The 144,179-nt window shown below is 31.6% G+C and overlaps 1 protein-coding gene across 1 annotated transcript; it reads left to right on the forward strand.

Annotated features, from left to right (window-relative positions):
* Positions 1–3,060: 3,060 nt before the first annotated feature.
* On the forward strand, positions 3,061–117,696 carry LOC148276943 (uncharacterized). Its single transcript, XM_088233559.1, has 2 exons — positions 3,061–3,296; positions 116,157–117,696. The coding sequence occupies exons 1-2, from the start codon at positions 3,068–3,070 to the stop codon at positions 116,228–116,230; spliced, it is 303 nt and encodes a 100-aa protein (XP_088089685.1). The 5' UTR covers positions 3,061–3,067; the 3' UTR covers positions 116,231–117,696.
* The last annotated feature ends 26,483 nt before the right edge of the window (positions 117,697–144,179 follow it).

Raw genomic sequence — 144,179 nt, forward strand, 5'->3', positions numbered from 1 at the left:
GGAAGACGTAGATAAGTCATTTTGACCGTTTTATGACTTAACCTGTCCGGGAGTATGGCCGTACATGGTCGTCCAAACAAAATTTTCATCAATGGAGTATGGGCGTACATGTACGTCCGATTATTTTCAGAAATATTATTTGGGCTTGTAAAACCGATGGTTGACAACCCATGAAATAAAACATCGATAATTTTGATATAAATCATATTTACTGGTATAATTTATTATTTTTATTCAAGAAAATATGTTGCTTATAGCATTGACAATGATATAAAATTATAAAAAGTAAAAAAAAAACATGAAAAAAAACTCACTCCCCAGATACAGTTTTGTCGGCAGAAACTCACTCCCGGACAGGTTAAGCCCTTTTTACCGCGCGCGGAAGATGTATGATAAATCGTCAATATAGTGGTGCATAAGGGACTGCATTGGCACTCCAATTTCAGTATATGTATTTACTATTTTTAATTTTTTTTTTGTTTTATTTTCTAATATTTCATTTTAATTTACTCATCTGTTTTTTTTGTGAAATCCCTTTTACCCCTTTAAGGAGCTATTTTAATGCCGGAGTCGATTGCATTGCCATCTAGCGAATATTTTACTCAACATTCAATAATAAAACGCGTCAGTAAAACTGTGTCCGGGCTAAAATGGTTCGGAGAATCAATAAACTCATGATAATATTTGTGCCTTTATTGTTATCTAAATAATACTCATTTATTTATGAAAATATGTAGCTGATAATTCAAGTAAATACCTGCGTAGTTTTAAAACATTAAATTAAAGCATTAAGATTATTTTATGCTTATCCAAAGTTATTCAATTTTGTTCGAGCTAATGCTTTTATGCCCACGATTTTTCGTATTTTTCACTATTTTATTCGTTTCCCTAAAATAAAATAAAATCAATTATTTGTAAGAACACTCATCAATAATTTGCATTCGTGAAATAATAATGCTATTCGGTTTTTTGGTTTATGCTTGTACTAAATTAAATGTTTTTTTTCTTCTTGTTATTCTCAATACTGTTTTTGTTTAAAACGTAATTATTTATTTTTATTTAATAGATTTCTCTTTTATTTAATAGAAGAGAGGAGAGACGCCTTTCTTCATAGGATAATGTAAATTTTTAGTTTATTTTTGTTTCATTAAAATATTATTTTTTCCGGACATTTTTAAGCTGAAAATAACTCAAGATCAGATAATGGGAATCAAGTAGGGTGTAATCAAGTAGTGAGGTTCAAACCTCGGAGCTCTGATCCATGAGTCCGCAACACTATTCACAGGATCACAACCCGATTCAATCTTAAGAACTTTTGTAATCTGTAGATTTTTAAAATATTTATTTTGGTTTCAATCCTAAGGAATTGTCTTTAGCAAACATTTGCATCCCCTTCTTTACATATTCCTATCCTAGTATAATATTATGATTTATTGTTAAGATTTATCTTATTTAATTTGATTAAGAAACCCTTAGCGGGGTCTTCCTTTATAATTCGTGCCCTCATTATGGCGCAAAATGTAACTGATCTAATTGGCACGTTTATTAGTTATACTTTTAAGCAAGTACCGATCTTCCTTAATTATGTCTAGTACTGCTTAAGTACTTCATCATTCATTTGGAATGTGGTTCCAACAACAACAACAATAAAGTATTACTCCATTTCAGAAGGCAAAGACGATAAAAAGCTATATCACTTTGTGTTTGCATCCGACCTCGTCTCCTTTACATTGATACATCTAACCATGAACCCAGGACAAATATTCCAACTTTTTACATGTCCATCTTCAAGCATTTTGATTGAATTTGGCCGTGACGTATCTGCCTCGGTCTTCTTACGTTTTATACATCCATCAACGTTTGCATCGTAAATTCTTTGAGCAGTTATTTCGCTGTCCATTCACTCTTAATGTCCAAACCAGCACGGCACTCCTTTCTTTATTTTCTTCGTAATGTACGTTTCAGACCTGCATAATGTGAATGGGGAAGGCGTAACAAACTTAGGTTTAATGTTTCCAAGTGTTCGGTGACGTCTTTCACTAGGGCCCAAAAAATTCTATTTTTTCGCTAGAAAATAAATGACCAGAATCTGATGCGAACATTATGTTAAGGATCTAGGCGTTAGACTTGTGAGCACCCTGACATTTCATGAACACATAGAGACAATCAGTTGTAATGCATTCAAGATGTTAAAATTCGTTCAGCGTACTGCCAGGGTTTTTGAAAATACCCGCGTACTGAGAACTCTTTACAACTCCTCGATGCGAAATAGACTCGAGATTGGCTCGATAATTTGGGAGCTACATGAACTGAAGTACTCTCTTATAATAGAGAAAATCCAAAAGAAGTTTCTGAGATATCTCTACATGAGAGAGTGCGGGTATTATCATTGGCTTTACCCGACTGAGTTTCGCCACGGTATGCTTGGCTACAACAGTTTAGAGACTAGAAGGAATGTGTATTTGACTGTACATTTTTATCGATTGTTGCGCAGTATTGTCGATAATCTTGAGATTATGATGAGCATTGATTTGTATGTTCCTGATAATTACCTAAGACAGCGTCAGCATAGATTGTTTCATATTCCGATATACAGGACCAACCTGCCGATGGTTATGCCTGTTGGAAGGGCTACCGCTATGCTGAACAACACCGCTCTGGATGTTGATCTGTTCCATGCATCCAAAGTCGTATTACGGAGCAAGATTCTCCTACTACTTTCACATGAGTCTCTTTCGTGTATTTTTTTCTTTTTTATAATATGTGCGTATTGAATGTATGTTTGTAATGTAAATGTTATATTTAAGTAAATCAATTGAATTAAATAATACACAGATCTCAACATTTGCGCACCTATCGTACATAGTTTTACCACACATTCGCCACACCACACAGTAGTCAGCCTACTTTCATCCTCGTCTTTCCAATTCCATACTTCACCTCCATACATTAGCGTCGGCACCAAGGCTACATTGTGAACTGCTAATGTGGTAATGTGGTTTCTCCATATATTTTCAGTTCTCTTACATTTATAGCTTGTTTTATTTTCTTTCTAGATATCCAGAGAATGGAGACCTCCACCGAGTCGCCCGGTCTCCAAAAGGCAGAGGGGCAGGCAGAGAGGCCCAAGGGCCGCGCATGCGCCAAGCGCCGCTCCTGCGACGCCTCTCTGATCCTTGACACCCTCGACTCGGAGCAAGCTATGATGAGCAGCAGCATCGAGGGTGTGCTGTGGTCGGATGAAGAGGAAACTGAATATCTGTACAATGAAGAGGTAGCCAGCATGTGGAGTCAAGGTAAGAACTTTTCACACAATGTTAGTTCCTGATTACGAAGATTTACAGCCAAATTTTCAAATTTTTCGCTAAAGAGATATATTTTACTACTATACTTCAAGAATATCTAAATGTTTGGAAACAAATACTAATTGAATTAAACCTCCAGAAGAGTTTATCAAAATTGTTTTTTTTTTTACTTAAATGGTGTATTTTAAAGAAAATAATCTTATAGATGATTTTAGTAGAGTTCGAGCGAATAAAAAATCCGATTATGTGTGTAAATAAGACTGGAGGGCTAATGCTGGACTCATTCGTCTTTAGAATCATATGCGACTTCCGAATTCGACGAGTGACAGCATTCTTGAACCACCCATACGAATGCAGTCAATCGAAAACCAATCGACTTTATCTCGAGTGCCCCGAAGCACTCGACATTGACAATCGAATGCGACATCGTAACTTCAGCTGTCAAACTTCTTTCTCGTGAAACGCTCGGCATTTATGTTTGAATGACGAGTAGATATTTTAGTTGTATTTTAGCTTATAATTTACAACACGGATCAATGTTATGATGATAACGCATCAACAAATGTGCAACAAATATAACTGTACTTATTTTTAATCCATTATCAAATGAAGTTTCACTAGAAACATGATTTTAAAATTATTTTATTGCTTGTCAATGTCAAAATACGTATTTCAGATATACATTATACAATATGTTTTTAAAATCCATTAAATAGATATTTAATATTTCTAATAACATGTAGACGTGTGTTATGTCAAAGGCAAATAATAATTATAAATGTTGCAGTGTCTCAGTAAAACATTTTCTTTTATTTTTTTCATAATATTGCATACACAAATTATTCAACGGAAGAAGTCTGACAGCAAACAATAAAGGTTTACGCGTGGCAGGAGACCAGGAAAGCCGTGGATAAATACGGATTTTTTAGTGTTGCTACTTCATCATTCGTCTTTGTAATTCAATTCAAGGGTTTTCAAGAATAGCACTATGACAAAGCGATCGAGATGCCCAATCGACTATTGTCGAGTGGGTGACAAAATGTCACATCTCTCCAGCATAAGGCTCTGGATGAGTTTTTATGACTCACTGGCTACTTTCAGGTAAAAATCGTTTAAAAATAAATCACTGAAGAAAAGTCTACATTGTATTGTAGTTGTTGGTGCATTTGCTTACAGCACTTGAGGTCTGAACCTGGAGAAAAGAGCAAAAGGGTTAAAATCATCCATATTATTTGTTATTTTACCTTGTAGGTATCAGCTGAAAATTATTTTTATTTTTGTATATTTCTTAGAGCAGCTGTTCAACATTAATTCAATCGTCAATTCAGCACTAAATGCCAAGCCTTTCGTTTTTCATTATTAACCCTTAAGGCGTCTGTGTCCGTTTTAAGTGACAACTACAAAATATATGATAATTATTGACACGAACTAGATGTAACGTTATTACTAAAATGATAAAGAAGAACGATGGTAAAGCTTTATTTTTCGCTCAATCACAAAACATACTCGTAGTGATGTGGTATAGCACGTGACCCTCAGTTTAAATATTGACAAGTTAGAACTTGACGCCGCGCCAGCTCGAGTAATTTGGTAATTTAAACAATAGGCGTAGCTGACGCGCTATCTGCCAGCAGTTCGTACGAACTATGCCCAGAACTCTCCACTTATACGTTTTGTTAGTGAATATAATTTGAACTTTCCCCTTATTGATCCATTTGATTGTAAAAAAATAATATTTAAAATGCGCGTCTTAAAACATACTTTTTTGTCTTATACTTAGTTTCAATAATAAAGTCTTATTTTATCTTATCTTATTTTATTTTATTTTATTTTATTATATTTTATCTCTAATTCTTAATATATGAAATATATTTGTATTTTCGACACTTGACACTTATGCAATATTTACACACATGTCCACTCTTATTCCAATATAACACCCATTCACCCACCCTCTTACTCACTTACACTCACACAAACACACTTGTATGTATTGTACGTGTATTTAATGTATTTCTGTGGATATCTGTCATTGGTTTTATTCTCTGTATATTTTATTTGTTGTATTTTTGTTACATATATTACTGTTGATATCCCCAATAAATATATATATATATATATATCCTAATTCTATATGCCTCGGTATAATCGGAAAAGCCTCGGAAAGCCACCCCCGAAGGTAACAAATTAAAGTCTTTATTGGGGAGGCATCATTTCATGTTTACATATACCGAGGATTCTACACTATTTATTCAAGAGGCCCCAGGAAGGGCTGCCGAGTCTATGACGTCCGTAACAACAGGGATAGTTGAAATCGTTACAATCTGCATTATTTACAAATGAAGACAAGTTTTTTATTTTTTATTATTTCATCTGTGAATATTTTTTTTCCTTGAAATAAAAAAAAAAATATCAAATGTAATTTTTTTACGATACCGATTTCTGTGAGTAAATAAATACTTTTATACATCAACAACAACAACAAACCATCACGCCGTTTCCCCGTAAGGGTAGGCAGAGAGGATAGAACGCCACATCACTCTATCTTTGCATACAGAGCTCGCTTCCTCTACATTCATACATCTTCTTATGCACGCGCGCCGATTATTCCGACTTTTGACATGTCCACATTGTCCATCTTCAAGTATTCGTTGGATTTGGTCATGCCATGTCGTTCTCGGTCTTCCTCTATTTCTGCATCCATCCAACATTCGCGTCGTAAATATTCTTAGCCGTTATTTCGCTGTCTATTCGTTTTACGTGTCCAAACCAGCGCAGAGCTCCTTTATTGATTTTGTCGATAATGCTTGTCTCAGTCTTACATAAGGTACGGATCTCAACATTTGTGCATCTATCGGACATAGTTTTACCACTCATTCGCCTGGAGTGATCGCATTTCGACAGCATTTAGCCTACTTTCATCCCTGTTTTTCCAAGTCCATCTTTGCTCCCATACATGGCCTGCATGTGTCGGGAATATAATATATACTACCGAAACAATAAAATTGTCATTTTTCATGATACTCTCTCAGCTTTTGCGAATAATCTCCTAAGAATAAATCTTATTCAATAAGTACAAACGTACAACTTATTTTTTATTGCATTGTATCCTGTTAAAAAAAAAAATATGTATTACAACTTAATGTATAAATCTATGTTGTGTAATTCTATAATTGAAGATATATATGCATGTAAAATTGTATCGACGAATGCTTTCAAACTGTATGTTTTCTAGTATGTATCTTTGTTGAATTACCTAATAAAATAAAATGAAATAAAATGAAATGAAATGAAATGAAATGAAATGAAATGAAATGAAATGAAATGAAATAAAATGAAATGAAATGAAATAAAATAAATACATCAGGATCGGGACCAGGACTCCGTTGTGAACTGCTGATTTTGCTTATTGCGACTTGTCCCAAAAATACGGTCGTTGTCGAAAATATATAATATGGGAATTATCCCGTTATTTATATACGCATGTTCAGGATATTATTGTATTTCAGTTCAGTTCAGTGCCGAAATACGGCGTTTATTTGCAAAAAAAATTAAGTGTCTGACATAAAAAATGCAAGAAAATATTGGTAGCGGCCTTAATAGATACAAAAATACTTGTTCTAATGCTACGTACATATATATTTGTATCAAAATTTTATCTACCGCAATTTCCTTAATTTTTTAAATTTTCTTTAAAGTTTAAAATTTTATAATAAAATATTAAAACTCTTTTGACATGCACTGTAAGCTAGATCAGGAAAAGAAGATTAAATTTTTTTTTACCATTATTTCATTGGTTACCTTGATAAGGGTAAAATAGCTTCTCTATTGAAATATCTGATAATTTTTCTAATGGGTTAAATCTTGTAGACGCATTTGACACGTTCCCGTCAGTAAAAAAATATATTGTTGGTAAAAAAATGTCTTTAGTCTACGCGAAACTGAAACTATTATATTGTGGTGGGAGATATTGCGTCCTTAGAAAAGATTGATAGAAACAAAAGTGGCCTAGTTTGTTGGTCTAATAAAATTCACTTCAAACCATCTACTACAGTCCATTAGGAAGTAAATACGTTTTATAAAAAACTGAAATTACGACATGTGCCCATATTTGTTTGTTTATGCTTCATTAATTTAGTTTATAACATTATAAGAACTAATATAATCTTTTAACAACATTCTGTTTTTTTATCAAAATTTCTGGTGGAAATATTTTTTGAAAATTTGTCATAGGTATTTCAATGTTTACAATTTCCTTTGTTTCTTCAGATAACTCATTGTACAGCTTTAATCCCTTGTACAACTCTTACAGTATTTATGCGGCTTGGCTGTGGAATCATCTCCCATCTACTATACAAGATGTTACTACAGTATCTCTGTTTAAAACACGTCCGAAGAAACCTCTTTCTCTTCCTTAATCTCTCCTCCTTTCCTGTTTCCGCTTTTTTCCCTTTTCTCATTGAGTAATGGCATAAATTTAAGATAATTTAATTTAATACACGAATACGATTATTTCTATTTTTATATATCTTTAGCATTTTTATTTTCCATTGAATATGTTTTGTAAATTAAACTCTTAGAGTATATACATTATATACTCTAAGATTTAACTATAAAAAAAAAAATATATGTTACTGGTTGGTTGGAAAAATTGCCATTTGGGAATAAGCCCGCCAATGTACAATTAGCATTACGTACAAAAACAAACAAACCATCATGCCATTTCACCGTAGGAGTAGGAAGAGAGGATATAACGCCATATAACTCTATCTTGCATACAGACCTCGCTTCCTCTACATTCATACATCTTCTCATGCACGCACGCCGATTATTCCTACTTTTGACATGACTATCTTCAAGTATTTGATGGACTTGATCGTGCCATGCCTTTCTCGGCCTTCCTCGTTTTCTGCATCCATCAACATTCGTATCGTAGATCCTTGAGGCCGTTCTTTTGTTGTCCATTCGCTCTACATGTCCAAAACAAAGCACTCCTTTCTTGATTCTGTCGATAATGCATGTCTCAGCCTTACACAGTTCATCTCGACATTTGTGCACCTATCATACATCGTTTTACCACACATATGCCTGAGGGATCGCATTTCAACAGCATTCAACCTATTTTCATCATCTTTTTTCTAATTCCATACTTCACTACCATACATTAGAGTCGGGACTAGAACTCCATTGTGGACTGCTAGGTTAGCCTCCTGCGATACACATTTTTTTGCCAAAGTAGATTTCAGTGCACCGTTCACTCAATGTGTTTATGAACAAATAGTCAAATATAATATCTTTAATAAACAAATGAGTTTTGAGACTCTGTTTTTTTCCTCATTGGTATTTCTTTTTTTCTTTTTATCCCTAGTTTCATATGCATAATATTGTTGGTTAAATTTAATTATATTCTCATTTCAATTTATCTCTTATAATATTTAATGTATAAAAATTGCCACATTCTACATTTTATAGCATTTGTTGCTTTACTGCAATATAAGTGGATTATATAAGTAAAAAGTTTCCATGAATATGTTCAAATATCATTTGGCAATTTAAGGATTAAACCCATTTGAATTATTTGGGAAAATCATTAAAAGACGATTGCACTTTAAAAAATTAAGTAGTTCCTTCAGAATGTGGTAATTTTCCAGCTCCTACTTGAGACGAATCAGTAATGACATATAATTTCAGGTAAAGTGCTGGTTATGTAAAGCTGACTCGGTCACGTACTAAAAACGTGTTAAAAATCTGGCATTTACATTTTGCTCGGCTAAACGATGATTTAAACGATATGACTTTGTGAAACCTGATACTTACGCAGAAATAAAAGACATCGTTTTACCTTCAGATTAAACAATGCACTTTGCATTTTTTTTAATTTCGTGGAATTGTGTGCATAAAATATTATAAGAACGAGCATCAAAACTAAAAACATATTAAAAAGGATTTTGTTATGACAGTACATTGAACATAATAATATAACCCATACAATATAATTCAACTTTTGATTTTGCTATTATTTAATTATATGCATGGTTCCGCTTTCCATTATGTTGTATCCCAACTCAACACAGGGCCCTTGGCCTCATAGAATTTTGGATACGTTATTATATATTTTTTGTACACATATATGTATTTGTATGAATAAATAAATAAAATATAAAATATACAAATATTAATTTAACGAAAAATTCAAACAAATGTCTGTTATTTGAATTATAAAAGTATCATCATCCTCACATATTATTTTTAACTTTCATTCAAGAATGTGAAGGTGCATTTAAAAATATATAAATATGTAAGTAATAAAACAAAAACCGATGTTTAAAAAAAATCCATACACTATCCGAGTACATTTTTCGTTTTGTATTTTTTACTGATTCTTAAACTATTTTATTTTATTTGGAATTTTTTCACGTATTACATAAAATAATAAGAAGAAATATTTAACAATACTAGATCCAATTTAAAAAATCCATTGTTAATTTTATAATACATAATATATAAGAGAAAGAGTTTACGTAATTGTATGTGTGTGACGTTTGTATTCATGTGTGTGTATGTGAATGTGTGTGTGTTTGTGTGTGTGTGTGTGAATGAATAGGGAGAGTGTGCATGTCGTGTGTAAGTATAAAAATATAAGTATTTTTAAACTTGTAATTATATTAAAAAGTGTACAAGAAAGAGGTTGATTAGAAGTTTGATTATATATTTTTTTTTAAATGAATAATTTATATGTACTTTCAAAACCTTTTTGTAAATATTTAAGTCAAGAAATGTTATAGTTTTTTTTTAAAGTATTATAAATTTCTAAACCTTATTCTGAAAAACAAAGAGCATATTATTTCAAAATTTTATTGATACACACTGAATGAATAATGTGTAACGAGTTCCATACAATACGGTAGGTAACCACAAAATGCAGTGAATACAATGTAATGTCAACAATAAGACATGGTAGGTATGACAGTACGCATACGTTAATTCAAAACGAACATACAAATACATATTATATGCACCTACATAAAATTAAAATAAGAATAGTGTATAAGTTTGATAGAAATTATTGGAATGATAAAAATTAGGTGTCTCAAACAGTTGGCCCGCAGTACGGGAATTAGAATCATTAAAATTAATCAAATATTCTGCCATCGATTTTGTTGTAGACGAAGAACTGAAACTTAAAAAGTAACAGACGCGAACACAGTACGAAAATATCATAACCGAATATAACCACAATAGGTACAACATTCAAAAATAAAATAATGACAGTCGAGACTAATTAACCGGGATTCAAATTATAGACAGACCAAACTAAACAATGAATTCAGACAACCTTTACAAAAGATGATGTTTAAAATATTATCATAACAATATAGTAACCGGCAACCGGGTATTGTCATTACCGACATTGTCAGCCTTATTTTACATACAAGTGAAAGTTGTTAACTAGTGAAAATTATAAATGAAAGTGATACTACTTAATTAATTGTTTTTCTAATTGAAATTATTTAGACAGGCGCCGTGTCGCAGTTGGTTAGACGGCTTACCGTGAAACTGGTGTCGCGTGTTCGATTCCCGCCAGTTGCGAGAACAAAATTCAAGAAAGAATTTTTCTAAATTTGTCTGGGTGTTGTGGTGTATTTTTATAACCTCCTTCCATATCCGCTGACAAGCCTTTTAATAAAAGCTTAGCGGTTAATCCTTTTTTATGTAAAAAAAAAATCAAATGTCAATGGACTCATTTGAAATAATGTTGTAAGAATTTATTGAGCATATTGTTTTGAAAAGAAAATAAAAAACAATGTTTGAGTTTGTCCCAATTTTCGTAGACAAGGACTGGATTCGACCCCCGAGGGAGCTATTAATACTAAAATGTTACAACAAAGATAAAGAACAGTTTTAAGAAGGGAATTAAGAAGTCTAGGCATCCACGGGGCTTACAACCTGTCATTGGCTGGTTTAAGTGGCTACTTTACACACTGTGCATCATTCACCATTCTGCCTATGTTTGAACATCTATATTCCTTCGATTCTCTTCTTCTGTTGACGTTTGAGAAGTTAAAGAGCTGAAAACTTTATTGTTGCGGGTGAGATTCATATGATTGAATTATTTCACCTTATACTAGGCAACGCCTGAACATATTAACTAGATGCCTAGACTTCTACATTACCTTTTCTGTGTTCATCATAATATAAATGTTCTTCATCTCTCTTGTAATAGCTCCCTAGGAGGTTGAATCTAGTTCATGTCTTCAACAATTTGGACAAACTCAAAACATTGTTGATAAATCTACCGGCCTAAGAAGAAGTATAAAAATTGATAAAATATTTTCAAAAATTTCTAAATTAATAGCAACAGAGAGAGAAAATATTTTAGAGAAAGGAATATGGAAGTCTGGGCATTTACAGAATTTATGACCTATTATCGGCTAACTTAAGTGGCCACTTCACACACTGTGTAACATTCACCATTTTGCCTATGTTTAAACATCCACATTTTCTCAACTCTTCCATCCGTTGACTTTTGTAAAGAAAAAAGATAATAATTGTCAAATTTAACCGGCACGCGGCAATTAAATTATTTTTAATAATATTTCGCGTACCAAAAAACAGGCTGTCCCATTTTTATTGAATTACAGTTTTTTTTTTGTTCTAAACGTGCGAAAAAATATACACCATCGAGCAGTCGCTAAATAAATAAAAAAATAATACAATAAATATTTGTCCACCCTTATTTTATCATGTATAAATACATCTAAGACTAAATATATGTTTGCAAGAAAGTCACAAATAAACTTTGTACAACAGGCAATTGACGTTGGATCACACCACATAGACAATGTCGATTCCTTTAAATATTTAGGTACTGAAATGACTAATGATAACAATCATGGTACCGAGATTAGAGCACGGCTATCGGCAGCAAACAGATGTTATTGTGGCTTGTTTAAACATCTGGGATCCAAATTGCTCACTAGAAAAACTAAGACCTCACTCTAACTCAACTCAACTCAACTCAACCTCAACTAACTCTCCCCAGACCGGTCATGACATATGGTGCCGAATGCTGGGTTATGACTAAAAGAGATGAAAATATGGTATTAGTATTCGAAAGAAAAATATTAAGGAAGATATTTGGTGCTGTCAACCAAAACGAAGTGTGGAGGAGATGGTCAAATCATGAATTAGAGGCACTGTATGGCAAACCCAATATTGCGCAACTCATCAAAATAAGAAGATGACAATGGTTGGGTCATGTGCACAGAATGAAAAATAACCGCACTTCAAAAAAGGTTCTTTATACTACATCGGAAGGTAGACGAATCAGAGGCAGACCAAAATTAAGATGGCTGGACAATGTGGAAAGTGACATTAGAGCGATTGGCCTGAGAAGAGCAGAGGGCGCAGGGACGAATGGAGACAAATTCTGGAGGAGGCCAGAGCCAATAACGGGCTGTAGCGCCACTGGTGATGATGATTTTATTGTGTTGTGTGAATTCGGACAATACGTGTAAAATAAATCACATTTTCGATAAATAAAACGAAAAAACTATTAAAAATATGAAGATTTTGATATGATACCCAACGTAACCTCGTTCGCTGTTATTGATATCCTTGCTTAATACTTTATGACTAGATGGTCCTCAGAAGTGATATACGATACCATAGTAATTACACTTTATTTATATCGCGATAATTATTCAATTATCGATTTCGACATTTTTCTGTATTACCACAAGTATTGAATCACCGCTGACAATAATCATTATTGGCGATCCTTGACTTTTCACGCGAAGCGGCGCCAAAAATCTTGGCGATAAATACAGAAACCTTATCGTGTGTTTTAAAGTACATGTAAACATAACGTTCTCTATAATTTCTTTATCGAAATTCATCATCAGGTATTTATTGTGCTGGCATTTCGCGCCTTAAGTACCGTGACGTACTAGTTCACCGTATTCAATTCTAATTAGCTGTTTATTTATCTTAAGTCCTAAATTGTCATTTAATAACATGTATTTTAGATGCGCACGTTTATAATTGTAACTAGTTTGACATTGAAACTAGTTTATGTTTTGCTGAATAAATTCACCTACTAGGCAACGCCTGAAAACCATTTTTCAATTTTTATACTTCTTTAACCAGTTAGTTGATTCAACAATATTTTGAGTTTGTCCAAATTTTTGTAGACAAAGACTGAATTCAACTCCCTGGGGAGCTGTTTATATTTACATATTACAACAGAGATGACATTTAAGAGAAGGTAATATAGAAGTCTAGGCATCTACAGGGCTTATGACCTGTCAATGGCTGGTTTAAGTCAATTCAATTTGATGAATCTCACCTGCATAAATAAAATGAATAAAGGTGTCAGCTCTTTAACTTCACAACCATCAACAGATGAAAGAATTGAAGGAATATAGATGTTCAAATATAAGCAGAATGGTGAATGTTACACAGTGTGTAAAGTGGCCACTTAAACCAGCCATTGACAGGTCATAAGCCCTGTAGATGCCTAGACTTCTATATTACCTTCTCTTAAATGTTCTTCATCTCTGTTGTAATATGTTAATAGCAGAAATTTTACTTTAAATATTTCAAAATATTTACACAACTTATGTATGGGAGCGAATTATGGACTTGGAAAAACAGAGATGAAAGTAGGCTAAATGCTGTTGAAATGCGATCTCTCAGGCAAAAGTGTGGTAAAACCATCAACGATAGACGCACAAATGTTGAGATCCGTACATTATGTAAGGCTGAGACAAGCATTATTGACAAAATCAAGAAAGGAGCTCTGCGCTGGTTTGGACATGTAGAACGAATGGACAGCAAAAGAACGGCTAAGAATATTTACAATGCGAATGTTGATGGATGCAGAAATAGAGGAAGACCGAGAAAAACATGACATGACCAAATCGAACAAATACTTGAAGATGAACATGTCAAAAGTCGGAATAATCGGCGCGCGTGCATGAGAAGATGTATGAATGTAGAGGAAGCGAGATCTGTATGCAAAGATAGAGTGTTGTGGCGTTCTATCCAATCTGCCTACCCTTACAAGGAAAATGGCGTGATGATTAGTTTGTTTGTTTGTTATGTTAACACATAATGCATTTATTTATTTCAATTCTTGATTTATTAATCCACCATTTTCAAATAATTAATGATTCGTATTTTTGCACCGTCAAACGGTTTCCTTAAATACATCTAGAACCTAATAATTGCGGAGTTTCGAATAATTAAAATAACAAGTTCAGATTGATGTACCCTTCACTGGAAATATTAGAAGGATACATCTTAAAAGAGGCCATCGTTAGTTTCTATATAAATAATGACTAGAAGCGGCAGCGACCGAGAAAGTCGCTATTCGCTACAGCGTCGTTGGCTTAATCGAAAGCTCGGTATAATGACACTTTTAAATCAAAATAATTAAAATCACGCACGTGAAACTCATTAGACAAGATGCACGCATATATCAACCGCTTTGCATAATAATCTCCGCAAGAAAACTTGGATAAGAAAGATTTAAAATTTCTAGTGTTTCTACTTTCTATTAATTATCATTTGCAAGGTTTCACATGTTGGCAAATAAATATGGAAAAAAAAAATAATTTTAAAAATTTATCCATGTTGGACTACAACATTTTTAATTGGTTTAAATTTTTGTAGACAAGAACAGGATTGAACGAATACTAATAAATCACAGCAGACGAGAAAAACATTTTAGAGAAGTTCTTATTTTAGCTAATTAATTTTCAGGCTTTGTATACTGATAAAAGTAGCAATATGTGAACTGTAAAGAAATTAAAAATTCATATTTGAAATATTTAATTCGTGGTTATTCATTATTAGAAAATAAATAAAAACAACTTTGTTCTTTATTACTTATTTTCTATTTTTTCTGCCGACTGGTTTCAAAGCCATACACGCTTCTTCATCAAGGTATACTTAACTTACTAATGAATTTTATCTGATTTTATTTTATCAATATTAACTAAATATTACATATGCTAATAAATTAAGTATTTTTGTATTGTAAAGATGGGAAGCGTTATATGATATGGACACGATCTTAAAAAGTATACAGGAGTATACTAAAGAAAATATTGTTTATTTGGTTACTAATTATTTTTTTCTTACAATGTATCGCTTGTTTAGTTTCTAAGATTTCCAGGTTGCCTAATTGTAATATTTTATTTTCACATGAAGAACATTTAATCCAGTGTATTTATTGAAATTATGATTATTTTCTATTAGATGCTTAGCTAATTCAGAAAAATTATTATTATTAAGGCACCTTAAGTGTTCTTTTTCTCTAATATGAAGATAACTTTTGGTTTTTCTAATGTATATTGAATCACAATCATTACAATTAAATTGGTAAATGCCAGATTTATTATATTGAGCGACTTTCTCTTTTTGATTTTTTGACAATATTCTTTAATTATTAGTTTTGTAAAATGGAGATTCAATTTTTAATGGTAGGGAATTAGATAATTGTTTTTAAAAATTCGGAGAATCGGAGATTTATAAATTTTTGTATTTTATCAATCAAATTCTCATAATATCCATTATTATTAGCAATCTGTTTTATTTTATTAAGTTATTTAAAAAAAAATGTATCACATAATAAACATTCCGTTAGAAGACTTACTTAAAAGAATAAAATATAGAAGTCAGGCATCTACAGGGCTTATGACCTGTCACTCTCTGGTTTAAGTAACCAATAAACACACTGTGTAACATTCACCATTTTGCCTATATTTTTAGTTCAGTTCAACAAATTGAATTTAAGTACAAACTTGAAATACAAAATAAGTGCTTGAAATGTAAAAATTGCAAAAAAATATTCCTAGCAGCTTCATTAGATACAAACATACCTGTTATAAAGCTATGAGTATTATATTTATACTATATTCACACTATAATAAAACAAACAAACAAACAAACCATCACGCCGTTTCCCCGTAAGGGTAGGCAGAGAGGATAGAACGCCACAACACTCTATCTTTGCACACAGATCTCGCTTCCTCTACATTCATACATCTTCTCATGCACGCGCGCCGATTATTCCGACTTTTGACATGTCCATCTTTAAGTATTTGTTGGATTTGGTCATGCCATGTCTTTCTCGGTCTTCCTCTATTTCTGCATCCATCAACATTCGCATTGTAAATATTCTTAGCCGTTCTCTCGCTGTCCATTCGTTCTACATGTCCAAACCAGCGCAGAGCTCCTTTCTTGATTTTGTCGATAATGCTTGTCTCAGCCTTACATAATGTACGGATCTCAACATTTGTGCATCTATCGTACATAGTTTTACCACACATTCGCCTAATAATATATCATAATATAATAATACGAGTACCTATATTAAAATAAAAATGTAGAAATTACAAAAATATAATACTTTAAACGTTCACGAATAAGGTGAAACATCAAAAACAAGGATAAAAAACATGAAAAAAAAAAAACAAACATATAAATGAAAAAAAATTAACATTAAGAAATTATTATAAAAACCGCTAACTAATTCTTTATTCCAAAAACAAAAATCAAGTAACAATAATTACAGATTATAATTTTTTTTTCTTTTTTTACATTTGAATGAAAAATAAACATTGATTATTGACGGAACGTCTATATTCATTAAATTCTTTTATCTATTGAATGTATTGAAGTTAAAATGCCGAAACCCTTATTAATGCGGGTGAGATTCATCAGATCTGACAAATAAGGCTACGCCTGAAAATGTTTTTTATTTTTATACTTCTAGGACCAAGGAGGAAAAAGGAAAGGAGGGGAGATTAAGGAAGAGAAAGGAGATGTTTCTTCAGACGTGATTTAAACAGAAATAATGTAGTAACATCTTTGATAGTGGATAGGAGATGATTCCACAGTCGAGCCGCATGGACACTATTTGAGTTAGAGAAGAGGAATTGTGGATGGGTATTAAGAGAGTGCCTTGAGAATTAGAACGAAGAGGTAAACCATGAACTGATAAGCGTTTAAATTTTTCACGCAGGTATATAGGAGCTTTAGGACTATGAAGTACATTGAACAGAAATTAATGGGAGTGATAGTCTCTCCGCTGTCTAATTTTGAGCCAGTTCAGTTGCCTACGATAATCAGAAATGTGGTCATATTTCCAAGGACAAAAAATCTACCTTATGCATGTATTCTGAAGCCGTTCAAGTTTATCGAGTTATTATTGCCTGTCATTGGCTGGTATAAGTGACTTGAAAGAGTATAGATGTGCAAATACAGGCAGAATGTTGAATGTAACACAATGTGTAAAGTGGCCACTTAAATCAGCCAATAACAGATCATAACCCCTGTTTGTTATCAAGGATTTTGACCTGAGAGCATCCGCCGAGTTGAAAACACTCATCCAGGGTTCTGCTTCTAGTTCACCAGAACTTTATTCTTTATCCACCCGGACACAGAGACCTTAAAGGTCTAAAAGACTTTTAAAGCGTTATAAGTCTTTTTTTTGCATTCGTTTAAAAATGCCTTCAGAAGGCAAAAAAATTAATACAAAAAACTTGTTGACTCAGAATAGGTTCGATTCTTAACTTACGGCCACTAAACTGAACCCTTCCGTGCCTAAAAGGGGTACCTAAGGTCCCACAGGTAGCACATTCAATAAAAAAAAATGTTTATAATCCATTCAGATATACTTTTTTTGCAAAATCCTATCCCATAATTTTAAGAATGTATTAAAACTATCGAAATATTTTTTTGCCGAATTCTTTCAATAATTATTCACATTTATCTTTGCTTTCCTCCTATGGAGATAGCAAACATTATAATTCATCGCTTAACAGTTTAATAATCTTTGATATATTGGTTAGTTTGCAAGTGTAATTTTTGCCATTTGCAAATTTCCAGCCATAACCACTAAAAGACGGATTTTGTACTTTTAATGTTTGCATTCATTACCTTTCCCAACTACCCGCTGTACCTTTCTGCTACCGAATTCTCTGACTTTAGATCAGTAACTTGAGAATCCTCTCACAACTGTATTTTATGGAAAAAATATGAATTTCGCAGAAAACTAAAAAAAGATTATTAAACAGTTTTATTAACACTACCATGACAATTATAATGACATATAAACAAAAATTACGTCTTGTTCATAGCGTTTTAGCTGGGGTATTCCTGGTACCCCACCCTATTTTTTTCACCTAAGGCTCAAAAAGGTTAGTAATTAAATTTGTTGATATTAAAAGTAAAATAAAAGGTCAGTAAACTCTAAATTTCCCATACAATTGCCTATTTAATCGCTGTATCATGCTGTACCTACATCAAACATCTGGAAGTTTTTTCGGATTTTTTAAACGTAAGTAATTTAGTAACGTGCAAATAATTATGTTATTCGATGAGTTAAACGGTACTAACCTAATCTGACCTATTCACTATGCACGCCAATATTATTTAACTCCACCTGACCTATCATTGACGCAATGGCAAAGTTGGCTTTGAAGTTTGACCATTTAAATCTATAAAAGACATGCAACTTTAAAATATACCAAATAACTACCTGTGTATTTATATCATAAAATTTTGTTATTTTTTCTTAGTTACTAATAAAACAGATACGAAACACCTTTACAAAATAAAAAAAAATTTACTTTTACTTATTAGCTAAGTGAACACTCCTAATATCAAATAATTTATACTTAAATTAAAATACTGGAAAAATATAATAACAACCATAAAGGAAACCCCCTATTTATTTATTTTTATTCAGGAAACATTCAGTACATTTTCACAGTTTTAGAGTTTACAAAATTAGACTTGTGGACCAGTGAAGTTTTTATTTTTTATTCCATGCTTAGGTTATCAATTAACCATTTTTATTGCTTCAAGTACAGTAATATCATTATAAGGAAGAAAAGCAAAACTTAAAGTAGTTTAAAGATTAAATTGAAATTAAAATAATTAAAAACAAGCTCTCAGTAATTACAAGAAAAAACAATGTTCAAAGTAACCCAAAAACAACGGCTAAAATAGGTTTTGTTAAACGCATTTAATCAGTTTTTACATAATCAAAAGTTATATTAGAAATGAAAAACATGCTTAGAGTAATTAAAAAATAGGAATTAAAAATATATTATTAATATTTAAAGCATTAACTTCGTGGTCAAACATTTTACTAGATGTTATTTAATATTCGTATATAACCACTTACCGACTTTTCTATGTCTACCGGTTTTGAGACGTACCCGTCTCTTCGTCAGGACACCAATTAAACTAACATGCAAACCAACATGCAAAACTGTAAATATATTTATATGGCATATTAATATGATAAACAGTAAACTCAAAAACTCGGAAAATCATCAAGGAATTTTCCTCCCACTAAGGAAAATCCAGTCCTTAATTACTTTCTTAAAAATAGTTTTTGTCCTCGAGAGCTTAATACGCTCTTCCAAAATATTAAACACTCTCGGTGCGATAAATAAGAGATGTCTCTGAGTATAAGTCATTTTGGGTATGACGTATAACATAATTCATGTTCTGGGAAAACCTTGTACGGACATTTTGCTGAGACCTCTCCTTATTGTTCGACCAGAAGTGTGTAAGTGCTTCTTTTAGATACAGTTGTCTCATATCCAGCACCTTCATGTATTGCTTTCGTTTTTCTTCTTCTGTTCTTCCTTTTTTGTATCCATCTTCTATTGAGTAAGCATGCGCACGTTTTGGGTCCGTGCTATTAGTTGTGTAGTAATAACTTAACATTTGTCGTAATAACCAAAATTATTTATAAAATAACATTTAGTGAGGCATTACGTGAAATGTCCACTCTGCTACAACCAACCAACGTTCCTCGCATCGCTGTACAAATATGGCTTCTATGTACCGGATCAGTGAGTACACATTCCTTTGTATTGTGTTGATTGTTAAGTCTGTAGGATTTAGAGAGTTGAGGGTTGGAGCTCCTACCCCAGTTAGAGATTGACAGCTGTTGCTGTTGATGTTTATTTATTACATGGCTAATGTATTATGTAGCACGAGTGTTAAGGAGATGAGGAGTTGAAGTGACTGCACTTGAACTACACGCTGGAGCTGAGTGAACTAGACTGACTGACTTGACTGGTCGACTGAACTTGTTGGGCTGACTGACTGTAGTCTCTTTTTTTAATTTTTTTTAATTTTTTTTAAATATTTTTTTTTGTTTTTTTACAATAAACATAATAATTAAACAGAGTTTTAAAAAAATCAAGCATAATTACATAGCAATGAAATACATATTAATAGAAAAATAGTAAACAAAAAATCCCACAAAGGCATGGCCTGTTCGTAAGTATACAAGAAAATGTTAATGAATTTTTGTTCCTATAATAAATAATGGACTGTTTTAATATTTTTGTGTAACATAAGAAAGAAAAAATAAAATATTCTGTAAAAGATAATATGGTATTTTAGTATCTTTATAGGCGACGTTCCTTTGTAGTTTATTTCTTCATAGTAAGGACGATGTAAATGTACTGCAAAACGATGCCCCCGATTTTATGTGCAATATTGTTGGAGTTAATAATAATAATTATGGATAACTTAAATAGCGCCATTTTTGTGAAAAATTTGCTTGAAAAAGTAAAATGATCATTAAACAAAATTAAACAGTGCTCACACTTGCTTACGTAGTCCTTAGTCTTGTGACAGATTATTTGTTTTAGATAAAACATAAAAAATGTATTTTTATTGAAACCATAATCTGTATACTTCAAGCATGTCTAAACGGTTTCCAAAATATGGTTTCAGAACTTCAAATCTTATATTTATTTACGATGAGAGTCTAAGACAAAAAAGTGTAGCTGTTAATTTCGCCTAACATATACTAAGATACTGCGAATGAATCATCCGCGCTTAAGAAAAAAAACGGCATGATCTTGGCAATTTATCATGAGAAGTTTAAGTTGTTCGTTCGGTTTTGAACATTTACTTTGCACAAAAAAAACATAAGCCGTACGAAAAACATAGTGTTCGATATCTTTTAAAGATGTTAATCTATATAGGTGCGGAACATTTTAAGAAAAAACTCTGAAGAATGTAATGAGAACTGAATTAAGCTATTCATTATAGAGTTACATATTTATTAAAAGGCGGCCTCCGTGGCGTAGTGGTCAAGACGCACACACAGAAGGTTCCGGGTTCGATTCCCGGTGAGAACACAAAAATTAAATGTGATTTTTCTCAAGCCTGGGTGTTCTGTGATGTAATTCACCACTATAATTGGACCACTTGGCCTGTAGTGGTGCAAAAAAAAAATATAGTGTTAGAATATAAAAAAAAAAATATCAAACCTGTAAACGGAAAATGATCTGAAATCAGTAAATTGAACTAAATGGTTAATTAATTGTATTAAACTGTCATTGGAAGTACATTCAAAATATCGTTCTGAAGATGTCTGTTTTTTTTTTTTTAATTAAAAAGTTGTACAATTACCATTTTTAAATATTAACAAATCATATTAATTATTTTCTGCTTGATAGTTTTTAATGGGTGGCTCGTGTTTAGAAAAGGAATTCGTTGTACATTAATTTTACATTTATTTTCTCTGTAATATTTATATCTTTAAAAATATTCAAAATATGTACATATTATATTACAACAAAAATCGATGCATACAATATGGAAGTTAGGATTCAGTGAGTTACATAATATGATTCTTTAGTTTGGATATAAATACTTTTATATTTTCAGTACTTTTTATTTCGGAAGGTAATTTATTGAAAATATTTCTTTCCCAAAAAGGAAAAATAATTTTGTGTTCCACTTGTGTTGCATAATAGATAGTGAAAGCGCTTTTTTTTCAAATAAATAAGTGGAAGTGTTCCGAGTATTTTTAATTTATACCATAATAATTTTATATTAAATTCATAAAACAAATTAGTTATTATATAATGTCAGTGGAATTCCATCTAAAATTGTCATTAAATAACAGACACCAAATTTATAATCAACGTTTAAACTCAAAGGTTGGCGAGTTCGCCTATTATGCTTAGCGTACTAGGCTCGATTCCTGGCAGGGTGGACGTAAAAATTGGTTTTAAAAATTGTTCTTAACTTAATTGTTTTATTGTTCTCTTCAAACGTACAACTAACCTCCCTGCCTTCGTTTGATTTGATTTGATTTGATTTTAATTTATTTTATTTTATTTTTTTCCATTTTATTTTACTTTATTTTATTATAGTTTATTGTTTTCATTTTTTAATTATTTTTATTTTACTGTATTATTATTTTTTTCTCAGATTTTTTTATCAATATGTCGGTAGAAATATAAATATAAAATGTTAACATAACAAAATATTGCAATAGGTATTCTTTCTAGCTGTTCTAACTGTTGTGAGGATCTGGCAGGAAAGTCGGCTGTGGCTTTATTGAGGAACTTCTCCCCATTTGCTTAGTAAAGAGGAAACCACAGATAACTTATTTAGCAGAAGCCGGAATATTGACAGACATAAATAAGCCTGTGGTTTCACCCGGATAGTGTCCAGCATATTTTTTATTTATTTATTAATATTTTTTTGTTTTTTTGTACAATATTTATAAGAGATAGAAAAAAAGTTTTCAAAAAAGAATAGTTACATAGAGATGAAATACATATAAAAGTAAGAATAGTAAACAAAAATCCCACAAAGGCATGGCATGTTCGTGGGTTTACAAGAAATGTTTATGAATTTTTTGCTCCTGTAATAAATAGACTCGAATAATATTTTTGTATCATATAAGAAAGAAAAAAATAATAGGGATGAATATTCAAATATGCTGGTATCAAGAGAAATGAGAGAGTAGATGAACAAGCAAGAGCCGCAACTTGTAAAAGAACGGCACCTTTCTTCTCAAAATTTCCCCTTAGCTTTGTTAAACGCTGTATAAAACAAAATACGCAGCAGCGTTGGGCGGATCATTACCGCGCTTCTTCTACAGGTAAAATCACTAAAATGTTTTTCCCAACGCTAGCTGATGCAGCAAACTTCCGTCGTCATCACCAAATTACTTTCGAAACGACCCGAATTTTTACCGGACACGGAGCTATGAGAAGTTACCTATATAGGTTTAAATTAAAGAATGATGACAATTGTCCATGCGCTGATATTTCTTCACAGAGTATCAAACATCTGTTATTTCAGTGGACATTTTTTAGTTTACAACGCCATCATCTTGAAGCAGAATGTAGGAAAGATGGAATATCCTTAACAGATATCCAAACTGTCGTTAAAAGTAGTTATCACGCGCCATTTTTCTTGGACTTTGCAACAATGGTGATTGGACTCATAAATATAATAAACCAAAATCAGTCAACGAACATCCCATTTCCAAGACAAATAAAAACGATTTGTTCCAAATACCTAGCCTTATATATAAACAGGGGTCTAAAATATATATCAAAATAAAAAAGAAAGGGAATGTATTCTGTATAAGATTAGGAGGTACTTATTTATTTTTCAATAATTAAAAAAGAAAAAAAATCATAAAAATATGCCATATTATTAAAGGGCAATAAAATATATCATAGAAAACAAAAGCTCATATCTTTAATTTGAATCCAGGATAGTGCGTGTTTTTTTAAAAGATGGAGAATTTCGAAAGTATGGGATTAACGAAATATTATCGGTAAAAAAAGAATTAACATTTTTTGGGCCAATAAAATATGCATGTGTTAAATGTTATGCCAATTAAATAGCCTCGTTTTACAATGTGGTATTTCTATCACAGGATTCCGACTTAGACTTGATGTGTTTGAATTACTGGTAAATATTTTTTTTATTTATAAATATATGTTTTAAACATTGAAAACAATAAATTTGTCTTGGAACCATTGAAAAGTTTTTGAACAGTTTCTAATGGTTTAATATGGTTGTTAAAAGCTCCCCCCCATCCAATTATTCCATAAGAAAGCGATGACTATACAAGTGCGTAATCAGTTCGTATTAGTTCATGTTAGAACTACGGGACGCGAACCAGACTTAGGAGGATGCACAGCAGCCGGCAGCTGACAGAGATGCCTGGAGGATCTTCGCAGATACCACATGCTCTAACTAGGGAGCGGACATGGAATGATGATGATGAAATGTCTACCAACCTGTTTTTTCCAACTAACACCACCTATCGAGGCATTGAAACCTTTTCAAGTTCAAATAACTGACATCTCTTCGTAATTATGTTGTTGCTATGTCCTTTTATGGACCAGTAATTTCTTTTAAAAGAAACAAGAATGCTAACAATATAAAAGACACAAATCAAAAGGCTTCTTTCCTATCCTCTTACCTATTCTTACATATTCAAAAGTCTAACAAAACACGATTTTTTAATTGTTTTTTTGTTTTTTTTTTATGTATTTACAAACAAAATTGCGCTTTTAAGACCAGTTTGAACGAAATAAGAACATGAACTTTAATTGAAATAATGCTGCAAATAGTAAAATGGTTAAGGTAGAAAAACTCGTACAACTCTTAGCTGTGAAAATAATGCAAAAGAAGCGCCCTGTTTCTTTTGAATAAAAATCAACGATTTATCAGTTTCATTTTGCGTATCTATTTTAACTTCCAGACAAAGGAATAAAGTTCTCAAAGATTTAGATTTTTAAACTTTGTAGTTGAGAGTCGATTCTAAGTTCTGCACTTCCCCAACAAACGAGTTTATCTCCAATAAACTCTTAACTTAAATCGTTTTAATGTTTCCTCTTTCTAAAGAAGATAAGTTTTGACACCTATAACATTTAACGAATCTGAAATTTTAGAATTGAATCCTTAGTAAACTTAAAAAGTTGTTTGATTAAAAGATTAAGACTATTCATTTAATAAAAATGCTATTAGGAACGTCCATTAAAAACCGCATGATTAATGAAATTTAGTTTACATTACTAACAAAAGAATACATTTTTGTGATATAGTAATTACAAAATACGTAATGTACGTAGTCTGTTCAAAAAGTATCGCGAATTTCGTGATTTTTCAAAAATTATTTATTTATTCATGAATATCTATTTTGTCCCCTTCAAAATTGTCTCCGACAGATATTTATTATACACTTGTGCCAACGTTTTTTACAATCTTCAAAGCACTTCAAAAAATCATTTTTTGTAATCTTGTTCAGCTCCTCCTTCGATACCGTTCTTATCTCCTCAATCGTAGCGTAGCGTCGTCCTTTCATGGGCTTCTTCAGTTTAGGGAACAAAAAAAAACACAGGGGATCACGGTGGCTACGGCATTATTAGTGTGTTGTTTTTTAGCCAAAAATTCGTCCACAAGCAACGATGTGTGAGCAGGGGCGTTATCATGGTGCAAAAGCCAATTTTTGTTCTTCCACAAATCAAGGCGTTTCTGACGGATTTCTTCGCGCAAATTGCGCAAAACTTGCAGGTAATATTTCTTATTGACCGTTCTACCCTATAATAATAACTTATGATGCACTACGCCCCTGCAATTGAAGAAAACTGTCAGCAAAACCTTAACATTCGACCGAACTTGGCGCGTTTTTTCAGTCTTGGCTCGTGCGGCAGCGTCCATTGAGATGATTAAGCTTTAGTTTCTCCCTCATAACCATAAACTCATGATTCGTCACCAGTTATGATCCTCGGGAGCAAATTTGATTCATTTCTGAAAGAGCCCAACAGCTCCTGAGCTTTTTGTTTTTGGTCAAAATTTGGTACGCATTTAGCGACGACCCGTCTCATGCCCAAATAATTGGTAAAAATTGAATGGCACGAGCTAATCGATCTGTTTTGGTCCTCAGCAATTTCTCTTATGGTGATTGAACGATTGGCCATTACTGTTTTCTTCACTTCATCAATGTTTTTGCATGTTGTTGACGTGCTCAGGCGTCCGGCACGCTCTTCGTCGTTCACATCTTCTCGGTCTGTACCACTAATAAACACTGTTTTCATCCAAGGTAGTTTTACCATATGCCACAGTTAACATTTGGAATGCGTCCACGCACTTAATTTTTATTTTCACACAAAATTTGATACTGATTCTTTGATCCATTTTTTGGAATACGCAAAAATCGAAGACAAGCCAAAACACGTGCAAGCAAAGCCGCTGTCAAAAATTAACCGAACATTCAAAGTGGCTAAACATGTTGATGTAAGTTAAAAACATATGTGTCAACATAATGCCACAAAAAAAATTAAAATCGAATACACATAACTCGCGGAAATTCAAATTTTGCGATACTTTTTGTACTCGTATATATACATATAGACCTTTATTATTTTACTATTTTGTGTGTGTGATATCACACTAGTTTACATACGATACAAGACTTGATATAAACCTGGTATTTTTTTTTTATGACAAAATTCTATTTTTTGTTATCTTCAAATGGTCATTTGCAAACAGGATTCGGATTTTTAAATACAAAAATGTAAATCCTTGCTACGCGAAGAATAAATGTGACGCTAATACAGCAATAAATATGTTTAAGAGAGAGACAAAGACGCTGTTCTGTGGCCGGTGTTCATGAGAAGAGGTTCTGTGTCAGGCGTATTTTTGACATTTAATTTATTTTCCTATAACAGTCATAATATGTCTATTTTTATAAAGTATGGAAAATGAATTATTATTAAATAATAAGTCTTCATGTTTTTTTTTTAATGTCTAAACATTAGAATATTCTGTCTTTTACTTATGGTAACACGATGATACATCACCGCGCGCAAATGAATTATTTACCACAATATTTTGAGAATTATAATACATTGTAATTTCAATGTTTGTACGTTCAAATAGCATGTATACTTCCACTTTCCATTATGTTGAATCCAAATTCAACTCATAGCTTTTGCTCTCGTGAAGAATGTTTTAATTCCCTTTTTTGTAATAAATATATAAAATAATTAAGTATGTTGTTTGTGGCAATAAGCAATAATAAATATTTTGACAATACATACTTGGGTGTTCTTTGGTTGAATACGCGGGACATTGGATAAGAAAAAATGTTTTTTACACTCGTTAAAAAACAGAGCACTTAATAGAAAAGCGATGTTTCTCAAAAACATTTGAAAAATATATATATATTTTTTTTATTGAATTGAAAACATATTATACATAATTATATATAATATTCCCAAGGAGTTTTAAAAAAAAACTCATTTAGGGATATGCAGATAATAATATTTATTTAAAGACGTTTTAATATTATAAACTATAACATTATTTACAAAACAGAATAAAAATTATGATACACTACAAATTAAAAGGGTATGAAAAATATTTAAAAATAACAAAATAAACATAATACTAGGTATGGAAATAAATTCAAAATGATGTAAATATTATACAATCTGGGAAAGAAAAATTAAAAAATATAAAAAGTTTAAAAATAACATGTTTGTATATATACAAACTGAACTAGTACGAAAGTGTAAATGTAAAAAATTACTATTAAGAATAAAAAAAATAAAATAAAATTAACAAAATATGCGCACCCAGTACAGGTTAAAAAAATATCAAAAACGTATAAAACGTATAATAAAAATGGATTACTTTTAACTACGTCACAAGTTCTTCAAAATCAACTTATGATAACAGTGCTGTGATGTGACCAATCAGCAGAACACACCGACTAGTACTTGCGACGTCACGGGTGGAGTAATTTCAAAATTACAACACATTAAAAAAATCAATGCGAGTGTATCGTGTTATTAGCGCTGATTACACGATATACGAAAATATTTTTAAAACGTTTAGTTTAGTTTGATAGTTATTAAGAAATAAAAAAATATATCAAAACCACTGAACTAGTAGGCATCTTGGTAATTTAATCTAATTTATTCTCCCTCGATAAATACTTTCTATAATTTATTCGTAGTTGGTTGGGCTAATCACGTATATCGATCAATGTTCGGCTTTTAGAAAAACTGTTTAATTTGGCGTGAGAATTTTTAAAGTTTTACGTCAACCTTTTTCAAGTATATTAAGCTGTTAATAAAACTAATACCAGCGTAGACACTATTTGAGTAAACTTGATTAACTGACTCATTGATATTATCAACGTTATAAATAGCAATAACGATATCCATATTTTTCTACAAACGTTTTTTCTTCTTAGACGTTTGCTTTTGGCAGAGTAAACGTCGTGGTTCACATTGGCAGGAGGGAAGTACGTCGTTAGGCTCCGCTTATTCTCTTATTCTTCAGCTCTTCCTGAGACCTCCTGGAGAGAGGCGCCAGTGGCTTCTGTCACCAAGTCTGTCCATCTTGTAAGACTTCTTCCGCGTTATCAAGTTCTTTGTTAATTGTTCGATAATTTGGACACACTAAACATATTATTGATTTAGGCAGATTCACTGCAATAAGGAAATTAAGTTGTTTTTTTTTTGTTAATTGACTGTTAAACTAAGCCAATTTAATGTATCGTATTATAATCGCTATGATATTTTAAAGTTTCGTTATTTTGACATTACACCGCCCGTGAGGTCACGAGTTTAAGTCGGTGAGGCTTCCTGACATTGAAAAGTAGAACCCAGTACCCGTCAAAACACTCTAAACATAGAAAAACATTGCTATCTAGAAACCGGAAATCTGTCAGGCGCTAAAATTGATTGGTTATTGTTAATACGTGTTCACGTGAACTTTTGAAGTTTATAAGTAATTATTTTTTATCAATTTTTTCATACATTAATGAGAAACGCTGCACACATAAACGATCTAATTTTTGCCGCGTGTACGAAAATATTTTTTCTATCCAATTTCCCATAGCACTGAACTTCCTCATTGGGGTAACAATTCAGTATCCTTTGCACTACTCAGTGAATATTGGTAAATGCTGATGATAATAATATAAATATTTATGAGTATGTGTGTATACATATATATATGTAGACATATGTATTGGAATGTGTATATACATATATATTTAAATATATACATGTATATTAAAAAAAAAAATTTTTTTCACCACAACAGGCCAGGAGGCCCAATTACAGTGATGAATTATACAACAAAACACCCAGGCTTGAGAAAAATCGTATCAATTTTTTATGTTTTCGCGGAAATCGAACCTGAAACCTTCCGTTTGTGAGTCAAGTGTCTTGACCACTATACCATAGAGGCCGCTGTATATGTATGCATATGCATGTGTATGTATGTGTGTATATTTATTTATGTAAATATATTAAATATCTTCCTGTAAAGGTACTCATATACCTACGTGGATACAACTCCTTACTTGTTATTGTTTCTTTTTTTTTATTTATTGGGGATATAAACAGTAATACATGTAACAAGAATATAACAAATAAAATATACAGAGAATAAAACCAATGATAGATATCCACAGAAATACATTAAATACGCGTACAATACATACTTTTATTCTTTCTTATGTTATTCTTACTTTTAACTTTATAATTATGTTATACTGCTGGACTTGAATGTATTGCTAATAAATGTAATAGCCCATAGGGCGTTGAAACAAATAAATAAATAACAATAAACACCGTGTTTTCGGAACCTAACACAAAAATATTAAAGTATCACCATGCGTTTATAACACAGAGTTAGAAAACTTAAACACGAGGTAAATAATGACGATAAATTCATGTCCTTATTTGGAAACGAAGATTCAATACAGGTTTCTGAGCACCATGTAGTTACAAGTAGATTTAAGTTCCTGATAATAATCTACTCTCTAAAATGAGTAAACTGTGCGACTTGTTAAACCAAACTTAAACTCCGCCATTTTATCAAATAAGCAAGTTGTGTGATGTTAAACCGTCATATTTTTTATTAAGTTTGTTTAATTTATAATCGATTGCAATTATACAAAACAACATAAAATAAATATCAGCCATAAGAGAGATACGAATGCTGAAAACTTGGCTTTTGGAACGTGCTTGAGCTTTTAATTTTGATTTTGTTTTTTACTTGGATAATTTTTCATTTAATTTTATTATTTTCTATCCTTTACACGTTCATCATTTCGATATACAATAAAGATATCTACATCAAATATAGTTTTAATAGTAGTAAGAACATAAATATAATAATAACATCTTTATTATCAGCACCTACCGTCAAATTGCATAAGTGTCAAATCGCAATTCAGTAGGACTGTATGTATTATGTATATATTGAAAGTAAACCATTTTTTAAATAAAAAAATAACAGTAAAAACGCTCCCTTTTTAAACACATATGGTTTTCATATCAGTTTCGCTCATACTAAAAAAACAAAAATACAGTTCTGTGTGTCTAATACGAGGGTCGTTTGACGAAAAGCTAGCCTTAGTAAGTAAACTCATGACTTTTGTTGTTTTTATCAATTATTTTTTAACACAGTCCCTTTTTGGTGCAATGAGCATTTCAAGACAACTTTTCAGCTTCTTCATCACTTCCAAAACGTAATTTTTCTTGAGCTCTTTTAGAAAGTGTAAAGTTTCTATACGGCGCGGCGCCGGCGTCCTCCAGGGCATTTTTTTTAGGTTTGTGAATAAGGAAAAGTTGCAAAAATATTTCCGTTCTTATGATTTACCCAAATATTCAATTTTGAGGGCCATTTTCGATGAGTTGTAAATAACTCACTATTTGGAAATGGGAATCAAGTTGGGGTAGAGTGGGGTTCGAGCCTCAGGCCTGTAAGCCGGGAGTTTGAGACACTAGCTACCACAATCCGATTCAATAATTAAAACGGTAAATTAGAATGAAATTTTTAGAAAACGACATATTTATGTTAGAAAAATCACTATGTTCTGTCCATATATGTTCACACGAAGACAATGGTTGAGTCCTGGGACAAAACAGTATTGTATTGTCTACGCGTAAACAACTTTTTAATCTCATTTTCCTAAAAACGGCTTATTCCCCCCAATACAAAACACTGACTATATGCGCATTGTCCCAAACTGAGTACCCCAGGCATCTGGAGTTCTGGAGGTAACTGCTGCTTCAATTTTTTTTTCTTTGAATTCATTAAAAATATATGTGATTTTTTTTCTAATATAAATAATAAATAACAAATTTTTACAAATTATTTAAATTTTTAAATACTAGTATCAAAAGAGATCTGGATATAATTATCTCACCTCAAAATACGATAAGATCTAATCTTATGTTATGGGGCGATTTTTTACACATCGTTCTTTTGATAAAATATTTAAATATTGTATGAATGATAAATAAGCTTAACAAAAGGCAGCCAATACCAAACCCAACCCGTACTCAAGTGCCGTGAAATTATACATCCACTTTTTACGCTTGCTTAAGATTTACGATTTTTTTATTTCCCACATTTCAAAATATTAAGATTCTTCAATTTCTCCAAACATTTTTCATGTTCTCTTCCCGCCAAAAGACATTAATACTCTTCACAAATATTTCGTCTCGCGTATTTTCATATTAATTTTTATTAATTTACCAAAGAGGTGCATTTATCTTTTTAATTATTTTTTATCGCTTTGCCACATCTTGCTTGAATGACAGTCTGTAAAATGTATGTATCAACGGTAAAAATAATAATAATTCATGTTTATTAACTCGCCTTTCCCTGCGAAGTGTAACTAGTACACATCGCATGTAAACACTTTTATATCTCTCTAAAAATTCTACCACATAACCGAATATCGCACGCAACTACACTGGTTCAGTATCAGGCATAAAATAAACTTTCACATTCTATCACTTCTTCGCAATATTTTAAATAATCCCACTTCGCTTGTTTATCTGAAAGAGTTCTTCCAACCTCTATTACAACAGGGACTATCTCTTCCTTCTAATGACGAGAAAACTCTTTTTAATACCCTTTCACCGCTCTTATTTTCTTGCCCCTTCTTTCACAGTAGTGGCTGCTTGATTGTGAAATAATATTCCGACTAATATTAGAGACCTCTTCTTTATTTACATTTTAATCGGGTAAAAGGAATCGGGTTGTGGTCCTGTAGCTAGTATCTCAGACTCACGGACCAAAGGTCTGTGGTTTGAATCCCACTCTACCCCAACTTGATTCCCATTTTCTAATGGTGAGTTATTTACAACTCGTTGAAAATGGCCCTCAAAATTAAATATTTGGGTAAATCATAAGCACGCAAATATTTATTTTTCTTTAAAAAAAAATAAAAGATTGAAATGTCACTATCTAGATATTTTAGTTGTTCTTTTCTCCCTCTTCTTTCTTTCCCATCTCTTTCCCTCTCTTCATAGTATAGTGTAAATTTTTGTTAATAGTTTAAATTTGTTTTCAATTCTGGGTAAAATTATAAGATTAAGTATAATTCCTTAGAATATGTCCGTGTACTTGTAATTTTTTCAAACTGAACGGTTTGGGTAGGTAGGAAAAAGTTGCCTTAAGGCAATATGCCCGCCCTTGTATGTATATGTATATATATTCTTTATGTATACAAAGTGTAAAAATAATTAAATAAATGTGATAAATACTGGATTAAGATTTTAGGTATTCCTTCGTTAAACATTTACGTCGGACTCGTGGTGTAATGGTTAGCGCGTTTGCCTACCATTATAGAGGTCTTGGGTTTGATTCCCGACATGGTTGAAATGAATTATTTATTTTAAAGGGTGTTTTTACACTAGCATATTTCATAGTCTCTGGACTGGTACCTGAAGCGTAAGACTAATCATCTTACCTTTATGTAACAAAATGATCAATATACGCTGCAATTGGAGTACCGATGCAGTGCCCTATGCACCATTAGGAGCGTAAATGGAATGATGATAATGATGATGATAATGATGATGATAAAGATGATGATGATGATCCATTTACGTATCGATTGAAATAATTTGTTGCAAAATAATAAATACTTATTGGGCATGGAAAAAGCATTTTATCGGTAATTTGAGATAAATCACCTATACTTTCAAAAGCTTCCCAATGAAGTAAAAAAGTACCAAATATACAATTGTCTCACACACTCTTTACGTCTCACTCTCGATACTACAGGTTTATTCGTGAATGAAAGAGATAAATTCGCGTGTGACGCATGCCAGTTTACCACTGCAACAGAACGCCAGAAGCTTTCGGAGGCCCGCTAAGGGTGATCCGATTGCTTGCGCTGTGAGCGTAAGCAAATAGTGTTCTCATGTTTTTAGCGATTATATAAGTTTAAAATATTATCACTTTTGACTTGCAATATAGTTAATTGAAGCAATTGCCCATTAATGTTCTATTTTTGTAGATTCTTGATTTTTGTATGTGTATTGACTTTTAAAAAATTATCACAGTAAGGAAAAGGTTTACATAACAATTCCTTTAATATACAAAAAAAACGTGTGTGTAGTCTGCCTAACTTGGTACGATCTGTTGCAGGACAGAAATTTTTCATGCAGTAGAAAAATAATTGAAAATTGGCACCTGAAGCACAAGACTAGTCACTTTACCTTTATCTAACAGATTATTAAATTACGCCGCCTTGGTTTACCAATGCAATGCTCTATGCACCACTGTGTTTGGAAAGGGGGATGATGATGAAAGCCGTAAGCGTTTTAATGTAGAAAGCATTCAACCTTTTTGCAACTGACCCTTATGCGACAAGATAATCTATAATTATAATTATTTCACTGTATATTAAATAAAAAATTGTTTTATCTTTCATTGATAAATGTTGTTTCCCGTTTTGGCGACGATGTGACGCGTCTATGGCGTCTCTTTTGGCCTCTGATAACTTATGAATCGAAAGTGATAACATGAGTACAGATAAGAAGACCTACATTTGATTAATGTTGAATGTAATTAAATGTGTTAATACGACACTTCATGGCTAGCGAATAGAAATATATAAAAAATATGCTTTCCATTTTTTTGTTATTAACCACCTGAGACCCGAAACTAAACCAGAAAATGTTATATAAGTATTTTTATTATCTAATCAGAAATCATATTTTATTAGTGGTGCTCAATTTTATTTAAAATTATTTACAACTGTAGTTTCAAGAGAAAACCCCTTTTATAATTTAGTGTTTTAAAATCGTAACACCTTTTTGTAACACTCATTATTGTAAAGAATTCTTTACTTTAAAGTTTTTTTTTTTCAAAAGAAGTTAGTTGTACTACTAACAAAGTATTATTCTTTAAAAAAATATATAATTAATTAAAGCAATCACTTTTGTGGTTAAACATTTCAATACATGTTAGTAAATTATGATTTTTGATAACCACTTGCCAACCTTACTATGTCTACCAGTTTCGAGACGTATTTTATTTACGACGTTACAACCTATGTTGATTTAAATTGTGCACCTTTTATTAACTCATATCTGTATTCATAATCATTATTTTTCTAACTCTTTCTAATTTTAAGATTATTTTAATACAACTGATGGGAAAAATGTACTTATCTTATCTCTACTGCAATATATGTGTGTAATTTATGTGTACTCATTTTACTAATATGCAAAATGACTGTTTATATATAAACTCTTATAAATAAACAACTACAACAGTGTATGTCACTTTCCAAGCACAAGAGTTAGTCTCTTGTTTTGGAGAGTTACAAGAATAACATTTACTAGATGTATAAAAGTAGATCTGTAGAGAGTTTTAAAAAAAACATTTACCTTTTATGAAATTTATTAATTAAAAAATACAAAAACATGTTTTTATGTTTTTCTTCTTTTTAATAAATATTTATTTCTTGCTACTTTTGTGTTAAATATAGGTTTGTCTTTATACTTATTTATGTAAAGCATGTAAAAACCTACATGGTATTTGTATAAATAAATAAATGAGTAAATATGGCAAAACCACGGACTCCTGAGGTTTTTTTAAGCATGCACTCTTAATTACTTGATTTAGATATCAAATGATAGGTTTGTTGTGGTTATGTGGTGTAAGTCCGGATCAATGGATAGTTTTTATAATTCGCGAAGACATTTAAGTTTATTTAGAACATAGATAAACGCATTTTCCAAATGGTTATTCAACCATAATAATGAGAAACAAGTGGTTTTTTCATAACAGTACAAGTTTAGGTCCGTAGAGCCGTCATTTGCAATAAAACATATTTGAGAAAGAATTATGTTTGATAATAGGCCAGTGACGAAATAATAAATTAATATGTAGAGAAATTTTTGTATTTTTTATTTTGTTCTTTTTTACTCAATATTGCATAACTAACGATTCTAAAATACCTGCCCCTTGGAATTTAGAACCCTAACCTCTTTTCACTAAAAAAATAATAATTACTTTTCTTTCCCGGATCCTCTTCCTGTCTCCTTCCGAAATAATTAAATAATTACCTGATCTCACATTCCTTATCGTGCAATTTGTATACAAAATGTGTTAATCTTAATAAGCTTTTATTGAAAAACTATATCCACTCACTAAAAAACAGCTGCATTTTGAGAATAAATATGTACATTTGTTTTTTTAATTTGAAGTATAGATTTCGATTTTTTTTTTTGGTTGGCTGATAGTTTTTGTTTTTACTACTAAGCCCGCTCAAGTGCATGTATTTTTGTGCTTGAAAAATTGAATCAAACGTATTTTGGAAAAATTAATAAATCGGCTTTTTGAACATATTTTTTATATTTGCGGTTATGGTAAATCATAAGCTGAAATAATACAATAAGCTACCAAAAAAAAAAAAACAAAACACTCAGACAAACTTTTCCAAATATGTAAAAAATATTATTATCAACAACAGAGCTTGAATAAAAAATTCCATATATTTTTTGTAAAATTAATGTAATAATCCATAAGGGTTAATAAATAAATGTTCAAATAAATTAAAATAAAAACCAAAACATTTCAAAGTTTGCTTTAATTTTCAGATATTCGTACATAAATAATAATCGTAATATACAAATTCATCAAAATAAGGCAATGAGGATCATACTAAAAAAAATATATATTCTAATGTAGAAAGAATGCACTAAGAAATTGGCTTGCTCACAGTAAAGCAACAAATAAAATATAATGTGGCAATTTTTATACATAAAATAATAAGGGGATGAATAAAATAAAAACAATAATAACATTTAACCAACAATGTCATACATATGAAACAAGGGGTAAAAAAAAGATAAAATTACTAATGAGGAAAAAAACAGAATCTCTAAACTCATTGTACAAGGGATTGAAGCTGTACAATGAGTTACGTGAAGAAATAAAGGAAATAGAAAAAATAAAGGAATATTTTAAATTAATTTGAAAGAATATGTTATTGAGAAATTTTGACAAAAAAATTGTTATATTATTAAAAGTTTATATAAGTTTTTAAGATGTTATGAACTAACTTAATAAAGCATAAATAAATAAATAAAAACCATGCTAGAAAATTGAAAAAATATTATGGTAGCGCGGGGTTTGAACCTCAGAACCCCTATTTGGATTCGTGTCAAACAATATACCATTTACTTTCTCTACCTGTATCTACAAATTATTTACATATCTGTACATGCTGGTAGAAAACGTAATAGATATATTACGCAGATAGAGTAGTGTATTTTTAATATTATTTACACATTTTAGCAAACATCAATGCATATGGTACCAGTGAGGTCAAATTATTTTTATTATTAATTACAGTTTATATAATGGAAAAGATATGAATAAACAAATAAATAAACATAATTATTATACTATGACGTGGTTTTTTTACTAAAACAACCATTAAATTATGTTTGTGTATTTACTTATGTATTCGAATTTTATAACTATACAATGTAAACAATACTCAAATATTTAAATGTGTAATTTAAAGGAAAAAAACCCATATGCCCAATAATATGCCCATGCTCAGAAGCTGAAAAGTTTGTGGCCCTTTTTTTCCAAATTTCGCTTTACTGTGTGAAAGAATGGGAAAACAAGTATACATGGCAAAAACGAACGGTAACGTGAGACGAGGACGACCAAGGGAGACGTGGCATGATGCAAAATGTCAAATTCAGACAGAACCAAAGGGCACATATGACAAAATGTATGAATGTGGAAGAAGAATATATGCCGGGATAGACGTGTGTGGCGGTGCATTATCTCTGCCTACCCTTACGGAGAAATGGCGTGATGGTAGTAGTAGTAGTAGTGGCTTTAGTTTGAAGCTGTTATTTTTGTAACGTGTATTTTTTGTCTATAGAATTGTTGTATTTTGCGAAAGTATTCATGTATTGTAGTTTAAAAAAAAAAAAAAATATTTCACGGTTAAAAAAAATATTGTGATATTTTTTTTGTTAAAAATACCGATCCATTCAAGGAGAATGGATCTGATAAGTAATTAGAATACCGCAGGTGTGAGGCATTTTTTTCCGTAATATAATAAATTATTAACTCAATATATTATGTAATATCTCAGCAACTCAACACCGGGCTATCGGCCTCATAGAGTAAGGTTTAACTTTTTTTTGTAATATGCGTCTTAAACATTTAAGTTTGTAAGTGAAAATTCTTGATGGAAGTTCATTGTAATTTATTAAATAAATAAAAGACGAGGGATACTTTAATCCACACATTTGGAATATCTAGTGACCGGTTTCAGTCCGACCAGTCCGTTTCAGTCAGACCGACCAGTCTCGAAAATCTCGCAAAAGCGATGAAACCGGTCACTGGATATTCCAAATTTGAGGATTAAAGTATCACTCGTCTCTTATTTATATAATAAATATGTGTCCTTACATGAATAAATAAATAAATAACTAAAATAAATTAGCACTTATTAGTAACACACAACTGTTTCAGGACAACAAGAGTTCTGCTTTTCATTTCTTTCCAAAATTTATAACCTGAAAAATTTAGACATTAAAACAAGAGTCGTAAAATAACCTTTTGACTCTCCATAGAGTCCTGGTACACAATACATAATAATCTATTATTGTAGACGGTGGTCGGTACAAAATAAGATCCTCACCTCACTGCCACCTGTATAGATCTATTGTGTTAGGTCTTTGTGAATTATTTATTCTCCCTCTCTAAAAGGCTAGGTATCAAAAGCCAGGCTACCGAGTGGAGGACGATTGCTCTCATATATTGCTAAATCTCCTCCTCGCCGGCAAGGTTCAACACATATTAGAGATATTTTAATCTTAGCCATATTTGCATAACTACATAATAATTAGCACTTTAAAAATATGAAGATCATAATGCACTCATCTGCTTCTGAAATAAACATATTTTAATGATTATTTATCTTGATTACTTTCAACTCTAATAAGTTTTTTGCGCATTCCAATAATGGATTAGATAAGCGACTAAGTATTTTAAATGTCATTTGAAAACTTGCTTCTTTGACTGTCTGATAAATGTTTCTATCAGCAATATAAAATTAATTCGCCGTAATAACTAATGGTTGATTTTTTTTAATCGAGTCAATAAATTAATATACAGTAATTCTAAATGGACATCTTTATCAAAAAATACACCAATATATTTAAAAAACCTATACCTTATCGTATTTTTATAAATATATATATATATATATATTCATAAATTTTATACATTCTCATCTAACAAAGTGTATTCGATCGATAAATAAATTGGAAAACTAATTGGATTCTAATCGGTCTGACCCGTGCTGTTGGGTTAACAAAACCAACAACTTTATATATTTATTTTAATATAACATATAATATAACTTGGAAAACAAAAAAAATCTCTACTTTTTGTGTAATATTAACCCTTTATTGCATTTAATATTCTTTATAAGTAATAAGACAGATGACTTATTCTTATAACAAATAAAAATCAGCCTTACGTATTGCACAAAATTCGACAGTTATTTGTGAACCCGATATAGTAGACGTTTTACTACAAATTCACCTGAGAGATCGCATTTCGCCAGCATTCAGCCTACTTTCATCCTTATAAAGATACTGTGATAAGTGTATCAATGCGTTGTCATATGGATCATAAAGAAGAGTAAAGCGTATAAGGTAGCCACTTAAACTGGCCATAAGCCCTGTAAATGCATAGAATTCCATATTTCTTTCTCAAAATGTTTTTCCTCTTTGTTGCAATAAATTTCAAAAAGGGTAAACTTATGTATTATTTAAATCGGTTCTTAGAAGCAACTACTGTACTTTGTGCGTTTACAATGTCTTTTTATTATCAAGTGAATATTCGACCTTTCGAAAATATCTCATATAAACTTATAGCTTACGATGAATCAAACGAATATTCATATTTTTTGCTACCCTTGAACATTTGGCCGTATAGAAATTGATACACAAAGCACCTTTTAAATATTAAATCACGACGCACAGTAATACTCCTAAACCCGCATTCCTGAAGCAACATACTACAAATAAGGTAATAAAAATTGGCCATATTGGATTTCCGTGACCCGTATTCTCCGGCCGTGAACCTTGTAGTCGTAAACTTTTGGACAAATAATATAAAAGCTGTCAAATAAGTTTGGACGAAGCAAAAGCTAAGCCAGTATCTATCGATCATTTGAATCAAAACGATATTTTAAGGGTGTTTTGCATGCAGAGGTTTGCTTATTTTATTTGATTTCTTTTGAAAAAAGAACAAAAAATTGTACATAAAATGCATACAGAATATTTAAATAATATTTAGAAATATCGGTAGTAAAAACGTTTATGTAGGTACATTTTCCAGTTATAATGATTATGTAGCAAAATTACACTAACTAATTACATTAAATAAAGTTTGCATGATGTGAACCAAAAACAAAAAGAAATGTGAATTAATAAATATAGAAAAAACAGTAAAAAATATTTTTTAAAAGTCACTTAGTTTATATAACTAACAAAACAATGAAATATTTTATAATTTTTTTTTTTTAAATATTTCTTGTAATATGTAATGCGTATCCATAACCTCTTAACTGTATATTATCCGTACCTCAAAGGATATACTACGGGAGTCACATTACTTACTTATTGGGTCTGGACTTCAGACCTTGCCACTCCAGTGTGTAGCGACAGATATCGCCTTGTCAGTGGCTATCCTCAAATCATTATCATCACAAGTCAACTGCATTTGTGAACACCGCAGCAGATGAGGATCACCCTGCACCTCTCCACAATCACAGTGCATGTCATCTCCCTCCAGAAAACCCCACCTTTGTTGATTGTATTTACACCTAGACACCCCTACGCTTAATCTATTGAGAACTTTCCACGTAGGGAAGTCCAAACTCTGGGCGGTGTTTGTGCTTTCAGATGGCATTGTCCAGAGCCTCCGTTGAGTTCTTCTCTTCACAGATCCTCTATGCGTTTTTCTGCAGAGGTCTCCAAATCAGTTGTGACTTTAAAGAAAATCCTTCTCAATTCTAGTCTCGGAGGAGTCATTCGATGGTCGTAAAGGCGGTGTCTAGGGTCATGAATCTGTGTGTGTCTCTCTGTGTCCGCTGCTATATTTCTCTTGATGTTAAATGGAGTGATTCCTTTTATAGGATAAAGTTTGTGCACCGGCAGGCAGTTAGACACCAGTCGCGCCATGTCATTTACAGCAATATCCACTTGTTTGGTGTGTGCTGACTTCTGCCAAACGGGACAAGCGTACTATTCTGCAGAGACACACAGACCCAAGGCAGAAGTGCGGAGTACATGTGGAGATGCTCCCCAAGATGAACCGATGAGCTCTCGTAATATGTTATTCCTGGCGGATACTTTCTGTTTAATATTGGTGCAATACTGCTTATAGAAAAGCTTCCCGTCTAGAGTTACACCAAGATATTTGGGTGTTCGTGGGAATCACAGCGAACGAAATGTTCAGAAAACAAGATTTTGTGATAGTGCGATTTCCAAAACATGATAACTTTTGAAACAAATAAGATAATTTCAATCTGTAAGAAACTTTAAATCTTAAATAATGATTATTTTGATAATTAAAGTTCATATTAAAATAGTGGATCTGGTAGGTACTACTGATTTTTTTCCCATTAAAACAAAGTGGACAAGAAGATATTTTTGTTTTTTTACAAAAGTGGACTTTGGTGTTTTATTCACGTAAAAAATGGATTATTGCGATAATTTCTGCATTTTTATGTTCAAAACCGCAGTGGACTGCAATTTTTACTGAAATAGCTAAATATAGATAATTATCGTAAAAATTCCTAGACTTCCGAATTTCTTATCACAAAATGTTCCATATATGTTTTAATATCTATCAAACAATACGTTATTCGAAAAAGATTATTATGAAAATTAAATATTCAAATGTTTTTCAACAAAATAAATCTGTGGCTTGGATTTATAATTTCGTAATTTCAATACTCGTATTATTGGACAGTAATTATTTAACCCTTTTGAGGCGTTGTGTTGTAATGATCTGTTTGACGTCTTTGAAAACAAAATATTAATATAAACAAAACATTACAACGCATACATTTATGTATAAAATAGTTTAATATACAAGTTTTTTAAATTGACATCGACCTTCTGCAAAATATGAAAGACAAAGACAAATATGAAATTTGACATTATTCCTTCTAGATCCGCCACAGGAATAAAGTTAATATTTTATAGTTTATTATTAATAAAACTCATAATACTTATGTAGATATTATACTCCCAGGAGTTTTAAAATAACTCATTTGAGACCGAACATAAAAAGAAAACATTTTTGTGACAAAACAATAGTTAATAAACTACTACTACCTTGACTACGCGGATGTATGTTATCCAGATGCTAACTCTGAATTGCTTGATAAGTTAGAACGATTGCAAAATATTTGTATTCGTTATATCTTTAATCTTCGCAAATTTGACCACGTAACCGAGTATCGCACGCAACTACACTGGCTCAGTATCAGGCATAGAAGAAACATTCACATTCTATCACTTCTTCACAATATTTTAAATAATCCCACTTCGCCTGTTTATCTGAGAGAGCTCATCCAACCTCTTTCACAACACGGACTATCTCTTCGTTCTAGTAACGAGAGAACCCTTTTAATACCCTGTCATCGCTCTAATTTTTTTGCCTCCTCTTTCACAGTAGTAGCCGCTCGATTGTGGAATAATCTACCCACTAATGTTAATAATCTACCCACCCCTTCTTTATTTACATTTAAGTCAAGATTGAAATGTCACTATCTAAATATTTAAATTGTTCCTTTATCCTTCTTCTTTCCTTCTCATCCCCTCTCCTCTCTTCATAGTATAGTGTTTTTTTTATATATTTATATTTATTTTTGTTAATCTTTGCTTTTAATTTTTGTATAAAATTGTAAGATTCAATTTGTCCATGTATTTACAATTTTCTCAAACTGAACGGTTTGGGTAGGTAGGAAGAAATTGCCTTAAGGCAATATGCCCGCCCTTATATGTATATTTATTGTATATGTATATAAAGTGTCAAAAAAATAAATAAACTCCAAAATGGTGAAAAAACATAAAATTAGAAACAGAAAACACAGTATTTTACATTATCTGAATAAATTACATTAATAACTTTCACTATCAAAAAGATTTTAGTTATATTTTTTAATTGCGACACTTTTGGATTTGCTATTCGACTTTTCGTTTTTTAGCTCATCGGGCAGTTTATAAAATTCAGAATGGCCAATATTTTTGCGGCTTCTTGCCGAACTTCGTTAAGAGAAATTTAGAAAAATAAATCGTTTTTGAGTATTGTGGTTAATAAAGAAAAAACTGCGATTGAATTATTTTTAATCTATCTCTATATCTAGGAAAAATATTTTTTATTTAGGTAAAATTACAAATGTGAAATGATTGTAAAAAGACTATTAAAAAATGTACTATGAAAAAAAAAAAAACTTTATATTGGAACATAACCATACCGCTTCAATGAACTACAGCAATATATTACTTTCATATTTACTAAACTAAAATCACAAAGGAAGCCTTAGGTGCTAAACATAATTTAACTAAGAGCCTCACATCTTTCAGTTGTGGCGAGTTTAGAAGTAAATCTTAATAATTTATTACTTAAGTCCAAATCTACGAGAGAATGCCTCTTTCAAATGTTCAAAATCTCAGTTCGTTAGATCGATCGCATTAAGTGCATTAATCAATCGAATTGGAAAACATTTCGAGAATATGGGTCAATGTTTTTTGTCCTTTTTCCACACCTTATGTGAAACAACGGGTAATTAATGAATTTTAAATACAAACATGATACCAGATTACTAAATGGATGTCCTGTCAAAATGTTCAAATTGCTTAAGTAACTGAGTGCTAACAATGTTTTGCGAATTATTAATAATATTTTTTTATTATTCTCTATCATTTTAAAAACCAGTTAATTGAGGAACAATTATTTAAAAAGTGATTTATCCAAATTTGAAAACAGTTTATATCAAATTGTATAGTTCATATCTACATATATGAGAAAAAATCACACTATCCATTCGAAACGCGTATAAAGTGTCCCAAAAGTAACACATTTAAACAAATAGTGTTGTTTAAAACAAGTATTTCTTCATTTTTCAAGCCATGTTTTTATGTGACAAATCACTTTTCGAATGTTTGCTCCTCAATTAATGATGTTATCTCGATAAAAAAAACCTAACAAAATCTTATAAAAAAATACCTAAAATCTTTACATGTCATGCTTTATGTTTGAAAAAGAAAACAATTTTACGATGTGAAGAAGTGAATAGCAATGAAGCGCGTCTCATAAAAATAAAAAAAATACTTTATAAATAAATATAGATACATATGTATGCAATTCATTACTACTACTACTACTACTACCATCACGCTATTTCCCCGTAGGGGTAGGCAGAGAGAATGGACCGCCACACACGTCTATCCTGGCATACACTCCTAGCCTCTTCCACATTCATACATCTTGTCATACATGCCCTTCGGTTCTGTCTGCTTTTGACATGACCAGACTTCATTTCAGACTGCAATTCATTATTATATATAAATTTGTCAAAATGCAGGGCTAAACATTTCTAATTTTTTGGTCAATATTTAATGTACATTATAAATGCTGATCAGCAAAAAAACTGCTTTATGGACGTAAAATAAGCTATACGAGTATCTTCAATTTCGCTGTCAGATGCAATTTTTTTTTTATGCAAGATTAAATTAATATTCAATGATTTAAGGAATTAAATGCTGTGAAAACGGTGTATTTCTCGTAGATTTTAAAAGAATATGATTTTGTATTTTTAAAAATACGTATGAAAAAATATATTCACACAATAGATATCATTGGCGTGTCTTTATCGTTTTGGTTTTTTGATAAATTGTTTTTTATGGCAGATAGGACCATTAAAAAAATACCTCATTTTTATCTGCCTCCTTCGGACGTGTGCTATACAAAAAAGATAATAATTTTGTAAAACGCAAAAGATAGAAAAAGACATTTTTTTTTTGATCCGATACTTTTTCTCAAAAAAAAACCGTTCAATTATGGAGTGCGAAAAACGGGACAACGATACGTCAATTTTGTCGATTTTTGTTAGACATAATCAGTCCAACGTGCAATTGTCTTTTTTGCACAGTATCGAGGAGGCATATGCGAGAGAGTAATAGAATAATGATGTTTAAATACCTATTCATTAAATTTCTCTGACACGGGATATCCTGTTAATAGTTTTCGTTGGATATTCCGAACACTCCTCCATTTGTGTCCATTTCTATGGCAAAAATTAAGATTTCGCCCGTGCGCATTAAAGCTCATAACTTTATCATGTTTTTCTATAAGACGCATCGAAAATATACTATCCAATTTTTGTAACGCAATGTTTAAACAACTATTATGGCGTATAGCATAACACGTAAAATGTAATATTATTGAATTTATTCCAAAATATACTAAATATGAAGTCGTTAATTTTTCAAAAAGGAAGCAGAAATTTTGTTTTAAATAACCAAGTTTTTGTAAGCGTCCCTTATGATAATTGTCACCGCACGCGCCTGGAACGTACATAATATAATAGTTAAGAAACTCTTCATGTAAAATTACTGTCCTACTAACTAAATTATGATGAACATTATAAAGATAGTACCTACATTTTTCAAATGATAATGTGATTTTAAAATTGCCATCCATTTATCTATGTTCGTTTGTAGTTAATTAAGAATTCTCACGTGCGTATCAGCTTACAAGAACTTACACATACTGAATACTCTAACTTGTTTTGCTAACGATGATTTAAAAGGCCAGTTAGACTGAATGTTACAAAATAAGTTATAAAAAGTTAAAAAATAGAGATAATTATTCAAGAAATGCTTATAATATTATAGGCACTTCTTATTATAATGATTACGAAACAAGAATAGGAAGATATTAAATAAAACGAATTTTATCAAAATTAATTGTATAAATTAGCCTTGAGTTAAAAATAATTATTGCCTCGTGGTAATCGTGCTTGACAACGATCTACCTGTAGTTACCTATAATTTCTTTAACAGAGCTAAAGATGTTTAGAATGGTAGTATCTATATGTAGGCATTTGATTGAACTCTTGTTCGTCTGTTTTATTGCTGTCCCATGTAGCTCAATCACAAATAACTATCGACGTGATAACAATTCCCCACCATGGTTGTGTATCGTATTCGCGATCACAATGGAACATCCGTGAACACCTAATATTAAATGTCAAAATATTTACATTTCGCGACGTAAAATCCTGCTGCGAGATCACATATTTGAATTTCACCGATGTAAATATGGAAAATATTCCAAAACTACTATTTGTATTTATTTATTCATTTATTATTAATCATGCTATTCATTGCATTTAGCCGGCGGTTGACAAGTCAAATGTCAAGAAAAACGGTCGCCATAGTAATTGTTATTTAATTTTAACTTTTTTGTATTAGATACTCATTACTATTTGGCAAATGCAATATTTGTCGGCCTCGTGGTGTAATGGTCAGTGCGTTAGCCTGCCATGCAAGAGGTCTCAGGTTCGATTCCCGATATGGTTGATGTGAAATATTTATTGATATGGGTGTTTTCACACTAGAATATTTCATAGTCCCTGAACTGGTACCTGAAGCGTAAGACTGATCATCTTACCTTCATGTAACAAAAATGATCAAGATACGCTGCGATTGTATTACTGATGCATTGTCCTATGCACCATTAGGTGCGGAAAGGGAACGATGATGATGATGATGATTTTGCAAATGCAATATATTGTATTATTTTTTATAGTAAACGCCGATTTTTCGCCAACGAACTATATTTATTTACTGGAAATACTAAAAACAAACCGACACGAGCGCTGACTTGGAGATTACACACGCGTTATGACTGCGATAACTTAAGCATGTTCATTATTGTTCATTGTGAGCGCTCAAATGCTTACCATGTTTTTAAGCACGTCGATAGTTATTTGTGATTGAACTAATGGAAGGTTGGTGGAAGCATCAAACTAAATAGTAGACTAACTCAAAGGATAGCACGCTGACTAAGCTCTAGGGCCCGCTTCATCTGCTCTAAGGTCTGCGGGGTTGTTTGGGACAAATGACGTTAGAACGATTAGAGTTTTTGGACAGGTTTGTACCTACGGTTTGTTAAAAGACCAGCCAGGATTTCGTGAATGGTGTTCTGACCAAAGGGAATTTGGCGTGAGTTTGATAGGGCCATGTTAGGATCAGTTTTAAGATTTTCCCAGTATTGTCTTGATAATTTAATGTACTTACATGCTTTGGGCGATTTCTGTGAAAGTTTCCTAGATAAGTAAGAGTTTTGTGTAGTTGATTATTTTGTTTGTAATTATTATAAATTAGAACATTCTTTTTCCTTTCGAAGCGGGATCCTTAAAATATGGTGGCGGTCCCAATTTAAAACTTGAACTGTATTCTTTCACTGTCACATAGAAAAACTAGAAAAATGTGAATGTACTAACATATGTGTTTGGTGACTATTGGTGTTTGGAGATGACGCAGAGATGACCATCAATTTGCCGAGCAGATCCTAAGGCACTATGTGCTATTGGATGATGTCAGAAATGAGATGCCGAATGCTTTGACAGGGGTCATGCGACCAGCGTATGTGGATCCGATGGTCAACAGTACGAATTTTTAGACGCTTAGATGGGTTAAATATGGTGGGACAGGCAACTGTTCCTGTAGGATGCTGATACAGTTGGGACTGTGCTTCCTTTCGAGCGGAACGCACACGATCTCTTGTTTTGTCCTCCCCTCATTAGGGTGGTATTTGGATCATCTGCCTTTGATCACCCAAGGAGTCCTTCTTTATTCAAAACCGTTCATTTATTGTAAATATCCGTGTTTTATTTATGTTTCTTGTGTTAGCTGTTTGCTGTGTTAATATAGTTTTAAGTCATTATTTTTGTTAATGTGTGTAAATTATTTGTAGATATAGATATTTTTGAATAAATAAAACAGAGGCATTAAGAGGGTCCTGAGAGGTGGGGACGACGTGTTGGCCTCTGTCCATACATCCTCCTCCCTCTCCTTAATTTCCAAAGAGTTTGGATTTCTTAGGAATATTTATAATAACTTTCCTCCATTCGCAGCTGACAGAGAGTCCCCCAGGAGTCTATAACAGCTGCGAGTGGGTGGTGGGCTCAAGGATCCCCCTCAATGGTAACAACACTGCAATGAGGGGTACAACAAAAGATGTTACGTTTCGTTACGTGTTCTGTTATTTTTGCAGTTTGATTGTAAATAAATTATTTTTTTTGTTTTTCAAAAGTTGATAATGAGTATGCAAAACTGAAGAAAGACATTCTAAGTCTTTATGAACAGTTTCATTGGCTGGATTTATTGGCCTTAGCTTTATTGGATTGAATTAAACATTACTTTCGCCATTTTACCTATTTATGAATGGTATTTTTTGTTTTTCTATGTATGCATGGTTTGAATATTACACTATCGTCCGTTTATTTTGTCATAGAGGATGAAAGTATGGAAAAAAACTAGCGAAAGTACTCCTTTCAATAATATTTGTTGCTATATTTCTCCCTGTTCTCCGGTATTCAAAACTTTTTTTATTCTTCATGTCGTATTAATTCAAATTTATAAATAAAAATAAATATTTTACAACCATTTAAGGCATTTTCAATGTCCTTTAGTAGATTCATCGTGTTTCATATCGGTTTCATTAACATTTTTTAAAATTATTATTCATACAAATATATATTTATATGTATATTACAAAAAAATAACAACGTATCCCCAATTCTATGAGGTCAAGAGACCTGTGTTGAGTAGGGACACAACTTTTTTATATATATTAATTAAACCTAGAGAATACTTGTGTTATTTTTTCAATTACCTAATCAATATTTAAATCATTTTTTTCATCAGTTGTGGGTGCAGATTTTAAGCTGCTTGTATTGTTTTCTAAGGCTATAATTTAGCAAAACGTGATGGAAAAATAAAGTTCGATTTGAATTATTATTATACCGGTCCAGTCAATCTTTTCTGAATAAGATTTATATCCAAACTTTCTTTGTACTCACCGAGTGCTCCATTAGCGAAAGGTAACTTTTAAGGGGGCAGTTTATTTAAACATGACAAAAATATTGAATTTAAAAACGAAATGCCCATTTTATTTGCTAGCATTTTATTTTGAATGCTTTTAAAAGACATATTTTTTTTAAATAATGTATCGATCAGAATAAAAAATACCATAAAAAGAAACACCTTTCGTCGTTAAAATTTAACTTAACATGTTCTAGTCGCAACATGCCCCTAATGCTTGTTAATCGAGCATGTTATGTATCTGTGGGGGTCATAATCCATAGATCGATGACACACACACATGCAATGAAATCACATGAAATATAGAGCAATGACCGATGAAGCAAGTCATCAAGTATTCTACATGACTAATAGTTTTATTCATAGCACATCCGTCTACATAAGAGCAAAGTTTTTAAGTACATTAACTTTGTTCCTACCATAAAGTCATGTAGAACAAAGGTACGTGGCCTACAAATAGACCACAAGTTGTGGTAACATCAGTAAGCCTAATAAGTCAACCCAAAGAGTCAGCCCAGCCAAGTCAGCTAAACGCAGTCACTCAGCTTAAGCATGTCGTCCACGTATAGTCAGTTCATCCCATCATCGCTGCTACGCTCTTGCTTCACTTCCTTATTTATTCACGTAATAAATACGCCTTTGAACATCAATATCGCATCTTCTGTCAATCTCCGACTGGAGTACGAGCTCAACAACCCTTAACAACCTAAATCCTTAATTTATTTTGAATGCACGGCTACATGACTATATCAGATACATATATTCACAATTGATCATTTCACCCTCAATACAGGATACTAAAACGTACGCGAGAAAAAATAATATCTTTGGAGACTCATTAAGCGTTTTTAAGAGGAAGATTTTGCTATTATTGCTGCCTTAGATAATTTTTGTAAGTAGTTATAATTTGCTTTTATTCTTAATTTCCGAAAGAGTAAACTATATTTAGGTAAAAAAAATATGAACATAAATTACTAAATAGTCATAAATAATTGATCAGTTTGTGGTCCCGTGGCTAGTGTCTCTGACTCACGGCTAAAAGATCCGTGGTTCGAATTCCACTCTACCCTAACTTAATTCGTATTTTCTAATAGTGAGTTATTTACAAATCGTTGAAAATGGTCACCAAAATGAAATATTTAGGTAAATCATGAGAACGCAAAAATTTATTTGAAAAAAAAAGTTATCGTTTCAAACCTAAATTTTGATTCACGCCTGTTTCGTTTATAAACTTGATTGTTAACTATGTTCTTAACTATAAAAAATATTAAATATATATATTATTATACCATAAATTATCAAGTTACGATTCTTTGTTATTATTTATCACACATGATAGAATTCAAATAGCTCAACAATAATTATTTTATTAGTGCAATTCTGAAATAATGTTCTGCCTTGTACTGCAGAGCAACAGCTGATATGTGATAATAAATATGTCAAAGATTTATATTTGGTTTATTATAGTTTCGTTACATATGCAAAAATCGGAGTTTTTGTTTTTTTTGTATAATTATAAATATAAATAATTAAGGGCGTACATATAATTCATTTCAAGGGTAAATACCCTATTGTTAAAATAAAACACAATATATTCTTTATTCGTAAATATGTACAATAAAATGTATGGAATAACGAACTGACCTGGTTCGGTTGCCTGGGCAAATACTTTGCTTTTGATACATTTAAGTATATACTCGTGTACAGATTAAACGAACAAAATTGAAAGTTTGATATCGAAAATTTAGTTGTTCTTTAACTGTCAGCCAGGTGTTGATGTGAGCCTATCATTTAATTTGAAACAAAAATGCCTGATTGTGTCATAAAAGCGGGTAAAAACCGTTTGGATAAACGTAAGAAAGATATTGTAATTTTTCATTGGTATTTAGGTAACTAGGAACGTATGTATGATTGAATTCTAAAACTTGAAATATTTCATTTTCAAATCTAGAATTATTTTTGCAAATGTCAAACTCCTCTCTTCTTACCAAAAGGGGTGCATTTCATGCAGGAATATGATTTTTAAAAATGTATTAAATATCAGTTAATATTATTTAAGCATTATCGAAAATCCAGTAAAAATACATAATGGGTGGAAATTACATGGAATTTAAGAAAAGAACAAATGTTGTTTGTAAACATTCAAATACAAACATTAAAAAATAAATGACATTCTCCCCATTTTTTAGTATATGCCAACCCTGGTGGTCGATGAATATAACATTAACGCTTCTAACTTTTTCCAGGGATTAAATTAAAGATTTTAAGAACTATAAAAATACCCAGCGCAAAGCCCATAATTTTGAAAAAAAACCGTACGTAAATCTGTCCAGTAGTTATTTAATCTATACACGAGGACACACATACGTACATTGCCTTTTATATATTCTCGTTTAAATAGATAGATAAGACGGTATTGAATCGTACATTTTCCACACTTTTTCTTATACTGATTATTTGAACGAAATTGCCATATGACACATAGCTTGCTAACGTACAAAATGTCATATAAATAAATTTAAAAAAAAACATTAAAGTGGATGCTATAATGTTATATTTTTGCTTTTAAGATCATATAAATGTTTTTTTTCAAATATGCCCAGGGGCATTTTTTTAACTGAACTGCAAAATCGACATATTTTGACTCACCGCAGTCTTTATAATTCTCAGGTGCACATTCACACACATGCACCAACAACTAACACATCTAAATAAATTATTTTTAGCAATAGAAATAGATACTTGAGTTTATGTGGGTTGTGTTTCATGCCCCACCTATCATTAATGTAATGTTTATTACGGCAACCTATTTATTGACTTTTCAAAGAAAATAACTTAATACCTAACCAAACATAAATTTTATGGATCCATTGTCATTTTATTGTACTTATAATCGATTATAACCTATTACCGTAGTTATTAAAATAAACGTAGGTAAATTATTAATTTGTAATCTATGAAATACGTTTTCATCTCGTATCTATTTACATTACTGACAGCTGACAGTAATATGTTATTATAATAACATCATTAATAAAAATAATAAATAAGTATTTCTAGTAAAATATTAACTTTTGATTAAGCTTGTTTCAAATTCATTTTTTAAATATTTTTAAATGAATAAACCGCTAAGCTTCTATTTTAGAAGCTTGTCAGTAGGTGGGAAAGAGGGGGTATTGAAAAATTCACCACAACACCCAGATCAATTGAGAAGAAAATCTTTCATGGATTTTTTTCTTACAGCTGGCGGGAATCGAACCCACGACGCCAGTTTCACAGTCGGTCGTCTAACCAACTGCGCCACAACGCCTGTCTTACTACATACTTCAGTACCTACTAGCATTGAGTTCATGTAATTTATTTACAAATATTGTTATTTGTATTTTTGTATATCTTTACTTATTTTCTTCTATTGAAAACACCTTTAAACTTAAAATATATAATTGGCACTAATATTTTATTAGTTGGTTTAAATAAATTGTTATTTGGCAATTAGCCTACCAATGTGTTATTTATATTTTATATATAAAGTTAAATAAATAAATAAAAAATTGAAAACATGTTTACGCAATGAATCGTAAATTTTTGTTTTAATTTTATAATTTAGTACATCCTAAAATTATCAACAATAAAAATAACATAATATTTAAGGGTTTGTATTCAAAAGATGGCCATGCAGTTACCTTTATCAACACCTGATGGTGCATAAGGTAATCCATTTGTTAAGTTAATGCAGCGTATATTCATCTATTACAGAAATGTAAGGTGATCAGACTAACGTCGAGGGAACCGGTCCAGGAACAATGGAATATTGGAATGTAAAACAAAACCATATTCTCAACCAATATTTCATGTCGACATTTCCCGAAATCGAACCCAGGACCTCAAACATGGTAGGCGATCGGCCTATCGACTACACTACGTGACGGACGTTTCTTCATTCAATTTCTAGATTTTTACCAGAGATTAATACAACACCCAAGTCGACAACACTCGTCCAGGTTTCTGGTTTCATTTCACACACAGAACTGTATTCGTCATCCGCCCAGACTTAGATTTCAACAAAATTATGCAAAAAAGGTATATTAATGTAATTATTGAATGCGTAGAAACTATTGATATCAGCGTTGAAAATAAAAGTTTTATGAGAATATTTGTAAAAATTACCTAATTTTTTATAGCTAAATTTTAAGAAGAAACGCGGTCAGACTTTTCATCAAACAAAGGTATTCCCGTATTTTCTTCCTGAATTATATACAACTATGGCTTTCTATCTCGGTATACTGAAATGCCAGGATCCCGCATGATTTTCTGATCCCGCTCACAGCGAGATAGCGTGTGCGGGATCCAGTGGAATTTGCGGGATCGATTCACCAATATCCTGCATCAGTTCCATATTATTATAGTATAAAATTATACCAAAAAAATATATATGACTACCTACTACCTACATGAATTATTTGGGGGATGCCTAGGGATGAATTTTACATTTACATTTGTCCTAAAGTCTATACGCTCACGAACGTTGAGCCGAAAGAGCTTTCTCTGCTGCCGGCAATATAACCTTTAATATTCATAGTAATTAGTAATATAATAACGTAGACATACTACGTTTTCCCTGAAGACATTTTCAGCAAAATACGGTTAGTAATAATAAGCTTATTCATAGATTAGTAACATATGCTTAATTTATTTTTTTTATAAAAAAGTAATAATAAAAATACTTTATTCGGTTGATCATAGACTTTATTTAGGCTGCCAACTGTTATATAATATTTAAACAACACACTCCAGCTTCATTATTTCCTACAAATCTAATTAACTAAATAAATATTACAATGTTGAATACTAAATACAAATTATTTAGATCTAAATTTGTTGCAATAAAAAGCATTTTTGAGAAGGGAATATGGAAGTCTAGGCATTAACAGAGCTTATGATCTGTCATTGGCTTGTTTAAGTGACTACTTTACAAACTGTGAAACATTAACCATTCTGTCTATGTTATTACAGAATATTATATTCTGGTAGAGGTGGCCTACCACGCTTGAGGTCCTCGGTTCGATCCTTTGAAGAGTGGACGTGAAATATTGGTTTTATGGTTAATCTGCACTGCAATGTTTAATTGTTCCTGGACTGGCATTTGAAGCACAAGATAAATCATTTAACCTTGCATTTTTTTTTTCAAATATACATTATTCGCCCATAGGGCTTTTACAATACAAACTTGCTTATCTAAAACCTAATATATTGAGTTTTTCTACTGACTACTGGAACTGCATTTTAATTATAATAAATAATTATAATATTAAAACATAATACATAATTAAGTTTATAAAAAAAAATAGGTAGCAGTTATACGAGTACATAGGTTAAAAAAATAAGTTGGTAAAACATATATAAGAAGTCATGGTAGAAGTAATTCAAAAGATCGTAATTTACTTGAAACAGTGTGTAATGTAATATATCTGAAAGAGTAAAAAAAAGAAAGAAAAAAATTAAAAGCATATGCACATATTTATATTAACAAAAATAGAAAAGTTATTTCACCACTATAATAATTTAGTAGCAAGGGAGTGACTAATTTAAATATTTATTTAACTGGTAACTTATTACATTGTACTTAACATAATTTTCATTTTTGCAGGCGAAGTATTAAATATATCAAAAAGATGGTTAAATTGATTGGCATTTAGTTGAAATCAAACTAACGGAGAGAACTGAGCTTAATTTGTTTAGAATGATTTGGTATGGAAAGAAAATTATCTAAATTCGCTGCAATTAGCGTACAAATTCAGTGCCCTATGAACCACTGGGCGCCAATATGAAATTGATGATGAGGATGATGATCTGCGTGTCCTTCTCATCGTCGGAAAATTGTTTTTTTCTCAATCAAATATTCGTTTCATATTTGTAGTATTTTTTACTTAATTTTAGGTCAAAATTTTCGAGTGTTCTATCGAGCTTATTAATTATTCTCCAATTAATATGCAGTTCTTTGTTTTGAATAAATTGATGATGAATTCCCTTGGAATAATGTAAAGGTGCGTTGCGTACATATAGTTGAAATGCTAATTTTCTATAGTCACAAGTGTTTCTAAGGTTTGTACGAAATTTTTAACCAGCTATGAATGTTTCCGAATTGTCCCTAACGCATACTGGAGCCATACAAAAATGTATGAATAATTTATTAGACTGTTCTTGTGATGAAATACGTTGATCAATATTATGTCGCCACAGGAATGAACCTTGTCAATTTGGGTTACATTTTGAAAATATGACCCCTTTTTGATGTATTGATTATCAGAAAAACTATTATTAAACTCCATCAAAAACAAAAATCATCTTAATGTTGGCTATAGACGAAACAGATTTTTTTTTTATAGGGGGATCCATTTAACAATAATAAAATGATGGATCTACATCATTACAATGAAAACGGTTAAAAATATTTTTAAAACTTATTCTATTTTATTTTATTTTATTTTATTTACGGTTTTAAAATTTTAAGGAATGCTCTCAACTTGAAACTTCTACGAAATGTATATTTTGCACTCTGCCGAAGCCTGATTGAATTTGGTCAAGAAGACTGGGGTGGCGCCAATATATTTATACTTGATCCACTAATTAAAGTTTAAAAAGCAATTATAAGAATCTTTTTTAAAAATTTAAATGTCAGTATCATTCAGAACTACTATTTAGGAAATTAAATGTTTTGAATGTGAGATAGTTATTTATAATGATCCTGTGAAAAGATATCCATGATAAAAAATGTTAAATACTTAAAATACACTCCAAAAGAACCATAGTTATAACTAAAGAAAGTCTTGCGGTTTCTTAAATGAAGGCAATATTTGCCCAACGACACTCAAGCTTTATAGGACCTCGATGCCACAATAAGCTACCTCAAGATATTGTTAATTCTTCCAAAAGTAAATTCCCAGTTGAATAAAAAGAGTGGCTCTTCAGAATAGGAAAAAGTCCACCGGAAAAGGTCCTAAGAAGAAGAATTTCATGCTACCCTTAAAAATCAATGTTTTTTTTTTGTAATATCTAATTCTACTTTAAACTTGGTTTTGACATTGAAGTCCATGAATGGACGCAGAAGTCTCCTATAACGAACATCTAGGGCGTACGGCTTGGAACCTGGCTTCGACGCATTCTGCGAATGCCTCAGATGAGGCTTAACGAAGATGCCTCATCTTCACACCTGCGGTTCCCGCCGTCTTAGAAGGCCGTCAATGACGACTTTTCTGCTGTATTTGGCGAAAAGTGGCGGATATGAAAAATAAGAATTTGAAACTGGTAGATTTTAAATGTTATTTTAATGCTGCAAAATCTTTAAGGTTGCTTTTACCGGGTCAATAACCACTTTTACCCATATTTGGCAGCAACCGACCGAATACGCCTTGGGTTACCGAATGATACGACTTGACCAATAAATTAATGAATAATTTCTATACCTAAAATGTCGTTATTTCAATGACATTTACCGCACAAATTCATTGATTACAGGAGTAGATTTTTCAACGTAATTTTGTGACCTGCTTTCAAAAATTTATTGAGTCAAAAATAAAAATACTTATTTATTGTTTCGATGAGAATATCAAATATTCACCATCTTTCCCATTCCGTTTTTATTGATAAATTAAAAATTATATCCATTATGCCCTCCAATGGTATATTAACAGCGGTGGTCTAAGATTAAAAAATAGGAGGATAAGATAAGTCTTACGCATTTGTTGCCAGTTTAATAATTATAAAATACTACAGTATACAAATACACATTTTTGAATGAAATATTTTTATAATATTCATGTCAACCATGTTGAGAATCGAACTCAAGACCTTTTGCATGGTAGGCAAACGCGCTGACCGTTAAAATACGAACCGGACAAGTTGAAAATAAGTCATATCTCATATTCGTTTTTTTTTTATAGGTTTATATGTAGAAAGCTAGGAACATTCTTTTTATATTAGCTGTGTAACAAAGCCCAGTGTATTTATTATTTTATTAAAATCGTCTTATACAAGAAACGAGTCTAAATGCAAGGCGACTTAGCCTTATGTTTAAAAGAAACTTACAAGCTTTTGAAAAGTGTATTTTCTTCCTTTATTAACGTGAACATTCAACAGGTGATTTATACTAAATGCATTTATTTTAAACTCCCTGATATTTGATAACTCGAGCAAAGAAGACAGGATCTGTTGAGTTGACACGGTCACTAAAAATATTTAAAAAACAAAGCTGGTTAATTTCCACGCAGTTTTTAAAAGGTGATATTCAAATATATTTTATTTTAAATTGCTTTCTTTGAATGGTTTTATTTTTTGCACGAGTGGCGTTGTTTTATTATCTTCGTTGCTAACAACTGTCGCTTTCCATATCAATGTACGTAAAAAGCCTGCAGGTTCGGGGGGAGAGGGGGTGCAGCAAGTTGTGAGTCAGTCTCGCAGGTTGTCTGAAGTCTGAATGGCCTAACGGCCGATAGTTTATCGAAAACGCTCGCGGAGAGCGCACGCGTCGTAGCTCGAGAGCCATTCACCCTTCCCACGCTTTGCTAATGTCAAAGTTTGCTGGGAGAACACGCTTCTTACCGGCGACCGTTGAGTGTTCGAAATTCGAAACGAAACCGAAAAAAATTAAACTCGACATTTATATGTTTCCAAACAAAAATAAATACTCCACGTGTTAAGTGTTTCTGTTCTGTGACAAATCCCGATAACGCTCGTTATGTGGTGATAACGCTGTTTGCATAGTGCGTGAAAATTGTTCCTTCATCTCCTGAACATAAGTGGATTTCTTGACTATCCGCCCGTTCACCACTCGGACAAGTTGAAGTTAAAGAACAGCTCTTATCAATCGTGGCCGCGATGATCTCAATTGCTGTCTGCCCTGACTTGTGCCTGCGATGGTCGATAATGTCTGTGCAATGCGACTGACATTTATATGCGGTTCGTACCTGTGAAGGTTTGACACTAGAAAGGCGAGAGACATTACACTATGGATAAAGTGAAGGCGAGGGACTTGGAAAGGCACAGAGCTGACCGGCTTAGCCATAGCGTACTCGGTAAGGAAGATGACCTGATCATTTCGTCGGGATCGTAGAACGACGGATGTGCGAAAAATGCGACATTGACTTTCTTTTGTATTTGATATTAAAAGGTTATATATAAATAACCCAAGTATCAAATGGAATCATTTTGCACGTATAAAATTGTGACATAAAGTGTCAAAAAAATATATAAACCGCTCTCAAGTAAAGGTGAAGAAAATCACATACGTCGTTGTTCTACGATCTCGACTATTCATTTTAATCTAGAAATGTAATCAATTTACGTTTGATAATTTTAACAATGTTTTGAGCATATCCAAACGCGTGCAGACTGGCCTATTCATATCTAAATTTGTCGCAATAGAGAGGGAATTTTTTTTGAGAAGGGAATAAGATATTCTAGGCTTTTACAGGGCTTATGACCTGTCTTTGGCTCGTTTAAGTGACCACTTTACTCACTGTGTAATATTCGAAATTGCCTCAACTCTTCCATCTGTTGACTTTAGTGAAGTAAATGAGTCGTTTTCAGGTGTTGCCTAGTAGGTGAATTGGTTCATCCGTATGAATCTCACCCACATGATAAAGGTTTCAGCCCCTTTGCTTCTTGAAAGTCAATAGATGGAAGAGTTCAGGCAATGTGAATGTTTAAACATAAACAGAATGGTTATAATATTCGAAATTGCCTCAACTCTTCCATCTGTTGACTTTAGTGAAGTAAATTAGTCGTTTTCAGGCGATGCCTAGTAGGTGAATTGGTTCATCCGTATGAATCTCACGCACATGATAAAGGTTTCAGCTCTTTTGCTTCTTAAAAGTCAACAGATGGAAGAGTTCAGGCAATGTGAATGTTTAAACATAGGCAGAATGGTTAATGTTACACAGTGAGTAAAGTGGCCTCTTCAACCAGCCAAAGACAGGTCATAAGCCCTGTAAATGCCTAGTCTTCTATATTCTCTTCTTAAACATGTTTTCCCTCTCTGTTGTAACAAGTTTATATTTGATAATCTTTTTTACAGCAACTTCAGTACAATTGACATCTTCTCATATTGAACATGCTTCATATTCCTCAAGTTGTATTTTTTTCTGGTTGTGTTCACCTGAGAAAAGTATGGGACGTCTATTAAAGACCTTTTCAGGAACCTGTGGGTACATAAGGTACCTTACCTGCCTTTTTTTCAAAAATGTAAACATTACCAACTGATTCACACTTGTAAACCATTATTAATTTATCCCATTTTCCGCATTCAGAGGTGCATAAGACACTGCATTGCTAAATCAAATGCAGTGTATTTTGATCATTTGTTACATTAAAGTAAGGTTATCAGTCTTACGCTCCAGGAGCCAATCTAGGAACAATAAACAAATTCAGTTAGAAGGACCTTTAAACAATATCTTACCAGGAATCGAACCCAGGACCTCAAGAATGGTAGGCGAAGACGCTGATCATTATACTACGAGGCGTACGTATTCCCACTCGATTTATTTTTCTAGGATTTTTACGAAAACACTCGTCCAGGGTTCTGGTTCTATTTCACGTACAGAACTGTATTTTAGTAACCGATCGAAGTTTCGGTTTTGGCCAGTTTCGGCCAATAAAACGATTGTTTCAGCCGAAAATTGGCCAAAACATCGCCCCAGTCGAAACCTGCAGTCGGGATTTGTCGGATAACGTTCGGCTGTACTCGGGCGGAAAATTATCACAAGTGGAGAAATTTAATTGTTGTCTATTCAAATAATTAGTTATCGTATTGTTATTGTCTTACATAAAAAATAAAAGTAGACTGATTTTGTGATTTGTTGACCATATATATTGTATAGAAGACCTTTCATATTCATATTTTTGTAATACTTTTATAGTTAACAAATTAAAGTTCCTATAGCGTATCTTAAAAACATGCATTGATGTATACGATTACACATGAGTTTTATATGTTCAACATAACGAACCAAAAAGTGATAAAAATAAACAAATTTACTCATTAAATGTATGCCTTTTTTTCACTGTGTAAATAAAATTATTTTACACTTATTTTAATGAACTCTTAAGGTTAATAAGGAAATATTACATACAACGAATACCGATAAAAATATATTAAATGGATTTAGAAAAATTAATCGTATTTTTAAAAGCAATATGGGTATTGCGGAGAAATGTTTTTATTCATAAATTTAAGAATTTTTTTTTAATACGTCACTAGAAAAACGCGACATGTTTGGCTTTGATAGTTGTGACGTGAAGGTTCATGACAATGTTCTAAACAAATTTGAATGGTCAGGAACAAATAACCATGAATCGTGACGTATTAGGGGCGCGGCTAATGGAATAACCGTTTTTGCCGAAATTCAAAATTACAAATTTAAAAATATTTTTTATGCTACTAATAATTGGAAAAATAAATAAATTACTGGACCGCTTTTACTTTTGAAAACAGTGATGTGGGCGTTTTGAAGTGACTTTAAATTTTTTTGAAATAAATTTCAGTTTCGGCAGAAAATCTAGTTTTGGTCGGTCACTACTGTATTTTAAACCATCAGATCAATATTTTTTATATAGATATACTACTTACTGGATCAACTTCGCTAAATTGCAGCCTGTTTATCTCATGATTCTTAGACGTCTTTAAATTACCGGATATTAGTTTGTTGATTGACCCGACAAATAACTTAAAGGTTACTCATTTCCGTTGCTAGATTTCCTTAATACCTAGTTTACCCACGCACGGCCATGTCTGGATTTATCCTCCGCATCCAACCGATGTATGCAGCGATTTGCGAAGCTATTGATGTTCCGACATCCTCGCGTTTATCCCTAAATTCCAAAACATCCGTACCATTTCTCGGTATTGAGAAACCGGCGCCATTGAACTATTTCATATTAGACCGTTAATTATAATTTAGGCAACACCCATCATAGACTTCTTTGTTTGACTTAGCAAAAACATAAATGCGTTGAATTAGTTTGCTACCATATTTAGAAACTAGTTTAAAGCTGTGAAATAAAATAATTCCGGTTAATTGCTGCCAAACACTCACGATAAACGCATTATTCATTTAGAAGTCGAGAAAATAAATAGCAGGAAGAGTTTATATATAAATTAATTGGTTCTCTATCTGAGATGGCTACCTGATGTTAGATGCAACAGGTTTATTTCTAAGGAAGTGAGTGATCAATCTCTTAACTGTTTTATAAAAGCTCATCAAAATATCTTCAGATGGAAGGGAAAAAACCGAGAATTACCGAGTGCCATTTTGTCAAAACTTGTTTTGTTTATAATGATTCTGAACTGCTTGTTCTAGATTGTTTTTTGTTTCTGGTTAATAATGATTTCCCAGTAATCTTACGCTACTTGCTTTTAAACCTTTGTATATTGTGTGGATATTGTTGTATTAATACATCATAATATCCGAGTTAAATAAATTAACTAGGTATATTATACAGACTAATAATTCTAATATGCTAAAATTAACGATGATATAATTCAACAATAAGCCGTACTACATTGTGAGGTACGATAAAATTGACGATACCTTATCCTATTTTTGAGCGATGACATTTTTCTAAAAATGACAAAAGATTGGCGCATTCATTGAAGTAGTTTCCCTAGAAATCTGATAACGGATTAAATTAAATTATGGCGACGCTACTATCATAAAATTACTGCTAATTTTTTTATGACACTGTTCAGAATCGTCGCAATTTCTACTTAAGTAAATATAATTTTCGGAATTGATTAGAGAATAAATAATTTGCGTTATGAAATTGAGGCCCAGTTCTTGGAAATTGAGCTGCAAAACCAATTGCTAATCTAATGACTTTGCCATTGTTAGTCTACGAGTACGTTCAGGTGAATCCTTATTGTGCAGTTAATTTTATTCCGTGTCCGTTATATTATGCTCTTCTGCTGCACACGCGTTCATTTCCTGCTCGGCAAAGTGCATACATAGCAGTACAAACAAAGGTAGAGACGGATTTAACTCGGTGAACATCAGTCACGTCTTATCTGTAGGTTACATTACCCATAACTTGCTGTAAATATTATAATGTTATTATAGGTTAACCATCACACCCAGAAAATTTACAAAAGCCAAGCATTTAATTATAGTATCATAGCTAATATGCTTATTAAGTATACTAACATTGTATGTATTTATTATTCACATTGGTTTGTTATGAAATTGTATTTTTAAAAAAACCTTTGTTATGTTACGAGTATTTCGTCTTCTCTTTACTCATTATTTTGAAAATTTTCCAGTTCTTGATGAAGTATATTGATGTAAAAATATTACTGGATTAAATATCACTATTATTTTTTTCAATAAACTAATCATCATCATCATTCCCTTTCCACGCCTAATGGTGCATAGGGCACTGCAGTGCTACACCAATCGCAGCGTATCTTGATCATTTTTTTTTACATGAAGGTAAGATGACCAGTCTTACGCTTCAGGTAACAGTCTAGGGACTATGAAATATTCTAGTGTGAAATCACCCCATTGAATAAATATTTCATATCAATCATGTCGGGAATCGAAACCCAGACCTCTTTAATTCAATTCAATTAATTTATTTTTCATATAACATATACATCACAAACATATATTCAATAAGTATATATTATAAAAAGGAGAAAAAAATACACGAAAGAGATACATGGTAGGTATGCGTGCTGACCATTACAAAGAAAAATAAAATAGTACATGTATATGTGTGTAAATATACCTATACAAGGAGTTTACAATTTATTTTGGATACTTTTACTAATAATTAAAATGGTAACCCACTACATTCACAATAAATACGTTTTGAGTTCAACAAAAATTTTTAACTTGTGTTTAAAATTAATGTATAATTATAATGTATAATTATTAATGTTTAAACCAAAAAAAATCCTCCATTTTTTTAGGCATAACGATTAATATGGAAAAAATAATCAATATAGCTTTTCAATGTTAGCAACAATGCAATTCTTTTCAAAACATCAAATGCATTTTAAGATAATATGGAATGTATTCATGAATTAATGAAAAATAAATTCTACTTACGTTCGAATGAATAAAAGTTGATTAAAATACTTATTTGGTATAATAGCCTGGAAATCGGTGGACGAATAAAGAATTTTGTATATGTTTTTAAACAAATACGAATAACATACATATCTTCCACGAAATTAAAAATATTTTTGCTAATACAATTATTTTAAATATTCAGTCAGACTTTTGTAGCGTGTGGAATTTTAAAATAATAATCAAATTTCTTATTTAAATATTGAAAATGATCGCAACACGTATCTTTACCTCTGTATATGCAACAATATAAAGTTATTACCTTCGTTCATATTTAACAATCGACTTATCGCATCGATCATGATAAGTTACCGAGTATTATATCATTGGCGCCATATTTTATTGTCCCATGTGTATTTTAACATAGATATAAAGATAAAAGAATTACTTTTTATGCCATAAAGATATCATTATCCAATAGCAACCAACCTTCGAAGCCCTTTGAATTTTACGCACATTCGTGAATTACATTTTTTCTTTCTTTGGAGAGACCTTCAAATGTTAACGTTCAAAATTTTGGGGACCTTTCAATTAACAGTAGAACCTGAAATGCAAATTTTACATTTAATTCGGTCTTATTGCGTAATAAAATCAACAATTTGGTAATGGGGACATGCACAAATAGTGTTCTTTTTTAAATATTGTATTTAATATTCTAAATAAGTTCAATACCGTTGTGAGATAAAATCTCAAATGTTTGATTTCGAATGCTGATTTAATTAATATCTACTTATTACTTTTTATATATTTTTTTATTACTATTGAAAATCTCTGTTTCTTATGTGTAACATTATTACCTCTATTCCTAAACATTAGCATGTTTCTGACTCTATTGAAGATGTAGAAACTGTATAGATCAAAGTGGCGGATAATAATTGATTTTGCTTCTATTATTTTTGTTCCTCGTCTTGAAATTAGTATGAATGAATTGTACCTTATTTTTTGTTATATTACTCGCCAATAAATAATCGAATTCTCATAAGCATTCTAATAAAATGATTTTCAATATTTTCAACACATCTCATGTCAATAATATATAAATTATACTGTCTAAGAAATCACGTCTCCTCTTGCATATCAATAAATTATTATTTATAATTATTATTTATAAACTATTCCTTTTATAACTTATAATACTAACAATATATATGAGATATGTTGGTACGTGTCACTCAGATAAGATAATGCAGACATCTGCGTAGATAAGAAAATACTCTATGTAGAGGGATATATTATTTACAGACAGAACTAATTGTAATAAAGTGAAATGCAATAAAGAAATATCACATACTACAAATACCGATAAAAATATTTGAAATGGATTGAGAATAATTGATTATATTTTTAAAAGCAGTATGGATATTGTGGAGAAATGTTTTCACACATAAATTTAAGAAATTTTTTTTTTAAATACGTCACTAGAAAAACGCGACATGTTTGGCCTTTACAGTTTCTTTTAATATTTTTTATTGGAGTTGCTTTATTTTTTACCTTGCTTATAATATACAAGGTTTATAATTCAAAAGTGGATATTTCTGCAATTAAACTTCTTTAAATCTATCTAAACTGTTGGAATCAGGAAGGATATACTAATGTGGGCCAATCAGGAACTTCTCGGCATTTGCTCATGTGGAAAGGAAACCACTCAAAACTCTTCAGGAGAAGCCGGCCTGTTGGCAGTAGTCGATAGGCCTTCCGTTCCACTAGAGGAGTCTTCGGCATTTTATTCCCTACTTTGGTTTATTTTACCAATTGCCTGCACTATATTGACCATGTATAATACTACCGGCCTTTATAGTTGTGACTTCAAGATTTGTGACAATGTTCTACACAAATTCGAATGGTCAGGAACAAATAAACATGAATCGTGACGTATTAAGGGCGTGGTCAATGGAATGGCCGTTTTTGATATTTCCCTATTATTGCTATGCTATTTCATTTGATTTTATTGACATGCATCAAATATATTTTTTTGCAGTTGCTATTGTTATAGTAAATTGAGTGGTAATGCTTTTCTATGCTGAGTTAGTAGTTATAACTTACCCCGCTTTCTTATCTCTTGAGGCTAGAAATACTTTTCCCTTTCAATTTGATAAATAAGAAGGGATAAGAAATTCGTATTAACTTTTATGCTTTCTTATGTACGTACGTAGTTATGTAAATTGCAGCCAAAAATTTCTAGAAAAAAACAAAGATAACAAACGTTCTCAAACGGGATCAGGTATATTTCGTAGTTTCCCCTAAAGCATCTTGGGCTTTTATAATAATGATATTAAAAATAATTTGTTATAAATTATTATGAAAATAAAACTTTGTTATCAGTGTTACATAATTTTATTCTTTTACAAGAACTAATCACTGATTAATCTGTTTATTTTTTGTTTAGATTCGATGACATTGTGAACAATATTCTGTGTTTATTATATTAGTTTTATATCACCCGTCGATGGGAGGAGTGCTCTCCCGAAACTATAGTTGTGTTCTTGTAAAAGAATTAAATTGTGTAACACTGATAACAAAGTTTTATTTTCATAATAATTTATAATGAAGTGTTACGAAGTGAATGCCGATTCAATTAAAAATATAATTTGTTATTTTCAAAACATGGCTTCTTATATTTATACACTAGGTATTTTTTAAATACCATTGATGCAAAATAATCATTGTGATTTAAAAACATATTTTAATCATTTCCTCCAGTAGATTGATTGGCAGTCCATTCAATTAGTGAGAAAAATACTGATACAGCAGGACGTCGATTATCCGAACACCCAAAATATACCCTGTTCGAATGTACGAAGTGCTCGACCTGCTTCACCACTGTAATTGGGCCTCTCGGCCTGTTGTGGTGCAAAATAAAATTTAAAAAATTAAAAAATTAAAAATTTAAATTAAAAAAAAACTATATTTTTATTTACATTTTATCAGAAAAAAATCGAAAATTCATTCTATATAGGTTCCTGATTATTTTTTCTAACCTTACTTTTTGGTATCCCGATAAAAAATCATCCGTAAAAACGTATAAATATCAGAATGTAACCGCAATGACAATAACTCTTGACTTCCTTACTAAGAATGTCATGAAATACTTCACAAATGTATCAAATTTCAAACGATTTGGTGGTAACAATAGCCTTATATATGCATTTGCCTCTGGCTTAGTATGGACACGAATCTCGGAGAAGTTTAGCTAGGTACAGATTAAGACTTGGTGCGAAAGAGTTAATTGTCAGCTTGATATATTTATTTCCCCACAAGATGCTTCGACGTTGATATGTTTATTATTCACCCGAGTCCTCGTGGCGCCCAGAAATGCAATTGGAATATAAAAAGAACCTTATCGTTCTGGCGGCGCAAGTCGATACGCGCTCTTTCGCGTTCGTTTCCAGTTCAAATTACTTTTGCAGTATTTTGCGCATGTTTTATTTGAAATTATACAATAGATGTTTGTAAATGGAATTCCAAATAAGCTTCGCGACTGTTGACGTCAGCGAAATGTAATATTTCGCAATGTGACGATTTTGTGAATCACCGTAGGTGATATTGGGTCAGCATAAAAGGTGTTGCGTTTTCTCTGGTGACACATTTGAAGTAAGAGCGAAGAATAAAGAATATAAATTCACTAAATACTTTTCAATATTTGTATAAAACCACTTACCGACTTTTCTATGTCTTTTGGTTTCGAGATGTACCCGTCTCTTCCTCATGACATTAATTAAACCAACATGCAAAACTCACTATACACCTTCATCATAGTTATTTATTTATTGTGGATAACTTATACAGCGCCATTTTCGTAATAAAATACCTCAAGGGCGCTTTACATGGTGATTCTACTGTTAAGTTAATTTAATTGAAGCTTTAAATTTGTAATTTGATTAAAATAATTTATTTTGTTGTCACGTGCTACGGATTTATTCAAATGATTTAGAGAACAAGTGGGTTTTAAGTTTGTTTGTTTAAGTTGTTGCACAAAAATATAATTATTGTCCTGACAAAGAGACGGGTAAGTCTCAAAACCGGTAGACATAGAAAAGTCGGCAAGTGGTTTTATATAAACATTTAATTACATTTAGTTAAATGTTTGACCACAAAGGTAATGCTTTAAATATGATTGATATAGATTCACCTGTAGAGATGCGAATTAGTTTAAAATCATCCTCAGAAGTCAAAAGTCTATTAACTGGAAATTGGTATTTTATCATGGAAATTCGTGCTTTTATATAATTATAATGGAACCATTGTGCCTAGTACTTCTCTAAAAATGACAATAATTATCTCAAATTAAACATTAAAAAATAATAAATACATTAAACTTATTAAAATTATTAATTCGTTTTGATCATAAAACAACGACGCATTTCAACTTTACATGAGAGTGGTTTTTTTTTGGACATAATGTCACAACTTGATAACTATGAAAGTATATCATTTGATACTTGGGTTATATACTTAGTAATTAAACCTATATATTTTGTCTTTTTCAACGCTGCAATATAGTGCCTTTATATAACCCGTTTAAAATCAAATGTAAAAGAAAGTCAATATCGCATTTTTCGCACATCCGTCGTTATTTTACGATCACGACGAATCGACTATGAAGTTAATTTTTTTTTGTACGAAAATGTAAGTGTTTGTATGAATATTTGCAATATCTTTGTCACTAACCTATATAAAAATATGTTTCGGAAAAAAAACGTAAAAATATACTCATTTTCGTTTTTACTTCATTCATAATTAACGGTATTATATCGTGACCTGATCAAAAATGTGTATATTTGTATGAAAATTTGAAGTATTATGGTCAGAAATCTGTAATTAAATATGCCTAAAAATATTTTTTGTAATCATAATATTCAATTATTCACACGGAAAATTCAATTAAACTTTGAAGACAGTTGAAGATAATTCTGTTTACTTCCAATTGTAATACGGGCCCAGGACAACACGAGTGACAGTATCTCTCTGTTTCTATCTCGACACCTTTGGGTACAAACGATTTGTACTGTATACTTATGTAAATTAGTTTCGTTGTCCTTAGAACTGTGACGTCACGAATAGTCTTGCACTGACACGGATATTTTCCTTTCATTATTATTATTACAACACGGTTAAGATGGTCAAACTAACGCCTGCACAAAATAAATGTTTCTTAAATATGGGATTTATTTATCCGCCTCGTGGTCTAATAATAATAAAATTAAACATAATGAAGAACTTAAGCCCTACGGGAAATTGGATACAATTTTTTTTTCTTTCGCGGGGTAAAAATTAGAGCATTAAATTTCTTGAAAATGTACGGAAAAAATAATAAAAAATATTTTTATAAAAACGCACTACTTTGAATGACGTCACTGGTTCACGTGAATCAACCTATGATCTGAGAGCTATGGAAGATTTTCGGTCTGCTTGTCGCTTCTGGACCAATGGGAAGAACTGAATGAGAATAAGCGGAAATGAACCTCTGACGCTACACGCGGAGTTATTTCAGAAATACAAAACTTTGAAAAATAATACAATATTTAAAAATTTGAATTTTTTTTTACTTATTTTAATAGTCTATTAACAAATAAAAAAAAAAACAAAAAAACTACTGAACTTCCTCATCAAAAGCTAATGCGTTTGTCTATCATGCAAGAGGTCTCGGGTTCGATTTCCGATATGGTTGACTTGAACTTTAAAAAATAGTTTTTACTAGAATTTTCGGTAATTCCTGGACTAGCACGGAAGCAAAAGACTAATCTTACCTTTGTGTTATAAAAATGATCGAGATACGCTGCGGTTGGTATACCAATTCAGCTCCCTATGCACGTCTAGGTTCGGAAAGGGATATAATGATGACGAAACATTATAATTCCAAGTCATGTAAATGAGGATTTCAGAATTAGTTTTGTTAACATCGTTTTATATAGTGACATAATAACAATAATATTTGGCTGATTTAAATTGTGCCATTATTGTGAAAAATCACTTTAAGGGCGCTTTACAATTGTATACGTAAACCAACATTCTAACTTAGCTAATGTTACATATTATTCGAGTATTTTCTGATTCAAAATTGAAGGTATGCTAAACTAAAGAAGTAAGATTCTATTTGGGACCTGAACTGACTGGGACTGTCCATGATTCGTAAGTTTAAAGGCAATTGGGTCCGGCAGAGGGGCCGGCAACGGCAAAAGCACGATCTCCGAATCTAGTGTTTTGGGATCGCCGGATTTCGACAAGTTTTCCTCTGCCTGAATCAAATGCTGACCTAAGAGTACATTTTTTTGACATGTATTTTCCCTAATACAGAGGTCCGATAGATATTTCGCAGCCATTTCATGAAGGAATTTGAGTACTGTCCAACAAAGCTTGTATTTTATTCTCGTATGGCTTTTTAATCATTGCAAAACTCGAAGATGTTGTGAGATGTGAGAATATTTTTTTTACTCCCGTAATAAGCCTTTCTGCTGCATTAAAAACCGATTGAAGTTTATTAGTTTGATATTTTGGGAGATTTGCGTATATTCCATTACAGTAATCTAGACGCAAAACCACATAAGCATTCACAAGAGCTTTAGTTGCGTCAATAGGAATATTTCTCCGTACGGATTTGATTTGTAATATCCCAATACAAAACAGTGACCTCCCAGGGTCCGGTCCTTTATCCCAATGATAATAAATGTATTATATAAAAATACTAAATGGTGCAGAGCTAAATATTATATTTTTCAAAACATGTTTTAATTACCTAAACAATATAAATAAGTAACTGATAAAAAATAAAAAGTTATCGTTCATAAATTAATAGACTTAAAGAAAATACAATACAGGTAGGAACGAATTGTTACAAAAAATAAATAAAATCAATTTTCGATACTATTTTTATTTTATTTGGGAAATCAACAGTTCTACGTACATATTTTTAGTAAACAAACAGATGTAGTGTATAAACTCAGAACTAATAACAGATTTCCATATAGTATACAAAGTTAGTAAAGAAAATATATTACATATCAAATAAATACATACAATTTATACATATGAAAATGTTATTTTCATGTACTCAATAATCAAAGATTTTTTAAATATTTATTTTAAGAACATTAAGTTACTGTAAATTGGGCGGGATAAGGACAAAAATGCTTGAAGAGAGGATAAGGAGGGGAGGGGAGATGTACATATTTATTATTATAATGTCTACTAAGTTACAAAATACATTTTTAGTGTAAATTTTAAATCTGACAGAGTGATGTTTGTGTAATCTATATTTTTAAATTTTGTATTGTACATGCATACATACTATGCATAAACAATAATAATGACTTCACATTTTTGACTCGACAGTATAAAATTATAGCATCTTTAAAAAAAACAGAATAAAAAAAAACTTTTAGTTCGATTTGAAATTTTAAATATCAATTAATGTGTTCGGAACACTAAACTTTTTCATTTGTAAAGTGTCCGCTTTTGTGAAAAAATTAAAAAATATATTTCTGAAACGATATCGTGATTTCACAACTATTTATAATTTAATTTGTGAAGCGCCCTTCAGGTATTTTATTACAAAAATAGCGCTTTGTAAGTTAATCAAAATAACATTAACACATAGGTAACACATTTTGTGTACAGATCCACTAACACCCACGCTTATTTCTTTCCCGAATCTCTTTGTACTGTATTGAAACTTTGTAAGCAAATGTTTTTGTTTTCAATTTGCCGTGCATCAGATTGCTCTTTCGATTAGCACTTAGTACTGCAGGACCGCTTTTCTCTTTATGGTAATTCGAGCCATAATGACATGCTTAAAAGGAATGGCGATCAGAAACATAGTATTGTGAGAAGCTTTATAACCCTTTTTAGAATGTTAATTAGCATCTCAATGTTGCGACATTTTTTATATTCCTGTTCCCACGTTCAAACTATTCTTTATCATCAAACCCTTATTGTTAATTATGCAGAAATATTTCTAAATATAATTTACATCTGCCCAACGAGGAACTCCAGCCCTACGAGAAATTGGATACAATATTTTTTTCTTCCGCGCGGTAAAAATTGGAGTATTAAATTGTACGGCAAAGTTTCTTGAAAATGTACAAAAAAAAACATTCACATATTTTAATAAAAACGAACTACTTTGAGTTAGTTCATATGAATTAACCAATAATATGAGAATTATAGAAGATGTCCGGTTTGCTTTCCGTCTACGGACTAATGCGCAGAAATGACCGAAAATAAGCCAAAGAGAACCTTTAACGTCACACGCGGAGTTACTTTAGAATTTAAAAACTTTAACAATGAAAGCGCTGAAAATACGAAACATAAAAATTGAAAAAAAACGTTTTTTGCTTAGTTTAATAGCCTTTTAATAAATAAAAAAATATTTTTTAAAACGCTGTACTTCCTCATTAACGCCATTATTCTTTAAAATATTCGTGTGGCCTTAAATGTCAATATTATAGTATATTTTTTAGCTTATTTCAAGAAAGAACGCGAGAAAACATGTTTATTTCTTCAACTCTTCCACCTGTTGCCTTTTTAAAAGTAAAACAGCCGAAACCTTTATTGATGTAGGCGAGATTTTCTTGCTGAATTATTTCACCTACTAGGCAACATCTGAGCTTTTTCGTATACCAAATGTATACCGAACCAAATTGCAACAAATTTGTATCTTAATAATAATATTAATTAAGAAATACGGCGTTTCTACAAACATTTGGAATACTCACAACATGTTTTTTTTAATTTGTGCCCGTGTTCTTCTGAATGAATGCAAGTTTACTTTTAGTGCGGGTGTTTGTTTCTGGTAAAAGAGAGATTTTTGAGTTGTGCCGCTGTTATTCCAGGTTGTGATTTTCCCCTTTAAAATGATGTAATATGGTAATAAACTTGGGTACGGAATATTTGTCTATTTGAAAACGTTCCTGTCTGTACGATTGCTGTTTTTTTAAAATACTTACTTAAAAATGCGAAGTATTAGTCATGCCCGATACGATTAATGTGCTGACATTTAATTGCTTGGATAATCCGTTTCACAAATGAATTCATGCACAACAAATCGACCAAAGCGTTTGTAATATGGTTTCTCGAATCTAGATTTAATACAATTACACTAAAGCATGTCTTTTGAATGTGCGAAAGTCGCCTAAGTCGCTAATCTTTTCCTAATCCCCTGATCTGTATGCATGTCTGTTAAGGAATGCATTAAACCAAATGCGAAATATAGATTGTTAATATTTTTTCTATTGGAAAAAATAAATACATAAGGAAATAGAAATAGCGTCATTACATCATAAGAAAAACAAAACTGATAACTGATAACATAACCGATTATTAATTGCTCCATTTATTAGCTCCATAAATATGTTTAGATTTATTGCATGGTAAACTGGTCGGCCTCGAGGTGCAATGTTCTCAGGTTAGATTCCCGACATGGTTGAAATTAATATTTATTTAAAAAGGTGTTTTTACACTAGAATATTTCATAGTCCCTGGACTGGTATCTGAAGCGTAAGACTGATCATCTTGCCTTCATGTAACAAAAATGATTAAGATACCTTACGATTGGTGTATCAATGTAGCGCCCTATCCACTATAAAGTGCGGATAGAGAATCATGATGATGATGATGATGAAGAAACACTGTTGAAATAAAATAATGATTTTGTTTAACATATTTTATCAGAGAAAAACAAATTAGAGAAGGGCGTATAAAAGTTTAGGCATTTTTATTCATTTATTTAACTTTTTGTACATAATGTTAATTTTACATTGGCGGGCTTATTGCCAAATGGCAATTTCTTCCAACCAATCAATATGTATTTTATGTATTTTATTTATATGTATATTTATTATTATCTTTTTTTGGCTGCACCACAATAGGCCAAAAAGCCTAATTACAGTAGTGAATTACAACACAGAACATTACCAGGCTTGTGAAAAATCATATTAAATTTTTGTGTTCTCCCGGGAAATCGAACCCGGAACCTGTACGCGAGTCAGGTGTCTTATCCATTACACCACGGAGACCGCCATGACTTATGACCTATCATTGGCTGGTTTAAGTGGGCACTTTTACACTATTAACAAAGTTGAACATCGTGAAGTCAAATAGCTAAAACTTTTATTGATGTGGGTGAGATTCATCTGACTAAATAATTTCACCTTCATTTTAGGTAACGCCTGAAAATATTTTAAGAAGCTTAAGAAATAAAAAACATGTGCCTGTACAACCTATAATACCCATACGTGTCTTTTTTAGTAAATACTTTCCTTTATTTTTTTATAACCGGTCAACAATTTTATTTTTAAAAATTGCCATTTAGAACGTGGTTAAACAAAAAATAATGATTTTTTAAAAAGGTGTTACTGTCTTCATTTCCTATTAAGTAATTCAGTGGTCCTACTAATAAGTAAAATGACTTCTTTAATAAAAAAAAACAACACAATTCAATACAACTCTAGCTTTGTCGAGTTAGTTGTAAATTAACTACTTTAAATATATACATATATTACGATTATGGAGAATAGATTAGATCATTCGAAATAAATCTTGCACTGCTGAATATTAATATTTATATGATACCATCTCATTAATGCTAGAAGCCAACTTGTATTATGCGTTTTAGTTTATGTAATTCCTTATAATAATAGCTGCATCTAATTAACATCAAATTAAAATTGTACAAGAAGGTATTTGTATACTACTAATGAAAACACGTCGTTATTAACCAGTTTTAAATGTCACTTAGTGATTGGAAATTATTTTATAGGGTCATAAATTCAATAGGTTTATGATTGCTAACTTATCCTTATCCTGACTCGCTTATAAGGTATAATTTTTTTTTAAATCCCCCAAAACAGTACATGACAAATTAATTGGAATATAATCGTTTTTTTAATGGTGATCAATCATTTCTTTTGTATTTTAATACACAGATCAGTTTTCTGTAACGGTTCATGGTATTATTTTTAATTATTTTTTATTTAACTTCTATTGCATACATATTTATAATAATACAAATAAGAATACTAGTACTTGGCTGATTTATACAGCGCCATTTTGTAAAAAATTACCTTAAGGGCGCTTTACAGTTGTATGAGTAAACTTACTTTCTAACTAAGTTAAAGTTACATATTATATTTGTACATTAGTGTGATTATTAATTTCTTTCAACCAACCAATAAAGTAAAAGGTATTAATAATTTAAGTTTTAAAACGTATGCGAGAAAAAATAAATAAAACTAAGTATTTACAAAAACAGACCTAGCAATGTTTTTATAGATTGATTGATATCGATATTTTTCTTCAATGGGGAATAGGAATAAAGAGGGAGGAAAGAGGAGAGATTAAAAAAAAAGAAAAGAGATGTTTCTTCTGGCGTGGTTTAAACAGAGATATTGTAGGAATATCTTTCAGTTTCATATCAAAATACGGCGTTTAGAAAAAAGTGCTGCAAATTATTTGCTTGCAATACAAAAAAAAAATAAAAATATGTGCTCTTAGTGCTAAATTAGTTTTGTTATATTATGCATGAAATATGTATTCATCGCAGCTTCACTAGGTACAAAAATACCTGCTCTAATTGATAGTGGATGGGAGAAGGTTCCACAGTCGAGCAGCATGGACACTGTATAAATTAAAGGCCGTTTACACGTAGACAATACAATTTTGTTTTGTCCCAGAACTCTTCCATTGTCCACGTGTAAAGACCAATTTGAAGGACAAAAAATTGTCCCGATACATCGCCACCGAGATACACGGGCAGGCCAAACAATGATTACTTACACCGCTGCGCGCGCCCGCATTGTCCTCGTGTTAACACGTACGGACAGAACCTTGCGACAATAGCGATTTGCTGGACGTGAACGTATTGTTCATAAAAAAATTCTGCCAAAATTGGCGGCAGAAAAGGATATTTTTAATAATTTAGTTCGTACTTAAATAATTCCAAGAAAATCGTAAATTCGCTCGCAACAAACGCCGCCATGTATCCATTTTACCATCGCTCACGTGTGAATTGCGGTCGAATTTTCGTATTGACTAAGCGTTTTGTCGCGTTGAGATATGACAATATTTTCATATTTATTGTTTTGTTAAGATGTAAACAGCCCTTTAAAAGAAAAGAAGATATTGTGCGTGGGATTTAGGAGGGTGATTTGAGAATAAGAACAAAAAGGGAAACCATGAACAAAAAACATCTTTACATTCCCAATCGTGTCGTTCATCAGATCATCGATTAAAAGCTTTGATTGATCACATATTCTAAAAACAAATATAGTTTTTATTGGTCGGTCCAGAATATGGAGACTAAATAATTCATTCCTCCCGTGACATGGAGTTTTTTGGGGTAGATCTTTCTGCATTTCGGAAACCTCTTGTTCTCATATTATATTTAGTGAGACATGTAGGAGGATCGTCCGAGCTAAATCTAGTCTAGAACTTACGAAAACTGTATATCTTCATATTAATACTGTCCTTGTTTTGTAATTGCAAAGCATATTTATCTGTTTGCATTTCTATTTCTACACATTGTTCATTTATGTAACTATTGTTAATATCTTGGGACGTATAATGTATTAAAAAATAAAATATAAAGTAAGAAACGTGACTTTTAATAATTTGGACGTTTTTGAACAAATCGTGGTTAAACAAGTAAAAGTGACCATTTGCAAAAATGACGAAATTGAGATTATTTACTTTTTGACATCGTATTACCATAATGCTCGACTGATAAAAGTGCCAAGTCAATCCGACACTCCAAAAAGAATTTAGTTTTGAAAATATGTGACCATTTGATAGAAGCTCACAGATTTCTGACAAGTAAATCTGACCAACACACATAGTCACTTTTATTAGTAAATAAGATCCAAAGAATTGACCAAGTAACAGTTAGTCAATTTTATTTGTAGGTAGATGTAACAAGTGAAGATATATTTAGAGTAAGTAGTCAGTAATTAGTAAGTTATTATACGTTTTGTATTTTACAGATACGTTTTTTTTTTTAAAAAAGTTTACTAATAAATATTTTTTTTAGATTATTATGTAACACTTCTTAATTATTTGTTCTCTTTAATTTATTTTGTATTTCTGTATTTATTTAACTTTTATAAATAAAAAAAAATTGATTATTGAAATAAAGAATTCCAAAAACATAATTTTTAATAATAGAAAAAAAAAAATAATAATAATAATACCACCTCCCTTAATGAACGAAACAAACTGATTATCTGCAAAATTTCATGACAAATTTTACTGGTAAAGTTTTTTATTTTATTTATTTTTAAAAAAGTGATAATGTTTTTTTAATACGTTTATACTTTACAATAAAGCTGAAAGTACCGTCCATATAATGTAAAATTACCAACGACCTACTTAAAAAACTCTACTCTTTGAGAAGCAATTGAACTCTAGAAAAACTCTAAAATGGCTCCCCGAACATTATTGAATTTGTCACTTGGTCAATTTCTCCTGTATGCCCACGAAATAGAAAAATATTTTTTAATTATTACAACTCTATCGGCTACTGCGCTTAATATTTGAAATTGATAGTATCTGTCATAAAAAATAATAACAATTTTTCTAGTTATTGCTGTTCGATTAGTGTTTTAATATACTTTCATAAATAGTTCGTTTGTATAAACGTGTATCAAGTAGTTTTTTACCACGTTCTTATACTGGTAATTAAATACATATATCTCATAATAATTATTTCCAACTATGACCGATCGATTTTTTTCATTTCTTAATATCGCTCCTTAAAAACGTGACCAAATAAAATGGTTGATTAAACAATTTAATTAATTGATGCTGTCGGATTATAAACAACAACGATATTGGTCCTACTTCAACATTACTAGCAACTTGACCCAATGGACATTATAACGAGTATATAATATGTATTATATTAAGATCTTGTATCATTTAATTAAATAAATTCGCTGTTGCTCGACCTATTTTCGTGTTTATCGTAGGTACATACAATCCCAAGTAAAGATTGATTGAACATAATTACTTTTATCGACTCTAGACGCCGACTTTTTACTTGGCAAGTCAATCGAATTTAATTATCGACTGTCCACTGGTGAATTAGCTGCAGTTACTTGATTTCCTGTACAATGTTTGTATGCAGAGGTAACGCATATTTACTTTAATAAAATTAATATAAAACAACTCTGTTTTTAACCACTTATTTTTATTTTTTTCTATCGACCGGTTTTGAATCGACACAAGATTCTTTATCAATGTATACTTAACTAATGAATATTATCCAATTTTATATTTAACAATGATGACAAAATATTATCAAAAATACAAACATCGAAACATATGGAGCTAATAAGTCGAGTCTTTTTTTCATGAGGCTATTTTGTCTTATTATGAATCGCTTTGTTAATTTATAAATGGGATATGGTTCATTATTTAAATATACCTTAAATATAATACAACTTTCAACAATGTTTAACTAAGTCCAAATGCTTGCAGACTGGCTGGATTTATAATATTTATTTAAAGGGTGTTTTTACAGTTGAATATGTCATAGTCCCTGGACTGGTAACTGAAGCTTAAGACTCATCTTACATTCACGCAAGAAGATAAAAATATCGCCATACGCTGCGATTGGTGTACCAATGCAGTACCCTATGCACCAAAAGCAAAAAGTAAAATGGTTTTCTGCTATTTTTATATGAAACTAGCCCACCCGACAGACGTTGTCCTGCCCGAGCATTGGCTTGCCTTGGAAAAATACTTTTTATTGATTAGTGGGTACCTAGGTACTTGTTTGTGATTAAATTCCAAAACTAAAAATTGTTAATATTTAAATATTAAATTTAAGTAGGTACTTGTTTATGGTTGAATTTCAAAACATAAAATAAATATTTTTTCAAATATGGCATTCTTTTTGCAAACGTCAAACTCCGGTCTTCTCACCAACAGAGGGGTGTACTTATGTGGGAATACAATTTTTAAAGATGAATCGAATTAAATATTATTTTAGTATAACCAAAAATCCAGTAAAAATAAACAAATGGATGGAAATTATAAGGAATTAAAGGAAATAATCTGATCTGAGATCCATAAAAAACAAATGCTGTTTGTAAACATTCAAAAACAAACTTTTTTAAACACAAAAAATAAAATTTTTCCATTTTTTTGTCAATGTATTCTCCTCGAATGCTACTCTGGTAGATCGTTGAATTAAACATTTATGCTCTTTACTTCTTTTTTACACATTAGATTGAAGATTTTAATATCTACGAACACGCACATCGCAAAGATCTACATTTCTCTGAAAACCGCACGTAAATCGGTTAAGCCGTTTAGAAGGAGTTCAGTGACATCACACGTACAGAGGAATTATATGTATAAAGATTTGACGAAAATATAATATTTCGACGAAAGAACAATTAACAACTCAATTTTTAAATAATTAGTATCGGAGTTACTGCACTTCACTTCTCGTTTACAGTTATTATAAATAGCTTTGCTCATTAAGTAACATTAACGCGAGATTTGTCTTCGGGACGGAATTAATAAATTTGATATTCAAAATATACATTTGCGAGACTTGCATATTTTTCATCACCGAACATGGCGATTTTTTTACCCTGTCAGATTTTGTTGCGATAATTTATTTATATCCTTGCATTTGGCACCTTCAATAAATCTTCAACATCTTTTCAGGGCCCTTAATTTATTACTTTGTTCATGTCTCGGTCGTTAACATAAAATCAACAATATTGAGAGGTTTAACGTAGATGACTAATTGCTTTTTCCTGATCTAATCGGCAAAATTTCCAAATGAAAAATATTTCAATATTATGTTAATAAAATTTGTATAAAACCACTCACCGTATTTCTTATATTTTTTCAAGATACTTTATTTATAGTGTTTTGCAGAAAAACTACTTACCTGTTCTCTGGAACGGACATTCGTGGTGCCTAAAAATAAACTAGCAACATCACTGTAAATACCTCTCTAAAAATAAACACAAAAAAATATAAATAAATTACGCAAAAATACAGTGTATTTCGATTACGCTTACATTTTAAAAATACCTTTTTTAAAAAATAAAATTAAACACTTTTCTTATGACTAACCCGAATATTTCAATTTTGGTGGCCATTTACAACGATTTGTACATAACTCACTGTAAGAAAATGGAAATCAAGTTGTGGTAGGGCATGTGTGAACCTCGGACATTTGATCCGTGAGTCTACGACACTAGCCATTCATTACGCCGTTTCCCTGTACAAACCTCGTTTTCTCTACATTCATACATTTTCTCACGCACGTGCGCCGATTATTCCAACTTTCGACATGTTGTCTCTTTTGGTCTTCCTTATTTTCAATATTCACATCGTAATAAACCATTGTTTCTCCGTCCATTCGCTTTACATGTCCAAACCAACGCAGAAGCACGGTTGTAAGCAAAGGCAAAGTGATATGGCGTTCTGTCTTCTCTGTAAACGGCGTATTTTTTTATGCATTTTTTTATTGTAATATAGAGCCACTTTCTGTGATTTATTGGTGGAGATTTACCTATAAATTATAATTGACCTACTTTAAAATAAATATCTTTACCCTATAACAATCAAAGTAAAATCAGTCAGACTTGTATTCAATTAATTTTAAAAATAAATATAACATCAAAAAATATTACGCCTTTCAACTTATATAAAAAAAAAACTATTTTCCTTTTTTTTTCGCACCACAACAGACCAGGAGGCCCAATTACAGTGGTGAATTACAGCTCAGAACACCCAGGCTTGAGAAAAATCTAATTAAATTTTTATGTTCTCAACGGGAATCGAAATGTATTTTATGGTTAGGTAATGCGTTTGATTGAACATGATATCGATAAAGGAGTGTCTACTTTCTAGCTCATGTATTTAACCTTTGCAGTGCACTATCAGGATCATACTATAAATATTTCACAAGACCGTAATGTCACATAAACGGAACAAATATAATGTTAAACCTTTTAATAATATTTACTCGGTTTAACCGTCACTGTTAATCAAACAGTCGTAAAGCTTTCGCCACAACACCCACAATTGTTAAACCACTGACAAAACCAATAGAACGAATGGCTATAAATACACAAGGTGGTTTGAAAGACCACAAAAATACACAGAAATAATATTCATGTTATATTATTACCCTTAATGGGTGTATAATGCCAGTACTCCCATGGGTCCAAACTCTACCATCTTATCACAACCCAAAGCACCAAACTTCCAAATTTCGAGAGTCAGTACTTGAGGATAATATTCGGCATAAGGTGGTTCGATTTTGATGTCCAAAAACGGATGCAGTAGTTTCCTATAGCGAACATTTTGAGGGTGCTGTGGTGGACCTGGCTTGGTTACAGGCTGAGGATGCCTCAGGAGAACCTTAACCCAAGTTGCCTCTTCTTCACGCCTGCGGGCTCCCGTCGTTCTGGAAGGCCGACTTTGACGATCTTTCGGCTTTATTAGTTGGAACTAAACATTAACACTTTTATTCAAAATTTAGCCATTGAAAAAAACATATTCCTTTTTTTAAAAGCTTATACGGTCATGAAATTTATTGACATAATTTTAAGTTGCTAGAGTTCGACTCGTTCATGCGCTTTGTAGATGCAAGATGATAGGTAATCTAGTTTAATAGGTTAATGTTATAAACTATCAAGTAACTTAATTTTTTAAATTGTGTTTAGAATTCGAGCCGTCCGTGCGCTCAGTAGTTGCAAGATTTGTTATAATCTAACTCTTGTTTCTATAAATTTGTTTTTTTAAATATAATTTAAACTCTAAACTCTATTGTCAACTAAAAAGAAAATAGGGGCTAGGTTTTTTACTATTCCTGCGCTCTGTAGCTGCAAGACGTGCTGTAATATATCTCATATATGTTTTAATTGTGATATGTCTCAATTTGAGTCGAGAAACTATAATTCCAACAGTCAATGCTATATATAGCTGACGTGCTGGAATATTTATTTACCGTATAGCGCCCTTGAGGTGATTTTAACAAAAATGGCGTCTTATAAATTATCCTAATATTATGAGTATCTGTGTGATATTTCGTGGTCTTTCTCTGAAACACCTTGTACAACACAGCCTCTGTGACGTAGTCTCCCAGAAGTCTTCCAATGTTAACATCTAAACGCTCTTCATGATAACTCTCGGAGAGAGATTAGCTGAATGAGCGCTTCTTACACACTACACACCCCTCGTCTAAATACAAAAGAAATCCCAAATAGATATATCAACCTGTTCCCGGACAAGGGACAAGTGCCGTCCCTTTATTCCTGAGGTAACCGAACAAATATAATACCCATAAATATTTTGAGAGCCTTGTTAACAACAATAGCAGCTGCCTTTGGGATTCTGATTTCTGATACCGGGATAAATCAAATTGAATCAATTTTTATTCATGACCAAAAAAATAAACTGTTATTTGGAATGAATTAACTAAAGAACGGAACTAAAAAACATCTGTTACATTTACGTAATATCTACGGATACCACAGTTAATTATTTTTTTGTACTATAACTATTTTAAGTCGATCGCTATAAAAGTTTATCAATTATTTATTTTCATTTGGAAAATGCAGCAGTTCTACATATTTAAAGTCAACAGTTTGAATATTTTATGGGCTCAGAACCAATGACAGGTTTTCATTTATTATATTTATGGCATAAGCTAATAATAACATTTACACAAAGAAAAGTATAAATAAGGAACTAACTGTTCAAACGGAACATAAATACATTGAATTACAAAGACAAGCAAGTACGCTAAAATAATAATAATAATAAATTTAGACTATTTTTATAGCGCCATTTTCGTGAGTAATTACTTCAAGGGCGCTGTACATTATACTTTATCAAAAAAATAAAATAAGGCTAACTCTTAATTACTATTTACCTACAGACAAATTTTACAAATCATGTAAAACACATGTTATGTTTGTACTTCTAGAAAATATTATTCTGTGTCTCCAAAGACTTGTTGCTGTTTATTTTTTTGACTGCAATAGTCATCTTTAATTCTTTTTCCGTACGAAAATTTGAATGTAAGTGTTCATCCCACTTGTGTTTTTATAAATTATTTATTTTAAAACAGAGATATTGATGAAATCAGATACATCACAAAGTTTTTATATTTATATCTATTTCCCTTACTCGTGAGGGAAACAGTGGGTTGTTGATGTATTTTTTCAAAAATCATTATGGTTTCTAGACTCAATAAAGAGACTGCTGCGAGATATTGCATAGACTTATATATTACTAAGCGTTATGTCCAGATGTTTATTGAAATATATGTATGTTTATGTAAATTTTTTTATTTTTTATTTTTGCTATTATTTCATTATGCAATGCCTCCACTTTCCGTAATGTTGTATCCCAACTCGACACAGGGCCCTTGGCCTCATAGAGTTTGGGATACGTTATTATTATTTTTTATTAACATATACTCGTATGTATTTGTATGAATGATTAAAAAAAAATATAATAAAGTCACACATCACGTTATTTTTTAAATAAGACGACTGGCTTTCAGAATCCAACTATGCTGTATAATGTTAGTTGAAAAATGTGGATCCACAATCACAATTATTGCAAAGTTATTTACACATGAAAACATTTATTTATTAACTCGGCCAACATACTAACTTACTAACCCACTTAACTCGAAGTTGTAAAATAATTAACTTGACTAACTATCCAACTGGCAACTGAGAAAAGCAAACAAAATAATCTGTGTAATGACAAGTAAAACGTGACTACAAATTTCGCATACAGATTTAGTAAAAAATATACTGCAAATAAGTGCCATAACGAAAGCACTTTTCACTAAGTTCGCCGATTTTTCCTATAACGAAACCAAAAGCAGATCTAATGTAGGTAGACTTTTTACACTATAGAATGATGTTTTAATAGTCAATTATATTTAATAAATTATTCCAAAAACATTGCATTTCCACGTGAGTCTTTCAGCGTATCAAATTTATAAAACGAGCAAGCTTCAGATAATTCAAAGAAATTTATCTTGTAGATGCTTCGCACGGTACAAATTATAATCAAGTTTATCGAAGTTGAGTTTTAGCAAAGTTTGTTATTTAGACATCTTCGGCAATTTAACACAACGGTAATATAAGATTTATTACTTTGAAACTGTACAAACTTACTTATTTTACCTAAATTACATTGTATTATTTATTGCGTGTGTTGCAATAGCCATGTATTGCGCTGTTCTTTAGGAGAATTATTAATATTTCTCTTATAAATTATACGAATATTTCAGGGCTGGGCTCAGAGTCAAGAGAGCTGAAAAAAGTTTCAATTTTAAATGAAAATTTAAATTTAAATTACAACACAAATGGAAAACACCTTTGAGGAGATTTGAGTCGTCACTATTTTAACTGTAATTTACAATAAATTTCTTTTCCTGTTCCCATCCGTGTCACAAGTCAAAATCTGCTATTTACCAAATCTTCTAATAGCAACTTTTATTTTTATGCCCTAATATCCAGAAAGTGTAGATTAGTCAATTCTCCACACAGCTTTAAATTCTTCGGGATAGATCTTCCGGCTTTTCGTATATCTCTTCGCCATCAACACAGTATGGGCCAAAAATGGATTGGCATGGGTTAGCTCGAAGTCTTATATGTTGATCGTGTTTATGAATATATTGTATTTGTCTTTGCTACATAGTGGTATCTTATTTTTATTCAGTTTCTTGTACATATGTTTCTTCATATAACTGTTGTAATGGGCTTACGCCGCATATACAATAAATAAATAAATTATTATGTGTACTTTTAAATCAACGTTTCATCATACAAATATAATAAGTTTGTACAAAAAGCAATGTCCTTGCTAATAAACATATGGTTTTTGATTTGACGCCTACCATGCTTGTTCCTGGGTTCGATTACTGGCAAGGACGACGTGAATAATGTTTTTAAAGATGGTTCTTAACTACAATATTTAATTGTAGGACCGTAAGCGTAAGACTAATCTCCTTACATTTTTGTAACAAATAATCCGAGATATTATGTATTTGATGTTCCAATACAGCGCCCTATGCTCCACTGGATGCGGAAAGGGCAATGATGACGTTTCAAAGCCGGATTAATCGGGTTGTGGTCACATACCTAGTGTTGCAGACTTACGGATCAGAAGTCCGAAGTTCGAACCCTAATCTCACAAATTTATTCAAATTTTCTAATAGTTATTTACAACTCGTTGAATATGGCTTCCGAATTTGAAATATATGGGTTAATCATCAAAACACAATTCCTCATTTAGTTGTTTTTTATTGCGATTTAGGGTAACACTCCTTATCATTTATAAATTTTTATATAAATGAAATGTGATTTTTCTCAAGCCGAGTATACTGTGCAGTAATTTACCACTGTAATTAGGCTCCGAGGCCTTTAGTGGGGCAAAAAAATATTTTTTTTAGACATTTCCTAAAATTTTCACGAGGTTAGCCAATCTCGACCGCGGGATGGCGTCATAAGAAATTCTAGATTTCACAGCCCTGCAACAAAAATCTGATATATGTGCATGCGGTGTATAATTATTAGTATCTAATATATCGTTCAGAAGACCTATATTACCGATAAAACTGTGACGACTTAATCTCAAAAAAAGTATTCACGGTCTTCAAGTAATTTGATGTGTCCGCTATTAGGCTTACGAAATACTTCGATCAAATACGTTTTTGGTCGACAATTACACGTTGTACGGTCTGCTTTTACATCTGTTACTATTATGATTATAAAATCATTTGCAACTTATGGTAAAACAAATTCTAAATTGAATAATTTCCATATTTAGTACATACTGCAAACCATTATCATTTATTTTATTTAGTAATAACCACACCACATTCATATTGCCTCGCCATGTTTTCACTTAGAAAAACATTTACAATAATTGACGTTTATTTTCAATACTGAAAAGAAGATTATAAAAGGATATTTTATTTCAAACGTATTTTGTATGAACGTGCGACGTAAGTAAGCGTGTTATTGGTCTTTTTTTGAAGGAAAAATATTTTTTTTCGTTATTATTTACATTTTCTTTTAGTCGTAAATAATCATGTTAATATATAGGTAACACGTTGCGGGAGGGCTGGATTCGAATCTCGGACCTTCAGCTCCGAAGTCTGCAACACTACACACCGGAACACTATATGTCTCTTAATATTTTAAACTTTTGCCATTCCTATCTTTTATTTTTCTTATAAATATATTTTTTATCTATTTTTGTCACCAATATACTCGTCTCTAAAAATAAATATGATGAAGTACCACATGACATATTCCTTCAAACAAATATAAAACTTGCATATCGATTCATGGCTTTCGATTTCCGTGAAACAGTAAGAAATTTCTCTTTTTTTATCGATACATTAAATTCGTATCATCTTCACCGAAATTGTATTACATATTTATATTACAATTTTTAACTGCATTTGTCAATTACCCAATGAGGAAGTTCAGTGCTACGGGAAAGTGGATATAAAAATATTTCCATACACGCGGTAAAAAATAGAGCATTTAATTGTAACGCGAAATTTATCAAAAATGTCGGAAAAAATTAATAAAAATGAACTACTTTGAAAAGTCACAAGTTCTATTGAATCATTACAATATTTGAGTTTGTCCAAATGTTCATAGACAATGAAACCAACTGGTCAAAGAAGAAGTTTAAAAATTGAAAAATTGTGTTCAGGCGTTGCCTAGTATGTGAAATAATTCAAGTAGATGAATGTCTTCACAACAATAAAGGTTGCAGCTCTTTAACTTCACTAAAATCAACAGATGGGAGAATTGAAGAAATATGGATGTTCAAACATAGGCTAAATGGTGAATGTTACACAGTGAGTAAAGTGGCCACTTAAACCAGCCAATGACAGGTCATAAGCCCTGTAAATGCCTTGACTTCCATATTCCCTTATTTAAAGTATTCTCCATCCCTGTTGTAATTTGTTAATTCTATTGAATCAATTAGTTATTTATGTTTGTACATTTAACGGACCAAGTACCTTTTACATATTTAAATGTATGTATATATATTGATTTATCGCACCTATGGATTACTATAGAGTAAAGGGTACAATGAATAACTTAACACCAGATAATATTATACGAAATATATGTACGTTAATTACAAAGTATAAGGTATCTTTTAAGAACGAGAAAATAAAAAAAATGATAACAAATTGCAGTTACAGTTATAGCGTTGTTATGTGTTGCGATAGATTTCTGATTTCCGGGTAGCCATTTTTTTCAACGTTTAGTGTGTTTTGTTAGCTGCGGGGTTCTACTATTAAATGGCTGCTCAACTCACCGAGGATAACTCGTGACTTCACTATCGGAGGTATATTAGTATGACAATACTTTAAACATCATAGCGATGATAATACAATGCATAAAAATATTTAGTTAATTAGTAAATCAACAATAAAAAAAAAGTTTCAAAATCAGTAACTTCCTCAATCTAATCATATTACCGGCAAAGTGTTTGTAAATATTCCAATTTTAGTACTAAAAAAACGGTATATTTTATCGTGAAACATCTATAAATCTATTAACGTCTCATTGCTTTGACTAGATTTGGAGATCGTGCATTTGCCGCCGCCGGCCCCTCTGCCTGGAACCAATTGCTTTCAAACTTATGAATCATCGACAGTGCCAGTCAGTTAAGATCCCAACTAAAATCTCACTTCTTTAGATTATCAAACCTTCAAGTTTAAATCAGAAAATACAATAGGTCACTTAAGTTTAGTTAGAATGAAAGTTTAAGAATACAATTGTAAAGCGCACTTGAGGTGATTTTTACAAAAATGGCGCTATATAAGTCAGCCAAATAGTATTATTATCAATAATGAATAAGTAAGGAAGAAAGAAGCAATAATATAATAATAATAATATTTGGCTGATTTATATAGCGCCATTTTTGTAAAAATCACCTCAAGGGCGCTTTACAATTGTATACCTAAACTTACATTCTAACTAAACTAAAGTGATTTATTATATTTCCAGATTTCAAATTGAGGGTATGATAGTCAAAAGAAGTGGGATTTTAGTTGGGATCTGAACTGACTGGGACTGTCGATGATATGTACGTTTGAAGGCAATTGCTTCCAGGCAGAGGGGCCGGCAACGGCAAAAGCACGATCTCCAAATTTAGTGTTTGGGGAGCGCCGGATTTCGACAAGTTTTCCTCTTCCTAAATCAAATGCTGACCTAAAAGTAGATTTTCTTCGACATGTATTTTCCCTAATACAAAGGTCCGATAAGAGCCATTTCATAAAGGTATTTGAATACTGTCCTTGTATTTTATTATTAGAAGGTGTTGTGAGATATTATTCTTAATATGTAAAAATACTTTTTTACTCCCGTACTCTTTTGCCGCTCATATTACCGGCAAATCGTTTGCAAATATTCCTATTTTAGTGCTGAAAATACGTTATATTTTATCTTGAAACATCGATAAATCTATTAACGTCTCACTGCGATAAGGATCCTGGTTTCATTCCATCAAACTAAGTTCTCTTGACAGGATGCACTGCATTGCAAGTGCTTCCAGCCCGTTTTTAATGACGTCACACTTGGATCGATCCAACGCGTGGGAATAACAACACCAACACAGTGAAGGACAATGGACTTTAAACCTTTTTCTCCCTTACTGAAATCTACAGCTCCAGTGACGAAACTGGGATGGGCCAGATACAATTATTTTTATAGACAGCCCGAACCTTATACTGGTTCCTTGAAACCTGTCGGTAAAATAATGATAACCAGAGGCGTAACGAGAAATGCAAAAACAGGTAAGCTATAAAAATATATCATTTATTTGTACCTACATAGTAGGTACATAATATAATGTAAGTGATGTACTATGAGTTGCTATTTTTTCTGTGGTTCTGTGTGATACAACAACTATCATCTATAACATCAACTCAAACAACGTAACTTTGTGATAAATTATATTGTGTAGCTATATTATCCAAAAATTTAACTTATATTATATAAATAAAACACGAGTGATACTTTAATCCACAAATTTGGAAGCGATGAAACCGGTCACTGGATATTCCAAATTTGTGGATTAAAGTATCACTAGTGTTTTATTTATATAATAAATTACAATGAACTTCTATCAAGAATTTTCACCTACAAACTTAAATGTTTCGAAAATTTAACATTTAACTCAAATAAAAGTGTGTAAAAAATAGCACTGAATTCAGTCAGTACTATGTAGTATCATTAGGATTGAAATGTCAACTAGCCGATTTGTTCTAGAAATGAATAATGCCAAAAGTGGCCGCGTCGAGCGCCACATGTGTTGCGAGTCATATGTCAAAAATATCATCTCAAAGAAAAATAGTCCTTAAGAAACAATGTTTCAAATACTGTTTTCCAAATCGAGAATCTTCAAAAAAATTGTGTAATCTGCAAGTTTACTCTAGAAGAAAAATCCCACCGTTGGGTTTTAGATGTTTAAAATACTGTACACTTATTTGTATGAAGAAATAAGCTGAAGTAATCGGCTAGTTTTTTGGCTCATTGCTGGTGCTGGGCGCGCTTTATTAATATTTGTATTCATATTTTGCTAAAAATAAACATGATGACAATGATTTATAAGAAATAGTAATTATTTATTTGTTTTTCTGTAAATAAAGTTACCTTTAAACATTATTATGCATAGTCAAATATAATGGTAAGCTGCGCATAATCGCTTCTATACACGGTTTGCCCCTGGAATATGCCCTATATGAAATTTGATACTACCGATAACATTACTTTTGACGGTAGTTATGTTACTAGAGTTACCTAGAAGCATCTGTATTTAGTAATTAATCTGTATTTTATAATGTTATAAAGACTAATTCAGAATTCACTAAGAAAACAGATTTACTTTTCTAAAACAATACAAAATATAATCAGCTTAAAAGAACTTCTAAAAATGTATTATACAGTTTGTCAATCAGTTTTGGAATATGGTATAATTGGATGGTTGTGTGCAAAAGACACATTACTCGAAAAAAATATCATTGCACAAAAAGCTTAAATAAAAATTATCCTGAAAGTCACCGTCAGAACGAGCTTCCTCGATTATTCAATACCTCCCATGACACCAAACACAATTACTGCAGTTACTAGACATTCCATCCTGATGCTGCAAAAGCAATCGAAAATGAACACAACTTTTGGTCAAAGAGGATTGGTCTACTTTTTCAATTCAATTAACTAACCTACTTTCATTGTCCATAAGGACAATAATTAGTTAATACTATCACTATAAAATCGCTATTAAGAAACGGATAATGGGATGCGCACGGATTAATGAATGGATCAGGCCAAATAGGTAGAAAGATGCTTTAATTTAGTGTTTTTACTTGTGATCTTAATGTATTTTTATTATGTTTTATATTTTTTAAGCTTATGATTTCATTATGTTAATTAAGGCATGTTTTAAAATTACATCATATAAAATGTCCCCCTCGACACGAGACATTATCTTTAATGTAAAAAAAGTAATACATAAGTTGTAAAAGAACAAATAAATAGGGACAATATCAAAATCACTGTTATCGTGAAAAAAATACCGTTGTACTGAATATAATAATTTTTTCGGTACGTCAAAAAGGCCCTTTGTTGTGAAGTGCATTGAAATCTTAGATAATTAAATAGTAAATTAAGTAATGTTATCGACAACGACAAAACCAGGGTACGTATTCTGATGGGAAGTTAAAATTTATCTTAAATTTTATCAACAAAGTAAAATTAAGTTTTTTGCAAGAAAAATAGAATATGTTTACAATTTTTTTTTCTGAACGTGTTCAATTCCCGATTTTTGTCGAAGATACTTTGAATTTTCATACAAATATTCACACTTTCGTACATAATATCGATATAAGTTTATTACGTCTCAGTATATATCGATGAATAATTGCGGCTCGTGCATAATTGCGGCTCTTGGTTCGTATTACAATAAGGAAGTTAAAAGGGTTATCTTCAATTCTGTGGCTTGAGTCTATGAATAAGGGCCAATGTCGTAATTAGTAATATGATAGTAAAGTATAAATTTTATGTTTGAAGCACTAACTTTGTTATTGCTTTTAAAAATTTATTTTAGTCCAATCCTGTCTAGCTTCGAAAATAATCATATCAAATTACCACCCTTTTCGGGGAAAAAAGACTTGATTTATTGGCTTTACGTGTAGTATTTAGTAAACACGATAAAAATAAAATAGGAATGAATTCATAAGTTACGTAAACCTTAACGAAAAAGCTTGTTTGCCTTGAAACCGGTCGATGGAAAAAAAAAAAGTGATTAAAAACAAAGTTGTTTTATTTAATCTACTATGGGAAAGTAATTATTTAACCTTTTAGTGGCGTTATAATGAGCTGTTTGATATCTTTAATAACAAATATTTATATAAAACATTATAAAATAGTTAAATACACAAGTTTGTCAGTTGACATCGACTATATACAAAAGAGCGGCAAGAAAAATATGAAATCTGACATTGGCCCTTCTAAATTCAAGCTACAGAATAAAATTTATGTGTTTGAAAATATGTAATATGTAATAAAATTTTATGTATGAAAAATAAGTCATTTCATTAAATAGTTTTTAAATATATTTCATTACAAATTAGCAACGACGACCCTTAAATGTTTAGTACAAATATACACAGTTTTGTACAGAAAATTCGATAAACTTTATTTTATACATATTTAATTGACTTTATAAACCTCCCATTGTAATACGAGGCCGGCTAATCAATTCCAATATTTTAATAATTTGTAATCTATAAAACAAATTATAGTTTTCAATTTGAAAAAAAAACCTGTTTCTAAATTACCCATGTCTTTGATTGAATGGCGAATGGCCACAATAGCATCAATTAAATTTATATTAAAAATATATATTTGAACTTTATGCACTGCATCGGTGTATTTTTCAAACCAGTTACAAAGGTTCATTGTTTTTTCCATATCCGTTCAGCACACTTTGAAAACTTCCTATTATTATGCGTTTCCAGTATACTTGACTGCAATCTGCACATATTAGCAACCTTCTATTATATTTGCAACCTCACGTTTGAAACAACACGCACCACAATAAAATTAACATGTCCCATAAACTCCCATGTGTATCTATTTTATATGGTGTAATTTGTTCAATTTATTCTCACTCGACGTAAAATAACGCAATGTTTTGACATAATATTAGTTCGATTATTATTAATAGCCAGCTATATCGAATGCATACTTATTGTATTAACCAATGGAATATCTCTATCCAAACCTGTTTGTGAATTCACATTACTGGCAGGTGTCAAATTGGCACAGTTGGTGATAAAGCTTACCGTCAGATTTGTATGAAAATCATTGTATACCCGTTATAACACTGCAGCCATTTGTCAGCACTTCCTTTAATATCCTTCAATACCCAAATAAAGTAAGCAGATGTCAGGAGTTTCAGCACATGGCGCCACTGTTGAAGTTGATTGCTGAGAAATTCTCAGTAGGAGAAAAAACTACGGGAGATGCATAGATCTTGAGAATTCGAGATGAAAAATTCAAACCATCAACATCATATAAATAAATAGTGGCATTCACGATCCACTGAGTCATAATGGTCAAATTAGAAGCGTTTCATTTCTCTGATCTTTGTATTTAAAACAGACCTTTTTCTTAGTGGTTCGTGCTTTTTTTTACCCAGAAGGCGTGTGTTAGCCGAACCTTTTGCATAAGCCGCCACCCTAACTAACTCAACAAGATCCCGAAATGTTCCCTAGGGCCCTTCCTTAGTTTTTACCTGCCCTGATTTCTTCAAGGTCCCATCTAGCCTCGATGAAATAAGGGCCGGTTGTTTGATCAGAAGAGTAACGATTTCTAAGATAGAAAGAACGTGTTGTTTGATCGTAGTTTCTAATAATAAAAATTATCAAAAAATAATTTTGAAATATTAACCTATTGAATTTAAGTAACATCGTTTAATTTAAATAACTGACATTTATCAAAAATCTCTTGCAATTGAACTCTACGCACTAATGTTTTAATAGATGGGATGTATGCGTAAAATACCCATTAAATACTCATTAAATAACTTTTTTACAAGCGAGATCTATGCAACGTCTCTTTTATTTTATTATTATATTTCTATTTACTTAACCATTTCTTAAATATAAATGTGTTAATTAATTATTTTCACATAACAGAAGAATACATGTTTAATTTTAGAATAAAAACACATTATTATTGTTATTGTAAGAGTCTTTATTCAATAAAATACACATGTTACTACAATACCAATACATTATAAGACAAAAAACATAAAGTATTAAAACATATTTGTCCCGATAAAAAAAATAATAATTGTTTATCATCGGGTGCTCAGACATTAGTTTTTTTATTAGGATTTAAATAAAAGAGCACAGACGTGATATTGTACACATATAAAATAATGAACATATTAAATTAATTTTGTTTTTGATGATTTGAAAAAAATAAATAAGAAAAAAAACTTTACAAAACCAAACAAAATGGTTTAAAATACTTTGATATATTTGATACTTTAAAAAAATGTAAACGTAGTTGGTAATATGTTATTTGGCCGAATACCGAGCAATCGGTCACGCTCTCTGCCAAAACACCGAATATTCGTCGGCCGAATGTTCGGCAAAAGAGGACTGCTCATTGCAGTGTGTGCTGGGGTGACGGGGCTGACGTATTTGTTTCATTAATTTGCAAGTAGATCATGTCGCGACACGCGTTATTTGTTCATTATTACATCACACCGTGTTACTGTAATGTTATTGTAATGTTATTAAAAGTTTTTATTAGTTCTTAAGATGCCATGAACTAACTTAATAGAGAATAAATATAAAAAAAAATAGTTTTTATTAATAATAATTATACGTAATTATAAATTATTTGTTCATTGTACATCATGGTTTATTAAAAATGGCCTTTTTGGGAATTTTATGAGATTTGTAATAAGGATCTCGCGAGGTATAATTTATGAGGAAAAGCACAATCATTTGCTACCAACAAATGCTGAAAATACTGTTTTCATTCATCGTAACTTACCGCTGACAGATTTGAAGTATTAAAATAATAAAATAAACAAAAAACAACTTCATATGTATTAAAATTATGAAAAATATGTATTATTAAAATTAACAAAATATCTCGAACTTTTTGGAATAATTGATATTAACCAACACGGTTTTCAAAAAAAGAAGAGTACTGAAACTCTTCTCCAAAGTTTTGCTAATTATGTTAATAATGAACTAAATAATAGAAAACATGTATTAATATTATTTATTGATTTTTCTAAGGCTTTTGATACTATAGATCATTGTAAACTATTAAAATGTTTAAATATAATCGGAATAAGAGGACCATTACTTAACCTCTTCAAAAACTACCTAACTAATAGAACAATGTCCGTAAGTATCGATAGTGCACAAAGCAGTAATAGAAATATCAAAGCAGGTGTCCCCCAGGGTTCCATATTAGGACCCATATTGTAAATAATATATGTATCATTCATTAAAAATATTTTTTCACATGTTAAACACTTTGTTTATGCAGACGATACTGCTCTAGTTGTTTCGCATAGGGATATTAATAAATGTACTGAAATGTTGCAGGATGACTTTAATATTTTACAAATTTGGTGTCATGATGCGGGTCTTTTAATAAATGCCAAAAAAAGTCAATTAATGCATGTTAGATCGCCACACGCCAAAACAAATATGTTACCTATTGTAAAAACTCATAATTTTGAATGCCTTCATAACTCTACCTTTGATAGAGCTTGCTTATGCGATAAATTAAAAATTGTGAATGAATATGTTTATTTAGGTTTAACTATTGATAACTTTTTTAAGTGGAATATTCATGTTATGAAAACATGCAAACGGTTAAGATCTGTAGTTAGTCAACTACACAAATTAAAGTTTTTAGTTCCTCTCTCCACACTAAGATTAGTATATTTGTCTCTGGGAGAATCTATAATAAGATACGGGATCACTGCTTGGGGACATTCTTGTTCAACAAACATTAAATATGTACAAAATGTTCAAAATGCACTTGTCAAATTGATTGCACCCAATTATGTATACAATCAGAGGAATAATACCCCATTTATGTATGATAAATTAAATGTTTTACCAGTTAAGGGTATTTTATGGAGCAAAATTATTATTCAACAGATGTTCAGCTCGATATATAAAAATAAATTAGAACACAGCTATCTAACAAGATTTACATCTGTTGATGGCCTAGTAGTACCAAAATTTAAAAATAAATATGGACAACGTACGTTGGATTATATTGTTCCAAAAGTATTTAATTTGTTGCCACTTGACATGAAAACATGTCATAGTAAAAATAAAATTAAGTTTCTATTACGTAAGTGGTTAGTAGATAAAACGTTCCTATATTGATTTATTATTTATGTAGTATTTATGTAATACATTTTTAAAATTTTTTAATATTCTTTTCTTATTATTATTTTTTTACATATTTACATTTTTTGAAAAAAAAATAATTTTATCCCTCATTAATTACATTTTTGTTATTTTCTTGGGTTAACCTTTTCTTTTCTTTTATTACTTTCTTACTTTCTTATTTCATTTACAAATGTAAAATGTTAGATCTTAATTTTAATATGTACTTTTAATTTTCTTACTATTTTTTTATATTTTTTTTCTGTAGATATGAATTGAAATTCTAGATTTACTTTACCTTGTTTAATTTATTTTCTTATCTTGTTTTGATTACATTTATGAGCACACACTATTTATATATGTGTCTATTATTTTTTTTTCTTTCTTATATTTAAAATATATTTAAGTAAATTACTATTCTTTAATTTTAATTGTATTATTTTACTCTATTTTCTTACTTAAAAAAAAAAAAATCTTTAAACTATTTTTATGTTTATTATTTTATACGTATACAGTATTATGTCTGTACTCTTCTTATTTGATTATTAATTAAAACTAATGTCTGAGCACCCGATGACAAACTATTATTGAATAGTTTATCGGGACAAAATATATCTTAAAACTTTGTTTTCTTCATAATGTATTATAATGTAATAATATGTATATTTTATTGAATAAAGACTCTAAAAAAAAAAAAAAAAAATTTTTAACCACATTTTTTTTCTACCGACTGGTTTCAAAGCTACAAAAGCTCTTTTATATGGGTATAATTAACTTATGAATTGTGTCCTATTTTATTTTTAAAGTGTTTACTAAACATTACGTCGAACCTATGGAGCTAATTATAATATAGAGTTAATTATACCGTGATAAAGAAGCTTGTGTGGCTTTGAAACCGGTCTGTAGAAAAGAAGAAAAAAAAAGTTGTTTAAAACAATGTTATTTATTTTATTGCAATGAATAACCACGAAGCTTCAAGTATTTAAAAATATATTTTAACAATAATTTGTGATTAAAATATGTACCTTCGTTTTTTAGTAATGTGTGCGTTTTTTTATCATAATTTGGTATTCGGTATTCGGCCGAAGAGTACGTAATATTCGGCTAAATACTGAATACTAAAAAAAGTAGCCGAAATTTCGTAGCATCTCTGATATTCACGATGGCCTACCCCATTTGGGGGCGTATGTTGTCTTTGTTTAGAGAATTCACCCTCCATAATATAACATTAATGTGTATATAACAATGGAATTCTACCTTCCACCGGAAGTGCGCTTCACTGCAACTAAACTCCATCCGTGACGTCTTAATTTTGTACATAAGTTGACAGTAAAAGAAACTGGAGATTTTTCTCCATCAGTAAAAAGATCCTTAGCAGTTATTTGACTATTGTGCATGCCTTCCTCACGTTCTACGATTAAGGTAAACTCAATAAATTGAATGCACGTTTCCCGAGGACTGTTTTTAGTTGAGTAAATAGTGTACTTGTACTTTAAGTAAGATATTGGTTTTGTAATTTCATAGGTAACGAGTACTTATGCGGATTTCGAAGGTTAAAGATCTAGGCATCCCTTTTGTGAGTTCCCTGACGAGAGGGTTCTGAAGAAATTTCTTCGGTTTCTCTACACGAGGGAGTGCTGATATTATCCATGGCTTTATCCCACTGAGTTCCTCCAGGGTATGCTCGGTTACAGTAGTTTGAAGACCAGAAGGAATGTGTATTTAACTACGCACTTCTTTCGATTGTTGCGCGGTATTATTGACAACCCTGGAATTGTGCGGAGCATTAGCTTTTATGTTCCGGATACCTTAGACAGCGTCAGCATAGACTGTTTTACATTCCAATATACAGGACCAACCTGCCAATGGTTATGCCTGTTGGAAGGGCTATCTCTATACTGAACAATATTACTTTAGACGCTGACATTTTTCACGTCTCTGAGGGAGTTTTTCGTTACAAGATTCTCTTACTTTTTTAACATATTATTCTCTGGATATATATTTTATTTTATATTTTAATTTTATTAACATAAACTGCAAATCTGCCTTTTACAAATATTTATAATACTAACATATTTGGCCTAATACAAATATATATATTTATTTAAAACATAAATTTCCTTATACCCAACATTTATAAAAAAAATTAAACCTATAAATTATACAAGAAAATAAAAATTATACAGCATATTCAGTATAAAGTTTAAACAATTCAAGAATAAATGTAAAAAACAAAATTAAAACAAATAATAAATTACATTCTACAGAAAAGTAAACAAAAAACTGTATATATTATGAAATGCATGAATAAATAAATATAATTACCATTCACCATCTTTGGAAAATGAACGTGCATCGAAATTAAAATCAAGCATAATGTATTTTATTTTATTTTCTTAACATAAACGGCAAATCTGCCTTTTAAAAAAATTTATAATACTTATTAACTTATATATTTATTTACTTTTTTTAAAAACATAAATTTTCTTTTACCCAAGATTTATAAAAAATATAAACCCAAAAATTATACAAGATTTCCATAAAAAAAAACCTAAAAATTATGCAACACATTCAATAGAAAGTTTAAACAATTCAAGAATAAATGTAAAAAACAAATTAAATAATAAAATATTTTTAAGTAATATAACAAGAAAATAATAAGTTCTGTTTCATACAGCTGGGCAAAGTGAACAAAAAATTGTATATATTATGAAATGCACAAATAAATCAATATAATTACGATTTACCATCTTTGGAAAATTTCAAAAGGTTTGTTCTATAGGAACAATACCCTACACTAAATATATCAGATACGTGGGAATAATTTATGTGCCTAATTTTACCTTATTATCTCTATATGTATGAATTAAGATATTCATTTTGTAATGTACATATATATAAATAAATAAAATGGAAAATTGAAATACTTAACATTAAGTATTTCTAAAATTGATAACTTATAAAATGTCACTCTCGAAATAAAACATGGGCGCTCTATAAAATTGATTCTACGAAGTATTGAGTTTAATTGGAATAAAAAATTAAGTAAAACGAATTGTTCTTCATAACATGCTTAGTATTTATATTTCTGCGATAATTCAATGCATTACTTCAATAATGATGTTTTCTTGATTGATCCTCTGAACGCTACTATAGCTCCGCGTACCGCCACGGGGAAAACGGCATGATGGTTTGTTGCTGTTGATACTGTATTTTTTAAGATCTCCTAAGCGTATTGTTGAAATAAGGTGAAATCGATGGATTAAAAACTATTAATCTAATACAACAATGCTGATTATGACTGGTAATTTCGATTTTATGGCTACTTTAATTACCCCGTCACGATACGTATAACTCCAAAAACTTCTGGCTGTGTTTTTAAAAGATAAAACATCATGTTTTATTGCAAAATATAATGATTTTGATTGATTATTTATACTCAAAGACATTTGGACCTATATAACGAGTATTTGAGCGATGGTTGTCGGTACAGAAAACAAACTTTCAGTACGAAAATCATTCTAAGAAAGTTTGATAACAAACATGATAACATCATAATTATTATCTTTCCGCAACCGATGTTTGCATAGGGCACTGCGTCGAAACAACACTTTACCACTCGTCTTTCCATGATCAAGAGCATATTTTGATGATATCAATGGCCTAAATGATTTAATGAAAAATTCCTAAAAGACGACATTTAAAACTACGTCCTAAATTGACCCAACACCGCCAGGCGCGTATTTTTTTGAGCCAGTGGGCTTTAAGAGAGAATTGTAGGACTGATCACCTTACCTTCACGTAACTTGTGATCGAACTATGCTGCATTTGGTGGGAAAATAGAGATGATGATGATATTTTTGTAATTTGGGATGAATTTTTTTTTTTTTAATAAAAGTAAATATTAGCGGTTTTTTTTTTTAATTTACCCAATTATTTTAATTTTGGTGGCCATTTTCAACGAGTTGTAAATAACTCACTATTAGAAAATGGAAAACAAGTTGGGATAGAGCGGGGTTCGAACCTCTGATACGTGAGTCCACAACACTAGCCACGGGGCTACAGCCCGACTTAAATTTCATTCAAGTATAGATATTTCCCGTCTACAAAAATAGATACCTACCCAAATCTTGTCGTGTCTTGGTAATTGCAGCCCCGACACCGGTTTTCAAATGAGTAAAACGTATTTTATTTCATCTTTTGCCAATTAATTCAGTCATTTTAATATTTCTCTAGCTTCTTCTAATAAAGCTACCTAATTTATTTACTATCGTCGTCAGAATGTCGGCTCATTAATTGCGGTTTCTTTTAATTTTATCTAGAACTGTTTGTTAACAAGTTGTTGTCGATTACTTTGCAATAATTTATTGCGATTTTAATCGCACTTATCGCAGATACAATGTTTTAACATTTTTTACCAACGAAGACAACGTGACTGGTCGTAAAAAAGCTATTAAGAACGATAATTTTTACAAAACGCGATAAAGAATGATATGAATCAATACAAAATCTAAAATATGGAAAAAAATAAAACACTTTATACGCTAATTTTATAGATTTTTCAAACATGTTTGCATTCGTATTATTTTTTATTATATAGAATATACAAAAACGATTTGATGAAGAAATTTTGGCGTTTTTTGATTTATGCAAGTATTTCCATTTTGAGAGATCAGATTCGAACCTCGAACCTTCTGATCCGGAGTCTGTGACACTACCCACGGGACCACAGCCCGCCTCGATTGATACATATTTAAACCGAGATGGAAATTTCTTAGGAAAGGATTCGGAATTCTCAGAATTTACAGGGTTTATGATCTGTCGTTTCTGGTTTAAGTGATCACTTTACCTTTACACGCTGTTATATTATATTTCGATTCGACCAGCTATTTTAATCTTACTTATTCTCCATCTCTGTTAAGGTACAAATCTTGATAAAGTCCCTCAAGGGTTGAATCTAGCATGTCTACTAAGATTATGACAATAATTTCTGGAAAAAATATTGTTGAAAAATAAATTAATAATTGCGGGTCTAGCAAAAATAAACCTTGATCGCCAGACTGGCGATGTCGTTCACGATTGCTACCGGTCACTGGTGAACATTTAATAAATAAAAGTGGAAATAAATAAACAAAGTATTTTTCTTATTAAAATCGAAGAGCAGATCCACCAAGAAGTCCACCACCATAAATATTAGAAAAATACATTAATTTTAGCTCTTGTCTTCCTACAATTTAGACTATGCATGCAATATTTACAACTTCCGACTTGAACGACTTAGAAGTTCTTTTTTTAAGATCCTATTTTTCTACTTTTAAATTATTTGCTCTGATGGAAATACTGATAATAGGGACGATTTATATTCAAAGTCTACAAACGTTTTCAAACCTGTTTACTTTTTTTGAGAAAGGCATTGCTTTTATTTGCACCAGAATATTACGTTACACCTATCATGCTGAGTTGAACTTTTGTGTTCTATGTATTGTGAAAAAATATCTCGTTAATTTAAACTAAGTCTCTTCAAATTAATTTACTCGAGGAACAAACAGTAGACACGTCTATTTTGTTCTTGCCATCGATTGAAACTGATACAAACTAAATATAAATAACCGTAAATATAAGTGACTGACATCGTCGGACATCACGACGTATTTTTATCACTGGTGAAAATTACAATTAAAAGGGGAATCAAACAAAATGCGTATTTCAATTATTATAATTAAAATGCAATTCCACCAAGAAATGTCAATTGAAAAACTCAATCTGATACAAAATATTTTAGTATGGCGTGTCTTATTTCAATACATACACTTTATGGTGAATAAAAAATATGACATTCGTCTTTGGGTTAAAAATACATACAAATAAGCAGATTAATTTCATTCATCCTTATTCATAAGAATTAATTAATAGTTGAGAGCTTTTTCGATGCTGGTAAGATTAATCTGATTTAATATATTTTACCTACATACTAGGCAACGCCTGAAAATATTAAGGTGATTCTAAACTAAAATATGAAACTAATTAACATATTACAACAGGAGATGGAGAATACCTTAAATAAGGTAATGTCGAAGTCTAGGCATTTACAGGGCTTATGACCTGTCATTGGCTGGTTTAAGTGGCCACTTTACACACTGTGTAACATTCACCATTTTACCTTTGTTTAAAGATTCATTTTTAAAAATATTTTTTCAAAAAGGATTTACCCGCTAAGCCTCTATTAAGAAGCTTGTCAGCATGTGGGAAAGAGCGGATATGGAAAGAGGTAATGAAAAATACACCACAACACCCAAAACAATTGAGAAAAAAATCTTACATTTTTTTCTTGCAACTGGCGGAAATCGAACCCGCGACGCCAGTTTTTCAGCTGGCCGTCTTACCAACTGCGCCATGGCGCCTTATATTTCTTCAATTCTTCCATTTGTTGATTTTAATGAAGTTGAAGAGCTGAACCTTTATTGATGTGGGTGAATACTTTTTTGTTGTAAAGAGATCCAGCCTTTCGTCTACAAACATTTGGAAATTTTACAAAACTTGGTTAACAAATACCATAACAATATAATTAAGGTCCTTTTCACAAAATGGTGTACAAAACAAAAATAACTTATTTTATTTTTTACTTCCATTATAATAAAACGTAATAATGTTTTTTTTTTATTTTTTTAAAATCTTTGAATTATTACTTTCGTATTTTTGTTTAGAATTACCTTAAACAGTTTTTATACTTCTTATAGGGCCAGGTAGATTTATTAAGAATGTTTTGAGTTTGTCCAAAATTGTGTATACTAGATCAGGCTTCAAACCCATAGCGAGCTGGTAATATTAATATATTGCAACAAAGATGAAGAACATTTCAGAAAAGGGAACATAGAAGTCTAGGCATCTACTGGCTTATGACGGGTTTATTGCCAAATGGCAATTTTTTCCAACTAACTAATTTTTCTATCTGAAAATCAGATTCAAAATTTGGTCTCAAATTACTACATTTTTGAAAAATGCGTTGAAGATACTTATACCGATTTGCCTATCAATAGACATTTTTTTTTTAAGAATCAGTCACTCGCGCAAGATTAAGCTTGTCAGTTGGTTTCTGATTTTGTATTGTGCTAAGCTGTTGAAGAATGACTAATATTCTAAAGTTTTTCCCAAAAGCTATTAGGATATTGAATCCGTTTTGTGAAGGGAGGCGTCGTCAGGTAGCGAAACCTCTGGCCGTATTTTGAAACTTGTTGCTTGTCATTTAACTCAATAATTCTGCCGCTGACAATAGTGTCAAGACAGTTTTCTGACGTGAATTTTCATTATCAAGAATACCAAAACTAATTGAAATAAGTTTTTTTATATTTTTATTTAGTGCACAAAATACTCAATTTTATTATAGACACAATTATATGTTTTTTATGTCCCGACTTGCTAGAAAATTCCGTGTTAAGTCGGGACTCTTCGATATATAAATCGAAAATATTTATTTAATATTTAAAACAATATACAAGTAATCAAAACAATATGCAAAATAATCAAAACAACATACAAAATAATAATAGAAAAATATAAATAATAATAAGTTATACATGTCGAAAAATGGAAAGCAGAAAAGCTTTATAATAATACTTTGATAACCGATATAAACATTTTAAAACGATATACAAAATAATCAAAACTATGTACAAAATAATAATAGAAAAATATAAATAGTAAAAATTTAAACATGTCAAAAAAAAAAGTAACTTAAAAACGCCAAAAATAAGGCGTTTTTATTGTTAAACCATACCAGTTCATTAAAGCAAGTGTTCAATAAAATGCACAATGAAATGAAAGTGATAAATTCAATGAATAAATTTGTTTATTTTTAGAGCTTTTTGGTTCGTTGTTTTGTTGTACATATACCTAACTTATATGTAACAGTTCTTCAATGTACGTTATAGGAACTTTAACTAATTAACTATAAAGGATTTAGAAAAATATGCATATGAATGATTTCAGAACTACTGACTATAGTCAACAAATTACAAAATCACTCAAGTTTTTATCATATTAATTTATACTCGTATATGTATATAAATTCATTCTTGTTGCCGGTGCCAGCAACAGGTAATATAACTGTAAGATCTTAAATCTTTTGTAAGCATATTTATATGTTTATCGAAATGAAAAAGATGTACTAAGTTACTGACGCATATTTATATAATTTATAAAACAAGCGACAACTCTCATTTCAGAGCATGTTACAATCTAAAACAATTCATTGTTTGCCATTCAATAGTGTAGCGTTACATTATTTAAGATTATGTTATGGTTTTGCATAGAATAGCGGCGTCAGACATAGCGAAATCGACCATTGTACACTTAGTACATAAATATATGTATTTAATCCTTGCAAAAATAAATACAGCTTTCGTCAAGTGCAATTTGTATTGTTCGGAATAAACCCGTAACATATCTGTAACACCAGTCTTAGAAATTCCCATTGAAACAATCGATTTCCAAGCAAGTGAATGGGCAATACTTAATCTTTAAAGAAATGCATCTTCCTTCTCGTGGTGTTAAGTTTTAAGCTGAAATTGTATTTTTTCTCAGTCCGGGCTTAGTCTTGTCTGAGAAGAGGTTTAATAATTCTTTCAACTTTAATCCTTGCGCATTCTGTATAAATTTTTCTTCAAAATCCTTCTCTTAAAGTTTGGTTCAAATCCTACTTAGTGCTCGAGATGTGTTTTTTTTTTTCATTTTCTTTTGTTGAGATAACTCCAGAGTGACACTATATTGGATAAAGTCGTGTCAAATAAGAGTTCCACGCGCAGTTACGTACAGACGTGACCCGACTTGTAAATGTTTTTACTGTCGACGTAAGGCGTAGGTACCGTACGCTAGCTGAGATTTTCCAATATGCGAAAAAATATTGACAAACTTTAAGCGATGAGCTTTTATAGACAGCTGTTTAAGGAAAAATCACAAAGAAAATTCTGTACCAACCACTTTATAAATGTGGCGTAATTGGTTTAGAAAATAAATTCTCATGTTAATATCCTGTCGCTAAGTATTTGACCCATCTTTTTCTTTCGCTAATTAAAATGCGTGTTAAGTTTGGACCTGTTCGCCGTTATGCGTCTTGAATCCGGAATCACGTACAGATCTATTCCCGGTGCTCAGCCCTCAGCTCGTTGTTTCCTGCTCATCTGATGATTTGAAGGCACGCAGCCCAGACGTGAGGATTGCACAATGCGCAAGATGCAAGATGCGGCCTTTGCTCCAAAACATAATTCATTTCGGACCGTGACGGCGAAAGTCTCCGAGATTAATAAGATAAAGGGGCAATTGCTTTCGCAAGAGAAAAGCCAGAATATATTTCGCCAATTCGAAATTAAAAGGTGTGTGAGACTCCTTACCTCACAATTGCTGTGTGAAAAATGGCACGGAGAAATAATAATTGTCCGATGGGAGATTATGGCACAGGCCTTACAGCAGTGATTCTTGTCGTATTGAAAGGGTATTAAAACGAGTTTTATTGCTGTTAACAACTAAATGCACGCTTTTTGTGATTTATGTCTTCGGCAAATCATCAAACACCTTCAACAAATCTCAGCTGTGCTATATATTTTTTTTAAATCTCGAAATTTACTAACCGTTTTAAAATGGTTGAATAAGTATTCAAATTATCACTATCCATGATGCTTCCAATTAAATTAAACATCTCCCATCTTCGTTACATCTCCCAAATAAGCCCCCTTATGGCCGCGAGGCTTAACGATCGATGCTGTATCCTTCTTGTACTATGAACCATTATGAAGAAGTTGTCTTATTTTTTAACGCCGAAAGCAATATAGACGAACTGAAGCATAATATTAGGTATGCCTGAATGTTCTATACACGGTTGAACTCTTAGCCTGGATGCCCTGGACTGTTAGACCCGGAGACCATTTTAACACGTACCGTATGTTTATTAAAACGAAACACAAACACGATACATACAGCCATGTTTTTTTTCAGTGTGAGACCATAGTTGGTTTTCTTGCTTAAGGCAAGGGAAAACATGAACTGAGATATTAAATTACTGAACATAACGCAGTGTACACAATACACAACTTAATGTGCCTTTAAGTGCAAACGTGAGAAGATGTGTTACGCGCATATATTAAATTGATATAAACATTTCTAACGTTTCCTCATTTATAAAGGACAATACTTAAATAATTTTGCGGGAAAAACTATGTATTAAAAAGGCCACCTACTTAATTTAACCGAAGATTGAATAGACGATAGAAAAAATTAGGCAGTGCCACTGTGAATTATTGCCATATATCATTTAGAATTTATTTCAATTAATTTATTTCGCTTTAAATTTCACACATTTTTTAGACGTTGGAGCATCATTCTTATTTTAAATTTATTTCCACTGACTGAATCAGGTTAAATAAGATTCCGTTTCCCTTTTTTCCATTTTTTCGTAACGCTATTTTTTAAATGTATTTTCAATACTTGGCTATATTTTGTATATTAATAAAAAGGCGATCGAAAATCAGAATCAGTTTTTTTAAACATATTATTTATATATTTTTATACGTTTTTGATTCATGTAATTAATTGTATTGCTTTTACACCTGTATATTCCGCAAATACGGTGTAGTCTAAGCCTAAGCATATAATTAATAACATTCATAAATCATGCATATTAAAAAATTTCATGCATTATTTTCCCAGGAATCGAAAACAATTCAATTTGGGACAAAAATAGTAAACATATTATTTAAGCCTGAACATAATATAATGATGACAATAATTTTATCTTTTTCTTCAATTAAATAAAAAATCAAAACAAGACAGAAAACGACGAAAAGTGTTAGCATTTAAACAAACAAATTTAACATTTTTGTAAATAAAAATGAAAATCTAAACATGTAAAAAAAGCAAACGAATCGGCCAAAACATGATTGGCTTTTAAATAAAACTGTCACTTAAATTCTCAAAAAAAATGTTAATTATACGCAGAGAGTCCTTAAAAGCCATGTTTTGGGATTTACATATGTTATTTATCGTTGATTTTTCAGTTTCAGTGTTGGAGAACAGCGTTTATTTTGTAATTTTAGTATAATATTTTAATTAATTACCCACTTTTTTAGACGTTTCAGTAAGACTTTTCGATGGGACACAATTTTTTAGGATAAGTTTTATTCTACACACTTATGTATTATAAAAATATTCAATGCATTTCTGTTTTAACAAGTCACTTTAAAATATAAATCATCAACTGAGTTTTTTTTTCAATTGAAGATCTTCCACGTTAATGATGGTTTGCAGGAGATCAGTGAACAACCTTGGAATGACGCAATTTAATATTCGTTCTCCGAAGTAATTTGTAATTCAGGGAGCGATCAGGGAACCCTTAGTTTTTCCAATCAAGTGTTTTGAGCATGGGAAACTCTTTTTTTATAGGGTTCGGAAATTAAATGAATTGCGAGTGAAAACAATAATAAAATTAAAATTGATGTAACGTATTGTTTAATTTAATTTGTAGTGGAAAAGTTGACCAGAAAATATGAATGCCGAATTTATTGAAATATGTTTACTGAAATTAATTTGCATTGATAAAACCAGTAGCAGTATGCTCTTTTTTTATGTAATTTATAATTATTGGAAGAATGAACATATCACTATGTAAATAAACAGGTTGTTTGGTTTGAATGGGATGTATCTACAGATTATAGATAACTTAAATATGACGAGAGGGAATAAATAACAAAATCAAGATTCAAAGGCCATCAACTCCGAAAAATCAGAAATGACACAATAATATTGGAATTTGAAAATTATGTTTCTTTTACGTGACAACAAACCAAGAGCCTCATTATCATCTATATCATTTTTATTTCATAGAAGGTAAGGTAATCAGTCTCACGCTTCAGGTGCCAGTCAAAGAACAACAAAATATTGCAATCTAGAACTACATTGAGTACCAATTGTTCACATCTACCCTGCAAGAAATTAAACCCAAGACCCAAAGCATGGTAGGCGAATGCACCAAACACTACACTACGAGGTGGACTTTTCTCTACTCGATTTCTTTTTTCAGGATTTTTCGATTGGATCGAGTCAAAAACATTTTGGAGGCCATTTTTAACAAGTTATATAAAACTGGCTATTAGAAAATCAAATTGTGGTATAACTGTAAATAAAGCTATAAAAATGGCCAGGGCTTTTATAAATCGACAGTTCATAATGGTCCAATCTTCTGACAAGTCAAATGTAATAATGGTGCATAGTAAATTAACTTTCCTTGTTGAAATTTGAAACTGATACTGAAATCTGATTGATAACTTTGATACCTGGCTTTTTAGTGTTAGAAAGCGTTTTAAGATTGTCCTCGTATTAACCTAATACGTTTTGCAAAATGATGAAACTGTGTATGAAATATGGGTGCGCGTATTTATGTTATTTTGATATTCCAATGGATATGTTTCCTTTTTAATTTTTTGCCCAACATGTTTGTTTAATTTTTCCGTTTTGTTGAGTATTTACTTAAAAATATTAAATAAAACACGCCTAAAGATAATAGCCCAACGACTACTTACATTCATTTAGACGTATTTATCTGTATTTTACAATCCTTGACCTTTGATAAACACACTTAACTCCTTACATGTTTCTTCTTGCAACATATTAACGACACGCAATTTTAGATAAGTATTTCTTATGTTTACAAACAAAAAATGTTTAATAAAATTGTGTTGAATCATTAATAAGTATTACTGTGATAATTTCATTCGAATATTTATACGTTTACGTTTTTATGCTGAAACTATTGTGATTAATTTACCAATATGCGTACAACGTACACCTACAATGAGGAAGAGCGTTTTTATTTTTCATATCACTATTAATAATAAATAGACTAACCAGAATACTATCTTAATTTTCCCGGGTTGTTTTGACCTTACTAAAATCTGTCAAAATAGAGTATAAAATATTATAAATCGCAAGTTGTGTTAGTGTACTTTTGAAACAACGGCACAAATAGTAAAAAAATAAATGGAGCATTTTAAACATATAGCTAACAAGTTGGCGAAAGCGTACACCGATAAACGAAGGATAGCTGTTGTAGAAAGTGACCGACCGAACCAAGATTTGTAGCCAAAACCGAATTTTGGATTCTTTCTAGTTCGGTCGAAACCGAAACTTATTTAAATAAGTTAAAAGTCACTTCAAGACGCCCAAAATTAGGCGTTTTAATTATTAAACCTAACGCGTCCATTATTATAAGTGTTAAATAAAATTCACTATGAAATAAAAGGCATAAATTTAATGAGTAAATATGTTTAGTTTAAATTTAATATATCTTTACAATCAAACCGCGGAAATAACAAAACAAAGAAACTTTAAAAGCCTTCATTGTACCCCTCACTGCAGTATTGTCAATTTGTGATCAATCAAATACACATGGTCAGCACAATCACCATTTTTTAATTTCCCAGTATGACAGAGAAGGAATACAGTGTAAGTTCCAAATTGAGACCGCGGCCGCACGCTCCAGATCCCGCCTCGGAAAGGAAGAAGAACGTAGTAATACAAACAAATCAAACAACGACACAAAACCCAAATACATATAGGAAACATTATAATGATTTGCCCTATAAAACATGCACTCAAGCAACAGAAGATGTCATCAGATGGGAGAGGCAACGGAGAAGACATTGGTATGCACATTTGAGGAGAATGGAGCCATCTAGACTCCCTCATAATACATTGCACGGCCAACTCAAGGTAGACGATACCCGGGCAGGTCGCCAAAGAGATGGTTTTACAGCTGAGAATTGACTTCGCAGGAGTCTCATACCTCTCGAAAAACAGGCTACAAGACCTACACTTCTAAAAAGTATAATATGAAAAATAGTTATTTGTAAGCCTAATGCTTATTTCTTACCCCGCATATTTTTAAAATTTTATTTTCAGTATGATACTTACATATGGACGAGTACTCGTTCTTTGTAAGTTAATCAGAAATTTCTGTTTTCTTGATTGAATCCGAACTTGCCATTAGTGAAAGTTTCCGCCAGGTTAAAGTAAATTTACTAAAATGCGGGCTTAGAGAAAATGCGCGGGAATAACTATCTATTCAAGATTCAAGTTCGAAAGCTGCGCTGATCTCGCGCGCATCATTTTGCCTTTCTAGCAAGTAGAATTCTATCCGTATAATATGTATATTATAATAAGTATCGAGTATCTACAGCCAACTATTATGTCTCGGTTTTTCAGTTTCAATTCTTGAGACGATAACATATAACCAGCAACAAACATACATACTGATAGCTGTCCACAGTATGCGAGTTACAAGAAACGTTAGAACAAATAGATAAAATTATTAAACAAAACACGTTGCTGAAAAAGAAACTTAAAAATATGAAAAAAAAGCATATACGTAATACGTATATACAAAAGCCGATCAACATCTGGAAAACAATATTTGAAAAATTGTAACGATGCGATGGTCCGAAGATATCAATGTTCACCCCAGTGTCATACAACTTGTTATGCTGTTTTTTTATTTAATTTTTGATAAAATTATTTCACTCCAAAAAAAGATTATCCCCTTTAACGTGTTTAAGAATACCGTTAAGTATAATTGATAAGATTAAAAAGGGTCTCTGAGATGGTTTGGTCACGTAGAACGCATGGACAACGAAAGAATGGTAAAACAAGTATATATGGCGAAACTGTAACGGTAACGTGAGATGAAGACAATCAAGGAAGACGTGGCATGATCAGATAAACCAAAATCTTAAGTCTGGTAATTTTAAAAGCAGACAGAACCGAAGGGCATATATGACAAGATGTATGAATGTGAAAGAAGCTTGGAATGTATGCCAGGATAGACGTATGTGGCGGTCCATTCACTCTGCGTACCCCTACGGAGAAATGGCGTGATGGTAGTAGTAGTAGTAGTAATTTGAACATTTTAAAAAGAAAAAAATATTTTATTTATCAAAAAACTTACCCAGTAAATTTGCTAGCATTTTACACACCTAATAAAATAAATAATTAGTGTATTTTTTACATGGAAGTATTTTTTTAATTGTTATTATGTAAAAGCGCTGGGACATCAAATTATGCTAATGTTAACAGGTATTAATTAAATTAAATTCAATCTTAAAACTTTATTGACGTTTTTAGGTAATTTTTCGTTCGAACGATCAATTCAGAACATAAAATACATACTTTCAATGCGAACAAACGATGTTACATCGAACCTAGACCTCCCGCGTGGTGTTACAACGTCCTAAGCACACCAAATATACATTAAGATAATTAATGCCGTAAATTTAATTGAAGAAACAAAAATCATCAGATGTTTCAAATGAAGATATTAAATTAAAAAAATAAAATAAGCCCAAAATCTATCAATGATAACAACGATGGTGAAAATTTCCACATGCGAACAATATCCAATGTAGGTATTATAATTTTTGTAAACTCAGGTATTTTTCTGCAAAATTTTTCGACTTCTATAAAAAGCTTCCAATACTTTCTTGTATTTATTGCAACTATTCACCAATTGATATTTTCACCTAAAAAATGCGGTATGTAACAAATAAATTCCTAATGACTTGGTGCTTATTGCTTATGTTTACTATAAATATATAACCTATACTGAAAAAAAAAATATTTACAAAGTACAAAACATTAATTAATAAATCAGTAATTAATTCATTCAATAAAAGCTCACCTTATACACTGAAATAAATATTTAAAAGCTTGAAGAAAAATAATCGACATTAATATATTCTTTAGTTTTTTTATGGTTTTGAGGGTTACAGAAATTAGGTATATCAAAAAAAGTTACATTCATATGTGTTGCATTTTTGTCAACTTATTTCAATGAGATGGAGACAACTTTAGAGAAGAGAGTATGGAAGGTATTTACAGAGCTTTTGATCTGTCGTTGGCTGATTTAAATAACCACTTTACTCGCTATAACATTTACCATTCTGGCTTTGAACATCCATATTCCTTCTATTCTTCTATCTGCTGTTTTTATGTGAAGTTAAACAGATAGGCTAGGCTTCCATATTCCTTTCTCTAAAAAGTTTTCCATCTCTGTTGCAATATGTTGATCTTAGTAACTCCCTACGGGGTAAAACCCCGTTTTTTTCTTAAAATGTTTTAACAAGCTCAAAATGTTGTTGATTAACTTTTTTTGGTGCAACTGGCCGTTGTATAGTTGCATTTACCGACATTGATCACAATCGAAACCGTAACGAAAAAAAATATAGGGAACGTCGGGCCTGAAGATTTTAATAAAATACGCTTAAGTGTATTAATAATATTATTTTTCTGTTACGTCATACAGCTTACACTAATACACGAAAACTCTTTAAACTTATTACATTATTTACTTACATTTTCGTTTGACTTAGTTCATGTTTTGAGACGCGTTGGCGTTAAAATAATGTTCAACGTTCGTCGGCTTTATGAATGGACACCGGTGCATGGTTGGTTCACGCAAGATAACATACCGTGCAATAGATTTCCAATCATTTTTCTTACTACGGATATTATGTATGTAAATTATTAATATTATGTGTACAAAATACATAAATTTTCAGTAATCCCAAATTTTGGTAGTTAAAAAAGTTATTGATGACATATGACATCTACTGAAAATGTGTCATGAAAACGACTTATTTTTTTAATATATATAAATGTATGTCTATTAAATTCACAAGAAAATCAAATAAAATCGTGTTCAATTATTCAATCCACAACACAATTTTAATGAACGTCGAGACAATTCGAGATCTTGGGATACTTTTTGATAACAAACTTAAATTCAACCATCACATTGACCTCATTTCAAAGAAAGCGTCCAATATATGTGGATTTATTTTGCGAATATCTAAGCCATTCAAAGCCCGAAAATTGCAATGACATTGTATAAATCATTTGTTCGTAGTTTGTTTGAATTTAATTCTATAATTCGGTCTCCTAATTATAATATTCATATAACGCGGATTGAATCGGCGCAACGTAAATTTTTAAAAGCATTGATATTTAGAATCGGATCAAATACTTTTATAATCAACTATTATGATCGTCTTGAGTACTTTGATATCTTTAGTTTAGAATTCAGAAGGATTTCGGCTGGTTTGGTATTCTTGCACAAATGAATATCTAACTGTATAGATGTCCATGATATCCTTGCTCAGATCAACCTTGATGTACCTCGCCGTAACTTGCGTACCAATCCTGTCTTTGTTGTGGAAAATTATAAAACTAACATCGGATTATTTTCCCCTCTGCCAAGGATCCTCAGAACAGTGAACGAAATTTTACTAAACGGTACAGTCGATGTGTTCCTACAGCAAGGGCATGCATTTAAGACGCAAGCGGTGTTGTCTCTTCTGACTCGCGATATCACACTTGCCATTTCCACCTAGATTATGCTATATAAATACCTTTTGTTAATTATACACTTTGTTAATTTAAGTAGACTTAAAGAATATTAAGCTTAAGTATAACTCATTAATGCCAATCTATTAGGGCTTACTTAAGCCTGTTGACTGGCTTAAAAATAAAATAATAAAATAATGGTGCATTATTAAATATTGCATTTCAATCCGTGTGCAAATGTATTCTTCTTCACTCGTTTTTGTCTCTTTGCGGACGACAATAAAATTCTTTAAAAAAATTAAAATACAATTGACTGTTTGTTGGTTCAGTCGGATATTGATTCTGTTGATATGTGATGCAAAACCAGCTACCTAGAACAACGGCAGATACAATTTGTCTGCTTGTTGTATCATATAATATGTATGTGGATCGCATTCTTTGCCGACGTTTTGAAACTCACCATTACGTCAGTTATTAGGGACGATGTAACAACTATAACCGGCATAGTAAGCGAGAAAATAGCAATGTCTGTTGCATTTGTACAGCCATGAATATCTTTGAAATCCTATCATTTTACTTAAATTTATTTTATTTCACGACTTCCTTGAAATAAAACCTTTGTAATGTCGGGACCTATCTTTTGTGTTAAAAATATATTTTTCAATTCAATTCAATTTTCAATTCAATTCATTTATTTATATATAACATATACATTACTAACATATATGCAATGCGTACATATAAAAAAGAAAAATATGCATGAAAGAGACTCATGTCAAAGTAGTAGCAGAATCCAGCTCCGGAAAACTCCTTCGGATACATGGAACAGATAAATATCCAGAGCAATGTTGTTCAGCATAGCGGTAGCCCTTCCAAAATGCATAACCATAGGCAGGTTGGTCCTGTATATCGAAATATGAATTTTGATAATATTGCAATGATTAACAAACTACAACAGGGATGGAGAATACCTTAAAGAAGGAATATAGAAGTCTAGGCATTTACAGGGCTTATGACCTGTCATTGGCTGGTTTAAGTGGCCACTTTACACACCGTGTAACATTCACCATTTTGCCTTTGTTAGAACCTGTCAAAATCAATAAATGAAAGAATTGAAGAAATATGGATGTTTAAACATAGACAAAATGATGAATGTTACACACCTGTGTAAATTGGCCACTCAAACCAGCCAATGGCAGGTCATAAGCCTTGTAAATGCCTAGACTTCCATATTCCCTTTTTAAGGTATTCTCTATTCATGTTGTAATTAGTTAATCGTAATGACTCCCGACGGAGTGAAATCGAGTCTACAAACATTTAGACAAACTCAAATATTGGAATATTGCATCAAGCTTTGACAAACTAATTTAGTACTTTTTGATGTTTAAAAAAAATATTTGGACAATTTTTTACAGAAACATAAAATTATCAGTATTATCCTTCACATAAGTCTAATCCACTAATGTAATAAATCCTTCACTGTCGATCCTGTCGGAAACTGAACCCGAGTCCAACTGCATGGTAGGAGAATTAGCATCAGGAGAACATCAGTTTTGTCATACCACCAATACTCATAGAAGCAACACAATTCGTTATTACGTCATGATATTCAAAATATGTACGTTTTTTCTACCGGGAGAACACGAGTGTTGAATAGATCTTTACATGCATTTATCTCCTCTTGGGTGGCAGTTCGCGCCAGTCCTTATATTGCGTGCACGACCGACCAATAAAGCGATTCCTATCGTCAGCCATTGGAGAAAAAGGATCGCGCTTCGTTGAAACTTCGTTCAACAAACTATATATCATATTCTCGTCGGTAATTTCAGGTGATGTGGAAAATACGACTTCTTCAGTTGATTTACGATCTCTTCAATCATGCATTGTGATTCAATGTAGCATACAATGTCTTCTTCGAAATAAGTTGTTGCTTTTCGCGTTGTCTGCCAATAGTCTACTCTTTGCTACATCAATTTCAGAAGCATCGATGAATCTTATTCAACATAAAGAAATCGTCAGAATAATTTCTTCATACTGAATAAGATAACGATCTTTCGAACAATAAAATGTAGAATATTTATATGAATTTTATATTATGTAACACAGATTGTACGATTAAGATATTAAACGATGTTTTAAACCCTGGTAGTAGTCTCGTGGCTAGTGATCCAGACTCACGGATCAGAGATTTGAGATTCGAGCTTCTGGCTACCTTAACATTTTTTCCTTTTTTAATAGAGTTACCCAAAACTCGTTAAAAATGACCCCCAAAATGTAAATATTTCGGTAAATCAAAATAACGCAAATATTTATTAAATAAAACATCCAAATAAGACTTCGTTACAAAATAATACTTAATACCGTTTTGTAGCAACAATTCACGGACACTGTATACTTGTAATGCCGTATTAAACAGACTTCATGAACTCGGCTATAGTTATTCCCACGTATCTGATATATTTAGTGTAGGGTATTTAATTTGTTTTTTACATTTATTCTTGAATTTCTTAAACTTTCTACTGAGTGTGTTATATAATCTTTAGGTTTTTTTTATGGAAATCTTGTATAATTTTTGGGTTTATTTTTTTATAAATCTTGGGTAAAAGAACATTTATGTTTTAAAAAAAATATATACTAAGCCAAATATGTAAGTATTAATATTTTTTTGTAAAAGGCAGATTTGCCGTTTATGTTAATAAAATAAAATACATTATGCTTGATTTTAATTTCGATGCACGTTCATTTTATTTTTATTTTAGGACTATAAATTTCTACATTTAAATAAATTTCCAATTCATTTGCTTTAGTTTTGTAATCGGACTTTTTTGTGTATTTTATGTAAATCACACATTTTATATCAGAGATGTGTCCCATTCTATGCTAATGGGATCAATTTCCACCTATCAGCCAACGACTTAACAAGGACAAGTTTTCCCACTCAGCTATATATTACCTACTCATTGTACCAAAAACCTACTCCATTCGTAATCCAGCATACTCAATTCATTTGCGCCAGTCTTGACATCTTAATACTGTATCCGTCGATTTAAACATTTCTACGGATAGACATTTAGTTTTTAAACGAGCAGTATCTTAAAAGTATTTTAACCTTTATCACCCGTAATCTTTGTTTATATCTTATACAGTTTTTAGCTCTTTGATGTTTCGCTGTTCGTTCAGTGGTCTTGTCTATGTATTTTAAGATCGGCGTTCAGACAACTCCGAAGTCCAAGTGGCGTGGCTAGAAAAAGTTGTTAAACAGTTATTCACCAAGACGGTACGCGAGTGCTCTCGCTAGGGCCGGAGTACGAGAGATAATGCCTTTTATGGGACCCCCGTCAGGCCGGAAGAGTAGACCGTTTGGCCCTAAAAGGACCGCCTCTGATCAAACTGGATGGTCCACTCGACAGAAATATGAATCGTAACGACACAGTTTGGCTTTAAAAACTACCTATTTTCCGACTTCAACAACAGTACGAATGCTTTCACTGGAATTGAATTTCTTAATAAAAACTTCCAGAATAATATTTTTTTATAAAATTTTATTCTGGAAGTTTTTAAAAAATATTTTAAATGTAGATAGCACTACTTCTACTCATAGAATTAAGAATAGTCCAGAAGGAGCGTAGAATCATATTTGAATAATTCGGACTTTGTCCAATAATACCCCCACTATGTCACAGCGTAATGCAGCTTGACGGAAAAAAAAATCATAACACAAATGTAATGTAAAAAAAAGCAATCTGTTAATTTCTTTAAAATTTCATTGTGCACGCGGAAATATTGATTGACACAACTGAGTAGATAAGTAAAGGGTTATTTAATAAGAGTAATTGAATTAATGAAAATAAAATTTGTTTTACATTTTACATAAAACGAATATTTTTATATCATGTTAAATAATATTTGATGTTTTGAAGATAATGTTGGTCAAATGTCCACCACAGAGTTGTTTAATCCGAGAACCAATTTTCATTAATTATCTCATTAGATAAGCAAAGTAGAGTAAAAAAAAATACTACCCTGGCAACACCAATGAAATTTCCATTTTGTTTCTTCGACAATCTGACAGATGGAAAAACAATTCAATTTTTAAGTAATGCATTTGTTATATAAACATTCATTTGCAAATTACAGATGAAATGTGATTGCATCCTGTTTCTTTAAAATCCTAGCAGTATTTCTGCACTTTAAAAGGGCACAATACGGCATAGTTGAATTCAAATCGCCTTCTGTTTGATGTGCGTATGCGGCTTCTGGACTATTCTTAATTTTATGAATATACTTTTGCTCTTAATATAACGCTAGCACAGCTAACCAACAAACTGAGATCTAGTTATAGTAAAAAGGTTAATGTTTATAAAATAAACAGTTTCAGGTAGGTAATAAGTTACGCATAATCACTTCTTTATATTTCTCTGTGAAACCGACGATGTTTGTTATTTTGAAATATTCATTAGAATGCCTATCCTGACGAACGCGCCTTATTTTTTAAGGTTTTACAAAAGTACTAAAGTAAGCATTTTTGTATTTATAACTAAAATATTTTGTTATTTATTTGTTTTTATTTTTGTTTCAGGTAAGTTGACACCTAAAGCGAAAATTATCGACAATATTCTAAGAGAAACTTCACGCAAAGGTAAACTATCGTAATGCACTTAATAATTATTTTCACACTATGGAGTCATCAATATAGTTATTAACAATTTAGATTCCCCACAACTGCTTGAGAAAATTAAAATTCGTATCCCTCAACGTACAACTCGGCTGCAACAATTGTTTCATGTTAGTGTTTGAAGCAGAAATAACAATAGGAATGTATTTATTACCAGAATCCTAAATTATTATACAACTTTTTTTCTGTAATCGCTATACATTTTCTCACTCTACTATAAAGAAACAAATTACAACAGAGACGGAAAATATTTTAGAGAAGAGAATATGGAAGTCTAGGCATTTACATGGCTTATAACCTGCTGTTGGCTGGTTTCAGTGGCAAATCTACACACTGTGTAACATTCACTATTTTGTTTATCTTATACATTCATATTTCTTCAATTCTTCCACCTGTTGATTTTAGTGAAGTTAAAGAACTGAAACCTTTATCGTTGTGAAGAGATTAATTTGATCGAATTATATAGAGATTATTTTAATCTTCATAATTCTCTGTGAAATCCAGTACTTGTCTACGAAAATTTAAACAAACTCAAAACATTATTTTCAACCGTCTATGCGCTCTGTAGCTGCAGGACATATTATCTAGATTATATTTGTAATCGATTATATATTAATTAATAACTCTTCTTGGTCATTTTTTTTTCGTGTAGTGTAAATGAGTTAGGCATCTAAACGTCCCTACGCTCTGTAGCTGCAAGACGTGTTGTAATCTAGCTCATATAAAATTATCCAAAATAAATATGATCGGAAATGAGGAACTAGGATCCCAACCGCCTATGCGCTCTGTAGCTGCTGCAACTTATGTTGGGATGTTATTGTACAGCGCCCTTGAGGTGGATTTTCACAAAAGTGGCGCTATATAAATTATCCTATCCAAAATAAAAAAGAATTTTAAAAAAGCGGCATTGAAAAAACTAACGGTAATTGACAGCTTGAATTATCAAGAGATTTTCCAAAGATGCTTTTTGGCGAATGGCAGTAGCTTTTACAAAGGCGTATTAAAGCGGATAGGAAATGGCTAATGTAATAAATTCATTACTGTGTAGAAATGGATTGACGTGTCCTAAAGCCCTATATCTGGCCGTTCGCTTCAAGTGGCACTTTTGCTCTTTGTAAAATCGATCCCCTTTGTATGGCGATTGAAAAGGCAGGCCTTAATCCTCGTGTCAGGATTGGTACAAATAATTGGTTTGATATTTCTTCTGACAATGGCCGAGTATTCGTGTCATAGCCAAGACCCTTCACTTATTCAACGCGTACCGAAGATATTCAACGAAATCAGTTCACCACTATCATTATTATTTATTAATCCAATCAGAAATATGATAATAATTTATTCAATCGCGTCGCTTGGAAATCTATTACATTTTCAGCATGACGTAATTTGTGTCCTTTGTTAATTTGAATTACATTATTCTTTGTTTAAAAAAAAAAATAGAAAATTAAACTATCTGTATGAAATAGGGAATCATCTTCTTAAAAAGGACTGTATAGTAGAGATGCCACAAATATTGATTCGGTCGATTACCGAATATTCGGCCATGCTCTCGGCCGAAGCGCTGAATATTCGACGGCCGAATGTTCGAAGCCCAGTTTACTTAAAAAAACTCTTTGATCGCTTTTGCAATAGTAGCTGCTTGATTGTGGAATAATCTACCCACTAATGTCATCCCTTGTTTATTTGCATTTAAATCGAGATTGAAATGTCAATATCTATATATTTAAGTTTTTCCCCTCTCCTTTTTCTGTACTTCCCATCCATTCTCCTTTCTTTATAGTATAGTGTAGATTTTTAGTTTATTTTTGTTTCAAATTTTGTTTAAAATTATAAGTTTCTGGATCATAAAATATGTTCATATACTTTTTATTTTTACAAACTGAACGGTTTGAAATCTTATTTCAGGAAAATGGCTATAAAGTTCACAGCCAATTCTACCATTGAAAAAAACTTATTTTATTTGAATATAACAATGTTGAAGTAACTTACATATTAATACGTATGGACAATGTATTAATAACAATTTTGAAAGATAAAAATTTTTAAAAAATTAATTAAATGCACTACAAAATAAAAATGAAAAAAATAATAAACTTCAAAGGAAAGAAGGGATAAAAAATAGAATAAAAATAAAATAAAAATAGAATGAATCTTTGCATAAATGAGATAACATAAAATAAACTTTATTTTGTTCTTATGGTGGTCTTAGTATTTCCAGCTATCGTTCGAACAGGGCAATATGCCTGCCCTTATAATACACCTAATTTAAGAAATAATCTAGCAAGGGTCCTACCGTTTTGAAATTCTTATTAAAAGCGCCAACTTTCAAAGTGACTTGCCAAATTAGCGTAGCGCATTTTATTTTCAGTACAGTCAGTTGAAATTGGGCGTAGTGTTAATTTTGAATACTTGGTTAGGTAAAAAATTAACATTTTCTTCCAAGCCGGAGCAGTTAGCTTTAAACTAAAGGCAAAAAATTACAGTAGCATTATTCAGGAGTACGTATTTAAAATAAAAATTTCAAAAAGTAAAGAGTTGTAGTGACGGGCGTTTAAAGACCATCACGGGTGTTTATTTTCTCTATTTTTTAAATGCCTATAATTGAAAAAATACCAAACATATATTTTTTTCATTTTTCTCATAACTTGCACCCGTTTCCGGCTTGACGTTGACTTACGAGACACCTTGCATAAAACATTAAATAAATAAACGGAACAACTATGGATGGCTTCAGCCAGACTACAAAATTTGATTCAGGGTACGGCACTACCCGATGTAAGGAGTACGGCTTTACCCACCGTTAAACTACTGAGACTCTTCTTAATTCTGACCTTTCTCTTGACGCTCAAATTCGTAGAACGATAAGTTCATGCTTTTACCAGCTGAGACAGATTAAATGCATACGCAAAAATTTGCCAGTTGATGCCGCTCGTCAATTAATGAATGCGTTTGTAGTGTCTAGAGTCGATTATTGTAATGGTATCTTCGCAGGTCTACCAATAAATAAAATGACTCGCATACAATCTGTATCGAATGCCGCAGCGAGACTTATTTTTGGAATCTCTAAGTTCAGTCATATCGCTCCACTACTTCGGGAATTACACTAGCTACGTTTTCCACAGAGGGTGGAATACAAACTCTTTTGGCTTACGTATAAGTCACTGCACAACTCTGCTCCAGAATATCTAAGGGAACTCTACATTCCAGATGAACTAGCTGACAGACGTCTTACGCTTAGATCAGCTACATCTACGTCGAAAGGAAAAGTTATTATACCTCTACGCAAACAGCGCACTAAATTTAGTGAACGGGCATTTGCGGTCGCAGGCCCTACGGCATGGAATGCTCTCCCAACAGAGGTCCGAAACCGTGAGAGTGAAGTGATGTTTCGGAAGAAACTTAAAACCCACTTGTTCTCTGAATCAATTGAATAAACCCTTAGCATGTGGTGACAAAGTACATTGTTTTTCTTAAATTAAAAAAGTTAAAATTAAATATGTATCTTCATGTAATCACTTTGTAAAGCGCCTTGAGGTATTATATTACGAAAATAGCGCTATATAAGTTATTCATAATAATAATAATAATAAAACGATCCCTGCTATTGATTTACATAATATTCAAAATGACTTCATCGTGTATTATTTTAATTATGTTAGTTCATGTTCTCTAAAAATGTCATCATTATGTCTTTAAATCAATACTGTTCTCTCTACTGTCAAAATAGTAAACAAATCCGTTCCTCTTGATTTATATGTAAAAATTATGATCTATAGACATTTCAGAATGTTGTTAAATATTTGATATTGGCTAAAATTATTGAATGGATTGACGTCAGCAGCGGAGACGACAATAATTATTCAACAACTACCAACTCGTTTCTATTCCAATATTGACATGTTTCTACCATAAGTAATTGACGCTCTTGACATTTCTTATTTTTGAATGATTTTCTGGCTTACAGACTCTGTGGATTTTCTGTGAACGTGCTTGAACTTTGTTTTCATTATTTGTGTATTGCGAATTAAAGTAATACAACTTAGCTATTACATACTTCTTTAGATGATCGTGGGAACAGACTGTTATATTTGCAGATAATTATACTCATTTTATTTAAATACACCGAAACCCAACAGCCACCACCCATTCACAATTGAAAACGTAATAAACAACTATATCGGGTTGTGGTCCCGTGGCTAGTGTCTCGGACTCACGGACCAAAGGTCCGTGGTTCAAATCTCACTCTACCCCAACTTGATTACATTTTCTAATAGTGAGTTATTCACAACTCGTTGAAAATGGCCCTCAAAAAAATATTTGGGTGAATCATAAGAACGCAAATATTTATTTAAAAAAAAAAAAAAAACTTTTCAAATATTTTTTAATTAATACTATATGCACTAAATTTGTAATTTTCCTTGTTGATCAATTTAAAAGTGAAATTTATTGCAACAGAGAAGGAAAATAATTTTACGGAGGGAATATGGAAGTCTAGGCTTTTACAAGGCTAATGATTTGTCATCGGCTGGTTCACACACTGTGTCCCATTCACTATTCCCAAAAGTCAACAGATGAATAAGTTGAGGAAATTTTGTTATTTTTACAGGCAGAATGATACATTTTACATAGTGCGTAAAGCGGCTTAAGTGGTATTGTGTAAAGTGGTCATAAGGCCAGTAAATGCCTAGACTCCTATATTTTTTCTCTGCATTATGGTACTGGAGCAGTATTTTTTCAAACACAATAAAAATTTACCATTGGCGTGTCTATTGTTTTGCTTTTATGATAAATTGTTTCTCATAGGAGCTAGAAACATCCAAAAACCCCTAAATTCCCCTAATTTCATAAGCCGCCTTCGGACGTAAGGTATATTAAACATATAAATATGATAAACAATTTTGGAAAACGGAAAACTTACCTACACATAAAATTTTATTTTAATCCTCTTTCTAAAAATAAAATGCAAAATCGGTTCAGCTTTGGTATTCGAAAAACGAGACAGCGAAACGTCAATTTCACATAATTCTCTTTTCCACATCCGCTCCTAAGTAGAACATGTCGACATTACCAGTTGCCTCCAGGAGACCCTATCGCCAGCCAGCACCTTCGCCTCCTCCCACGTCAATCCAGCGCCCCTTAGTTCCGGTGAATACAGTCGAAAGATCGTCATCGACGGCCGCCCAGGACGGCGAGAGCCCGCGGGTTTAAAAAATAAGCAACTTGGGTTTGGGTTCTCCTGAGGCATGCGCAGCACGTGTCCAAAGCCAGGTCTACCGCCGCATTTTCAAGACGCTCGTTATAAGAGTCTGCTGCGTTCTTTCTCGGACTTTAATGTTACTTTTTTAAAAAAACGTCGATTTTGATTAGGCATAATCAGTCCGACGTGCAGTTATCTTTTTCGAACAATATTGAGGAGGCATTTGCAAGAGAATGACAGAAAGAACTTCGAATACACCTATTCATCAAATATCTCTACCACCGCCTTTCCTTACTACTTGAAAACTTTTACTGGAGACAAATTTAAAATCAATCTGAAAAAGCACATGATGACTTAACTAACTAGACTAGACGAGACATAAAATGACTAGACAATATTAAATTTCTAATGTTACCCTAACGGGTTTTTTAAAATTGTAAATAAATAAAAAAAAAACAACTCCCTAGTGAGTAAGTTCCAGCCTACTCTACAAACATTTGGACTTTTATAATATTTATAATCAAACAAATTGAGAACCGGTTTGTGGTCTCGTGGTAGTATTATGGGCTCACGGGCCAAAGGTCCGAGGTTCAAATCCCACTCTTCCACATCTCGATTTCCATTTTTCCAGCACTAGTTATTTACGACATTTAGGAAATGGTCTGAAAATTGTAATATTTCAGTTAATATTAAGAAGTATTTCTTTTACAAAAATAAATAAAATGTATTTATAAAACTATCATCATGATCACCATTCCCTTCCCGCACTTAATGGTGCATAGGGCACTACATTGGTACACCAATCGCAGCGTATCTTGATCATTTTTGTTACATGAAGGTAAGATGATGGTAAGATGATCAGTCATACGCTTCAGGTACCAGTCCAGGGATTATGAAATATTCCGATATGAAAACACCCTTTTAAATAAATATTTCATATCAACCATTTTAGGAATCGAACCCGAGACCTCTCGCACGGTAGACAAACGCGCTGACCACTACACCACGAGGTCGACAAGACTATCAACCCACAAATAATGGTGCATAGGACACGGCATTTGTGCGCAAACGCAGCGAATCTCGACAGCAAAATTAACAACCTAACGCTTTAGGTGCAAGATTATGACATTTTGTTGGGTATTTTTTTTTAATTATCACCTTTTCACTACTCTCTAACGTACGTAAGGCAAGCCCACTTACCGTTAGCCCATGAGACGGATCAGTATACGAGTAATATCGTCGGGTTTCTAGCAGAAGTTGGTTACTACAAATTTTAGAAAAATGAGAAGTCTTCATAACTGGCATCGAATAATCTTTGTTTAAAAATTAAATGAAAATATTTCGCATGTTATAAATACGAAAAAGAATATTTAATAGTATTCAACTCGGAGTTTTATTTGAATTGATTTAGGATGAGCTTTTAACTTCAAAAGTGCAATATCTCACAACTAGTAAAATGTAGTTACCAAGTTGTACTAGAAACCCGACGATATTATTTTATTTTATTTATTGTTTCACCACAACAGGCCAGGAGGCCCAATCACAGTGGTGAATTACATCACAGAACACCCAGGCTTGAGAAAAATCAAATTTTATTTTTTTTATGATCTCACCGGGAATCGAACCCGGAACTTTTCGTGTGTGAGTCAAGCGTCTTGACCACTACACCACGGAAGCCGCCATATATATATATATATATAGTGTATACACTGCTCTTATATTTATTTTTGATGGTATTTTTTCTTCATTTGTTTTGGTTACACAAAATATATGAAGCATTCTTGTATGCTCCTATTTTTGACATATTGGAACCAGCGACAATCCTGTAAATAATGTTTCCCTAAGATTCGACTTCAGAAGTAAGGAAATAACAAGTTTATTTACCAAGTAAGTAAGTCAACAGTCACGAGGGTCCCTATAAAAGCATTTTAGTGTTAACTGTATTTGGAGTAATGTTTTTCCTTGCATATATCGACTTCCTGCATAACTTGTTAGCCATTTCAAAATCACCAAAAATAATATATTTTATTTGATATGATTTGTTATTGTTATGTTGCAATAACATATATTTACATATAAGTTATTAATTTAAAAACACTTGGTACACTTCTACTTATTTATTTGACCAATTAGCGCTTTCACCCTTTAATGGGCATCTTCAGACTGGTGAAGACATCTTCAGACCCGAAGGCGGCCTCCGTGGTGTAGTGGTCAAGACGCTTGACTCACGCACGGAAGGTTCCGGGTTCGATTCCCGGTGAGAACACAAAAATTAAAATGTGATTTTTCTCAAGCCTGGGTGCTCTGTGATGTAATTCACCACTGTAATTAGGCCTCCTGGCCTGTTGTGGTGCAAAAAAAAAAAAAAAAAAAAATGTAAATGTAAAAAATATTATACAGTGTAGGTACATTTAAAAATAAGTTGAAAAAGAAACGATACGCAATATTTTAATCGAACAGAGTGAGACAAATTATTAAAACATGTGTTGGCGGTGTATTTTAAGAAAGGATTATGTTCTATGAAAAACATTTATTTATATATCAGGTGATTTTTTATGTTTCAGGGTTTCTTTTAATTTTTAAATATCCTATTTTACCAACTGTTTTTTTAAATATTATTATTTCCATTATTTTATTCGGTAATTTCATTTGTAAAAACATACATTCATGCGAAAGTAAAATTTCGGCAATACCGAATCGAATTTGATAAATGTAACTTCGTGTTTGTTCTATTTTAACATTTTCCATTCAAACCATATATTCGCCCTTCAATAATTTATAATGATTTATGGATTTTTAACTATGAGATACAACACGATTAGACCAAAGCTACCAGGAATATTAAATTACTATTTGTTTAATCAACCCGTTTTAGCTTTAATTCATCAAATTTAATATTGTATAAAGATATAAGGTTTACAGTATCGATCCCAATTTTAAATGATTGGATATGACGCAGGCAGTTTCTTCCCCGAAGACTCAGAATTTTAATTAACTTAATTGAATTAATTCGGCAATGGAGCGCCAGGGAAAATAAATCCATATTAAATGTAATTTTATTAAGACCCTTGTAATATTTTCTCATATTTCGTTATAAAAATCTTAAATCCTCTTGAATTTTAACATTAATCAATGAAATTACATTATTTTATATTCCGTCGTAAACCTACTTTGTACGATGCTGTCAATATAAACAATTATGATCAAAGATACTAGTTTTTATATATCTACGAGCTAAACCCGGCAATGCTTTGCTATTGCTAGATTTTGAGTACACACTCGTATATATATACCTACACCGCAAGACAAATAAATTTACGAGTTCTCAAAAAAAACTAAAATTGACATATAATGAATTATTCTTGATATTTAATTAGTTTTTTTTATATTGTTTGACATATGTGATGACTACTCGTTATTTCAAGGTTAAAATAAAAAATCTTACTCATGAATTGTACTTAGAAATTGCCATTATATATCAGGTATCAGATTACCCGAACCTTAGAGACCCATAACGGTTCATTTATGGTCGAGTGTTTGTGATGGAATAATAAAAGACATGTTATTTTTTAATTCATATTTAAGAAGTAGGTTCTTATCGCTTTATTTTAAATTAAAGTATTTTACATTTAAACATATTTATAACATTTAAAAATATTTAGTACTTAGTGAATTCACCTTTATTTTTTATAACATGTAAAATTCTATTATTTAGAGAAGCGTAAAGCGAATCTAAAATTTCTGATGTTATTTCTTCTTCCCAAACTTGAATTAAGTTTTTTTTTAATTCCTCAATGTTTTTTGATTTTTTTTTCCCGACTTTTTTTTTCATAATCGCCCATAAATTTTCTATCGGGTTCAAATCAGGGCTATTCCCGGGCCACGTCAACGATTTTAAGCCAATTTTCTCCTTGAATTCATTGATCTATAAAAAAACAATAAATTATTTATCATGTGGTCACAAAATGCATTAAAAAATATATATATTTGTACTCACAGTGCGGGCTCTATGGCACGGCGCAGAATCGTCCTGAAAAATTGGGTCCGCGGTATACCGCGTAATGTCCTCGATTGTTGGAATAATATGTTTTTTTAACACTTTTTTGTACTGAATGGCATTCATCGTACCCTGTACAAAATTTAGAGGTCCTAAACCGTATGCTGTCATGCACCCCCAAATCATCACGTAGGGTGAATGTTTAACGGTTTGAGTGACGCACGACGGATGATATCTTTCCCCACGTTTTCGTCGAACTATCTTTCTGCCGTCTGGACCAAAAAGGTTGAATTTTGGTTCATCAGAGAAAACAACATTTTGCCAATCCTCCAAGGTCCAATTCTGGTGCTCTTTCGCCCAATCCAGTCTAGCCTTCTTCATTTTGTCCGTGAGTAATGGTTTCTTTGCGGGACTCCGTGCTTGGAAACCATGCTCCAACAGCCGCCTGGACACTGTTTTTACTGAAAAAGTTGATGTGCTGGTAGACTGCACCTCTGCGTGTATTTCAGGTGCCGTTAAAAATCGATCGCGCATAACAATTTTTTTTATTAAGCGATCATCTCGGGCAGATGTCACGCGCCCCCGTCCGCTTCCTTTTTTCCGTTTTATGGATCCAGTTTCTTGGATTTTTTTTAATAAAAACCTCACTGCACCTTCTGAATACCCAACTCGACGAGATATTTCACAATTAGATATGTTTTCTTGCGACAATGTGATTATTTTGGATTTTATCGCAATCGACATTTGCTTTGCACTTTCCATGATTGTTGTGTTATGTTCACTCAAACGCGGGTAAAACAAGACTGTTGAGACATTTTAAAATGTAAATATTGTAGAAAGGTGACAAATAGTGTCCTTAATTTATTAAACAAAAGAAAGAGGTATCGATAAAGGATTTCTTAGAAAAAGGGTTCAGTAAAGTCAAGGGGCGCGGTAGCAGGTAAACTCGTAATTTTTTTTGTCTTGCGGTGTATATATATTAAATTAACACAATCGTAAGTTTCAGATTAATTATTGTATTTACTTAAAATTAGATATGTACGTATACATGATTATTTTTGTGTTTCGGATTACATAAATTGTGAGGATATGCGGTGACAGGGAATTTCGATAAATGGGTATTTAAACATTGTTTTCCTGTCACTGTCTTGAAGTCGGCCTAATGGTGTAATGGTCAGCGCGTTTGCCTACCATGCAAGAAGTCTCGGGTTTGATTCTTGACATGGTTGATATAAAATATTTATACACCAGAATATTTCATAGTTCCTGGACTGGGACCTGAAGCGTGAGACTGATTATCTTACCATGATAAAACAAAAATGATCAAGATACGCTGTAATTGGTATACCAATGAATGATGATGAGGTATATGTAATGTTTTTTCGTCGTGGAGTTTGGATTTTTGTAATTTTTGCCATTATGTTACATTTTACGCCTTTATTGTACCTATCTTGTATATAAAATTTAAGTTTGCGACTATTTTTATAAAAATAAATAAATAAAAACATTTTTTTTTTTAAGGCATAACCCGCTAAAAATATATTTTAGAGGCTTGTCAGCAGGTGGGAAAGAAATGATGTGAAAGGAAATTATGAAAAATACGCCACAACACCCAGACCAATTTAGAAAATATCTTTCTAGGATTTCCTTAATGCAACTGGCGGGAATCGAACCCGCGACACCAGTTTCACGGTAATCCGTCTAACCAACTGCGCCACGGCGACGGACCTGTGCGTTGAAATTTTGGTATGACCCTATTTTAACTGAATAATTCTTAAAAATATGATATCTTTTTAAGTTCATATGACACCTTTCTTGCGGTTCGCTAATTTAATTTTTAAGTTAAGAATTAAAAAAAAAAAAATAGTATCTAAAATAGTCTATCTCCAAACAGGCATACGAAGCTAATCTCACTTTTGAGTAATGATCGCGATGCACTTATGTTGTACAAATTAAATGTCCTGTGTACATTTGAGTATATTTATATAGGTCATCAAATAATTATTTTAAGACAAAATCACAAAAATAAAACAAAAAAATAATCTAACAAATAAACCACTAAACAATAACAATTTAACAAAATACAAATTACTTAGGGAACGATTTAACTTAATATTCACAAAAAAAAGGTATCACTCTACACATCATTATAGGAAATTTAATTGTGTAAAAATAAATATGTTTTTTATATACCTACATTAGATAGGCGCAATTAACTGTTCTGGAAATGTTTAATTTAGTTTTTAATGTGATTCCAATTCGCCTTCTTATTTCAAAAGCAATATCAAAGTGATCTTAGAGTGAGTTTTGCGTTTTCTTTCAAAACTTTAACCCGGATAATTGTAATGGTCAATACAATTATTCGGGCTTAAAAACACCAAATACATATCATTATATTCTAACCTCAAGTAAGTTGTTGATTACAAATGAGATATTTATGATATTATGACGGTCAAGTTTATTATTTGTGTTGGTCTAAGCTTGTTACGTGATAAAAATGTACTATTACGGTTATGTTTGTACGAACCGACATCTCGATGGGAGTTCGCCTAATTTTCGTTGTACATGTTGGCGATGTCAGTAAATGAAATCTCGATGTCACCGGTGGCGTTGGATGTAATCTGAATACCCATTCCAGTGGGCGTTTTACCTTGCTGATCCGGGATATATCCAAGATTAAGTCATGTTCTTTGGCAACGGAGTTAAAACTGTGGGCCGTGTTTATTATGCTCGTTCAACGCGATAAACTTTAGCCCTAATAATACTATTTCAGAAAAAATAAATAAAATTTTGACTCTAAATATATAGACTGTAGGTGTTATATTTCAACATATAAAGATTCATTCTTAATTCGATTTAGGCTTACCTCGTGAGGCATAAAATAAGAAAATAAAATTTTATTTAATTTTAAGTAATCAATTTATTTCATTTTGGTAGTATACATAATACATAAACCAATATTTACATTTCGTTTATTAAATTTAGGTGACATCTGCTCCTTTTCTAAGACTTTTATTTTTAAAAATATGAACTGTGTTTTAACTGTATAAAAACAATCCATTAATTTACATACACAATTCGTAACTGTCTTAATTTATTCATTTGCCTTACAGACAGTTGTACAAATAAAATTTGAACACCTAGTTATACCCTTACTTTTTAACAATAAATATGCAAAAGTAATTAAAAAACAAAACATTGCTACAAAATCCAGATAAGAATTTGTTCTATGATACTCTTAATTTATGGAATGTTGAAAGATACTTAGTACTTATGGTTGTGTTTGACATTTTTAAATGTGGTAATGATGAGAAAGCCTATAATTGGATTCTAATACTGTGTGCCATTTAATATTTTATTCATAAATAGCTCATGTATGTTGGGCTACCTAAAAAAAATTAAGTAAAAATTAAATAAAAATTAATTCACATTAGAATTCTGAGCCCTTTATTCGATGTATTTCAGATTTTCATCTGAAAATAATAATTACATTGACATACCTTTTCAAACTAAAACCGAAGACAAGTGTTTTTGGCTATATGTATGTTATGAAGTAAAAAATCCTAAAAAAGAAATCAGGGGGTGATAAGTCCGTCTTGTTGTGTAGTGGTTAACGCATTCGCCCATCATTCTTAAAGTACACGATTTGATTCCTGGCACAGCATTTGTGAAATAAATGTAAGTTTAAAAAGTACTTCACTGCAATATTTCACTATCTTCTTTCATCTTCATCACTTTATTCGCGTAACAAATAAACGGAAAACGCTGCTTATGAGAAAAACTATGATATATTTTCAAGTAGTGATAAAAATTAAATTTTTTACATTAAAAAAAATTATAAACTCTTCAAGCATTTTTTAAAGGTACGCTTTTCTTTAGTAAAGGGGAATCGAAAATCCTACACTTTTTTATGCGTATTGTTTTTGGCACTGGTAATTTTATACAAGCTTGGAGAAATTCCATTCACCGTCACTGGGCTCAGGTAAACGAAATTAGTCAAGAGATTATGAAGGGTTAAGTATCACCAGCATTCCTGGTATTATGTTTCTTTGCCTTACACGTAAAAGTTTGTGAATCTTCGCTGTAAAATAAGACGCCTGATCGCCATGTTGATACCATTCGGTAGCTGTACCGAGCTGAGTGGGAACATTGTGAAATCAATCCATATTGTTCAGGATCTTGTGAAACGATGATAAATGAATCGATGGTATCAAAAATGGAACAATTTGGTAGCTACATAATGTACAGAATGATGTTTTAAAGATCATCTTTGACGTAATTATAATACATGTTCATGAGGTGTAATTACGAATTTTGAATTCGTTTGGTTCATGCGCTCTTTTGCATTGTCATATATATTTCTTTTTTAAAGTATATTTGGACCACTGTATTCGGTAGATTTACTTGTCATGTACAAGGCTGAGGTACTCGGAAAAAATCTTTATTATTTATCTTGGAAATGGGATGTTCGATCACTGATTTTGGTTTATTACCTTTATGAGTCTAATCACCATTGTTGCAAAGTCCAAAAACAATGGCGCGTGATAACTACTTTTAACGACAATGTGAATATCTGTCAAGGATATTCCGTATTTGCGCGTTGCGTTTGGCGTTGTAAACTGAAAAATAGGCACTAAAATAACAGATGTTCGATACTCTGTGAAGAAATATCATCGCATGAACAATAGTCATCATTCCTTAATTTAAAAAAAAAAACGGTAAAAATTTGTGTCGTTTCGAAATTACTTTGGTGATGACGACGGAAGTTTGCTGCATCAGCCAGCGTTGGGAAAAACATTTTAGTGATTTTACCCGTAGAAGAAGCGTTGTAATGATCCTCCCAACGCTGCGTCGTATTTTGTTTTATACAGCGCTAAAGGGAAATTCTGAGAAGAAAGGTGCCGTTTTTTTACAAGTTGCGGCTCTTGTTCGTTTATCTGCTCTCTCATTCCGTACGATACCAGAATGTTCTCTTTTCCAGCATGTTTGAATAATCATCCCTTTAATTTTTAGATGCTTAATTTTACTCTGAATATCTACAATGAATGGATTTACCGAGCATTTACAAGCCTACATTTGAAACGTTTCGCGGCACTCTTCACATGTTTCATTCTTACAGACATTACAACCAGTGCTTTCGTTAATTGCAACAAGAATAACATGTTTAAAGATAATAAATTACATAAATAATAATGTCCCATTCAAATTTGTTTTTGGGTACTAACTTTATAACATTTCGTAAAAAATGACACTGTTTTCTAGCTTCGAGGCTTGTTTTTAATGGTAATTATACGTTTTAAATATTTAAAATGTCTTGCGCCAGCATTGAATCATTTTAATTAAAACAATAGAAACATGGAGTCCATTTTATAGCTGGCCAAAAAGCCTCGAGAGTCCATTGGACTAAATCAGAAAACGATATGATTTAAGAACCTTTTGCACCGAGGTACTTAGTACCTATACTTACACAGCGAATTAAGTTTCTGATTGAGATATTTTATTTCACATTTATAAACAAAATATAATTGCTGTAATGAATCACAAATCGAGGTATGAAAGTAACTTTTTATCTTCCGTCGCTCTGGGGGTTCTTGATTGTGATCGTATTTCTCAATTTTATCAATTGTCAAAATAAATATCTCATTCTGGAGTGATAGTTTTAATTGTTATCGGTAGTTTCGTGCGTAAACTGCGCACCCGCCAATACTCTGTATCTTTTAAATCTTAATCCTTCGGGTGATTTATTGCAGCACGCAATTTATTCTGCCCCACATTCGCGCGTCCCAATAACTCATGTATCGACAAGTGCCCCTAGTTATACCGAACAATCGTTTCGCAATTCGAGCCTGATTCATAAAGCTTTGTTTTTAATTTTCTGCGATAAATCTCATCGGGAAACGGCCACAGGGGTAGACCGGAAACCAGGATCAGACCAAAACTCCGTTCTTTCTTGGCCTTATTGTTTTTACTAAATATGAATTATTCGAATGCACGTATCGAATACATTCGATTGTTCTGTCCATTCGAATGCCGGCATCCATTCGAATGGATAAAATAGTCTCCTTGAGCGGATAAAAATATGTCAACTTTTAAATAAAAAAAAGTTGTTGACTTCGATTAGAAATAAGGCGTGCGTATAATTGATTGATTCGGGTCTAATTTTTCAACCACTCATGCGCTCTGTAACTGCAAGACATGTAATCTAGATTCTATTTGTAAACGATCATTTTTTGTCTGTAGCTGCAAGACGTGTTGCAATGTAGCTCCTATAAAATTATCAAAAATAACATAATCGTAAATGAGGAACTAGGATTCCAACCGCCTATGCGTTCTGAAGCTGCAGCGCTCTTGAGGTGGAACTTCATAAAAATTGTGTTTTCCTACTACTACTACTACTACCATCACGCCATTTCCCCGTAGGGGTAGGCAGAGAGAATGGACCGCCACACACGTCTATCCTGGCACACATTCCTAGCTTCCTCCACATTTATACATCTTGTCATACATGCCCTTCGGTTCTGTCTGCTTTTGACATGACCAGACTTAAGATTTTGGTTTATCTGATCATGCCACGTCTTCTTTGGTCGTCCTCGTCTCACGTTGCCGTTCATTTTCGCCATATATACTTGTTTAACCATTCTTTCGTCGTCCATTCGTTCTACGTGACCAAACCATTTCAGAGACCCTTTCTTAATCTTATCAATTATACTTGACTCAGATTTACCCTCTCGCCTGATTTCATCATTCGCAACCCTGTCATAAATTTATTTCCCACACATTCGTCTAAGAGATCGCATTTCGATCGCGTTCACTTGGCTTTCATCCTTCCCCTGTCAGTTCCATGTTTCACTTCCATACATAAGTGTTGAGACTAAAACTCCGTTGTGCGTGGTGTTTTCCTAAATACACAAATCAATAAATTTATGTGGAAGGGGAAAGTGGTTCAAATTTAAATGAAATTAAAATTAGTATAATAATTATGGATAACTTTTATAGCGCCATTTTCGTTATATAATCAATCGAATCTAATACAATCAGCAATGGACGAATGAGGAAGTTCAGTGTCTTTTTTTTCTTTTTTTATTTGTTAATGGAATATTAAACTAAGCCAAATTGTCTTTTTTATAATTTTATATATCGTATTATCAGCACTATGATTTTTAAAGCATTATATTTCTGAAATAACTCCGCCTGTGACGTCAGAGGTTGTTCTATGACAGTTCTTACGATTGGCTCGTTTACGGTGACCAAACCGGATATCCTTCAAAGCTCTCATATCATAGGACGGTTAATATGAACCAGTGACGTAATTCAAAGTAGTGCGTTTTTATTAAAATATAAATTTTTTTTTTTCGTACATTTTAAGAAATTTTACCGTACAATGCTCTAATTTTTACCGCGCTCAAGAAAACATTTTTTGTATCCAATTTCCCGTAGGGCTGAAGTTCCTCATTGCATAAACTTTACGCTTAATAAATTTATTCCAATTATAATTCGATTGCCAACAGTTCGATTGATTTCATCTTAAAATTAAAGTATTATTCTCTTGCAAACCAAGTTTGGGTATGAATTTCGTTGTGTGATGCGACCTGAAGCCGTCAGTCGCTTCCACATTTGGCAGATGTCGACTGGACCAACGCACCGAGTACCGAGGGCCACGTCCATTTATGGGCACCACATGTGTTTCGTATTCACGCTATGAAATACCGGGCTAGCAATAAACTACACGATTCAAATAATTTACAACAAAAATCCAATTATGAGTTTGAAATATGAATCAAAATAACGAAAAAATAAAAGCCTTCACCTAAAAAACTATGCTCAAAATTGTCAACAAAGAGTTTTGGAGTTTTGAACAGAATAAATGAGTAATAAATGTGACTGACAATATTTGGAAAAAACTGAATTTTTGTCTTTGAAGTTACAAATTTTCAAGTACAAAAACAATGATTTTGATGCTCAAAAGGGGCATATGTTTCATTCATATACGATTAGGTTCTCACCAATTTAAACAAACTCCATGTACGTACTTCAAGATATATATTACATCATTCAAATAATCATATTAGATTTTTGAATAGTATCTATTTATTTTATTTGACACTTTATATACATATACAATATATATACATATAATGGCGGGCATATTGCCCTAAGGCAATTTCTTCCTACCTACCCAAACTGTTCAGTTTGAGAAAATTACAAATACATGGACATATTGAATCTTACAATTTTATACAAAAATTAAAAACAAAGATTAACAAAATAAAAATATATATTTAAAAAAATAACACTATACTATGAAGAGAGGAAAGTATCTAGTGCAATGAATAAAATCTCTCGCCTGCGGTCTGTATAAAATTCTACTTCTTCTTCTTCACGTGTCATGTCGGGTCCCCCCGACGTTGGGATAAAGCTTCCCTAACCTGGGCAGTGTAAAACAGCTCCTCCACAGTTCTAATTCTGGTCCATGCTCGGATGTTTCGAAGCCAGGAAAGCTGTTTTCTTCCGACCCCTCTACGTCCCTCGATCTTCCCCTTGCATGAGCATGATGACAATGACAAGCTGAAGTATGGCATATTTATCACCTCTCAACACATGGCCAAAATATGAAATCTTACGGAGCTTAACAGGGGTGAATAGTTCTCTATTAGTATTGGCTCTACGTAATACTTCATTGTTGGTTATCATATCGGTCCAAGATATTCTTAACATTCTACGATGGATCCACATTTCAAATGCTTCAAGGCATAAAATTCTACAGCGAGACTTATTTTTGGAATCTCTAAGTTCGGTAATATCTCTCCACTACTTGGAGAATTACACTGGCTGCGTTTTTCACAGAGGGTGGAATACAAACTCTGTTGGCTTATGTATAAGTCACTGCACAACTCCGCTCCGGATTACCTAAGGGAACTATGCATTCCAGATGAACTAGCTGACAGGCGTCTTTCGCTTTGATCGGCAACATCTACGGCGAGAGGAAAAGTTATTATACCTCTACTTTATCTGCGCACTAAATTCGGTGAAAGTTCATTTGCGGTCGCAGGCCCTGTAACATAGAATACTCTCCCAACAGAAGTGCGAAACTGTGAGAGTGAAGAGACGTTTCGGAAAAAAATTAAACCCCATTTTTTCTCTAAATCATTTGAATAAATTCTTAGCATGTGATAACAAAGTTAACTGTTTTACTGAAATTACAATTTTAAAAAGTTAAAATTAATATTTTAAATATTTAAACATACCGACTTTTCTATACCTACCGGTTTCGAGACGTACCCGTCTCCTCGTCAGGACACCAATTAAACCAACATGCAAAACCCACTATACCTTCATTATAGTTGTAGCACAAAAATATAAAACCAGCATGATATGCATTTTAATAAGCAACCCTTTGCATGCTAGCATGCAAAAAAAATTTATCAAGGGATGTGATTACATACTTAATTGTTAGTTTTTTTTACATTGAGAATACCTCAATGGATTTTTATAATATTTTGCTTTTAAGGCCGTACTCGCTGATAAAATATTGTTAATATTTAAAGCATGCATGTTGGTTTAATTGATGACCTGACGAAGAGACGGTTACGTCTCGAAATCGGTAGACATAGAAAAATCGGTAAGCGATTATTTACAAATATTTTATATTCCATATTTATCTTATTTTAATATATAGTGTATTTATTATTTAAATAGTTTAAACTTTAAGCCGTCGTCGCTTTATTCAAGTATTATTTAGTGAATACATATAATTGGATGGCAGGCCCTACTATGTATACATTATATATGTTTTTTTTAAAAATATTAATTGAACCTGTACATCTGTTTGTATTCGAAATAAATAAAATATAATAAAAAAAAAATTTGTTAAAATTTAACTTATTTATTTATGGATTATCTTTATTAAGCGCCCTTGAGCTATTACGTTACGAAGACGGCGCTATATAAGTTATCTGTAATAATGATAATTAATGTTCTGCCTTCATTTAGGTAGTAGGTACGTCCTTCATAATATTACATCCCTAATATCTGTCATTTTAAATACGTCCGTATCATTGCTTCCTGTTAGTACTTGTTAAGACTTGCTCTGAAATATTCATTGACTTTTTAAATTTGGTCACCACATGTTACTCTAAAGCTCCATTCATCTGTTTCTAAGCTTTTAAGCACATTGAACCTTCTCAACTCACCATTATTTATATGTGATGGTTATTCGGTTCCGTTGCTGCTTTTTCTGACCAATGATTAATCATCCATTCTAACAATATAATGTATTCTTTTAAGAACCGTGGTCCATCACTTTTTAGGTTCGCGAACATTAAATTTATTGAACAAGTAAATTTATTTTACAATTGGAATACAGTGAAGAATACTTCGTGTACCGTTATTTCGCTAATGTCTTCTAGTTAATGGTAAAAGTGTTGATTTACTATGTTCAATTTATTTTAGACGTCTTCGGATGTCTCGAATCCTTTACAGTCAACTGAACGTAGTTATGCAGAAAGCAGCCAGTCCAAAATTTAGAAAAAAATAAATATACAGGGTGTTCTTTAAACCCTGTCACACCCGAAACCACGATGATCAGTATGAGCAAGAAGACATATCGGCACATTAAAATATTTTTTTAGAACGAATAAAATTTACAAAACTAAAATATTTAAAAAAAAACAAATGGTTGCTTACATCTGCAGGGGAGAAACTAGGAGGGGGGAGGAGGAAGTTTGGTACACTGTCGACCGCGCGGGCGCGCCCCCCTCGCTTCTCCCCTGCAGAAGTAAGCAACTATTTGTTTTATTAAATATTTTATTTTTAAAAATTTTCTTCGTTCTAAACATTTATTTAAATATGCTAATGTATCTTCTGGCCATACTGATCATTGTGGTTTCGGATGTGACAGGGTTAAAAGAACACCCTGTATAGGTGTTGTTGGGTGTAGTAAGGTCAATTCTGTGTTTTTCTAAAAACAGCCAGACCGCTTCCATACAAAAAACTATAATAATCACCATCTGAAAAATGTTTCGATCAATTTGCAGAAGACACCTTAAAAATAATTGAAACTAATCAAATAAATAATAAGATTCTTGTTTGTAATGTAAAAATAATAATAAAATAATAATTAAAAAAAACTAATGTTATCATTGTTTATCATTTGTCAAGGTCAAAAACATTCCAACTTTTGTGTAGATTTGATTATTCACTAATTTCACAAAGGTCCTATTATCTCAATTTCAGTTTTCTATGGCTGGATTGCTGTGTGCTGCATTCCGCGTAACTACGTTTAACTAACCTTGTATATTTCTACGAATAAAATCATCCAAAATATGAATTGAAAGCATTTTTTATTGTTTTGTTGATGCTTCGACACACTTCCTAAGTGGACTATTGAAATTGCCAACACGACCTGATATTTAATTAACCAATCTCGTGTTTCTTTATGGTTTATAATAAGCTAATTGTAAAAAAACATCAACAATCCGGTTCATTAAAATGACTGTTAATCAAATAATCAGCCACTAAGTTCGAAAGTATTATATCTGCATCTGTCGAACCGATTTTCTATATGTACGACAATCAGTATCCGTTCGATTTGGTCATTATGCTTGCTATCTGTAATCTGCACCTGTGAATGTAGGTCAATATTCAAGGGGCCATACCGATTTCATTGAAAACATTAATAAATTTTACGAGTTCGTTTATATCGACTATTGTGTGAAATTATTTATGTTTATTTCGTTCCTATTAATCCGACCACAAAACGTTCATGGCTTTAGTTACATAATAATAGATCTCGCGTGATTGTATTACTTTTAGATTCTGACCACCAGTTTGTATGCGATCCATCATTTATATGCGGTCAACTCGGTTTTATCTATTATTTATCTATTTATTAATCTGCTCAAATATCGATAACTTGGAGTCATTTATTATTGCTTTATCTTACCACCCATATTCTTGCGGACACAGTGTTTATCGAGAGGTTAACATGTCTCCTGCTTGCATCATCAACAAATCCAATTAAAAATATGATATAGACATACAAATATTTAAATTGATTTGTGAAAGTTCTTTGTAATTTATTTTTAATTAAATAACTGGTTGATACTAAAACAAACAGCTAAATTACACTAGTAAGGAATAGTACTCCTAACTTATAAATCAATATGATCAAAAAGCTAATCCATGGTTCGTATTTTAAAAATTATGTTTATTTATTTATTTACGGTTCCATGAACCTTTTACATAATTACAATAAAACCAGTGAAAAAAAATACAACAAAAAATAACATAATATTTAAAAAAAAAACAAAAATATCGAGAAAAGTATACACCGGTTAACGGTATTTATAAATAAAAAAGAAATATTACATATATAACAAATATAACTGCTATTTTCTTTTATTAACCTTTATAAAAGAAAGGTAAATAAAAGAAAATAGCAGTTGATATGTATGTAATAGAGTTATTGTTATTTACGTGTAATTTATTAAAAGATTATACTACATTTTTACTGTTTTTTTTCTCTTTATTTCGCCATAAAAATTATTTTTCATTTATCTTTAACTCTTAAAATACTGTGATAAATGATCACTTTGCGCGCTGTGATGTAACATCGTGTTACCACTAGTAAAAGTTCACAGTAAAAGTTTAACTAAAGTTCGGAAATTTGGAAAAAAAAACATGGATACACACTGTTTAATAATTCATTTTCTACAATTTATGCAAATAAACATGTAAGTTAGCCCTGTTGTAGCTAAATAAATTGAAAATCATAAATACGCCGCTCATATTACGCGCGTGCGTCCCCCATCACTGTCATCAACCGACTGAAGACTGAATCTGTTTTACCCAACACCCGCCACATAACAGCGTCTCTGTCTTCCTTGTTATGAGTTATATCTTCGTGCCCTCTCTTATAAAGTTGTGTTGTTGAATTAGCGGACATTAATTCGTCGCGTAGCAAGAATAATTTTTTTTTCGTATTAATATCCAGTAAAGTAATAGTAATACAAATTTTACTTTACGAATCTGGTGTGAAAATGTCCATTTGATAATTACAAAAAATACTAGTTAATCATTTAAAAAAATAAACGAGATATATCAAGTCTTGTGTCCTCTGAAGACTAGTGTGACATCACAGCCACACAAGAGTTAACAATAAGGTATCAAATACGTAATCACACAAAAAAGAATGACATCTATCGCATTATTGTAAGTTTGGTAAAATATCAGGATTTAAAAATAAGTATTAAACTAGGCATCTCCGACTCGCTTGTTAAGGAACACTTTTTTCATACAAAAAATATAGTATTATTTACTTATTATTAATATTTCAAGCCTTTACCTTGTGGTCAAACATTTTACCAAATGTTATTATTTATCACTCTTTATCCCCTCGTTCATTTTGTTGGAGGTTTAAAGTGGGTTTTGCATCTTGGTTTAGTTGGTGTCCTGACGAAGAGACGGGTACGTCTCGAAACCGGTAGACATAGAAAAGCCGCTAAGTGGTTATATACAAATATTTTATAACATCGTTTGGAGATTAGTCGGCCTCATGGTGTAATGATTCGTGTGTTTACCTGCCGATTGATAAATTAATTTATTAAAAAAATGTATATGAATAAATCTGCCCTATGTTATTATATGATGCCGTGCTATGTTGAAGAATCGACTAAATTTGCGGAAAGGAATTTGAGCTCTGCTATTTTTGAAAAAAGGTCTGATAAAATTCGTCATTTAAAGCTCATTCGGTATAGAATTGTCTAAACGCTGTGTATGAGGGCGAAAGGAGTTTAAATTTCTCGCTTACAAGTTCAATTAAATTCATTGAAATATCAAAAGATGTTGAAAAAATCAAAATATTTAAGCATTTTTAACATTGTTTTGCTCTAATTTGTAATTAAACATCGCACCATTTAAATGTCATATTTTAAATTTTCAACCTATCAATTCAATAACATTAAAAATATTTCTTGATTTTTTTAATTACACGATCTGCAAAACGTCATGTATGTCCATATAACTTTACTTGAGGCCTGAAGGGCTGAATTTTCTAGCATGGATCAGTCGGCGATTGCCGAATGTTGCTTGCTAGTAATAAAATAAATATGAAATAACTTTGTTTTTAACCACTTTTTTTCTACCTACTGTTATCTGTAACCTTTTGTTTTTTTTTTAAAATTGTATTCGCCCATTCCTTTATTGAAGAGTTTTCATGTAAATAAAATAAAATTTTAAAATGCCTTTGAAACAACACACGAAAACTATAAAAAAATACAAATAATGCATTTCCAACAAATCTTGCCATGCCAAAATCAACAATGTAATTTGTAAAATTATTTAATTTTTAAAGATGTTTTTGCACATATGCGACTTTGGCATTGACCCGACGACATATCATTTTCTCTTCATTTATATTATCGCACAAGCATTCCTGTGTTTAAAGTATATGTAGGTCTAATTATACCGTCGATGCACTTAACATTGTACAATCAAATAAAATATTACCAATTTGAAACGTCCGACACATCCATCTAAAGTTTGACATCGAGGTATCAAGTTGTAAATATTTTAGATTCAATTTCGCACCTCGCCTTAATTGCTAAAATATAATCTCGCCAGGAATCTAGATGGACGTATCTAAATTTTAATCCTATCATCACTAATAATAGTAATACCTTCTGCCGAGTACCGAGTGCCGTGTACGTCGTGTACCGAGGCAAGAGACAATACCTGTTCAATTCTCTTGTCATTATAATGAGATCAATTCCCATCAGCGAATAGGGGATTAGTATGATTAACTATGAACGTTATTTCGCCAATCCAACGTTTTCGTTTAGCAGATAATTTATTCTACTAATATTGTCACCATTTCATTATCCGCAACCAGTGATACACAGGGCACTGCTTTAGTAATTCGAATGCACCGCATCTTCAATACCATCAAATTTCATTACGTAAATACATCAGTAGCAAACGGCGTTTTTAACTACAGGTAAGGTATAAAAAATATCATAAATTTGTATCTACAATACTCACAATATTTTAAATAATCCCACTTCGCCTGCTTATCTGAGAGAGTTTTCCAACCTCTATCGCACTATGGGCTCGTTCTTGTAACGAGAGAACCCTTTCAATACCCATTCACCGCTCTATTTTTTTGTCTCCTCTTTCATAGTAGTAGCTGCTCAATTATAAAATAATCTACCCACTAATGTCAGAGACCTTTCTTTATTTACAATTAAATTACATATGAAATGTCACTTCCTGAATATTTGAGTTTTTCCTTTTTCCTCCCTCTTTCGTCCCCTTTTTACCCCCTCCTCTCTTCATACTCCCTCCTCTCTTCATACAATATTGTAGATTTTAAGTCAATTTTTATTTCTTAATAAATATATGTACCTATATGTTATCCATCTCACATTACTATCCTTTCAAGACAAAAACACTTGATTTATTCGTTTTATTGGCAGCATACTGTTAAAATAAAATAAAGTAGAAAAAAAATCGTTACTGAGGTATACCTTGAGAAAGAAGCTTGTTTAGCTTTGAAACTGGTGCGTGAAAAAAAAATAGTGGTTTAAAACAAAGTTGTTTTATTTATTATATTATACGTATTTATTATTAAACTTATTTGAATGAAGAAATAAGCTAGAATAATCAGCTAGTTTCTTGGCTTACTGCTGGCGCTAGGCGCTTTTTATTAATATTTGAAGAAAAATAAATTTTTTTTGTTTGTTTTTCTGTAAATAAAGTCACCGCAAAACATTTTTATGGACCGTCAAATATAATAATAAGAAGATATTGCTTTTAGCAATAAGTCCGCCAAAGTACTTATTATTTGTACTTGAAGTTTTAAATAAATAAAATAAATCTCTCCAAGCACAAGAGTTAGTCTCTTTTTTTGGAGAGTTAGAGTGATAACATTTACTAGATATGTAAAAAAAAAAAACATATATATTATATATTTAACAAGAAACATAATGCGTCTGAATTCAATAACTTGAATAGTAACTGAAATTGTATTTGTACATATTTATTATAATGTAAGTTACAGCTAGTTATTTAAGTTTTTTTTACAACTATCTAAATAAATATAGTACATTACATTACAAATGAATATATATATTTAAAAATCTGTTACGTGGAGGTAAAGTGAACAGTCTTACGCTTCCAGTGACATTACAGCGAATGTGAAATATTCGCACCTAGTACTGCATTTGAAAGCCAAATCCAGCGTATTTCGATCATATTTTACGTGAAGATAGGATGATCAGTCTAACGCTTCTGGTGCCAGTCCAGGAACAGAAAAATATTGCCGTTATCATAATATATTGTCATAATAAATAAGGTATTATCAAATCGTTAGGTGCTCTTGATTGGAGTATCTATATATACTTGTATGGACCAATTTTCATGAACTTAAAGTATCAACCTCAATGTCGCTTCATAAACCGACAGACTAATAAAATATATGCCGTAAATTGTCTAGTATCTATCATAACAATAAGTAAAACTAATTATTTTCTATGCCCTCAGGATAATTTATCATAAATAGGAATAGCATAATATTAAACTATAGAACTTATAATATTTATTATTTATTTATTTATTTATTTATTTATTTACGGACAAAGTCCATTATAAACATTACAATTAAAAGAAATTTTTACAAAGGAATAAAAAAATATAAGGAACAGAAATAAGCAGCAAAGACAGATGATAGATTTTTTAGATTAAGTAAAAAGCATAGGCTAACTATACAGATTCTTTAGCTGATTTGTAAAGAAAGACATCCTTACACCATAATAATCAAGATCTTGATGATCGTTCACCCGCCTGATCATTCTGGGCAAAGGCGACTGTGCACCATAATTGGTCCTGTAGTGACCGAGGAAAAGCATTTCATTATTTCTTAGTCTACGGGTGGGAACGTTAAAAAGAATCTTTTGCAAAATTTCAGGGGCATCAATGAGACAGTTCATAATTTTATACATGCAGATTATATCTGCAATGCAAGTAAAGAAAAAAAGTCAGCTCACAAATAAGTTGAAATGTTCAATTTAAAATAAATAAAATACTCAGTTTAATACATCACTCACTAGTTGAATTAATTAAAATAAGAAATTTATTTATTTATTTTAATCAACAAGTTTCGGGTATTTAGAATTACCCGTTATCAGGGGCTATAATGGTGCATTTTATTAAAATTTCATAAAATTTGCAATGCTTTTCGAAACGGCGGCAAAAGGAACAAACCGCATTCGACATTAGAACCCTTAAAAAAATCATCAGTATCCGAAATTCCGTAATGGATTATTTTTTTCCTTTTTAAAACAACTTTTATGCGAATGTTGGATACAGGAAACGGGAAACACTGAGATGCATAAGAAGATGTACTAGTGTAGAGGAAGCGAGTTCTGTATTAAGACGGGTTGTGGTCCTGTGGCTAGTGCCGCGGACTCTGGATCAACAGGTCCACCCTGTTCTACCACAACTTATTTTTCAATTCGTATCATGGTTATTTACGACTAAAAAAAATGCTTCCAAAGTTGTTATATTTGGCTAAATCATAATGACACAAAGATGTATTAAAAAAAATAAAAAAAATAGAGTTAAAGTTATATGGTATTCTGTCCTCTCTGCCTGTCCATACGGTAAAATGGTGTGATAGTTTATTAGTTTTTTTTTGTGTTGCAATATAACTTTTTATTGAATTCATCCACACAAAATGGCAAACGTTCGTCTGGAGAATCAACAAAGATATGAGGTTGACTATAAGTCTCGCACATTAAGAGAGGTAATCTGTATTGTGTTTGTACTTTAGTCTACCAACATAACCTAAATACATACACGAAATTACCGTCTCTAATAACGTATTCATTACCGGTTCTGACATTACTGGACAGTGGACACCTTGAGAATTAGCGAACACTGTCCATGTCCATATTATACAATATATATACATTGGGTATGTTGTAATGTTATTAAACGTAGTCAAGACCACCGCGCAGTAGGCATCACTGAAAGAATAATTTAACATTTACAATTTTTGAATATTTCGCTTTATCATTGAGGAGCTTTTTACATAGTTGTATAATTATAATTATCATTATTTCTATATCCGTACTGATTGTAGCATATAACGCTGTATTTTGTACACAAAATACAGGGTATTTCAATAGTATGTTAAGTATATAAATCAATATTACTTTTCGGGCTCCAGTCTAGGATTAGCTACAGTAAAAAAACTTGTTTAAAATAAATATTTGCGTAACTATAATTTTATCCGAATATATTAATTTTGGGGACCGTTTTCAACGAGTTTTAAATAACTCAAATTTACAAAATAGAAACCGAACCAAATAGTATATTCAAACTTTGGACCTCTGATCCCCGAGTCTGAGACACTAGCTACGAATCCACAACCCGGCAGAAATATTGGCCTAGTCAAATCGCGAGTATGAAGCAGTACTTACCCAAAAAAATGGTTTAGGTTTGTTTATCCAAGTATAAAACGTATTTTGTTAGGAGGCAGTCGTAACCGGGTGCCAAGTAATTTGATTAAACATCCAACCGCGTGTGAGAGAAGCTTCAGCCACGCTATTCGTCACTTGTCAGGATTCACCTGAGCAAGTACTTAGCAGGTCTCGTTTCCAAGATATAAGCCAAGGCTTCGGATTAACGTGTGTTTACGGGACCGTGCAAAGTGTGGAATACTCCATCTAATATACAT

Source organism: Micrasema longulum, unplaced genomic scaffold, assembly GCF_059751315.1.
Source record: "Micrasema longulum isolate JH-2025_06_02 unplaced genomic scaffold, ASM5975131v1 h1tg001122l, whole genome shotgun sequence".
NCBI classification, from domain to species: Eukaryota; Metazoa; Arthropoda; class Insecta; order Trichoptera; family Brachycentridae; genus Micrasema; species Micrasema longulum.

Bases quoted from the DNA above. Each gene is read 5' to 3' on its own strand.
- LOC148276943 (XM_088233559.1), top strand. From the start codon at position 3,068: ATGGAGACCTCCACCGAGTCGCCCGGTCTCCAAAAGGCAGAGGGGCAG. The intron at 3,297-116,156 runs GTAAGAACTTTT...TTTTTGTTTCAG, and splicing joins AGCCAGCATGTGGAGTCAAG to GTAAGTTGACACCTAAAGCG.